Source organism: Garra rufa, chromosome 19 (genome assembly GCF_049309525.1).
Source record: "Garra rufa chromosome 19, GarRuf1.0, whole genome shotgun sequence".
NCBI classification, from domain to species: domain Eukaryota; kingdom Metazoa; phylum Chordata; class Actinopteri; order Cypriniformes; family Cyprinidae; genus Garra; species Garra rufa.
In genome coordinates, this window is record NC_133379.1 from 14,558,444 (window position 1) to 14,687,232 (window position 128,789).

The window sequence follows — 128,789 nt, forward strand, 5'->3', positions numbered from 1 at the left end:
GTAAATTCTAGTTAGGATTAAAAAGTTAGGATTTTAGATTTTTTGATTAGAAAGCGCACAAAAGAGAAGCTCAAAAAGAACCGTCGCATTTTTCCAAATGATTTTTTTTTTATACTTTCATTTTAAAACAAAGAAGAAAAATTGAAAAGATACGTCAGATACTTGGTTAACTTAATTCTTATCTATTTTGAGCTCACATCCAGGTTTAATATATTGTCGGTAAATGAGCATCATCTTCTCTGATCGATCAGTCACTGATATGAAGTCGAGCCACATTGTGTATAGACTGATATTCTAATCGCTTATGATAAGGATACAATGCAGGTCACTTCAGCGTGTTTAATTACTCATTCTAAATCAATCTTCACCAGTCTCTTAAGAAATCCATACTTTGGCACCTTCGGCTTTCCTATCTCCTTCAGTTAAAGCTGGTTTAGACAGTGTTCTCCGTACGACAAAACTAAGAAAAAGCCGAGCATTGATGATCTTTCAGTTAGGTATATTCTTACATTTTACATTTAGTGTTGCTATGTTCATGTATTGCTTTCACAGTATTCAAAATACATAAAAATCGTGGGAATTTTTAATAAAAATATAACAACAACGGCGACACTATATTGACGTAAAAATGTTCTTTCAACTATTTATATTTTAACACTACCAGTTTTTAACATTGAAGTATTTGTAACAACTTTTAAATGTTAAAATATAACAACTAAATTGTCAAATGTTTCATTGGGTTACCTTAAATGTTGCAACATACGTTTACATTTTAAAATTCTAATTTAGTATCACTGAATCGGACTAAACTGGGTCACACTAACGAGAGTCATTCTGAAGGTTCAGATCAGGTAAAAACAGCCGTTCAAGATCTTTAAAACGTTTTACAATAACTACAACAATAATGTTATAGACATTTATTCTAGGCGCTTCATCCTCTTTATATGAAACTCGTCTGACATTACTAAATAACTCATTTAATTATTATTATTTTCCAAGTAATTATTTATTACTTGGAAAATTCAGTACATTTAAAGAACTTTTCGTTTTCTTTATTTCTCGCTCAGTCAGCTCCTCCTCTGATTTGTCAGTCAGTTCGTGCATCACTTCGTTGTAAAACTGCAAAAACCTACGTTATGACAATAAAAAGACAACATTTTTTCCTGAAACTGCACTTAACTTTTAAATGATTTGTATGTTTAATCATAATCCATCGGTGTAAACATCAAAAGAGTATGTATGTTATAAAGTACAGTCATTGCACTTTGTAATGCGAGTAATATTGTGTAATAATTCTGTCACAACAAACACAAAGGTTGTTTGGCGAAGAAAGATGGGACACTCGATAAGACAGAACAACCATAACATTGACTGAAAAGACATGTAGTTAAAAAAAATCATAAAGGAAAATGCGGAATACTTTGAATCCACGAGAAGCAATATAAAGACATTAGTGATGAAGGTTAACAACCCGACAATAGCCATTGTTCTGAAAAACATAACAAAACATTATATATATATATATATATATGTGTGCGCATAAAACCAGGGACTATTATCTATATTATAAAATAGATTTTTGACCTAAATAAAGAAGTAGAAGAAGAAAAATACCCTAGCACAAATCGATTAAAACCATTGTCGTTGAAAGCCAGCAAAAATTAAACCCACCACAAAGAGCGAATTTAAGCAATGCTTACGATCAGCCCCAAAAACATAAAATAGGAATGTTCACAACACAAAGACACACAGTTTCAAACAGTCGCATATCTAACCCTGCAGCACACCAGCCTTGCCATGACGGCTTTTATAGACTCACAAAACTGCCTATTATCATGACTAGAGGGAATCATTAACCAAGCGGTTTGTGATAGCAGTGACTGAAAGAGGTACTCTGATTCTCCATCTGATAGTTTCATCCTGCTGCTTCAGATCTAATGAAAGAGAAACTAGCGATCAGGTCCTTGGTCTTACTATTATTATGACTTACACTTCATCTGTTCTGCCAGGCTGTAAAATCAGAAAAAAAAAGCTGCAAAATAAGACGTAATTACATTGCAAATGCAAATTACATGTGTTTATAAGTTTGTCAAAATTTGTATTTAAAGTGCGATGAGAAAACTGGGATCGACAGTGAATATAATATATATATTGTCCCGTACACACACATATATATATGCTCACTTTATATATGTCGGATAGGCCATGAGTGAATTCTACATGACGTTCCTAAAACTAAAAAAATTAGATTACCCTTACAATACTGTGTTCATGTGCATATTTGTAAGTAATGAGTATACTAATAATAAATAGTAATTGTATTACCAGTAATAGTAATAATAATTTTCATTTTTGTAACTGAAATTGTTTTTGTAATTAACATTTGACGTGGACATTTGTAGGCATGTTATAAGAGTCTGTTTAAGTCATAAAAAAAAACTTAAAGGGTTTCGTTGAATAAAACAGGGACAGTGATAAACAATATTTAAAAACACCACTGGAATGAATAGTGTAATACAAATTGCTTGACTCTGAAACTCTGAACAACTCGCTTTGGATGGTGTCACATTTAGCAGCTATTATTGCTTATTTTACCCTACTCAGTAAGTGAGCATGTCACACTCAGCAATTAAGTACACTAGATAGGTGACACACTAAAGGACTGAATGATTTCCGGTTAGGTGAAACTTGCCGAAATTAAAAACAAAAGCGCTGCGGGAACATAAACTGTTGTAATAGACTAAACTGGAGTGTAATTTATGGAATAACTTTAGGCTGCCCTGTAAACGAAAACCCATGCAGCTTAGGTGATAACCCTTACGAAAATTAACCATGGTTTTATTATAGTAGAAGTGTAGTGTTTTTTGCGTATTTGTATAATCAGAGTTTTACTACAGATAAATAACACGGTTAACTATGGTCAGTGTAGCAAAACAATGGCTAATTTGTGGTTACCATGGTTTAACTAGTAACCGTATTTTTAGTTAGTTTGTTTTATTTGTAGTAAAACCATGGTTAATTTTCCAAAGGGAAATTTAATCGAGTGGAAAAAGTCTTAAAATAGTTCGTCTTAAAAACTCGTTATTTTGGACGGTCGCTTTAACACATACTGTGGACAATAAGTAAAGTTGCATCTACATGGCAACTAACACTCACTAGAGTATTAGTAGACTGTCTTCTAACTCTATATTGTGATGTTCTCACAACAGACATTCTACTGACTATAAGTATCTTTGCAAGTATGTCAAAGTCTAATAATACTCAAATAACACTAATAAGACTTAGTACATTTGTAGGTGCAATATTACTTATATTTAACAGAATGTGTTAAAGGGACCATCAAAATAAAGTGACACCAATAGGGAATCCAAAAATGAAAATTATCTTATGATTTACTCACCTTCAAATTGTTCCAACCCTGTTCGTTTTTCTTTCTTCTGCTGAACACAAAATAAGTTATTTTGAAAAATGTAACCTTTGCTTCTATCCATTGACTGTCACTGTGTTTTTTCCATACTAAGGAACTGAGTGGGAACCATCAACTGTTTGGCTACACACATTCTTCAAAATATCATCTTTGGTGTTCTTCAGAAACCCCTGCAGTGCACTCTACTGTCTCTTACATTACAGTCAAGGGTCAAAGCCAACTCAAGGATTCTGACATTCACTCAAACTCCAGAGAAGTTATTATTCCACCTCCATATTTGAGGTTTCTGTGGCGCTTGCCAAAACTGGCTGTCAACGGAGAAAGATGGCTTTTCCAGCCAGGGGGCTTAGTTGCAGCATCTACCAGCAGAGGTAACTGGACCGTGCCAGTCTTGACAGGAATAAGACGACAGGATCACTCAGACAGGACTTACAGGTGACCAGACTTTGGCTTTAAACATGACACATGGGCTAAAACAGGACATAAAGCCTATGCTATGCTAGTATCTGTCCAGGAAGAGTTAAAGCAGGAGCTGAAGGTTACACCTCCTGGCCTGACCAAAAGAATCTTCTTGAGCAGGGGCATCAAACTTAGTTCCTGGAGGAACGCAGCCCTGGAGAGTTTTGGTTCCAGCTCTGCTCCAACACACATGCCATCTAGTTTTCAAATAAGTCTAAAGGAACTGATTAGCTGGAGCAGGTGTGTTTAATTAGGGTTGAAGCTAAACTCTACAGACCCTCCAGTAATTGAGTTTGACACCCCCGTTCTTGAGGAACTGAATAAAACTAAGGTGTCACCAAAGAAGAGTCATGGATCAACTGGAAAATGCAGAAATCCCCAACTTAAAGAATGGAGGACATGGCCAGCCTATGCCAGGAGACAGAACAGTGTGACAAACTGGGAAAAATAGGGAAATAAACATACAATATATACACAACAACACTCAAATTATTTACAGAAATGACCAAAACAAAGGAAACACCCTCAAAATCAAGAACTGCAATTCTTCAATAACAGCATTCCTCAATAGTTTCTTAACTTACTGAACACTAGTCACAGTCTAACTATTAACATTAAATGAACAGATTAACATGATGCTGAGCTCTCCTGTGCAAGCATTGCCTCTTATAAACAGCTGTGAGTACCATAAACGATCATACTCACTTAGGGTATACAGATAATTAAGTTTAAGTTTAAAAACACAAGCACCATAACATACAAACAACTCCTCTCCTTCACCTGACTCAGTGTTTTCCTCTATCAATAATGCATTCCAGCAAGGGTATAAGAACATTGCTAAAAGTCCTTTCAGGTCTTTTAAGAGTCAAAATGTCTGCGGCCATGTATGCCGACTCAAAGCTCAAAGTTAACCAAGTCTGAGACACAACAGTTTAGCTGTATGTGTTTTCAACCACAATGTGGAGCTGCTGTTTATGGCACCAATGCACCAGCCAAAATCTACTTCACTGCTACATCAAGTTAAATAAATAGTTCACATATAACCTTGTGTCTTCATTAAACAAATAAGTGTATTGAAATGAGGGGGAATTGGGGAACCAGAAGCAACCCCCACCTTCTGCAGATGTCACACTTCGGCCTCTCTAACAGCATTTGAGAAAAAATGTCCCATATCTTCATTCTCTGGGATACTGAATAAGAAGTCTGCAACCTTGTTCAGTGATCACGGATAATATTTCACAGTGAATTTGTAGGGCTGAAGGGAGAGAGAGACTGTAATTTGTGCATTGGAGACGATCATGCATTCCATTCACTGTAGTGCTGGATGGTCTGTCTCTCACACAAAGGGTCTCCCCAGAAGGTAGAAACGGAGGGAATCCAGGGCCCATGTACTGGCCAAACATTTCTTCTAGAGTATCACATCTCTCAGGGAAATCTGGCTCAGGAATGCCTGCGATCTGCAATCTCCTATTTCCTGTAGTAGCACAGCCCTCAATCCCACTCCAGAGACATCTGTCTGCAGGAAGAACGGTTGCTGTAAGAGTCTCCACTCTACAAAATCTAAGTGCTCCATCCCATCGGGGACTACACCACTGACTGATGAATGTTTGAGTAACACCTGTACAGTTAACCTTTAAGCGCATTTATCAGATGTTCAGGGATGCGGTGGCTCATTTGTAGGGCTGGGGTCACCTCAGCACCAGATGCAGCTTTCTCCTGAAACAGCTCTATGTGCAGCATCTACTTTGCCTGGTCGCTCCGGATGGGAAACATCCAGCACTTGTTGTGTGCAGCTAATTTGGAAGTAGTGTCCTGTAGGTTCATATTCCTTCTTTCAGCAAGTGGCCGTTTTGCTCTTTCGTACCCTGCTCCAGCATGGATATCGTGCAGGTGATGCTGCCAGTCTTTGACAATACTTTGTAGGGTCTATGCCAACAAAGCAACTTGTTTTCAGAACTTGGCACTAAGAAACCCTCACTGGCACTCATATCAGAGCATGTTTTCTGAAACTGTTGGGCCCCAGGGCCACTGATGTAATTTCTTCCAGACAGACTCTCATTTGGAATACATATTGGACCACACCACATGTACCATCCTTGAGCTTCTCGCAGTTCTTTCAGCAGGTCCAGAGATCCGATCACCTGCCAGCCGTAAAACAAATTAACTTGGAAGAAACCCATGGAAGGCTTTTCACATGTTGGCGAGCAACCAATCGCTCGTGAGGGTCCACTGTCCTGCACAGTTTAGTTCCAACCCTGATTGGACAGGTTTGCATGTGGCTTTTTAGTAATCCTGAATCCTGACCTTCGTTAGCTTAATTGCTCAGGTGTTTGTTTAGAATTGGAGCTAAACTCTGCAAGAAAGTGGATCTTGAGTGTCAGAGCTGCCCATCCCTGAGGTAAGGTAACCACTGGTGCCAATTAGAAATTTGCACAGTATGCTATTCAAGGTTTGGTTGAAACATTTAACCAAACCATCACTCTGGGGATGGTAAGGTGTGGTCGTAATGCACAATAATCGAGGACATTCAATGCCAGTTTCTTTCTTTTTTTCATTTCTCCCAAGCCAGTAGACGGTGCAGTGTGCCAAATTTGGAAAAAATTTAAGAACACCTGTAGACGGAGTCCCAGTTTACACCAACCTATTGAGTCATCAACTGCCAGTGGCAATTAGGTGGTGTAATAGTCAAAGCTTTCCTGAAGATTTGTTCTGATGAGCTGTTTCGAACCACCAAACAAACTGAAAATCACCTTCATTTTGCCTGGATTTCATTCAAAATCAAGTCATACCTCTTTATTATTCAATTTCACTTTAAGTATACTGTGTCCTGGACAGTGGTGTTGACATTTTTCCACTTGCAGTCTGTCTGGTAGATTGGTGGATCCTGAACTCTTTTGAAATAGTTTTGAAACCATTTCCAGTCTGGTAAGCATCAACTTTTCTTCAGAGTTTCTCAAGAAATCTCTTTTGACAGAGGCATGGCAAACCCTCAATAACCTGCGCGGTGCTCGCTGCAAACATATGGATGCCCTGGGTCAGCTCTGGGGACGAAGCCAGTATGTTATCGGAGGACCTGGACCACAGAAGGCACACTTTGTTTATTACACAGGCCTACTGGAGACTGGAGAGAAAGACCATTGCGGTTAGGGGTTGAAATTTAACCCAGTAGAATGAACTTAAATGGACGGTCATGATGTAGGAGTTGCTTTGACCTTGTTATCTTGATTCACAGATATCTGACTGCTCTGGTTAGTCGCCAAACACCACAACATTTGACCTCCAGGACCAAGAAATACTATTCTTGCAAGCAACGCCAGACTATACATTTCGTGAAGATGATGTTTTCTACTGATAACTACACCTAGCTATGTTTTACCACAGCATGCAAGGTTTTTGTCAAGTACTGGTGCAGTAGCCTTCAGTAAAGTGTGAGTTCATTAGATCAGCCTTTGGTAATAGAACAAAGCAGAGCTCAACTTAATACAGATGAGCAGCGAAGTGACCACCAATGGGGACACTAAAAGTGATCCCTGCTGGAAAACAAACCAACAATAGAAAACATCACAGAAGTTCTCACTACACATACCATTACAAACCATCAAATTTTAACCATAAAAAATAGTTTCTGTAGTGTGTTTGCGGCAGATTCTATTAGGATTTTGTGGTTTTAACAAACCATCAATAGAATAGGTGACCAGTTACCAGTAGAAATCCACAGAGTTCATTACAGTGTGCATTAAAACCAATACAAGTCCCATTATAACCAGTAAAACCATTGCAAATTTTGTGATGGTGTCTATTGTTTTTGTTTTTTTTCAGCAGGGCTGATAGCTGATACAGGTGGATACCAACAACTCAGTGACTATCTCCAATAATTTACACACCTGAACAGACCCTTTTCTACCTTTTCAGAGGTAGAAATCATCATAGATGAGTAAACTGCAATTATGAGAGCAACCCACCAGTGGAAAATTAGCACTTTATAGTCTACTGTAGCGGTTTTACAAAACAAAGTTAAATGAAGTTAGCAAGATTTTTTTGTGTGTTTGTGGAGTTATTCCATGGTTATAGTAATAGAGAAGACATTAGCACCATGCTGGCATATGTGGACATAAGTATGATCACTTGTGATACATTGTATCAAGAGGATCGGTCCTCACATAAAAATAACAATACCAAATGTTTTATTAAATGTAAAAAAATAAAATAAAATGTGTGAAATAAACTTTAAAGTGGGAAAATGTAATGCTGGTCTGGATCTGGTCCTCACGCAAAGCAATCACATGCAAAGCAGATATTTAGATTACAGCACACAAATTAAATACTTTCATGATCATTTTATGGTGCATTTGTTGTGTATTTTATGGTCATTTTTTAAGCCACAGCATTTTCATAAAATTGTTTTGCACCGCAAACAAAATTAATATTGCATGATAATTAATGGTTAAATGGTTAAAGAAATTTCAATTTTATCATTTTTTAACTTTAGTCTCTTTTACAATTACTTAATCTTCAAAATGAGAATGAAATGCTATAATTTTAAACGAAAACCGCAAACATGAAACTGCACGTGTTATTCAGTCATTCACTTTATTACCAATGCTAAAATGTCTCTTACTAATACAAAATTAAAAATTAAAAAAATCTAATTATCAGTTTCAAATGTCATAAGTCTGATCAGAGCCATACGCTTCCCACCAATCAGGCCTGGTGTTTTCTGCTGTGGCTCATGTCAGGGTTAGCTCTGGCTGCCATACTGCATGAGGTGCACATGTCTATATGAAGGAAGTCATCCTTATACATATTGTGCACTCGCTCTCATCCCATGATATTATGAAAATGTGTTGTCGTCTTGTGTAGCCCAAGTAAATGTGCTAAAAAAGCCAAAATGCTGCATGCTGAGAAAATGAAAAGGAAAATATGGGTCTGTTCAAGTCGCCTGCTGACATTTTGAAGTACTCTGGGATTTTAACATCAGCTCTCATTACAAATGAAACGCATGGAGTTTGGTACACAAATCATTACATTATGACATCACTAGTGAGGAATAACCTGATTTTATGAAAACATTTTTTTTTGCATTGCCAGGTTATTGGTTTGAATGTAGAACAGGTTATTTTAGCAAGCATACTGCATGTAAACATGCCACAATTTATCACAAAAACGATTTAATCAACAATTTAATTCAATTCCAGAATGCACTGTGACCAGTAAAAAATGTCAAATTAATTTTATTGTGCAGTGCATTGATAAAAACAGCTCTGATTAAAAAAAACTCCCCATATGTGACCCTGGAGCATATTTGTAGCAAAAGCCAAAAATGCATTCTATGGGTCAAAATTATCGATTTTTCTTTTATGCCAAAAGTCATTAGAATAGTAAAGATCATATTTTGATAAGATAGAAGATATAAGCAAAGATAAGATATTTTGTAAATTTACTACTGTAAATATATCAAAACTTAATTTTTTTATATATCAAAAAATATTCATTTGGACAACTTTAAAGGCGATTTTCTCAATATTAAAATTTATTACACACTCAGATTGCAGATTTTCAAATAGTTGCATCCCAGCCAAATATTGTCCTATCCTAACAAACCATTCATCAATGGAACTCTTATTTATTCAGATTTCAATTAAACAAAATGACCCTGATGACTAGTTTTGTGGTCCAGGGTCACATACAGTGTTGGGGGTAACGTATTAGAAGTAACACAAATTACGTAATAATATTACTTTTTCCAAGTAACTAGTAAAGTAACGCATTACTTTTTTATTGACAAGAAAATAAGTCAAATAACTAACGCCAGTTACTTTTCCGCCATTTATTGATTAAAAGCTCTCCTGTCTCCATGTTGAGAGAAATTGTGAGTAAGATGTTCCTTTAGTTCTAGAATAAATGTGAACATGCATTAATTCATCTCACTCACTAAAAAACAGATACAGTGTTCCTCAAAATGAATAAAAACAATGAAATTCAACGAAAACCTGCAATAATTAAATGTTCAATAATACAAATATCCTTCATGTATTTAATCCCATTTTATGAACCGATGTCTTTGCTGCCGACCTTCCATGATCCAATTCATCCATACTAATAAGCAAAAATGACTCAAGATAATCTAACATTGGTTTTCCTTTTTTTATTGCTGAAGAGTTGACATCTTTTCTTCTGCGGTCTACTGTACAGACCTCAATTTGCTTTTCTCTAAGCCTGAGAGCACGAATTAGGAGCCTATTTGTGTGGCTGCCTTCATACCGACCCATTTCAGATGGGACACTGCCTTAGTGCTGCCCATGTAGAGAGCAGTACTTTCTATTGTGCAACAGATCACCGTGAAGTGATCATCTTAAACTGCAGGGAGTGTATATGTTCAGTCTGAAGGGCTGCAAACGGCATAGAGAACAAGAGAACAAGAGTCTGTCGATACAGAAGTGAAGATGTAAATTTACCAGCCCACTGCACACAGCAATAATCAGACATTCATTGCTATTTAGAAGTTTAGTGTATGAGGAATTATACTGACATTATACATTTTTAATGCACGTAAAAATGTGCATGAACAAATCATTTTAAATGATCTCGGATATTTAATGAATATGAAATGGATCAACTCGAATAAGAAAAATGATCTGTGTGAATTTCCCTCTTTGTGAATACAATACAAAAGATTTGGAATATTGATAATGAGCATAAGTTCCAGAAGGAGGAGCTGCTACAAGGACAGAGCCACCTTATCAATGAATTTGGCCAGTCGAACGTCCTTCTTTGACAGTCCTCCACAGTCGTGTGTTGACAAAGTAATCTGGACCTGAAAGAAAGCCAGAAATTCAGTCTTGATCTTTCGATAAATCTGCACCTTCACAGATTACTAGGGGTGTTCCTCAGGGCTCTGTTTTGGGGCCTCTACTTTTTATTAATCATGTTATCACAGTAAATGCTAGTTTTATTTTTCTGCTGAGGACACAGTTCTGTCCTCTAACTTTGCGCTGGAGGGCGGCAGTGTTGAGAACAGCCCAAGCTTGTCCTTTAATAAGGACAGGACTGCCGTCGGCCGACCGCACAGTAAGCTGATTTACTAAACCACTTCTGCTTATTTCACAAAGACAATTTCCACTACAGATCGTCAGGATTATGTCCCAGCGCTCGCTCCGCTTTTCTCACTCGGCCCGACGTGAAATGTGAGCTAGCACACTACGTAGTGCGATTGTTTGCCGTGCAAACGTGACACTTTCAAAGGCCTGATGTGTGTGGCCTCTCATGTACTTTAAACACACTGTATTCATGTTAAACATTTGGAAAAACATTATAAACGGCTGCTCGAGAGTGAGAAATACGAGGCCGGGTTTGAAGTTATTACCTTGTTATAAACATTGAACCACTCCGGATGATGGTTCATCTTCTCTGCTTGCAGAGCCACTCGACACATGAAGCCGAACGCCTGAGGAAAAGAAAACAGACGCGGCGCTGGAAGATCACTGGACTCACTCAACTCATCTAACACACAGTTTACGCACCACAGCTTTACACCAGACAGGTTCTCAGCGGTCACTAGATGATCAACACTAAATAATGCACACCCTCTGGTGCTGCTCGTGTGCCGGTCAAAAATTACAGGTTTTCATCCATGCTTTAAATTTTTTTTAAAGAATATTTTGATTTTTAGAGGTATATTTTATGGTGCTAAAGTATATTTATGCAATAGTTATGTTTTATTCATTACTGTTTTTTTTTAGTTTTTTGTTTTGCATAGACCAGAAAATTAAATTTCCAACTTAAACTGTCATAAATCATAATTGAATGAGCACAGACTTAAGTTTGGTGTTTCATGAAGAAGACACTTGGCAGATTTTTGCTAAAGTGAAAACAAGTTTTAAAAAGTTAAACTAAAACAAAAAGGATTACTAAAAGGATAGGTTATAGAGGTAAGCTACACAGTGCCTTTTTTTAAAAGTCTGGAATCTGTAAGATTTTTAATGTTTTTTTAAGAAGATGCTCATCAAAGCTGTGTTTATTTGATCAAAAATACAGAAAAAATAATAATATTGTAAAATAATATTTTGATGTAAAATAATGTTTTTCTATATTGATATACATTAACATTTAATTTATATCTGTAATAAAATTTTCAGCATCATTACTCCAGTCTTTAGTGTCACATGATCTTTCAGAAATCATTCTAATATGCTGATTTATTATCAATGTTGGAAAATGTTGTGCTTCTTAATATTTTTTTGGAACCTGTGATACTTTTTTCAGGATTTTTTAATAAATAAAAAGTTTTAAATAACTATTTATACCGGTAAAAAAATTGGGGTCAGTAAATTTTTATTCTTTTTTTTTTTTTTTTTTTTTTGGAAGAAATGAATACTTTTATTTAGCAAGGGTGTGTTAAATTAATGAAAGGTGATAGCAAAGACTTATATTGTTAGAAAACATGCCTATTTTGAATGAATGCTGTTCTTTTTAACTTCTTATTCATCAAAGAATCCTGAAAAAAGAATGACAGGTTCCAACTGTTTCCAACGCAGATAATTCTAGTAATAAATCAGCATATTAGAATGATTTAAGACTGAAAATGAAACATCAGCTTTGCATCACAAGAAAAAATATATTTTAAAGTACATTAAAATAGGAAACCAATATTAGAAATTGCAATAATATTTCACGAAATCATGTTTTTTTTTCTGCATTTTTGATCAAATAAATACAGCATTGATAAGCATAAGAAACTCATTTAAAAAAACCTTTGAACAGCAGTGTATAGACAAGTTTATTGTTAATACAAAAATACCTTTTCGAAATTGGATATGAAAAATACACGAAACATCTTAAACTCTTCATGCACAAGACATAATAAAAGTATTCATAATGTACATTGCAATGCATTATATATTTATCACATAATTATAACAAGTTAAAATGGATTCTAATGTTTGAAGGTTAGTTTATCATGGGTTTAAATGCATTATACTTATCTAAAGATGCAATAACTGTGGTTACAATTATTCATGAGATCATACAACGCAATATAAGGTGCATTCATGCATCAAAACTACTTTTACAATGAGTTATAAAAGGCTAAAAGTAAACATTTTCTAAATCACGTTTCACTCGAAAACTGCTCGCAAATCAAAGACATAAATCTAAACAAGTTGTGCTCCAAATTTGATATCTCAAACAAAAAAAGAGCTTTCGGTGAGGTTTTGTTTGGGCGCAGTACCAAACGTTTCCACTAGATGAAATTCAATTCCCATTCATTTCCAATGTGATCATTTTTGAGAAAGAACAATACAAGTGTGACTCAGGACCATTGAACCTTTTCAAATCATGTCCATGATTATGTGTGTGTTTGCGCGCGCGCGTGTGTGTGTGTGTGTGTGTGTGTGTGTGTGTGTGTGTGTGTGTGTGTGTGTGTGTGTGTGTGTGTGTGTGTGTGTGTGTGTGTGTGCGTGCGTGTGTGAGAGTGTGTGTTCACACAGCAAGTGCCAAAACCTTTACCATGGTTCGTACCATTCTAATAAAATAAAACAAAATTGGCCACAATTGACTGAACAGCACACGCTGAACATTATTAACTCAATTACTTTAAATACCCATTTTATAAAGGAATATATTTTAAATAACTTAAGGCATACATGTTTAAATGCAGTAATTCTGCACATATCCATGCTTTGTCAAAGTCCACGACAGCGATTGTTTCAGTTTATAAAACTATGCAGTACGATTCCACATAGGAAGTCTCAATCTAAATAGTGAGACTAGTCGACCTCAGATGTTTAGCTGACCCCAGATTGGAGGATGACAGAGTTACGGCGTCCTCCAATCAGAGGCCGCGCGCGGTTATTCTAGCGGCTAAGATCTCGCTGGAGCTCAACCGCCGGTGAAAAAAAACAAAAAAAAAACGCACTGGCTATTTCAGAGCAATTTCCCAATGCAATCTCAATTAAGCCTTTAAATACTTCCTTAGCTAATTAAGTCAACTGAACCGCCATTGTACACAAGCCTTTGCAGACAAATCTGTGGGCTTGGCCAAACTCTCTCGTAATGAAACAGGAGTAGTTTGAAAAGAAGAGGAGGAGGAAATTACGAGTGTCGTATATTGTAAGTAATTTGGGGAACACATGATGTAACACAATTGGCTGTTTTATCAAACCGGCTATCGAGCAAACCGTCCTGTTATCCATTTAAAGTGATTGACAAAATCCTGCAACTCGACTCCGTCGGCAATTTCGGCGCTCCGTCTGCTTTTGCTCAACTTTCATTAGGAATATTGGCAATTATTCAATAGCAGGGCATGTTAATGATCACCAAAACATTTCCTTTTTGACGTTTCGATTCTGGCAGGCAAAAACAAGTCGGCGTATGACAACAAAATAAGCTTTCACTAGCGAACCGCTCCGAAGCTTGTGACATATCAGAGCTCTACACGGAATCAAACAAGGTTTCACAACCTCGTGTTGTTCCACATTAAATACGCACACAGAGCTCTAATAGGCTTCACCAGAGGTCAAGGACGGAGGTTGTCGGGGTCTTTTGTTTGCTTTGTATTGTGTGCAGCCAACGCCTCGGCCGAAGCCTCGCTCGCTCTGTCAGAAGCGGGTAATTAGTCTTGACATGTTACAGGCCCTCATCTCGAATAATCAGAACCACCACCGCGGGACCGCCGCACGTTTCCCCGCACGCCACTTTAGGGGCATTTTGTGTTATTACGGCATGATTGTCATAAAACACTGGATGAGCCCATTTGGACGTCGGGGTGGCATTTCCAATGCAGTGCTGCTCTCCCAAACACATGTGCTGCCATTTACTGATCAGCTTTCTGCTTTCGCTCGCACACAGATTGGGCTACGGAGGCTTCGGACGTCTCGAAGAGAGCCGATGGCGCATCCCGGCATAAATGAGCCTGATTACGGCTCTTCTAAGGGCCCCGGCCCTCCTGATGCCAACAGCTGCCAATCAGCTCCATATCGTGTTCTCCTAAATAACACAGCGCTGATCATAGTTTGACTGTTTAAATCTCAGAGTTTGATCATTTATTCCACATCAGTGGCTCAATGTTTGGTTTTGTTTGAGGACGCAAATTTGTGGCCACTTCAATTATATGAAAGTCAAGAGAGTTTGTCCTGTCTTAGAAAAACTGATGTGCCTATTGCACTGCAAATAACACTGTCTTGTTTCCAGCCAAAATATCTGAGAATTCTTAAATCAAGATGGATTTTCTAGACGAGCAAAAAATATTTTCTTGTTTTCAGAAAAAAAAAAGTCAAAATTGAGTTATTTTTTATAATTTGCAAGTGGGGTAAGAAAACAAGATTATTTTGGTTTGTTTCAGGCAAAAACACTTAATTTTGCCTTGGCTGTTCTAAAAAAAAAAGACAATTTTTACTTGTCTAGAAAATCCCTTTTGATTTAAGAACTTTTAGATATTTCGGCTGGAAACAAGACAAAAAAATCAAAGTAAGAAAAGCATTTTTTGCAGTGTGATTCCGCACCGCCTTCAAAACTAGAGCGTTCTGAAACCCATCAGATTTCAATGGAGATGTGCATCACTGCAATGGCTCTGATAAAGGGTTTCTGCAGGTTTAAATAAAGGTTAAAGGCATAATAAGAAATTGGAACATAATACGTCAATAAGATCTCTAAATGTAAACGTCTTGAATTATTAATGCTTCCAAACAGTTTCCAAAAGATCTCAATTGCTTTTTGTCACAAACTCCAGAATATGGAAATAACTGTTAGTGAATCTTCTGATCACACCACAAAAAGTGACGTTTTTCCTTTGGAGATGTCTCTGGAGAAACAAAATGACATAAGATATGAAGTCTTGTTTTATTAGAAACTGATGAAAATGAAGTGAGTTATGATTACAAGAACAAATATCCGCCAACGGTTCATCGGCTTAATTGGCATTTTCATTTCTCATTGACTGATGTTTCTTCTTCAAACAAAAACTCATTTAATTTTGATTAATTGCTCAGAAAACAAGACTTCATATCGTCCTTTTCCACCGCCAGCGAGTGCATTTTGATTTAGGGATGTTTAGATATTTGCACTGGAAAACATTTTTTTGCAGTGCATGCAATATTAATGCCATGTCTTAATAAATGTAAGAATTTATGCTGTGATTTAAAACCATTCAGGCTTTAATTTCTGAATTTAGAGTTTTTAAGAACAACAGAAACCCTTAAGTAGATTAAAATAAATAAAGAAATAATTCTGGATCAGAGATAACCTGCACTTCAAAAACAGTGTTTCTGTTTCAACTTGGAATTAGAGAACGCATCTTTCTCTCGACTTGAACGAGATATCTTTGAATATAGACAGAAATCAGTTCACGTGGGCGTCCGTCATCTGCGCCAGCTAAGGTCCAGAGCAAAGGAAAGCGAAAGCGAACTACATGCAAAAGAGAGAACGAGAGTGACTGAGATGTGCAAATGGAAAAACGTGAGGTCACTATTACAAGGAGAGGCAAACAAAGTGAACAAAAGACAGCGTGAAAGAGAAACAGAGAGACTGATGGGATAGTTAGTGGTTTTTCTGAGGCACATGAAACATTTTAACCAATCTGATTGTTTGTGAAAGAAATCATTTTGATCAAAACTTCAATTGCTGCCAAGAACAGCTCTGCTCTGCCTCACGGTAATACAGACTGACATCTGAGGGGGACTGAGGGGGAAGGGAGAGAGAGACAGACAGACACAGAGAGAGAGAGAGAGAGAGAGAGAGAGAGCGGCCGAGGCCTACAAACACTGAGACGTGCGTTTCACACACACACACACACACACACACATATATACTAGCAGTGTTGAGGTTAAACGCATTACAAGTAACGCAAGTTACGTAATAATATTACTTTTTTCAAGTAATTAGTAAAGTAACGCATTACTTTTTAATTGACAAGAAAATATCGGAGTTACTTTTTCAAATAAGTAACGCCAGTTACTTTTCCCCCATGTTGAGAGAAATTGTGAGTAAGTTCCTTTAGTTCTAGAATAAATGTGAACATGCATTAATTCATCTCACTCACTAAAAAACAGATCCAGTGTTCTTCAAAATGAATAAAAACAGTGACATTCAACGCAAACCTGCAATAATTAAATATGTTCAATAACACAAATATCCTTTATGTATTTAATCCCATTTTTTTAACCGATGTCTTTGCTGCCGACCTTCGATGATCCAATTCATCCATACTAATAAACAAAAATTACTCAAGATAATCTAACATTTGTTTTCCTTTTTTATTGCTGAAGAGTTGACATTTGTTCTTCTGCGGTCTACTGTACAGACCTCAATTTACTTTTCTCTAAGCCTGAGGCTTTTGGTGTGAAAAGGCTTTTACATTTGACAAAAATAGAACTTTTATATTAAAAAACAAACAAGCCCTGCCCAGATTTATAAAGTAACGCAAAAGTAACGTAATGCATTACTTTCTATAAAAAGTAACGTAATTAGTTACTTTTTTAGGGAGTAACTCAACATTGTAACACATTACTTTTAAAAGTAACACTGCAAACCAGTGCTTCAGAGTGTAATTTATTTTTCAAATTAAATTAATGTTTTTATTAATCAAGGACGCATTACATTGATCAAAAGTGGCAGTGAAGACTTTTATAATGTTAGAAAAGTATCAAAAATAAAAATTCTGTTGAACTTTCTACCCATGAGAAATGTTTCTTGAGCAGCAAATCAGAATGTTAGAATGATTTCTGAAGGGTCATGTGACACTGAAGACTGCTTTAATTACAGTTAAACAGATATTCACATAGAAACAGCTATTTATTTTTATTTCTTTAGTATCTACTGTCTTTTAGCCAGCCATCAAAACACAGGCTCCTCAACTAGGGTTTGAGTAAAGGCTTTCCAGAAAAAGTGCTTCGGTTTACACCTGCAACTAATAAAGCGCGAGTGGGATTTGAGGCGTTTCTGCGTCTCTCTGTAAAAGCCATTTGGAGCACAACGGCCCTGAACGGCAACACAAACTCAGGCCTGTTTGAAAAAGCGCACTGGATTGGAGAGACTCTGAGTTTGGCGTCCGGCTCTGTTTGCCGGAGAAGAAGAGCGGCAGCGGCAGCGACATCTACAGATGCTCTGCGTTCATTAACTGAGGTCTAGGTGTCTGCAGTGCAAACCTGGTTGAAGGTTTTGAAGTGCAGCTCCTTGTAAAGAGCGTCGCGGTCCTCCACCTCCACCCATCCGGTGGCCTTGAGCTCCATGAGGAACTGCTCGCGTTCGCCGGGGGACAGCCAGTCTGCGGCCTGAACACACAACGTACAATATCATATATCTGCAGAATTACTGCACATAATGTGATCATGTCTTCAAAGTCATATTATAGAACAAACACATAAGAAGATTAAACTTTCCTCAGGTTTTAAGATTCAGCAGCAGATGCGTGTTTGTTTTACAGCTTGACTAATGCGTGCAGTAATAGAGGTTAAACTGTGTTGTATGTTCTATAATGGCACAGATTTAACCTTCCTTCTTCTGTGGTCTAGACATGAATGCATTTATAAAATTATTTAAAATGGTTGCTGCAAAAAATGCTTTTCTTACTTAGATTTTCATCTTGTTTTTAGCCAAAATATCTGAAAATTCTTAAATCAAGAAGGACTTTCTAAACCAGTTAAGATTATGTTCTTGTTTTCAGAAAAAAACAAGTCAAAGTGAAGTGAGTTTTTGCTTAGAACAAAACAAGCTAAATAATCTGCCAATGGGGTGAGCAAAAAAAACTCATTTCAAACAGAAAACAAGATTATTTTTCTTACCCCATTGGCGGATTATTTTGCTTGTTTCAAGCAAAAATGCACTTAATTTTGACTTGTTTTTTCTGAAAACAAGAACATAATCTTAACTGGTTTAGAAAGTCCTTCTTGATTTAAGAATTTTCAGATATTTTGGCTAAAAACAAGATGAAAATCTAAGTAAGAAAAGCATTTTTTGCAGGGAACACTTTACACGTAACATTAAACGAACACCAAAACCACATTTTTACAACATGACCTATATTTTAATAATTTATTTTTAATATTAAAAAAAATAACTGATTCTAGCCTACAGTCTTTAAGTAATTAAAATAATTATAGGATAATTATTAAGTTAATAGAATCATCTAAAGTGTTTAGTATTGTTACAAAATTAAATTAAAGGGAGCGCTTAGCAGTGATTATAGAATGAAAACTCAGCTTCTAAACTTAATTAACTTTATGGTTTGAGGCTAAATTTACATATTGGTGCGTTATAAATGTACACCAAGAGAGAACATGTCCATATGTGACCCTGGACCACGAAACCAATCATCAGGGTCCTTTTTGAGAAACTGAGATTTATGCATCATCTGAAAGCTGAATAAAGTTTTCACTGATGGCTACAACTACTTGAAAATCTGGAATCTGAGGGTGCAAAATAACAAAAATTACTGAGAAAATCGTCTTTAAAGTTGTCCAAATGAAGTTCTTAGTAATGCATATTACTAATCAAAATTTAAGTTTTGATATATTTACAAAATATCTTCATCTTTACTTAATATCCTAATGATTTTTGTCATTAAAAAATAAAAATAAATAATTTTGACCCATGCAATGTATTGTTGGCTACTGCTACAAATATACCAGTGATACTTCAGACTGGTTTTGTGCTCCAGGGTCACATTTTATATGCATAAAAACACACCAAACTATAAATGCTCGCAAGAAAAAGTGCAAAACTGTCACTTTTAAAGAGTAGTAACATTCTTTTCAAAGTACTAAAACTTTTAAGACACTAAAATGTACTTTTTAGTGATCAGTAAAGTACAGCAGTAACAGTTGTGCTTTTTTCTGAGTCAGTCCAGATTATTTTAATTTTATATTATTAATATCAATAATATTTTAAGATTTTTTTTATTATTCTGACTTGATTCCATGCAATTTACCTTTCTGTCTAATCCTGTGACCAAAGTCATATTTTAAACTGTCCAGAATACACTACCGTTCAAAAGTTTGGGGTCAGTAAGTCTTTAAAGAAGTCTCTTCTGCTCATCAAGGCTGCATTTATTTGATTAAAAATACAGAAAAAAACAGTAAAATTGCTAAATGTTTTTACAATATAAAATAATGTTTTTATCGTAACATACTTTAAAATATAATTTATTCCTGTGATGAAAAGCTGATTTTTTTATCAGCTGTTATTTCAGTCTCAAGTGTCACATGATCCTTCAGAAATTATTCTAATATGCTGATTTATTATTAGAAAGATCAATGTTGGATAATATCAACAGTTGTGCTGACAAATATTTTTTGGAACCTGTGATGTTATATTTCAGGATTCTTTCATGAATAACAAGTTTAAAAAGTACAGTGTTTATTCAAAATATAAATATTTTATAACAATGTAAGTGATTTATTATTAACTTTTAATAAACTTTTTAATTATTAACTTAATACATCCTTGGTGAATAAAAGTAGTAATTTCTTAATAAAGAAAAAAGAAACAATAAAAATGTACTGACCCCAAACTTTTGAACGGTAGTGTATATCCTGATCTGGTATTATGAATTACATACATTTTCGGAGTGTAGATGAATAGACGATTAAAAATCAATAAATAAATATATAAGAAAAGTCATCAGTGCTTGAAAAGTCACTGTTTGATCAATTTGTGTTGAGTTTTATCAAGTCTCATTGCGCCATCTGTCGGGTGAACAGGGTTATAACAGTGTCAGAATGATAGAAAATCCACTTCACTGCTATCTTAATAGCAAAATATAATTTTATATCGATCAAAAATAACGCAAACTACATAGAAGTTTGTGTGTGTTTGACCTGATTATGAATTTGCGTTTACCGACTTTTAAGGACAAATTTGAACCTGGAAATGAGCAAAACGCAGGATACTCGCTTAGTATAAAACTAAATATACAAAATGTTAAATAAAAACACATTTTCTGTTAGGTAACAGTATTTAAAGAAGAAAAAAGAACCTTTAAATCACTGCGACGCTGATTCAAACGCGTCCATCAGATGGCGCTCGAGTCCGGTTTGTTGACAGCCGCTTTTGTTTGTCATTTGTGACAGAATTTAAGCCTCATATTTAACACACCCCAAAACCAAGTCTAATTTATCTGATTATTCGCCACTTGAACGTGTTAGCGTTCAAAACATTAGCACTAAAGGCTAGTCCGTGAGACGCTGGTCTAAAGTCGTTGATTGGTCGAGCAGATGCCGACGTCACATTCATCACAGCCGCGAAAGCGCGCTCACGCACCACGCGCTCGAACGTCTTGGTTAAAATGAGCGTATCTTACCATTTTACCTGCACGACCGTCTGCAGACAGATAGCAGCGGGTTAGTTTAGTAAGAGCGCTCGGCCATTGACGGCTGGAGGTCAGAGTAAACATTAACCAGCTCATCGCCTCCCTCTGACAGCAGCTCGCTCAACACTGAAGGGCTGCCCCAGTGCGCCTGATCACAATACAGCACTGAGGACTGGCGAGTGTTTACAAACGGAAAATTGCACCCTAGTAAGACTGCGTACTTACACAACAGCTCTTCTGAGGGTAGTAGATTAGAATCAGAATTAAGGTGAGACACTGCAGGTGAATAGGGTAAAAAATTAACTAATAGTTATCACCTTACTCAGATGATTAATTACATTGATAATTGCAAACATTTTTTGTATTACAAGTTTTCTAAAATATTAAGTTTATATATGCAAAAGAGGCATTATTTATTGAAATATGCGCTAATTTGCAGACATTTCTAGTACAAAAATCTAAACACTGGATGAAGTCAGTTTCAAAAATTTTTGTTTCATTTTTTTGACATTAGAGTCAAAAGTTTTTACAGAAGAGGTTTTGGGATCTCATTTTGTCACTCCATACTTCAGAAAATACTTAGAATGGACAGAAAACAATGTATTTTGTACCATTTTTAGGGGGAATACAATGTTGTATAAAATCAAGCAAATCATATATGAACAAATCCCTCTGTAAAAACCTTCAGGATATAGACAGGAATACAAATGTAAAGTGTGGTGTGTGTAAGTGCTGCTGAAGTGGAGATTTATGGCTCAGTGTAGGAGAAAAAACTCTTGGCCTTTAAAAATATGTAATGTGATTGAAATCTATTGACACAAATAGATAAAGTGCTATAAAAGAAAGACTTAAGTGTCTTTTGTTTCCACTAGTCTGAAAAAAAAAACACTAGCAAATTTTAAGGGCGCATGAAAAAACAGCATGTTAGTGAATAAATGCACTAACAAGTACACAAGAATATGAGCAGATTCTTGACATGTTTCTACTTATTTATTCTGCAAGTATGTACATTCAAATCACAGAGGAGCAAACGCAGCAGACTCTAGTCCTGATGTTCGTGGTCTTGTCCTGGAATAAGCCAGCGAATGCTGTCAGTGCAGAGGATGGCATAGAGAGTGAAGCCCGATATGAACAGGACCGAAAACACAAAGAGCCAGTCGATGCCTTTGATGGGAACCGCAGGCAGAGGCCCGACACGGTCTTCATCCTGTACCGCCTCATCTGGACTCGCTTCGAAACCTAGAGAACGGTGGAAAATAATTACAATGTCACCAAACGGTACATGCTCTGGACTTCATGAAAAACAGCTGCACTTTTGAATGAATCAACACTACATCTACAGTCAAGCCTGAAATTATTCATACCCCTGGCACATTCTGACTTAAAGTTACTTTTATTCAACCAGCAAGTTTTTTTGACTGGAAATGACACAGGCTTCTCCCAAAATATAATAAGTCGATGTACAAGAGGCAACATTGTGGAAAAAAACATTACTCAGCTTTTATTTACATTTGAACAAAAAGTGGCATGTCCAAAATTATTCATACCCTTTGCAAACTGTCACAGTCTCTGGGAAAATCCAAAGTTCTATACCATTCCAAATAGTCCAAGCTGTTCTAAAGCATCCTAATTACCCTGATTGATTGGGAACAGCTGTTTTAATCAACTCAACAGGTGAAACACTGAAGCTCTCTGCTGTTGGTTTGTGGACAGTCATGTCTAAGACAAAGGAGCTCACTGAGGACCTGCGGCTGTGCATTGAGCTGCTCACAATCAGGAAAGGGCTATAGGACCATATCTAAATGTTTTGAAGTTCCAGTGGCTACAGTGCAAAGTATTATTAAAAAATACTGTGAAAAATCTCAGAGGATGTGGTCAGAAGCCAAAAGTGAGACCTGTGCTGGCCAGGAGGATAGTGAGAGAGGTAAAAAAGAGTCCAAGGATCAGCACCAAGGCCATCCTGATGAATCTGGGCTCTGCTGGTGGAACATCTCAAGGCAGACAGTCCAACAGACACTGAACACCACTGGGTTACACAGACGCAGACCAAGGAGGACAACACTTCTCCAGATAAGACATTAGCAAATGCTCATCTGGACAAAGAAAAAGACTTCTGGTCTTCTGTTTTATGGTCAGATCAGACAAAAATTCAATAGTTTGGCCACTATGGTGTAGCCTCCAAACTTGCTGGTTGAATAAAAGTAACTTTAAGTCAGAATTTGCCAGGGGTATGAATAATTTCAGGCTTGACTGTAGATGACGAGAGCCACACCTGTCTGGTTTGCAATGAAGGATGTCAGCGTTTCTAGTGTTCTGTCCGTCTGGTTGAACCTGGCCATGGGTTTGGCCCCTTGAAACAAGAGTATATTGGGGACGGCCACCGTTCCGAACCGCGTTGAGAGACTGAAAAGAGCAGGAGAGAAACACAGCTGATGAACACAGAAACACTCTCAATAGGTCAAGATTATGATGAAGAACATCAGTGACCAACCTGCTGTGCTGGGAGGCGTCAAGCGCGATGAAGTGCATGCTGGGAAAGACTCGTGGCAAGGCGTTGAAGTGAGGGGCGAGGTTTGCTGAAAACTGACACCACGTGGTATAAAAGAGAACCAAGGAGCATTCGGTGCTGTTGGCATTCAGGAGCTCCATCAGATCCTGCGGAGAAACCACACAGTCAGCATGATGCCAGAAATCACCCTCAATGTGTGATATAGATCTTACTCATCTGTGAATGTTTCATTAAAATGTCATTAGTGGATCATCTGAGAGCCACGCCCACATCTCAACACCTGAACCAATCCAACAGATGCACAGAACCAAGCCCTGCATCTCTTTCTAACTATATAGTAAACCAGAACTATATAACAAACCAAACCAGTGACTGAGACCCTCATGCACAAAATCACATGCACTACACTGTGTGCAGAATTATTAGGCATGCTGGAGACTAAATGGTTCCTGATGGTTTCACACCTAATTCTTCAGCTTAATTCTTTTGCAGTTAACATGCATCTGACTGTGATGACCCAATGTGTGTTTTTCTGTCCGGTGCTCATGTCTTAACTTTGCAAATTCCAGTATTGCATTAGTATTGCATCCTTCTCATGGGCATTTAATAGTTTTTGACTTCTCAGTCTGAGCTAAATCTCTTTTTTGGCTCATTTTATCTGTAAAAGAAAATGTGCCTAATAATTCTGCACACCTGAATATAAGGAGCTTTTCACTTCCAGCCTTCATGGACAATTATATATCACTTATAAATGATTAAATACAAAATTAATAGTAGATATTAAGATTGATGTGGTTTGGAATTGGTAAAATGTGCTTGGAAAAAAGTATGACCAGAATATTAACGTGCCTCATAATTATGCACACAGTGTGTATAGTGTTTACATATTAGTACACTTCCAGCCAAAACTCTAGAATAATCAGAATTTGGAACTAGAAGTCTTTTCTACTCTCCAAAGTTGTGTTTAGTTGTTCACAAATACAGTAAAACCAGAAATACTGTGAAATATTATTACCATTTAAAATAGCTATTTTCTATGTTAATCCATGTTAAACTATAATTGATTTCTGTGATGCGCAGCTGAATTTTCAGCATCATAATTGCAGTCTTCAGTGTCACATGATCATCAGAAATCATTCTAATATGCTAATTTACTGCTCAACAAACTTTTCTGATTATTATCACTGTTGAAAACAAGTGTGCTGCACAATATTTTTGTGGAAACCGTCATACATTTTATTTATCAGGATTCACAGATGAATAGAAAGTTCAAAAGAACAGCATTTATTTGAAATAGAAATCCTTTGTAACATTATACATGTCTTTGGTGCATCCTTGATTAATAAAAGTATTAATTTCTTTATTTCTTCCATAAAAAAAACATACTGTCCCCAGACTTTCTGAATGGTCATGTATCAGTTTCCACAAAAATGTTGTGCAAGCCAACGGTTTTCAACAGTGATAATAATCAAAAAAGTTTGTTGAGCAGTATATCAGTATATTAGAATGATCTCTGAAGGATCATGTGACACTGAAGACTGCAGTAATGATGCTGAAAATTCAGCTACGCATCAAAACAATCAATTACAGTTTAAGACGAGACACTGCAGATGAATAGGGTAAAAAAAAAAAAGTTATCACCTTACTTACTCAGTTGATTGATTACATTGATAATCGGAAACATTTTTTTCCATTACAAGTATAAAATGTTAGTTTTAAATATGCAAATGAGCAATTGTTTAATGAAATATGCACTAGCTTGCATATATTTCTAGTGCAAAAATCTAAACACTGGATGAAGCCAGTTTCAAAATTCTTGTTTAATTTTTTGACATTAGAGTCAAAAGATTTTACAGAGGGGATTTGGAGTCTAATTTCGTCACAACATAATTCAATTCAATTTTGGGGGGGGGGGATAAAATGTATAAAATCAAGCTAATTATATATAAACAAATCCCTCTGTAAAAACCTTCAGAATATAGACAGGGATACAAATGTAAAGTGTGGTGTGTGTAAGTGCTGCTGAAGTGGAGATTTAAAACTCATTTTGACAAAACGGCCTTTAAAAATCTGTATTGTAATTGAAATCTATTGACACAAATAGATAAAGTGCTATAAAAGAAAGACTTAACAGTGTCTTTTGGGTGTTTTCTTTCTACTAGTCTGAAAAAACACTTTATGAAAAACCAAAAAGTCCAAAATCTCAAACTTTTAGCGTTTTTGCCTGCAGTCTCCCTTTAAAAGATACTCACATAGAAAATAATTTAAAAAATATTTCACAATATCACTGTTGTTTTTACTGTATTTTTGATAAATAATGTTTTGATGAGCAGAAGAGACTTCTTTCAAAAACATCATGGCCTGGTTTCACAGACAGGGCTTAGCCTTAACCAGGATTAGGCCATAGTTCAGTTAAGACATTTAAGTAATTTTTATAAACGTGCCTTAGAAATAAACATTACTGGTGTGCTTCTTGAGACAAAACTAAGGAACTGATATATTTGAGAGTAGTTCATTTTCAGAACAAAAAAAATATAGATAATGTACCCCCTTGTCATCCAAGATGTTCATGTCTTTCTTTCTTCAGTTGTAAGGAAATTATGTTTTTTGAAGAAAACATTTCAGGATTTCTCTCCATATAGTGGACTTCTGTGGTGCCCCGAGTTTGAACTTCCAAAATGCAGCTTCAAATGGCTCTAAACGATCACAGCCGAGGAAGAAGGGTCTTATCTAGCAAAACAATCGGTTATTTTCTAAAAAAAAAAAAAAAATACAATTTATATACTTTTTAACCTCAAATGCTCGTCTTGTCTAGCTCTGTGTGTACTCTGTGTAGAGATTAAAAAGTATATAAATTGTAAATGTTTTTAGAAAATAACAGATAATTTCGCTAGATAAGACCCTTATTCCACGGCTGGGATCGTTTAGAGTCCTTTGAAGCTGCATTTTGGAAGTTCAAACTCAGGGCACCATAGAAGTCCACTATATGGAGAAAAGCACTTGAATGTTTTCCTCAAAAAACATCATTTCTTTACGACTGAAGAAAGAAAGACAAGAACATCTTGGATGACAAGGGGGTGATGACATTTTCTGTAAATTTTTGTTCTGAAAGTGAACTACTGCTTTAAGTTCAGTCAGTGCAAGTTTCTTTCAGTTAAAAGAGCTCAGGCTTACATTTTAGTCTGGGACTAGGCTTAAACCATGTCTCTGAAACCGGGGCTAAATGTCCGAATGGTTTAAGCCATCAGGTAACACCATGGTTCTTGCTGTCACTGGTTCTCACCTGAGATGCGTTGAGCACCTGTACCGTGAAGAGCTCTATTCCAGTGATGTTCCTTTTGTCGCAGTTGACTTTGTAGGTCTTGGCGGTCTCGCTGAAGTTCTGGTTCTTGGTTTCGCCGGTGTCGGTGTGAATGACGGCTGACAGCAGCGATTCTGTCTGCTCCTGTGCTTCAGATGCGCTGCTGTCCTCCAGCTCTGCCTCACACTGTCCGTCAGCACACGACTCTCCCATCAGCTCTCTGGGCAGCAGCTGCTCCATCTCTGCGGCATGAGGCGCTCCCATCACCGCGTCCGCCATCTCCGCCGTCCGGAAGCGCCTCTGAGGCTGGACCTGCTCCTCCTGCTCCACACCTGACGGGTCAGACACCTCCACTGCATCTGGATAGCCGAGGAGACATGACAGAGTTCAGCTCATCACAGACACGTCGAGTGTTTCTGTCAGGATTCAGCGTTTATGAGTGTTTATGTGTGTGTGTTCATACCTCCATAGGACAGACTCACGAATCCAGCGATAAACAGCCAGATCGCCACACTGCGGAATCTGTCCGGTGTTGAGCCCATTTTACCGCCATTAACGGACAGAGAGTTCAGCGCATGATTCGTGATGTTCTCAGTGTTGATGTTTTCTTTCATGGATGGACTCGTGAGGAATGATTCGTCTTCCGGTTCACGCAAGTGACGCGACACGCACCCTTTGACGCAGCTATGGCGAGCGGAAACACGCACATTTAACATAAGCATCTCGATTTAAAATAAGATTTATATTGGCGGCGTGGTTGTGATACACGAAATATTCCAACAATACTTCGAAACAACTAATAATTCTTGTTATAAGACACACAAGGAACGGTTGACCCCTCAGACACCCAAAATCCATATTAATCAACACCATATTAATAATGAACACAGATGTAAGGGAGAAAGTACTTGCTGGAATGTGTAAAAAAGTTTATATAAAATGGTTAAAGAAAATGAATTTGTGTGTGGTAAACACAAAAACCAATGTGATTGGTGTTACTTTTCTCCGCGCTTTTGTGGATGGACCAATCACAGTGGTTGCTGTTTAACCGCATAATACACAGCGAAGAGCTCATTTTACCACTCTTTTATGTAATTTATACCTCAATCTACTGAATTTGATATTGAGATCAAAACATACCTGTAATTGATATCGAAAAGTAAAACTACGAAATCAATTTGATATTTTTCTGTGTTGTTTACAGTTATTTTTACATATGCAACCTTGGACCACAAGTCATAGAGGTAATTTTTTTTAATTGAGATTTATACATCACATATAAGCTAATAAATAAGCTTTCCATTGATGTATGGTCTGTTAGGAAAGGACAATATTTGGTTGAGATACAACTATTTGAAAATCTGGAAAATCGTCCAAATGAAGTTCTTAGCAATGCATATTACTTAGGGCTGGGCGATTAATCGAAAAGTAATCGAAATCGACATTCAGAACCTATAATCGATCAAATTTTTCCAGGTCAATTATTTCAATTACTTTCCCTTTAAAAACACTACTGCGTGTGGAGTCACGTGACCCCGCTCCGTTACGTTGCGTTATTCCGCCGACATGTCGATGGAGAGCTTAAACAGTATTTATACAGTAAAAAGTATTTACAGGATATACAAGAGTAATTTTATTTAGAAGAGATACTGCTTATTTTCTACTGTTAATATTTATTATTTTATAAATTTATTTTGTTTCCAAAAGTGCAAGTTATTTATTTTCACTAATTTAAGAAAAATGTGACTTTTCATTTTAAGCAATGTGTGCTTTAATTTCAGTTGTTCAACACTGATGTTCAATAAATAATTATAGATAGTTGATAGTGTGTGCACCCTTCATTCAAAAATCTCTCACTTGTAATATGTGTGCATATTTACTGTACAAAACTTGTCAGTGAACTATGAGGGCAAAAAAATAAATATTATTTAAATATAATTTTATTAATGAATAAAATAATCGTTCATTAATCGTAATCGGGTTAAAATGTTCAATTAATCGAGATTTTGATTTTAGGCCAAATCGCCCAGCCCTAATATTACTAATCAAAAATTAGGTTTTGGAATGTTTATGTTAAGTAATTTATGTAATATCTTATTGGAATGTGATCTTAACTTAACATCCTAATGATTTTTGGCATAAAAGAAAAATCAATAATTTTGACAATTGCCACAAATATACCTGTGCTACTTAAAGGAACACTCCACTTTTTTGTGGAAATAGGCTCCTTCTCCAACTCCCCTCGCCTAATTATGCGGGGTATGTAGAAAATGAACCATATGTAGTTGAAATAATTTTTTACTGAATCCAATGACCCATGTAGGCCTACTATTGTTTACATTTTACACTACTTTAAAAATATTAAAGGGGTCATCGGATGCCCATTTTCCACAAGTTCATATGATTCTTTAGGGTCTTAATGAAAAGTCTATCATATACTTAGGTCAAAAATTCTCAACAGTAGTGTAAAAAAACACCCTTTTACCTTGTCAGAATCATCTCTGCAAAAACTCAACTCATTTTATTACATGGGCCCTTTAAATGCAAATGAGCTCTGCTCGCCCCGCCCCTCTCTGCTGTGGGATTATGAGCCGTAATGTTTACTTTACCCGTGTTTAGCTGTGTTTATTGGCGAAACTTGCCAACAAGCAGATTATTAAGAAAGCCCGTTTGCAAAGATGCATAAAAACCCCTTATCCTCACTTCTGCTGTGGGTGAAGCTGCATCAGGAACGAGTCACACGAACACAGACGCATATGTAGATCGGGATCGGCGCAGTTATCTAGTTGTCTTAATGGTGTCAAATGAAATAAAAAGCAGATTTCCTTGATGTAGTTACATTTTAATAAAACATACACAAACATGTATATATTCATATTGTAACTGTACTACAAAGTAAATGAACAAGAAAAATGAAAGCCCACGTCACGATTATATGAATGTAACAAATAGCGAACACAAAGCTGTTCTTAATGCCATACACTGCTACTCACAGGCTACACACTACTATCTCAATCCTTGTGATATTAAACCGATAAGAACATTTCACATCACTGGTTCACAAGATGCTGACAGCATTCCCACACCAACAATAATCATCAGATCAGAATAGTAAATACCATACAAAAGGAGCTAGACGTGTCGTGATTGACGTGTGGAATTAAAGAGCGTCACGTTTCTGGGATCACGGACACGCTTTAGAAAGCTGCTGGAGTTCTTTGGTGGAGTGCTGGACTGGGAGAAACACGTTTCAATCAAACTATTGCACTCGTTGTGAAGTCGTCTTCATTATCGTGTCACTATTTAAATCAAGCTTAAGAAACAAGCCCACTAACAACCCAACCTGACATGCAATGGACATTCAGAGTGATCACAGACAACTATTTACAGGACTGGACTGAGAAACGGCCAAACGTCCCGCCGCAGTCACAAGAGTCCCGTCATCTGTGTGACAGAGATCATGTGTGTGTGTGTGTGTGAGAGAGAGAGAAATCACGTGTGTGACAGAAACCATGTGTGGTTCAGGAGTATGATGGCAGAGCGCTGTGGATGGGGACCGGCAGAGCGTTTCTCGACTGACCGCCGTCTGGACACACGGCCGCCACCGAAAAGGCCTCCGATGACATGACGCTGATGGGCGGAGGGGTTTTTTGGTTTCGTATGGGGAAGCCGCTGAGGAGGAACTGCGGAGCTTGTAAAAGCATTTTTGTTCTAGACGAGGAAGAAAAACAGACATGATTTCATGAAGACTCAGTCCAAAGCTTATTAAAAACATGTAGCCTAATGAAAAGCAGTCAAACACCAAAAAACACACTGATGGAATTTAGGGATGCACCGAAATTAAAAATCTTGGCCAAAGCAGAACAAAATTACACATTAACCGAACACGTTTTTTGTGTTTTTTTGCCAATTTTTTTTTTCACCATTGCATAAATGAAATAGCCAAACTTCGCTTTTTAGTTTTCTTGCTTTTCAAAGAAAAAAAATAAATTACAAAAAAAGCAATTGAAAAATATATATTCAACACTGAACATTTGTAACATTCTAGTAGACATTCTAGCCAATCGACAAACCACAATTTAACTTCAAATGAATAAGTTAGTAAAATAATATTCTTTGGCCATTTTTAAGACCCTCTTCTTGAATCAGGCATGTGTTTCTAATGCACAAATAAATGCAGCCTTCCTGAGCAAAGGACAATGTTAGAATAAATGTATTAATAGAGCTGTTGGAATGATTGCTAGCATTATTTTTGTCTTTATTTTATTTCACAGAACAACAGTAAAATTGACTTTGGTGACTTATTTAGTGGTAAACCCTCAAGAAGAGCTCAGTCCTAGTGTTTGCTGGCAGCAGCAGATTTGTGAATGATTGTCATCTTTGGTCTTTGAACCCTGGCTAAGGAGCTGCTGTCAGAATAAACACAATTGGTGTCTGGTGTATTAGACAACAGAACGTTCTGGAGTTGATTGACTAATGGATGATTTCAGTCATCATACAGTAACCTTTCTCTCCTCATGAAGACATGCGATGCGCTTCTAAACAGTCTCTCGCTGTCGCTACTTGGAATGATTTTTGCGTCTTTCTCGGACAGTTTTAAATGCTTCCACATGTTTGCTGCATTAGTGCTCGCCTCTATTTGATTGTTCACTGTCATTTATTCACCCTCTTTTGGTGTTTGGCCGCCCTTCTTCAGCCAAACACCAAAAGAGCCTTTTTGCTATTTTCAGCCGAATAATTTTGTTTGCTGAACATCTGGTGCATCCCTTTGAATAACGATAAAGGACTAGTTCACATTCATGCAAATGTGCTGTAAATGTAATCATCCTCAGGCTATCTGAGATGTAGATGAGTTTGTTTGTTGATCAGATTTGTATAAATGTGTGATTCCATCACTGTCTCACCAATGGATCACCAATGCAGTGAATGGGTGCCGTCAGAATGAGAGTCCAAACAGCTGATAAAAATATTACACAAGAAACCCAATAAAAGTCCATCACCAAAATCCAGCCACATATTTCTGGATCACAACAAGCCCTGGTCTGTGCAGATTTCTCTCCTGATTCAGACCAGACCACTTTTTCACTGGAGGAAGTGTTATTATGGATTATAGACTTGTATTTTAGTATGATGGATTTGTTTGATCTTTTGTCTTCTCTAGATGTGAACTGATGAACTTGAGTGGTGTGGATTATTGTGATGTTTTTATCAGCTGTTTGGACTCTCAATCTGACGGCACCCATTCACTTCAGAGGATCTATTGCTGATGGAATGACACAAATATACAAGTGCTACTGTTGAATGTCCTGAGGGTGATCAGTTGTTTAGGGTGATGTGATGAGGGTGTCATTACTCTGTAGTGTTCTCCTCCTTGAGCGCAGCGTCACAGGCTCCAGGTTTGTGCATGACGCTGTAGGGAAACGCGGCTCCGCTGCAGGCGCTGTAGCTCAGTTTGCTGAGGCGCGACTGGCTCTTTATGCTGCCCGGCGGGCGACCGGGACTCACTTTATACCCCGCGGCTTTGGTGGTGCCCAGCGGTCGTCCCGGACTGGTCTTGAACCCGGCGGCTCTGGTGGTGCCCAGAGGTCTGCCTGTGCTGGTTCTGTATCCGGCTAGTTTGGTGGTGCCCGCCGGACGCCCGCGTTTCCCAGACCTCCCCGACCCGCCCTTCTTTTTGGAGTCCCCGCTCTTGTCGTCGCCGTGAGCGCCCGCGGGCCCCGGGGACAGCGGAGGCTCCTCGCGGCAGTCCTGCCTCTGGCACGGAGTGGGTTTGAGGACGGCGGCGGCGGGAGGCGGCAGGTAAGCGAAGCACATCTGTCGAGGACGATGAGGAGGGGAAGACTGATAGAACTTGGTGGGGCACAGATCAAAGTGGCTCGGAGAGAGTCTGCCGTCCTCCGCTAAACACGACGGTCTGCCATCGACGCAGTAATCGCCGCCGCCGCCGCTGCTGGACACCTGACGCATCATCTTCAGCTGATAGACACCAGGAGAGAGATACACGTGACAAACTAGATAAAGATCCCATCAAATAGTTCATGTTGAGGACAGGCAGTAAAGAATCAAAAGCAGCCAATCAAACATGAGTTACAGGGCCGTAGCCAGGGGGGGTTCATATGAGGAAGAGGTCTCTGCAGAGCAAACGTGGGCGTTTCTGAATTTTGTGGGTGTTTTCAAACTGCTGGGTGTTTCTAAATCATGATATCGAAATGATTCCCTTTACCTAACCCCACCCCTAAACCTACCGTCACTATGACGTCAGCCAATCAGGTACCATGGTCTAAAAACGCCCCGATCTAGTAACTCCCATTACTTTCCTGCAGAGACCTATACTTGGTTCATATTGCCAAGTATATAACTTAATTTTTTTTATTTTTTTTTTTTATAAACAAGTGTTCTTTTAAATAACGACATTTAAAGCATGCAAAGTATATACTTAATTAGTGTAAAAGCTTTAATTATTAAAGATGTCATAAATTTGGGCAAGGAAAGACAAGAATCGCATTATGGATTAAATGCGCTAGTCATTTAAAGCGTGCCACACGGACCGTTGATCCGCTCAGATAAACGCAAATTCACTAAAGCAGACGCGTTTACTAGCGAGCACTAAACAGCGCTGTAAGATCCACAATGAAGCGCTTGAATTTAGTAAAGAACACAAATGACTTTGCGATTTAAACAGGCGAAACAGCGCGACAAACAGGAGAAACACTGTGCGCGACGATACAGTCAGAATCATTTACCATGTAGCCTATTTATTTTACACTAACTGCACCATGGTATTGTGGCAGAAATGCGCAATATTATATCATATTAATGTAGACACGTATTAACTGTAAAGTAATGTAATATAAGTATAGTATCTATAGCATTTGTGCATTTATACTAAATGTATTTAGACAACTGTTCTTTATACAAATACATAGAAAAAATATGTAGTTAATTTTTATACCATGGTGTTAAGGTGCTATAGGCCAATGTGTGTGTTTTTACTAGTTATAATGTATGCTACTAGCAAGGGTTCATTTTAATAACTCAAACAGTCAGAATAATTAAACTTCACCATACAAAAATGAGCTTGTTACAATTTTTACAGATGTTATTGTTTTTTATGAACATTATCTGAGCTGTAAATCATGATAGAGGTTTAATATTTTACCTGACATTGCTTTATCCCGCTCATTCAATATTAATTCTATTTCTGCAGGTCTTAAAATAGGAAACAAAAAGCCATAATTTTGATTTTAAAAATTCAGCAGATACCATGTGGGCCTAAATAAATAAATAAAACTCCTTTCTTGATATTTGTGTTTTGAAAAGGAGGACACTTGCACAGGGCCCAGAGGTTGAAAGGGGTCCAGAAAACTCTTTTTTACTTTCTGACTAAAGACAGTTCTGGACCTCTTTTAGATTGTCATCAACTTTTTTATTATTCTTGTTCAATTTGCACACTGAACATAGTTGTTGCTCTTATTTTTGAACTCTCAAAATGCACCAAATGAATGGATTTACCTTTAAAATGTATAAACTTTTCTCCAGGGGGGCATGCCCCCGGACCCCCCTAGAGGGATGCACATTCACCCACCATTGTCTCTCCAAATCTTACATGACCATGATGTGAGCCCTCAACCATGCAGCACCATTACCCCCTCATGTTTTGGCTCAAGCCAAGTTTTTATTTAAATCTTACAAACATAAACTCAATTGGAAGTGTGTCAGTATAAAGGATCTGTGCATTTATTGCATTAACAGTGTCTCTTGTGGCTATTTATGAATTGCTTTAGGTATTTGTGTATATTTACTGAATAAGGTAGTACATGATCTTGGTAAGTTTGACCTCATTGTAGTAAATATGTTTGGTGCATCAAAAATCATGCTTATTAAGATACCAACAGACATGCTAATCCAGCACAAACGTGCATGAGAAGTCACCAAAATGAAGTAGGCTATTTGAACCTCATAATTAAATACAAAATGGGTGGGAACTGAAAAAGGTCCACTTTTTGAAAAAAAGAATCCCCCCCCCCCCCCTTCTGCTAGGCTGGCTACGGGCCTGCGTTACTGCTGGACAGATGAGAAGGACTTTAACTGGACAGAACCTTGGATACACCAAGAGAGCCAGATCCACATCACTGTTGCCACAGTCAAAATTCACAGTTCAAGATGTATTTGATGATCAGTCTCTTTTTTTAACATACTTAACTGCATAAATATCTGTTTAGGGCAAAACATTACAGGCAAAAACTCTTTTACTTTTATTTTTTTCTTTTATTTGCATCTGTAGATTTCAATTCCAATCCCTATATTTAAAGTTTCATACACTAAAATGTTGTTTTATTCCTCTCTATATTTTAGAGGTTCATTCAGTCAAGTTTACATACATTCTCCAGAATCTGCAAAATGTTAATTATTTTAGGAAAATAGAGGGATCATACAAATCGCATGTTACTGTTTATTTAGTACTGACCTGAATAAGAGATTTCACATACAAGATGTTTACATGTAGTCCACGAGAGAAAATAATACTGACTCTGTTCAAAAGTTTACACCCCCTTGATTCTTAATGCAGTGTTGTTCTCTGAATGATCCACAGCTGTGTTTTTTTGTTTAGTGATAGTTGTTCATGAGTCTCTTGTTTGTCCTGAACAGTTAAACTGTCTGCTGTTCTTCAGAAAAATCCTTCAGCTCCCACAAATTCCAGCATTTTTGTGTATTTGAACCCTTTCCAACAATGAATTACTGAATTAAAAATATGATATTTAGGCAAAATAAGAAAAATGCACACATCTTCATTCTGTCCAAAAGTTTTCACCCCCCAGCTCTTAATGCATGTTTTTTCCTTCTGGAGCATCACAAGAATCAATTTTTATAAATGTAACTATTATTTTCTCTTGTGGACTATATGTAAACATCTTTTATGTGAAATATCTTATTCAGGTCAGAACTCAATAAACAATAACATGCATTTTGTATGATCCCTCTTATTTTGTCCAAATAATTAACATTTTGCAGATTTTGAAAGGTGTATGTACACTTCTGACCAATTCAGACTGATTTTACTCCTAAAATCAAGGTAAAAATGTGTGTTTTCTGTCTGTTGACAGTATTTTCTGATTTCAGGAGTGACAAGAGAAATCCCAAATCTCCTTTGGAAAATATTTAATGTTATGAACCTGACTTCATATGAAATGTATATTTCTGTTCTGTAAATGTATGCAAATATGTGCATATTTAATTAGATATGGTAACATTTGAATATTCAAACTAATATAAAATATCTGTGTTAATGTACAGTGATTCATGTTGAGATCTATCAGAAAATGTTGTACTCTGTTCACCTGTTAGTGTCCTGCCTTAAAGTGAACAGTTAGGATTGTCAACTTTCAGGATGCCATCATCATCATCATCATCATCATCATGATGAAGCTCGAATCAAGTGTTCAGTGTTAAACTCAGCAGCTCTTCATGTAATATTCTCTGTGTGTGTGAATGCATGCAGATCTGTTCCAGAAGCTCTTATAAAGCATCAGTGAGGACAACATTAGCATGCATATCTTTACTGTGACATGAACATTATAAAGACACACCACTGTCACACATGACAAACCCTCCAGCTCTCTGTGTCTCTAACAAATAACAGTGATCAAATATAAAGCATTAGATTTGACAGAATACACATTTCAGTGCATGCACACTAACACAAACATGTGTTTAAAGAGATGATCAGTGACTGTACCTCGCTTTAATGTCGACAGTGGAGAGGAAAGGGTTAAATGTGACATTTTTGTCCCATTTTGGTGCTACGGATGAATTCTGACTGATTATGATCGAAGCTCATCCAACAAAACACAAGAGATGGACGTTCACCTTGATGATCAGAAAACGAGTCAAAGCTTTCGTCGTAAATTTAGCAGATTAGCTTTAGAAATCAGCGTCAGCCATTGATATTAAATATTAAGAAATCAAAAGGATAAAGCGCATGCGCACTGAGAGCTGAGATGGAGCTGCATTGACAGCGGTGGACATGAGGAATTTATCTGACACGATTGATCCAAATATCAGTTCATCTGCTTTCACTCTTTGCTCTTCAGTTTCAAACCAAATATCTGTGTCGTTATTCACATTCATATTATTGTACAGACTGTTGCAGACCAGAGACGCTGCTGACACGTGACATGTTACTATTCTCAGCGCTGCTCCTGTTGAGCCAATCACAGCTGTTTGAGATGCAACATTTTAACAAGCGCTGACTTTCATTGGGGCGGTTTCTGCTTTGAGTGACAGGTGCCAATCATTAAACCCAACTAATTACAACGCTACATTTATACAGATACATCTTTTATACTGGTTGTTTTATTAGTTTTATATACCGGTAAATAACAAGAAATAACAAATTGCAGTAAGTGATAAGAACATTTGTGCTACAAATCTGTTTATGATTATGACAGTACTTCCAAATAATATAACAAATATCAGTTCATCAGTAACATCACGCTGTTTTATACACCGGAAGTCTCGCACATTACATTTGCATATCTGCTTTATTTTAAATTAAAGCAAAACATCTTTTGATTTAAACTGGGTGAGTCAGCAAATTGTAATTTTGGTGGACTATAGATCTAAATGCTCTTTGTAAAAAAAAAAAAACACATTTGGATACCTAAAAAAAAAAGTGTGAAAATAAGCCTGACTTGTTTTATATCAGAGCGACTGATGTTACAGATACATACAGATAGAAACCAGGAAAAAACACTTTATTTCCAAATGAAGTTGATCATCCAATTACATGGAGTTTTCTAAAATATTGACCATGATAGATGCAAACTACAAGAAACGATAGGTAAAAATGTCCAGATAAATGAACCGGCTCACATAACAAAGCATTGTGGGATTAAGAAAGAAACAGCAGTCGTCTGTCTTCCGCCGTCGGCTACAAAACCTTGTATCTGCTCTTGCTGGTGGGCTGGTATGAGTTTTGCTGAAAGGAGATAAAGAGGTGATTTAGAGCTTGATTTATAAATGATGACTGAGGAGAATCCAGGAGAAACAGATGAACTCACCAGACGGATGAGCTCCTCTTTGATCAGCCGTGTGATTTCTGCTTTGGCCTTCTGTACGGCCAGCTCATTGGCACCTGTTCATCAAACAGACATGTTTACTTACACATAAAGATCGCGTTTGTTCAAACAGTTTCCTGTGTTCATCACAGCTTATACACTGTGAACATAATTATGAGACACGTTGATATTGTGGTCATATTTTTTTTCCAAGCACATTTGACCAATTCCAAACCACATCAATCTTAATAACTACTATTAATTTTGTATTTAATCATTTATAAGTGATATATAATTGTCCATGAAGGCTGGAAGTGAAAAACTCCTTATATTCAGGTGTGCAGAATTATTAGGCACATTTTCTTTTACAGATAAAAGGAGCCAAAAAAAGGATATTTACCTCTTCCAGCACTCTTTCAAAAATATATTTTCCAGAATCTGGCAGTAAGTTCATTTTGGACCATCTCTGCAAGACAGACATTTCAGGATAGGAGATGAACTAAAACTGAAGTCCCAAAACTTACTGCCAGATTCTGGAGGATAAACTTTTGAAAGAGTGCTGTAAGAGGATGTGGTGCTGGTCCTTCAAGAGCCACTCTCAACTCATCTGTCTATAAAGCCTAGAAAAAACAGACTCCATGTATTTCACAACACTTCAGAGTGTTATTCTCATTAAGTGAGGGTCATTTTTTAGGATTGTTTGCCCAAGCAAAGTCTCTGAGAAGCTGTCACATTGCACTTCTGGAGACTCAAGGTAGGTTGCAGTTCTGGAAAACGCTGGCGCTGGAGACTAAATGGTTTCATATCTAATTCTTAATATTAATTCTTACTTTTTTGCAATTAACATGCAGCATTTCTCCTCCACCTGTTTTTTCTGACAGTGTGTTTTTCTGTCCGGTGCTCATGCCTTAACTTTGCAAATTCCAGTATTGCATTAGTATTGCATCCTTCTCATGAGCATTTAATAGTTTTTGACTTCTCAGTCTGAGCTAAATCTCTTTTTTTGGCTCATTTTATCTGTAAAAGAAAATGTGCCTAATAATTCTGCACACCTGAATATAAGGGGTTCTTCACTTCCAGCCTTCATGGACAATTATATATCACTTATAAATACAAAATGAATAGTAGTTATTAAGATTGATGTGGTTTGGAATTGGTCAAATGTGCTTGGAAAAAATACGACCACAATATCAACGTGTCTCATAATTCTGCACACAGTGTGTAAGATGAGCAGACGTACTCTCGATGGCCAGGTAGATCTTGCGCTCTCCTTCTTTGGGCTCTTTGCCCGGTGGGAAGTATGTTCCTCGTATAGTGATGGCCGCCTCTGAATACTCGCCGATGCGCTGAAGAGCCTCTTTAGACGTCACCTTCCATCTCGCCGTCTGCAAAAACACACAGTCAACTGTCAATTTCATTGATAAATGTGAATGTTTAGCCTGTTAATAAACCGTCACTGCATGAAACACGTGAAAGTTTATCGTTTCTGAGCAATCATGACTTTTCATTTGATAGGAATTTAATTTTCTACTCATGCCTATATGTGACCCTGGACCACAAAACCAGTCATAAGGTTTTTATACATCATCTGAAAGTTGATTAAATAAGCTTTGCATTGACGTACAGGTTGTTAGGATAGAAAATCTGGAATCTGAGGGTGCAAAAATATCGAAATATTGATCAAATCACCTTTAAAGTTGTCCAAATTAAAAACATTACTAATCAAAAAAAAAGGTTTTGGGATGGTAAGAATTTGTAATGTTTTTAAGCTTCTTCTGCTCACCAAGGCTGCATTCTTTTGTTTAAAAATACAGTAAAATCTGTAAAATGGTGAAATATTATTATACTTCAAAATAGCTGTTCACTATGTGAATATTTGTTCAAATGTAATTTATTTTTGTGACGCAAAGCTGAATTTTCAGCATCATAACTGCAGTCTTCAGTGTCACATGATCCTTCAGAAATCATTCTAATATACTGATTTACTGCTCAACAAACATTTATGATTATTATTAGTGTTGGAAACAGTTGTGCTGCCCAATATTTTTTTTTTAGGATTCTTTGATGAATAGAAAAATTTATTTGAAATAGAAATATTTTGTAACATCATAGCATTTGAACCAACGTCTTCATATCACTTACTGACCCTAAAAACTAAACTGGAGAGGAAACTATCATACGTTTACATTTGTGACCCTGAACCACAAAACCAGTCATAAGGATTTTTGAAATAAGAGTCAAACATCATCTGAAAGCTGTCCGTTGACGTATGGTTTGTTAGGATACGACAATATTTGGCAGAGATACAACTCTTTGAAAATCTGGAATCGGAGGGTGCTACCATATTAGAATATTGATCAAATCATCTTTAAAGTTGTTCAAATAAATATTACTAATCAAAAAAAAAAGGTTTGATATATTTACAGTAGGAGATTTACATTATATCTTCATTAAAACATTTTACATGACACATTTCTGGCCTAAAATAAATGTTGATCATTTTGACCCATACAATATATTTTTGGCAATTGCTACAAATACACCAGCGTTCCTTAAGACTGGTTCTGTGCTCCAGGGTCACATATAGGAATGATGTTGTGTAAATTAGAGTTTTAGTTGAAAATGGTGTTGCTAAACACCTTTTTAGCTAAGTAAAAATAATATTTAAATAAAATAATTCACTGGATCCAAGCAAACCCTCAATGTGAAAACTGACCAGCGATTCTGATTGCATTATGAGGGTTTGATAATATTAGGACTGCAACTAATGATTATTTTGATTTATCGATTAGTTGGTCCAATATTTTTCGATTAATTGGCTTGAATCCCAATTTTTTTATTTTATTGACAAAAATCCAATGAAAACCCAATGTCCTTCAAACAAACGTGTCAACTGACTGTTATAAAAAATAGTGCTTCATTTATTAGACCACTGGTTGTAATAAAGAGAAAAGAGTATCTTGAAGAAAAACACTATAAAGCACTTGACTATTTTTTTTTTTCCATAGATAACCGCAATAATCATAGCATTAGAAATAGCCTACTGCTGCTAAAAAGCTTGTTGCATATTGGAGGACTAACAAATACATAAAGCTAAAAAATAATTTTGGTGCTCAGCAATACTGTTAGTGTAGAGCAAACCTTACATCATCTGTTAAACTCCTCACATTTGTTTTATTAAATTTGTTAAGCACTGTATAAAGTGAACAAAGGTAAAATCTCTACATTAACAATGAAAAGAATAGCCAAATACAGATAATAAAGACGAATAAAATCAAACTCAGTGTTAACCAACAGGTGAGAGGAATGTTCTGCAGGAACGCGTTTACCGCTCAAAGTCATTTCTTCATATAAAAGGTGGTTATTTATATATCAGATAATTACATGCATGTATGTGCACTACATGTTTTCTTTTAAACCTAAGTTTAACATTCAACAATATTTCAGCACAATGAATGTTTTAATTGTCTCCCTCTCTGTGTTCCGGCTGTCTGACGCTCATTCAGTAATGATTTAAACTTAACACAGACTGTCAGGATGGACTTTTATGCAAAAATGGAAATGCTTTTGTGAATTTGTGACATTTACAGATAAGGATATGACCGTAAACTGACAGTTTTCATGCAGAGGATGCAAACGAATCTGTCAAAGCGCCTCACAGGTTGCTTTTTACGCTATTAGCTTAAAGTTTAAAATAAAGAATTCTGATGTTTTGTGCAGCTTGGATCACGTGACTCTCCTGCAGCATCTCATTCTGTTTCCTCCACTGTTTTTAGATGCATTTTGTCCATAGAAATGCGTCATTCAGTGCTGTAATTTGACATGATCCTCTGAAGTTGGAGCACTGTGAGCGAGAATCGTTGTCGATATGTTTCTAAGATCCCTGTCAAACTTTCTAATTTTCATAAGCAGATGCTCTTGGCCTGGTCCCTCATATACAAACACATCTTTTCTCCACACAAATATTACTGATGGAACAATAAGGACATTCTTTACAAGAATAAATCACTTTTTTTTGAGGACTGGTTCGATAATAACCTTCTTTTGCTTGGACAGCTCTTTAACTCACAAGGAAGGCTTTATAACTATTCAGATTTTTTACTGAAATATAATATTGCAACAAATCTGTATTTTTTTCCTTTAGTCTGTTTGTATTATGTCTTTTGTATATTTGTACTTGATTGTTTGATTGATGCACTGCCTAATACAAAAAAAAAAAAAAGAATCGTTGATTTTCATTATCGATAATAATAAATTTTATCGATTAGTTGTTGCAGCCCTAGATAATATTAACAGATATAACTTCTGATTTTATTAATGCATTTGAAAATGTTGAAATTAAGATGAACGCTTTAGAAATATTGTTTATTGTTCGTCCATTTAACTAATATTAACAGTTGGAGCCGTATTGTAAATAATAAGATCAACTCTAAGTTCATTAACAGACAAAAAAAAAAAAAAAAGGATTTTGTGCTTTAAAAAGACTAAAGACAAACTTTTTTCTTCAGGCGCATTATAAGTGAACAAAAGTAGCTGCTGACTGCACACTGAATCCAGTCCAGACTCGAAGGTCTAGCAAGAAAAATCTAGCACTGAAGAAAGCATTGTGCTGAAACGTTTGCTTGTGTCCAATCATGATGAAGAGGATCAAATACTTCATGCTAGGTTTAATTGAACTGAGTGTGTGCTCAGCGTCTTTTGTGTTCAAGTGCAACTCTTGGTGATGGTCTGGAGTGTGGTGTCTGACCTGAGGGAAGTCGTTGATCTCCAGCTCTTCCTCGTATCTCTTGACGGTCTCCGCTGCCTCCGCGGCCTGCCGCTCCTCCTCCAGTTTCTCCACCGGCGTGTAGTTGAGTTTGGCGTTGATCTTCTCCGCCTGCTGCTCCGCGATGGTCTTGGCCGAGACGGAGGGCGCGATCATCGTCCCGCCGCGCAGGATGGCGTTCGTGGCCTGCTGCATCACATCCTGAGACCAAACATCAACAAATCATATCACAGACTGCTCACTGCTCGAATACATTCATCAGATATGCCTCATTCAATCATCTACTGTGTTTTTATCAGACACTTCATGTAAGAAAATGCAATTATAACGACAGGTTGACGGATGAACTCTGACCTGAGCCTCTGCTCCGAGGTTCTTCTGCGCCTGAATCTTGAGAGCCAGTTTCTTGGCGATCTCCAGTTTCTGGATGTTTCCGGCGGACGGAGCGCTCGGGCCGCTCAGACCAGACACGGCGGTCACGGATCCGCTCCCGCCGCCCCCAGACCCTCCGCCGGCGCCTCCTGGAGCTGAGAAATCCTTCACACGCTTCTTGGAGTTGAACATGCTCTCGATCTGCTCATCGATCTGCAGCCGCAGCACAGAGATCAGGTCTTATTACACACATCACACTCCACCAACCAGAAGAGTGCAGTGTTCCTGTATCTCAGACAGTAGCTTCATGGGTTTGATTTCCAGGGAAAGCCAGAACCGATGAATGCAGTGGAAGTCGCTTTGGATAAAAGCATCCGCTAAATGCATTCAGGTAGTTTTCAATGATCATAATCAGTTACTCTACTAAATAAATGCTAAAGTGAGTATTCAATCATTAAAATCATCTGTGTATTTTTACTTGTGCCATATTTGTCAGGGTTTGCAAATAGAAAGCTGGAATAAATCTGACAAATTGATCTTGTGTTGTTTACTTAGTAATTTGAGATATATTTCACTTTTACACAAACATTAGAGGAAGTGAGTCGAGTAAACCCATCTGGACCGTCTGATAGAGATCTGAGTGTGTATTAAACTCTAGATTCACATTTGAACATGTTTTTCACATTTTATCATAAATAAATGTAAGTGGGTGAGTGCACTTTTTTTTGGAATGAGAGACAAAAATAATTTTTCATTTGGACCGTTGGACAATCAGTGAGATAATATTATGTATGTATAGTTTTTATTATTTTTTTATGCTAGTTTTAGTTTTGTTCAGTTTTGTCAAGTTCAACTAAATCAACTAAGTTTCCTAGCTAGCTCAAATAAAAAAAAAATATTTTTTTATTTTAAGTCTTTTTATTTAAACAAAAGTTTTTATTTCTTTTATCTCCAACAAATAGTTTTTTACAGTTTATAATAACCCTGGCGTACAGTTGTGATATTTACGTTTTGATCATAACTAGTCAGTGTTTTGTCTGGATGTGTCTTGATTCTAATCATGCTTCACTCATAAGATCAGTAAATACAGCAGTGTCAGATTAGTGTCATGTCTCTCCTGTGATGTAAGTGAATGAGTGTGTTGTAATGCTGCTTTATTAGAGGTTCAGACTCTTTACTGCTGTGGCTGTTTGAGCTGATGAATAAGATGAATGGCTGTGATCAGTGTGTACTCACGTCCAGAGCCGGATCTTCATCATCAGAGTCGTGCAGACCTAATGCAGCCTTCTGCAGCTTCTTCCTCTCGTTAGCCAGCGCATGTTCAGTCTCATCAAACTTAAAGCCCTTCCCAGAGAATCCACTGCTGCTCTTGATGCTCTTCCCCTCCTGCAGGAGAAACAGCACACAAAAATCATCATCATCATCATCATCATCATCATCATCATCATGTGACCCGAGCACCTCACGCCTCATTCGGACTTTTTTCCATTTCGTTATGATTTTTCTCACAATTCTTGAAAAGAAAGATGTAAACTTTCTGAGAAAATAAGGTGAGACACTGCAGGTGAATAGGTTAAAAAAATTAACTAATAGTTATCACCTTACTCACTCAGTTGATTGATTACATTGATAATTGCAAACATTTTTTGTATTACAAGTTTTCTAAAATGTTAGGTTTAAATATGCAAATGAGGCATTCTTTATTGAAATATGCACTGATTTGCAGACATTTCTAGTACAAAAATCTAAACACTGGATGAAGTCAGTTTCAAAATTCTTGTTTCATTTTTTTGACATGAGAGTCAAATGTTTTTACCGAGGAAATTTTTTTTAGATCTCATTTTGTCACTCCATAATTCAGAAAATACTTAGAACAGACATAACTATAGATTTTTGGGGAATAAAATGTATATAATCGAGCCAATTACATCTGAACAATCCCTTTGTACAAACCTTCAGGATATAGACAGGAATAAAAATGTAAAGTTTGGTGTCTGTAAGTGCTATAGTGGAGATTTACGGCTCAGTGTAGGAGAATAAACTCACTTGGAGAAAACAGCCTTTAAAAATATGTACTGTAACTGAAATCTATGGACACAAATATATACAGTGTTATAAAAGAAAGACTTAACAGTGTCTTTGGGGTGTCTTCTCTCCACTAGTCTGAAAAAGACTTTATGAAAAGCCCAAAATCTCAAACTTAACAGGTGCATGAAAAAACTGTTTTTGCCTGCAGTGTCTGCCCTTAAGTCAGAATTCTGATTTCACAAGTTTGTCTGATAATTCTTTTTTTTCTCTGAATTCTGAGTTTACATCTCACAATTCTTTTATGTTTCTGAGCAATCTGAAGGAAAAGAATCTGAGTTGTGAGATATAGTCACAATTGGACTTTTTTTTTAATCTGCGGTGGAAACATGTTAGATTGGTCTTGAAACAGACGTGAGTCTGGTGCTCTTACCGCTTTCTGCTGCTCTTTGAAGTTGGTCCAGAGCAGCTCGAGCTCCGACGGGACGGGCGATCCGGACAGCTCCAGCGCTTTGAGGATGTCTCCGGCGTAGCGCGCCTGTTCTCCAGTGATGAAGGTGTACGCGAAACCCTACGACACACACACACAACAGACAGGCGTTAGCCGCTCGTCCGCATCACATGATCAGCCTGAACCGGATGTGCTCGCTCGCCTTGTTTCCGGCTCGTCCCGTTCGTCCGGCGCGGTGCACATAGTCCTCGTAGTGGTTGGGACAGCCGTAATTGACCACCAGGATGAGCTGCTTGATGTCCAGCCCTCGCGCCGCTACAGACGTGGCCACCAGCAGCCGACACGCGCCGTTCTTGAAGTCGTTGATGATGCTGTCCCTGTCGTACTGATCGATGCCTGATCGCAACAAATGCAGATATTATAAGATTATCTGACACAATCTCTTTAAGCTCTCATGTGAAAATGAAAAAAAAAAGGAAAATGAAGGCATGTATATTCTAAGACTTCCTTAAGGGGTCATCGGATGGCCATTTTCCACAAGTTCATATGATTCTTTAGGGTCTTAATGAAAAGTCTATAATATACTTTGGTTAAAAATTCTCAATAGTAGTGTAATAAAACACCCTTTCACCTTGTCAAAATCAGCTCTGCAAAATATCTACAAATTTTATTGCATGGTCCCTTTAAATGCAAATGAGCTCTGCTGGCCCCGCCCCTCTCTGTCTGCAATGATGAGCCGTAATGTTTACTTCAGCCGCTGTGTGTGAAGCTGCATCAGGAACGATTCACACGAACACAGACGCATATGTAGATCAGGATCGGCGATTTCCTTTCAAAAACGAAAGTAATGTTATCCTCTGCGTCTTCAGCGGCTCAGATATCAGGAGTAAATGACAACTGCTGTGTTCATGATTACATCCAACAACAGAACACCTCAATCGCTCAATTAGAGTCTTCCTCTGCTCCTGAGTCACACAATGGAGATCAGAGTCGGACTGTTTCAGCTCGGTGAGGGCGGGGCTAAGGTGAGGCGCTCATGTCAATCAACTATCGTGGGAGGGGCCTCTGTCTGTGTGTCGTCACACCCACAAGAAGCTGAGAATGAGCTGATTTTAAAAAGGGGATATTACTTTTAAAGATTAAACAAATACCACTGGGTGGATTTCCACACAAGAAAATATATCTTCCTACTTTATCAACTCATGATTCATTTGATTCTTAGCATTTAAACTCCATTACTGACCAAAACAAATTTAGAAAAAAATCTGTGTTTGAAGAATGACACTAGAGGCACTGACCGCCGTGGAGGGACATGCAGGGGTACGAGGCCTTCATCAGGTCTTTGAGGAGGCCGTCGGCGTGCTCCTGCTTGTCCACGAAGATGATGACGGAGCCCTTCTCCTGATAGTGACCCAGAATCTCCAGCAGCTTCAGGAACTTCTTCTCCTCCTCGATTACAATCTGTCAGAAATCACAGCCGGAGCTTTAGACGCCTTCATATCTAGAGGATTCAGCACTTCAACTGTGCACTCGCATCAGGGTTGCCAGATTTTCACAACAAAACCTGCCCAACTGCTACTCAAAACTAGCCCAAATGTAACCAAATCGCATTCTGGGGAGTGAAATAGACATTTTTTTAAAATTAGCATTCCAGGGGCTAAATATTACGTTATTGGGGTTGTTTCAACCTGCGTACATGAAAAATAACCCACAGCAACAGAGACAGAGCAGCCCAATTCCACTATAAAACTGCAGACTTGGCAACACTGAGTAACATTAAAGTTATAAAGAGTTATAAAATATATACTACCGCTCAAAAGTCTGCAATTATGAATATTTTTAATCAGCATATTAGAATGATTTTTGAAAAATCATGAGACTGGAGTAATGATGCTGGAAATTCAGCTTTGATCACAGCAATCAATACCAGTTTAACAGCCGTTTTAATTTGTAATAATATTTCAGTTTTTACTGTACCTTTGATCACATAAATGCAGTCTTATTTAACAGAAGAGACTTCTTTCAGAAACATCAGCAAATCTTAATTACTCCTTGACTGGTAGTGAATACATATTTTTAAGAAAAGCAATCACTCTAATTGTAAAAGGCACAACATTACAGCAATTTACAGCAACATCAGGGCTCTAGACTAACTTTTTGCACTGGTTGCACTGGTGCGCCTAACTTTTTTTCTTAGGTGCACCAGCACAAAAGTTAGGTGCTCCCAAATTTTCAACACCATCACATTTAACACCGCAGTTTTACAAGTTCACTTTTTTTTAAACTTTTTTATTTTATTTATTTTTTAATCCCTGTCCACATAGGCAATATTGACTTGTAAATGGTTAACTAACAATCTGGTCAATATAAAGTTCTTTATTTGAAGCATATTTTTCCCCCCAGTACTTTACCCTACTTTGTGTAATAATGAAAAAATTTCAGTGAAAAAATAAGTCCAAAACTCTCTATTTTAACATTTTGAACAATAGGGCTCTACCATTTTTTATTTTATTTTTTTTTGAAATTCTTGTTTTAATTTTTCTCATAATCAAATGAAAGCATAAACATTTATTTATTTTTAATCAAATGAAAAATAAACATTTAAAATTTTTGGCAAACATATATATGATTTATAAATAGGAATATATAAACACCTACATTATACTGTAAAAAAAGTAATACATGACTAATATTGTTCTGTTTCATGTTTAACCGTACTTTTTTTTTTTTTGATAGGTTGCCGTGAAGTTTCTGTGTGTACTGTATGATATGATGCTTTCTCAAATGAAATGTCAAATCAAAATGCCAAAAATTAGCGGGAGCGTCACGCGTGCTTCAGTAGTCTACGCGTGTAGTTAAAAAATACACGTCTCCACCATTAATACATAGAGGCAAACGGAACATGCAGGATTCATTTTAAACGGTCTTTTTGCTTTTCAGTTTTCATAGACACTAGTCCATATCGCGATTTGAATTAAGTGACAGTCCAACTTTTGATTTATCAATCCAGAAATCAACGTATTACGTGGCATTCCGCGCCATAGTAAATTCGGTTTTTATGAATGGAGTCCGCGATCCAGTCCGTGTTTTTGCGGAGGAGGCATTGTGAACGCTTAACAATGTAGAGACATCCTGACTGCATCACATGCATTTTCAAACGTACACACACGTACAGGAATATCTGGACCACGGACAATCAGAGGGGGGGTGGGATCCGTCCTTCATCTCTGATTGGTTTAGACCACGATATGGGTCTAATGTGTGTCTGTTGTTGAGCAACAGGGAGACTTTAAGAATGACGGAGTTTCGTTTTTTTCCCCTCGAACGGCTGGTCGCACCGGTGCAACCTTTGATTTTTTTTAGTCGCACCATTGAGAAATTAGGTCGCACGTGCGACCAAATTGGTCGCACTCTAGAGCCCTGAACATTACAATTTTTTTAGAGCAATAATTCATTAACTTATAACAGAATGTTTTAAATTCCTAGCTAAAATAAAGTTTGCATTTGCATCAAGTCTTCCACACTGCAAAATATGCTTTTCTTTCTTAGACTTGTTGTCGTTTCCAGCCAAAATATCTAAAAATTCTTAAATCAAGAAGGACTTTCTAGACGAGTAAAAAATGTCTTGTTTTCAGAAAAAACAAGGTAAGTTTTTGATTAGAACAAGCTAAATAATCTGCCAATGGGGTAAGAAAAATAATCATATTTCAAACAGAAAACAAGGCTATTATTCTTACCCCATTGGCAGATTATTTGGCTTGTTTCAAGCAAAAACGCACTTAATTTTGACTTGTTTTTTTCTGAAAACAAAAAAAATAGTTTTTACTCGTCTAAAAAGTCCTTCTTGATTTAAGAATTTCTAGATATTTTGGCTGGAAACAAGACCAAAAATCTAAGTAAGAAAATAATGTTTTGCAGTGCAGCATCCTGACCCACACTGACCCATGGAGCAGTCTTAAAGTCACATACAGCGCAAACGAACAGGATCTGAAGAGGACGTCTGTGTGAAACTCACCACGTGCTGCTCGACGTCCGAACACACCACGCTCCTGCCGCCCACCTGCACCTCGATGGGTTTGGACAGGATCCTGCGTGCCAGAGCCTCCATCGAGCGGGGAAACGTGGCCGAAAACATGACAGTCTGACGGTCGGGCCTGACGTTATCCACGATGCGCATCACCTGCAACAATAGCTCAACCGTTTATGCGACTTCTGGCATTACAGGAAATGTTATTGGTTCTGATCCTCCACCAGACTATATACACAGACTACAGAAATGCTGTTCATCCGGCATTACGTCTATGAAGCAGCTCACAGGCCACTAGCCCTAACCCTATAGAGATATAGAGAATGTGATCATGACGTCAACACAAGGCACTGTGGGATTGTAGACGCGATGCTAGAGAATGAGTCAAGTTCTGCGTTTCTTTATTATATTTCTTTATATATGAGTTCTATACATATTCATAATTATGATCCTGCTTTAGGAAGATGCTTGAAAATTGCATAAATGAATACAGACAAACAAACAAGTTAGAAATCACCATCATAGCATAAAACAAATTGCCAATCTGAAGTTGAAATGCACAGCAGATACTAATTATTCTGATAAAGGAGACTTTATTTCTAAAACTGCATTAAAGAGAAATGTTTACAATAAATATTTGATAAAATACAATGGGTAAGGTCCTTGCACACCGAGTTCGAAATTCTCATCCAAAATTTATGGCTGTTAATAATAATCACTTTGGTCCAGAATATATAATTTGGATCAGGTTTGATTTTGATAGGAAAGGACAACAAATCCGGGAAAAAAAACAAAAAAAAAACAAACAAAAAAACATACAAACATTTCGGACCCAGTGTGCAATGATCTTTAAGCTTGATCCCAATTAATACTAATTTTTAACTTTATTATTTTAATAATAACTTAATTTGAATTTATTGAAGCACCCAATTTTATTTTTAATATTAAATGTATTAATATTATTTAAATAATAATAATAATAATTTTATTTGTATAGCACTTTTCATACATACATGCAACTCAAAGTGCTTCACGGGCATGAAACAAACATAAAAACATGAATTTAAGATGTGATCGAAAAGTGATTTAAATGAGCAATCTAAGCATTAAAAATAAGTCAAATAAAAACATGCAAATTGCACACACTTCACAAGCTATTATGCTCATAAGCAACTTTAAAGAGGTATGTCTTAACACGTTTCTTAAAGACATGGACACTAGTGGACTCTCTAACTTCATTTGGAAGACAGTTCCACATTTCTGGAGCACAGTGACTAAAAGAAGTCCCACCAGATCGCTTGAGATTTACTGTGTGATGTGATTTCTGATCTGTAACATTCGGTTAGGAATGTATCTTGATAAACAGTCAGAAATATTAAAAGGTGTCAGGTTATGTAATGCTTTATAGTATAAGAATCTTAAAATCAATCGTTTGGTGCACTGGTAACCAATGTAATTCCATTAAAACCGGTGTAATATGTTCTCGTTTCTTCAGTTTCATGAATACTCTAGCTGCTGCATTTTGTATCAACTGCAGCTTGACTATAGAACCTAATATAAACTATGACTATAGAACTAATATAAATATAAAAATATTAATAAACATTAGTTTTATGCTAGGTGAGTTCAATTTATAGAAGCCCGTTTCCACCACTGAAAAAAAAGAAAAGTAATTACGATGTTTTATCCCACAACTCTGATGGTTCTCACAAGTTTACAGTTTGCAATTCTGACTTTTTTCTCAGAATTGAGAGCAATAAATTGCAATTGGGAGAAAGATTTAAATAAGCAATTTTGAAAAATAAAATCAGAATTGTTTATATATAAAAAAATAATAATAATAAATAAATAAAAATAAAAAATTTTGACCCATGCAATGTATTTTTGGCTATTGCTACAAATATACCCCAGCGACTTAAGACTGGTTTTGTGGTCCAGGGTCACATATATATAAATATATATTATATATATTTTTTTTTTACTTTTTATTGAGTGGCAGAAACAGGCGAATCGATAATGCGATCAGTGATGTCTTTAGTGAATTTGTGTTTTTTTCTCTTTTGCTTGTAATCAGCATTAAACCCCAGATCTGCCTCAGTAGTGTTAAAGCAGCATCTCGTACAGCACAGGAGAGAGAGAGAGAGAGAGAGAGAGAGAGAGAGAGAGAGAGAGAGAGAGAGAGAGAGAGAGAGAGAGAGAGAGAGAGACTGACCTGCGGTTCAAAGCCCATGTCGAACATCCGGTCGGCCTCGTCCATCACCACATACGTGGCCCTGCGCAGATTGGTCACGCGACCTGAGCGACACAACATGAAACAGGTTTAGCGGAGTGAATACCGCAGACAGCAGCATGTACTAGCAGCTCAAAGCAAACAACAGGACGTGTTCAATCACTACAGCAGTGGCTGAACCGACGGAGTCCTTCACGCAGGACTGGACTAACATGCGTACCATCAGAGGCTCACGGAGAACCTGAAAAATTCATTAGAGCCACATCATACATTAACTGAGCTGAAGCCGCCTGCAGAGTGACCTACGAAGGAAACATATTAGAGATTACCTCGCATGTGTGGAAACACACGGCACATCCACTCCTGCTATACTGCGCTCACATCAGCCCTCACCGCCCTGCACTGCATTCTGGGCTTACGCTGACATTCATGCACTTCATACAGTCATCTGGAGGATCAGGTCTGTTCCAGGTTCAACCGCATCTCAGAACATTTCTACTTGCTCTGACTACTGTTTAGATTTTTGGTTCCGAAATTTTTTTCACCCAAGATTCACAGTCAAGTTACAGGAGGGTAAAAATGACTTCAGAAAGATAGCATCTTATTTTTACACAGATATTGATAGTTCTATTAGTCTATTAGGCCTTAAAAATAAAGATGCCAAAAGGAAAGTTTGTTAAGAGCCAATATCTAAAAGTGCATTAAGATATCTGTAATACTTCTGGGGTTACAGGCATGCAAACTTTGGAGAAAAACTTGAAAAGTGCCATTTCCCCAGTTTTGAATGGTCACTATTGGCACATAATGCAACACAGATTGCTAAAGTCAACAGATTTCACTAATAGAGCGACCAATGTCTGTAAAACTAAGATAATAATGCTTTCATCTTTCTGACGTCATTTTAACCCCCTGTAACTTGCCATTTTGACCTCCCTCTTCAAAATACTGGATTACTCGGGAAATATTCATCCATGATATTAAATATTTTGGCTTTCATCACTATACATGTGTATCTTTTTTTTTTTTTTTGAGCCAGGAAGTTTTTGAAATTTGGTTGATTTGACACGGATTGACCCAATAGTTTAGTTTGGTGGATTTGTTTTACTGAACCATAATATCCCTGTGACACAGACACTCTTCCTAGAGCCTGAGCTGCACTGAACCCAGAACATTCCTGCACAGAGAAGCTGATGAATGTGTGATAAACACACCTGTCGTACTCCAGACGCACTTACCGTTGTTGGCCCCTAACATGTCAATCATGCGTCCAGGTGTGCACACGATGATTTCCGCCCCGCGCTTCAGCTCCGCGATCTGCACAACAAACAATCGATTAGAACAGAGATTATGAAGTAGGGATGCACTGAAATGAATATTATTGGCCGAAGCCGAACAAAATTACACACTGAGCCGAAGGTCGATTACCGAACACGGTTTATCATGTTTTTTGCCAATTTTTTTCACTATTACATAAATGAAATAGCCAATATTTGCTTTTTACAGTTTTGTCTTGCTTTTCAAAGAAAAAAAATCTATTACAAAACAACAATTTAAAAATATTCAACACTGAACATTTGTAACATTCTAGTAGACATTCTAGCCAACCAACAAACCACAATTTAACTTCAAATGAATAAGTTAGTAACATAATATTCTTTGGCCATTTTTAAGAGCCTCTTCTTGAATCAGGCATGTGTTTCTAATGCACAAATAAATGCAGCCTTGCTGAGCAAAGGACAATGTTAGAATAAATGTATTAATAAAGCTGTTGGAATTATTGCTAGCATTATTTTTGTCTTACTTTTTTTAATTTTACAGAACAACAGTAAAATGACAATACTAACATGTTGACTTTTATTTAGTGGTAAACCCTCAAGAAGAGCTCAGTCCTAGTGTTTGCTGGCAGCAGCAGATTTGTGAATGATTGTCATCTTTGGTCTTTGAACCCTGGCTAAGGAGCTGCTGTCAGAATAAACACAATTGGTGTCTGGTGTATTAGACAACAGAACGTTCTGGAGTTGATTGACTAATGGATGATTTCAGTCATCATACAGTAACCTTTCTCTCCTCATGAAGACATGCGATGCGCTTCTAAACAGTCTCTCGCTGTCGCTGACAGTTTTAAATGCGTCCACACTGAACACATGTTTGCTCATTAGTGCCGCCTCTATTTGATCAGGTCACGGCATTGTTCGCTATCATTTATTCTGCCTTTTCTCTTATTCGACTGAACACCAAAAGAGCTTTTTTTGGTCGGATATTTTCGGTTGTGCAACATTCGGTGCATCCCTATTATGAAGCGTATCACAGACCTGTTCGCTGATGCCGGTGCCGCCGTACACACACACCACACGCAGACCCAGAGACTTGGAGAACTTCTTGCACTCTTTAGTGATCTGCAGAGCCAGCTCTCGTGTCGGAGTCATGATCACGGCTGACGGAGAGAAACACAGACGTTACACCTGCTTCTCCTGAGAGCACCAGAGTTAAGAACATGTGCTAAAACTCACAGATGGGTCCTTCGCCTTCTCCTAGCGGCCGCTGGTCTAATATGTGGCGAAACATGGGCAGCAGGAAGGCGATGGTCTTCCCGCTTCCTGTTTTGGCGATGCCGATGAGGTCTCGTCCCGACATGATGGCCGGTATGGCCTGGGCCTGGATCGGGGTCGGCTTCTCGTAGCTGTGTCTGGGACAGAGACGGAGAGGAATTACAAAAACATTCCCTTTATCACCTGAACGTCTGATGCTGACCTAAACCCGTTCATACTCACTTCTTCATCGCGTTCAGCACTTTCATGGATATCCCGCACTGCACCCACGTCTTGATGGGCTTCGGACATCCTTTGCCTTTGACGATGATTCCCTCCAGCTCCAGACGGTACTCGTTCACCTCTTAAACACCAGCAGACAGACACAGCCAAGATCAGACCAGCAGACAGACACAGTCATCCTGAGCCAACGAGCTACAGAGAACTCTGGGAATAAGATCTAAAGGGGTTTGCTGTACCTTCAGTGGTCATCCTGGCCAGCTCTGGCACTTCCACATAGAAGTTCTTGCGGAAGGATTCGTATTCGATCTTCTGATGATCCACAGGCTCCAGAACTTTCCTCTGTTTGGTCTGAAAGCCTGTGAGGGCCGTCTGCAAGTCCACTTCCTCTTCCTCTGATGAATACTACACACACAGAAACACACGTTTGTATTTGAGGCATTTAGGAACTCATGTGCACTTCTTTTTTGGTCTGTTATTAATGTCAGTCCAGTTTGAGCCACGGTCAGACTGAAACCATTAGTAATCTTTCCTGGCTAATAAAAACCTCTGGACTCTGGTTTGCCTACTTAATCCTTTAGTCAATTTAAAGTCATCAAATGAATAATGAATGATATAAATAAAATATTAATTCTTGCATTAAAAAAATGAAGCATCATTTTTAGTTTTTCTTGCATTAAGACATTTTCTCTTAATTCTCATTACTGCAAATAAAATTTCTTTAAAGGTTTTTTTTTAATGGAAATGCTATACCAACAATGAGTACATTTACATGCACGTTTTTTAACTGATTAAGCTTGATAAATGCGTTAAAGGATTACTCCACTTCCAGGATCTAAATTTTCTTATTATTTACTTACTTAAGAAAAAGAACATTTTTTGAGGAAAACATTCCATTTTTCTCCATATAGTGGACTTCAATGGTGCTCAATGGATTGAAGGTTAAAAATGCAGTTTAATTGCAGCTTCAAAGGACTCAAAACGTTCCCAGCCGAGGAATAAGAGTCTTATACAGCTAAATGTACGGTCATTTTCTTAAAAAAAAATTATAATTCATTTAATTATTTAATTAATTATTAATTATTATATTTATAAACTTTTTTCAGCCACAAATGCTGGTCTTGTCTAGCTCTGTGTATTCTGGTTTAAGACAGTTAGGGTATGCCCAAAACCTCCCATCTTATTTTCTCCTCCAACTCTAGAGTTTTTCGACAAACCTTAACTGTCTTAAATCAAAGTGCAAAGTACACATGTGCATCACAGAGCTAGACAAGATGAGCATTAGTGGTTGAAAAGTGTACAGATATTCATTTTTATACAAAAATGACAGAACGCTTGACTAGATTAGACCCTAATTCCCTTATTGCTCTCAAACTGCATTTTTAACCTTCTATCCATTGAGCACCATTGAAGTCCACTATATGGAGAAAAATCCTCAAAAAACTTAATTTCTTATCGACTGAAGAAAGAAAGACTTGAACATCTTGGATGACAAGGGGGTGAGTACAATATCAGGAAATTTTGATTCTGGAAGTGAAGTAATCCTTGAACCCATCAATCTTTAACAATTTAAGGCTGTAAACAGCTTAAGAAAACAGCTTTTTTTGCCATTTGCCTGATTTCTCTGTCATGTAAATACATTCTATCCGCTTATTGAAGTGTGCATGTGTGATATGTGAGAGGAAAGTGTGCTTACTTTAAATTTAAGTAAAGTTTAATACATGGATGATTACACTGACGTTTCTGTATGAATGTGACATGTGCATGTTCTCATGAGATCCATGTCTCTTCCACTAGCACTGCACTACACTTTAAGGGCAGACACTGCAGGCAAAAACCCTGTTGTTCATGCACCTGACAAGTTTGAGATTTTGGGGCTTTTTGGTGTTTCATACAGTGTTTTTTCAGACTAGTGGAAAGAAAAGACACTGTTAAATCTCTCTTGTCTAGCACATCTATTTGTGTCAATAGATTTCAATTACAATACAGATTTTTAAAGTCCAAGAGTTTTTTCTCCTACACTGAGCCATAAATCTCCACTTCAGCAGCACTTACACACACCACACTTTACATTTGTATTCCTGACTATATCCTGAAGGTTTTTACAGAGGGATTTGTTCATATTTAATTTGCTTGATTTTATACATTTTATTCCCCCAAAAACTGTAAAAAATCTATAATATTCTGTCTGTTCTATTTTTTTCTGAATTATGGCGAGACAAAGTGAGAGACCCAAAATTCCTTCTGTAAAAACATTTGACTCTAATATGTCAAAAAAAAATTAAACAAGAATTTTGAAACTGGCTTGATCCAGTGTTTAGATGTTTATCTGTACCTCCATGGCGTCCTGGTCGTTCTCCATCAGCTCTCCTTTCTTCTTGGTGGTGTGCACCATCTTCTTCGTCTTCATGACGGTCACCACTTTAGACACATTGCCTTTCTGCTGACATACAACTCATGTTTTCAGCTATATTACAATAATCATTGTTTATTTAGCCTCATGTCATTCTCAAGCGGAACACAGAAAGAGAAACTCTTTTGCATATAAATAAAAGTGAAAGGGCACTTGTGCTGCTGGGCTCCAAAAAGCATCATTAAAGCATCAGACAACTTGTTAGAGCCGCACCAGAAGAGAGAATCACTTTTATTCAGTTTTGAGTTTAAAACAGCACTGAAAGTACCTTGTCGTTGCCTCCTTTCATGGTGCCCATGTTGAACTTCTTAACCTCCTCTTTGACCTCCTCCATGTAGGCGTCCAGAGGATCCAGCTCCTCTCCCGTCTCCTGCTCCATCTGAGACTCCTCCTCTTCCCCGGCCGGCTTGTCTTTCTCTTCCTCCTCTTCCTCTGCATCTGGCTCTGCAGGCGCTTGAGTGTCCTCATCGTCATCTAAACACACACACACACACACACACACACACACACACGTATGTCAACTTTCATATCACATATTTCAATTTGTAAAAACAAATGCAAATAAAATGCAAATGCAATCTCTCTTCGCTTGTACATTGTCTGACTATAACACTATTGCCTGATTTTGCTCTATTTCGTCATCAAAAACAGTTTTAAACAAGCCGCTGCACATCTCCATTCAAACACAGTGGAGTTTCGTTTATGAATGAACGTTTTTAAAGGAATCTAGTGAAATGATTCAATTTCCCATTCATAAATATTCCTGAATGAATCAGCCTTTCAAATGAATCAAATGAATGATAGGATTCAGTAGTTAAATCAGTGTCTTGCCGCCACCTGCTGGCAGATCTAGTTTCATTTTTAAAAGTATCTTTTCCATTATTTAAAATGCTATATTTAAAACATTAATCTCAACACAAATTTATGAATTTGATTGCACTCATGCCACCTCTGAGCCTCATTAAACATGAAAATACACCTACAAGACACTTCCGTGCCACCTCTGTAGTACAAATTAATTTTGTTAATACTGATTTCATTTGATTGGTAACTTATTTTTATTCCACTTGTTCTTATTCTGATGTTTTAATTAGAAAATTTAAAATGCTTAAAAAAATAATAATAATTTGACATTCGAGATAACAATTTTAATAAAGTTAGAAAAATGTCATTACAAAAGTAAAAACAAAATTCCCCTGTAAATCACTTTAAGGTGTCAAATATCACCTCGTAATGGGAAGGCTATTTTTTGATTATTCATTAGAAAATTTTTTGCCCCTAAAATTTTGACTGTGATCCTAAAAAGAAAAGTAAGCGTAGAGCCCTGTAATAATTTTTTGTCTGATGTTCAAATCATAGTTTGTAATGGGATTCTGCTCGTAGATGCTTGGTTCGGTTCAAGGCTTATAGCTCTTTAATGTAGACTTAAAAATCCCTACAGGAAAAATGAATGGAAATAAGTGAAATGAGTTATTTCTCTCTCTCTAAAAAAAGCACTTTCCTAACGGTGTGATGCATTCGGGTCAGTTTTTCTAAAAGAGCGATGAGCTAAAGCGCTGCTACTGAAGGCTCTCTGACCGTCATCATCCTCCAGACTCCACTTCTTCCCCTGCTTCATCTCCTCCAGCTCCTTCTTGATTTCGCCGATGTTCTCCATGGCTTTCTTCCTCTGCTCCTCCCTCCATTTCTCCACTCGCTCCTTCCGCTTCCTCATCTCCTCCTCCAGGGTGTTCTGGTCAAAGTCCTGCTGCAGAAGCAACCGGTGCACAGGTTATTCATTCAGTCACATGACACTGAATCAATCAGGTTTACATGCGGTGAGCTCTGATCACAAAGGCTTCATAAGACCAGATCTAAAGAAAGAAGAAGTCTTGTATAAAATCCACTTACATCTTCAGCCTTCTCCTCCTCCTTCTCCTCCTTGATCTTCTTCTTGTCAACAGACGGCTCTCCATTCTCTGTCTTCTCCTTGCTGTAATTTCAGCATCGTGTTAGATCAGATCACAAGCTTTGAACTCTAAGAACCGTAATTGTCAGACAATATTAGGGGTGTAAATATTAATCGATTCGTATCGATGCATTGATTATGCAGCCGCCGATTCAATGCATCGATTCGTCCGCAAGAATATCGATTAATGTGTTTATTTTGCCGCCTGTTTGTTCACTTGTCTATTTTTAGAATCCGTTCCGACCTTTCTTTTACTGTCTATGGCTCCGACGTAAGCGTACTACCTACTCCTGAGCTGCGGGTGGCACTAACCTCACTGTCTTCTTCTTCACACGCGTTACTTTCGTTTCACAGTCCATCTATGATGTTGTTCATGTTCACACACCTCACGTTGTTGTCTGACTTTCAAGAGCGATGATTTTGAACTGATTTTGTGGAGTAGTATTCTATTTGCAGTTCATCTACTGCAGAGCATGTGTGACCATTACCTCTTAATAAGATGCAAATTGTATTTTCAAAATGTAACCAATTTTGTATGAAAGAAACTTTTTTTAAAACGGTGAATAGGCTAATTGGCCATAGTAGACCTGCACTATAAGTTTTTGTTTTTTTTTCTTATTACAATTTATCTGATTGCACTTTGTAGATGCAGTAACTTATATTTGCTGTTCTATTTGCAGTGCATTGAGCACAACTGCTTTAGTGGAACATACACATTATGTGAATAGAATACTGTTTCTGTATTCTCAATAAAAGGCAAATTATTTACTATTTTTGTTGATTTATTTGAAACTTAATAGATATCATGTAAAAATATCTAATATTGAATCGAATCGCATCGTATCACAGGGAATTCTGAAGTATCGAAAATAATCGAATCGTTGGCTTAAGAAATCGGTATCGTATCGAATCGTCTTGAAGTCTCCGATTTACACCCCTAGACAATATTTGAAAAACCAACAAAAATATTCCTAATACCTCTAACATAATAAATATGAAAAGATAACATTTGGATTTAATATATATGATTGCAGCTTACAGCTTGATTTTCATGCATTTTGTCTCATTTTGAATCATTTAAAGCCATTTTGGAAATGTGTTGAGAGACCTCCCACACTGCAAAAAAAATAGTTGTAAATAAAACTAAAAATATTGCAGTGCTAAAGGAAAAGCTCACTTCCAGAACAAAAGTTTACAGATAATGTAGTCACCCCCTTGTCATCCAGGATGTTCATGTCTTTCTTTCTTCAGTCGTAAAGAAATTGTTTTTTTTTAGGAAAATATTTCAGGATTTCTCTCCATATAGTGGACTTCTATGGTGCCCTGAGTTTGAACTTCCAAAATGCAGCTTCAAAGGACTCTAAACGATCCCAGCTGAGGAAGAAGAGTCTTTTCTAGCGAAACGATCGGTTATTTTCTAAAATAAATTATATTTACACAATTAACCACAAATACTCGTCTTGTCTAGCTCTGCATGAACTCACATCTCATTTCCTTCTACTTTGTAAACACTGGGTCAGTATTTCTGCAGCAAAGTAGGGTGAAGTTGGAGAAGAAAATAAGATGGGAGTGTTTGGACATACTCTAACTGTCTTGAACTGAAATACAAAGAGCTGATGCAGAGCTAGACAAGACCAGCATTTGAGGTTAAAAAGTGCAGAAATTGTCTTTTTTTTTTTTTTTAGAAAATATAAAATCACTTTGCTAGATAAGACACTTATTCCTCGGCTGGGATTGTTTAGAGACTTTTGAAGCTGCATTTTGGAAGTTCAAACTCGTGGGCACCATTGAAGTCCACTATGTGGAGAGAAATCCTGAAATGTTTTCCTCAAAAAATGACTGAAGAAAGAAAGACATGAACATCTTGACGAGGGGGTGAGTAAATTATCAGTACATTTTTGTTCTGGAAGTGAACTTCTCCTTTAATTGAACGCATTACTTGCCATTTCTTTGTCACTATTTGTGAATTCACTAGGGGTTTCTAAGTGAAAACCGTTTCTACACAAGATTGTTTGAGTGTAGCAGGTCTCAGAGCACACTGTAAAGAGTTGGTTGCGTGTAGATGAAGCAGGACACGTATGACCGATGCTGACCTCCTCCCTCGGCTCCTGCTCTTGCTCCTCCTGCGCTCTCTGCTGCGGGAGCGTCTCCTGTCCCGACTCCTGGAGCGCCTGTGGAGAGATGTGAGAGCGTTAGGACGCAGCGGAGCAGACGTATGCGGTGTGTGAGAGCGGTGAGAGTCTGACCTGGGTCTCTTGCGGTCTCTGGAGCGTGACCTGCGGCGCTCTCTGCTGCGTGTCCTCTCTCTCCTGCTGCGCTCGCGGATGCGGGATGCGGCTCGCTCCTCCTTCTTAGAGCGCTTGGAGTCTGGTGATCGGCTCTTAGACCTGCTGCCGGACCGGCCCCTCGAGCCGGACCGCTTCCTGTAATGCCTGCAAACACAACACACGTTTGTTCTCTCTTTATACTAGTTCTAGTCCACTCACTACTTATAAAAACAACTTCATATTACTCTGTTCAGCATTGATTTCACACTTGCATAGTGTCTATTTTTGTTCAGAATTGATTAATTTTACAGTATCAGCACTATTATATTTAGTGGGTAGTGCTAAAACCCTATTGTAATTGTTAGGATTTTTTTTTTCTGCCGTAAAACTGAACGGGCAGCACAAACCGTAAGACTTGAAACTTGGTCAGACAATAGAGCTCAATTGGAGGAGAACCTCAAAAAGAATCAACCCAATCGGACTAAAGGTGGCGCTAAAGCACAATAAAATTAAATTGTAGACATTTTTGGCCTAAGCTTGTACACCGTTTGTCGTAGACTCAAAAACTTTACATCTTCGTGTTCCTTGGGTCAGAAAAATGGACGTCAATCCAAAACCTACTTTTACGAACTAGTCCTAGGTTTTTCGCCCGATCGGAACCAAACCAGTGCAGAAATATTCTCTGGACACTGAATATCAATAATTATCAAAAACAAGTTTAACTTTTGACTCACGGTCGCAAAGGGCCACCAAAACGTTTGAAAACGGTGGGGCCACTTTTACTAAAATGGCTATAACTTTTGAATGGAATGAGATTTCTTCACCAAACTCGGCACACATGTGTATGAGCTCAATCTTTGGTCTAATAAAAAAAACTGCGGAGCTTGAACACTTGGTGGCGCTATGAGATTGAAAAACATAAACGGCTATAAATACGCAACCGTTTGTCCGATCGACTTGAAAATTGGTATGCAGACTCTTTGACCAAAGGGGCACAAGTGTCTATGAGGACATTGGCGTATCTCAAAAACATGGCTGATATTGGCCAATGAAGTTTGAGCACCTGTTAGACAAGGTTAACGGAGGTCGATCGGAACGAAACTCGGTGGGCATGTTCGACTCATGGCCCTAAAGGTCTGAGAATTTTGAAAGAAATCGGCCACTAGTTGGCGCTCACGAGTTATATGACTCTGTAATAACGTGGTGTTTCACACATCCACACAATATACATACCATTTGATAGATCTCCTCATGCCGAGAAACTTTGCTTCAAGAACCATTGCTGTCAATCAAATCGTTCATGAATTATTCTCAATTATGTGAAAAATCCACTTTTGCAAACAAGTCCTAGGTTTTTCGCTCAATCTCGATCAACCCGCTGCAGTAATATTCTCTGAACTCTCTAGATCAATAATTATCAAAAAAAAAAATGTAATTTAGTCCTTTGGTTGGCTATAAAGGGGTCATTTTAAAAAGGGGGTGTGGCCACATATACCCAAAAGCCTATAGAACCTAAACAAAACTCAAAACTTTACAAAAATTGGTGACAACATGTACCAGATGACTCTTAACAAGCATGCAAAGATTCATGAAGATCGGACATATGTGGCGCTATAACAGTTAAAAAGGCTTCAAAACCTATTTTAAATGGCCACAAATTGCAAAAAAGGAAAAATGCTCATATATTCACTCAAATACTAGATCTTCATAAGATATGTCATTTATTTCATGTTGGCCTAACAGCATAAAAGCCAAAAAGGCCTTAAATGCTCGAACCCCGGGAAAAGCTGCTTGCAGTTATATTCCTATTTATATCCGTAAAGCTGCTTAGAGCTGTTCATATACAGCACTATAGAAATAAATGCGACTGAGCACAATATTATGTCTCTCCATACACTGTTTACATTCATTAACAGGCAGTTTGTGTATTCACAGATGGTGTTTTATACACATAAACATACAAACACGCCATTAACCTGGTGAATATGTTATCAATAAAGCCAGTTAGTAGTTAATGTTAGATGTGGGTTAGTTAGCTAGTTAGTTAGTTTGTCGTGAATCTCAATCTGACACAAACACGAGTTACGTCACTGTTTAAGAGCGTGTTTCACTCGCAGCGCTGTGGTTTAATAACACCTTCAGAAGAAATGTGTGTAATGTTCACTAAACATCTTAGAAAACATTTAAAAGTGAAACTGAATAAACATGGAAATATTTACCGTGACTCGCGTCCCATGTTCGTCGCAGTTACGCTCACACATCCGGCGCCGCGATGATAACTTCCGCTGTTTGATTTTATTAAAGAGACAGTTTACCCAAAAACAAACACGCAGTCATTATTCACTCATCCTCGAGGCGTTTAACATTAGCGACTTTCTTTCGTGTGTGAAACACAAAAGACAGTATTTTCGTTGAGTTATTACATGAATGTCATATTAACAATTACATTTTCAATTGGTGAAATAATAATTCTTGATTTTTACTGTTATTACTGATATCAGTAATTGTATTTTCACATATCAGCTGACATTCAAATTCAATTACACACACCAAAACTGATATTTTCTTAATTCCAGTTTCACATATTTGAACTGCACAGCTTACTATCAAACTAAATTAATACTAGATATCAATAATTGCGTGTTTACTAGAATTGTAAGGTCAACTAGTTGAAATAAATTGTTTATATCAAGAATTTGTTTTCCCAAGAGTAATTTCACAATTTTCGATATAAAGATCGATTTATGATCAGTAAATTTTACGTCGACTCATCAAAATAAGTTAAGTAGTTTGTTTTATATGAAATTCAACTACATTCCTAAGTGGGTTTAATGTAATTTTTGTTGAAATGTCATTTTTAATGTCGATATTTTTGTTTCTGTGACAAATGAAGTCGCTGCTGATATCAAGAATTCACCTTGTTACTACTGAAAATTCCATTATCATTCCATCAATTTATTGAAATGCTGATATGAAAAATTCATTTCCTGTCTTGAAGTAAGCATCTGTAGAATTTTGGACATTAAGACTTATGCTTTTTTTTTTAAATAAAAAATTAAACTCATAACCATATGTCTTACTAAGCTATGTTCCAAAACTGAAGTTGAAATCACAACAATGAAGATTCCTGTGAGATTTTAAGCACTACACCAAAAATAGCCACCAGGTGACACCCAAATGGATTTTTTATGCCTTTTCTTGTCACAAATTCATAGGTTTGTGTCATAATATTAGTTCTGTCATTAAATAGCCACCAAATATGAAATTTTAAGACGTGAGCTATGTGTTTTGACAAGCCTAATAAGGTTTGATTATGAACCATTGTGAAATTTGACACGCCCACTGGGGGAGGGGCCTGATGAATTATTTGGTGTCAGATTTCAAAAGTTTCCACAGGATGAACAAAGTGTTTAAGCTTTAGAATGATGTCTAATTTATGATATGTGGTAGAGAAGGAAGACAATAAACAGTAACACCGAGCAAGCATTTGAGCTGAAGACACACGGATCAATCCGGACACACTGATGTTTATTGTTTAAGCAGTAGCTTCTCTCTCCGACCGGCACATGATCAAAGATATTAGTACAATCACAGGCAGCCATGTGTCATTAGAGTTCATACATCATATCTCAGATTGCTGAGAGAAACAAAACACTGTCGTACGTTAGATATCAGTTTTACAGCAGCATGTAAACATGATCAGAAACAACTCATTACTGGAGGATCAATTACAATCTCCCATCCAAAACAACACAACATAACGGCATTCACATTAACTTAAACAGAAATCAACCGATCACAAACCATGCGGATCAGCCTGAATAACGTCAGGTAAACTCCAAACACATGAGCAGCTCTACAATACTAGTGTGTCTAGATACAGAACCAAACAAAAACACAACATCAGCTCAGCATGAGCATCTGGAAAGAGTTAGAGAAAACTAGAAACACAGGAGAATCTGGGGTCAACTCAAGACATCCTTCACACATCTAGTCAGATTAGGCTGGTTTTGTCGGTCTAACTGAGTCACGGTCGGACAAACAACAAAAGACTGAAACTTGAACCATATCCCACTCCAAACAAACAAGATGATGTTGAGATTCATTACAGAAATGATGGATGAGAGTGGACTAAATCACATCATGATGGAAAACTAAATTAAAAATGTGTGATCCTCAGAATGGGTGCCGTCAGAATGAGATCCAAACAGCTGATAAAAACATCACAATAATCCACAGCACTCCAGTCCATCAGTTCACATCTGGAGAAGACAACAGCTCAAACAAATCCATCATACTGAAATACAAGTCTATAATCCATAATAACGCTTCCTCCAGTGAAAAAGTGGTCTGGTCTGAATCAGGAGAGAAATCTGCACTGATCAAGCACTGTTTACAAGTCAAAACATGGATTTTTTTCACTGGAGGAAGCGTTATTATGGATTATAGACTGAACGTATTTGAGTTAAAAACGTCTTAATGCTGGATTTGTCTTCTCCAGATGTGAACTGATGGACTGGAGTGGTGTGGGTTATTGTGATGTTTTTATCAGCTGTTTGGACTCTCATTCTGACGGCACCCATTCACTGCATTGGTGATCCAATATTGAGACAGTGATGGAATCACACATTTATACAAATCTGATCTACAAACAAACTCAGTGTGAGCACATTTTATAGCTAATTTTCATTTTCAGATGAACTATTCCTTAATGGTCCAAAAACAGGCTTGATTTTCTTTGGATTTTGGCATGAAATATGAAATATATAAGAGCATGAACATTTTCTGCTCAGACCTTCACTAGTTTGACAGCGGTCAACACAAACTCCAACCATCTCTAAATGATGATGTGAAATAAGTTTCAAAACATTGAGGACGTTAAAATGCGGAATTCGATGTCGGAAATGCAGGAAATGCCGCAAAGCGCCGGCCGTCAGTGTGACCGATCTCTGACGCGTAACAGAAGAGAAGGAGACTCCGGTGGGGCAGGCGTCCTCAGGACACGTCGGAGCCGAAGAGCAGCAGCAGCTCGTGACACGTGATGAAGGTGAAGAAGTAGACGCAGAGGTCGGAGAAGACGTCGCTCATCTTCCTGTAGGTGTCCATGGAGCGGCTGATCACCTCCGCAGGGATTCCAGACAGCAGGAGCGCCGCCGTCAGCATCGTCGTCTGGCTCTTCTTCTCCACCTGAACAGATCACGACACACACACACAAAAAATACAATGAATACAATATCCTGCAAGATCACTGACATTTTAAAGCAGTAGTTCACTTCCAAAATAAAAATGTACAGATAATGTACTAACCCCCTTGTCATCCAAAATGTTCATGCCTTTCTTTCTTCAGTCGTAAAGAAATTATGTTTTCTGAGGAAAACATTTCAGGAGTGTTCTCCATATAGTGGACTTCTATGGTGCCCCGAGTTTGAACTTCCAAAATGCAGCTTCAAAGAGCTGTAAAATAATCCCAGCTGAGGAAGAAGAGTCTTATCTAGCGAAAAATTATAAAATTCTAAAAAAAAATGACAATTTATCTACTTTTTAACCTCAAATGCTAGTCTTGTCTAGCTCTGCGATGCACATGTGTACTCTGTGCAATCCAGTTCAACACAGTTAGGGTATGTGGAAAAACTCATTCTCTCCTTCAACTTCAAAATCATCCTACATCTACATCCTGATCTTCTTTGCATGTTCACTTTGTAAACACTGGGTCGGGATGTAGGATGATTTTGAAGTTGAAGGAGAAAATGAAATGGGAGTTTTTCCACATACTCCAACTATCTTGAACCGTATGGAGATAAAATAATGCCTTAAAGGGGTCATCGGATGCAAGACTCACTTTTCCATGTTGTTTGAACATTAATGTGTTGTCAGTTTGTGAACACAACCACCCTACAATGATCAAAATCCACCCAGTGGTGTTTGTTTAATCTTTAAAAGTAATATCCCCTTTTTAAAATCAGCTCATTCTCAGCTTCTCGTGGGTGTGACGTCACACAGACAGAGGCCCCTCCCACGATAGTTGATTGACATGAGCGTCTCACCTTAGCCCCGCCCTCACCGAACTGAAACAGGGCAAAGGAAGACTCTAATTGAGCGATTGAGGTGTTCTGTTGTTGGATGTAATCATGAACACAGCAGTCGTCATTTACTCCCGACATCTGAGCCGCTGAAGACGCAGAGGATAACATTACTTTTGTTTTTAAATGGAAAGTGCCGATCCCGATCTACATATGCGTCTGTGTTCGTGTGAATCGTTCCTGATGCAGCTTCACCCACAGCAGAAGTGAGGATAAGGGGTTTTATGCATCTTTGCAAACAGGCTTTCTTAATAATGTGCTTGTTGGCAAGTTTCGCCAATAAACACGGCTAAAGTAAACATTACGGCTCATCATGACAGACAGAGAGGGGCGGGGCAAGCAGAGCTCATTTGCATTTAAAGGGATCATGCGATAAAATGAGTTGATATTTTGCAGAGCTGATTTTGAAAACGTAAAAGGGTGTTTTTTTTTTACTCTACTATTGAGAATTTTTAATCCAAGTATATTAGAGATTTTCATTAAGACCCTAAGGAATCATGTGCACTTTAAAGATTTGCATGCGCAGAGTTGTGGAAGACTGAATAAAACCATAAGTGTAAATTAAATTTGGATATGCAAGAGAAGCTTTGCAAAGGTGTAAATTGTATTTCAAGCGCAAGAAAAAATATTTTCAGCATTCTACTGTTACTCGTAAGTGTAATTCAATTATTGTGAAACTGCAGCTTCATGGCATGCGAACACAAAACTAATATGATCTGCATTCTCCTGACTTCCATTTCTCCACGCTTACACTTTTGGCTCATTGTTGTAGCTAAAATATGGTCCAAAGTACTGCAAGTCTGTGAAGAGTGATATGTACGCGAAAACAACAGTTTAAAGTACTGCAAACGTATTGACAGTGTAGAATCAACCTGTATGTGTAAAAAACACACTGTTGCAAATGTCTAAATGACTTGTTGTGTATGTAGGGCAAAGTGTTGCCATAATGATCCCATATGTACAGCTCCGTCTCCTGCCAAAACTGTAAGCGTAGATAAAAGAAAGACGGAGCTGTTCATATCAGATTATTACGGCAACAGACATAATTCAGACATTTGCAACAGTTTTTTGCAGTTCTTTAAACTGTTGTTTTCACATGCAAATCACGGTTCACACATTAGCAGTACTTTAGGCTGCATTTTAGCTAAAACAACGTGCCAAAAATGTAAGTGTGGAGAAATGGAAGTCAGAAGAATGCAGATCATGTTTATTTTGCGTTAGCATGAAGCTGCATGAATTACACTTAAGTTACAACTAACAGTAAAATGCTGAAAATATTTTTTTCTTAAGATTGAAATGCGATTTACACCTTTATCTTCTCTGGCACACACTTGGACTAACACCTGTCATGTGATCTAGATCATGTGACCCCCCTTTGTGTCTACAATTGGCAGAGCTACTTCCTGTGCACCAAACAACTGATGAAGGTGTTTGGATGAACACTCAAACATCTTGTGTTTTTAAGTATGTTTGTAAGTCCAGTGATTTTTAAATAAAATAAACCTTTTCTAGAAGAAAACACCTTTACAAAGCTTCTCTTGCACATGCAAATTTAATGCATGCTTACAGTCTCATGCACACTTCCACAACTCTTATGGCATTATATTATCACCATAGAACCCGAGTGCACAGAGTATGCATGCGCATCTCAGATATAGAGGAGAATTTGAGGTTAAAAAGTAGATAAATAGCTATTTTTTTTTTTAGAAAATAACTGTTTGTTTCACTAGATAAAACCATTCTTCCTCGGCTGAGATCGTTTAGAGTCCTTTGAAGCTGCATTTAAACTGCATTTTGGAAGCTCAAACTCAAACTCACAGACACCACTATAAAAGTCCACTATATGGAGAGAAATCCTGAAATGTTTTGCCTCTAAAAAAACCAAAACAATTTCTTTACGACTGAAGACAGAAAGACATGAAGATCTTGGATGACAAGGGGGTGACTACATTATCTGTACATTTTTATTCTGGAAGTGAAGTACTGCTTTAAATGTTTTATCAAACCCACACTGAGGTCTGGTGCTTAACCAACCTACAATCAGTTCACTTTGAATACAGTGATATTTACTATCATCTGTGGATGTGCTTCCTTGATCAGTGTCAAAACACAAAGACAAACCTTTGGGAAGTATTTGTGCAATCCCATGAATCCCAGCTCAAGAGTGAGGAACGGTGCGAAGATGGACTGCAGAAACACAAGAGACGGAGTTAAGAAGAGTCCAGGAGGATCAGAATCACACGTCTGCGTCTGCGCAGCACTCACCAGATACTGGCACACAAAGATGCGCACGAACACGGCCAGAGCCACGCTGCCGACCAGCCGGAAGAGACGGAACGAGTCCAGCTCCTCCGCCTCTCCTCCTCCTCCTCCGCCGCCGCCGTCCTGAGCCGCTTTCTCGGCGGACAGCTGTCCTCGCAGCTTCATGGCGTCGTCGAAGCGGGTCAGGTACTTCTGCAAACCTCTGCGAGGAGATGAGGAGCGCTCGTCTGCAGACAGCTCTCCACGCGGCCTCTGACGGACACCGCGAGACACGTCCTCCTCACCGCCGCGCTCCGACACGTCACACACGCTCCCCACCGACTCCGACACCAGCGGAGACAGTCTCTTAGGAGACGAGGAGGACGACCACGGCTCGTTACGATCCAGATCCAGGTGGAACCGCGGCTCCAGGACTCTGGCTGCTGTCAAACACAAACAGTATCCTTAGAAAATGTGTTCACTCTCAGGCCATTCAAGATTAGGACGACTTCGTTTGTTCATCAGATTTGCAGATCCTCTGCTGCGAATGGGCGTTTTTGGAGGAAAACATTTCAGGATTTCTCTCTAAATAGTGGACTTCAATGGTGCCCCTGAGTTTGAACTTCCAAAATGCAGCTTCAAAGGACTCTAAACGATCCCAGCCGAGGAAGAAGAGTCTTATCTAGCGAAACAATCAGTTATTTTCTAAAAACATTTACAACTTATATACTTTTTAATCTCAAACGCTCGTCTTACAGAGCTAGACAAGATGAGCATTTGGGGTTAAAAAGTTTATAAATTGTATTTTTTTTGGGGGGGGGAAATAACCCATCGTTTGGCTAAATATGACTCTTTTTTTTTCCTCAGCTGGGATTGTTTAGAGTCCTTTGAAGCTGCATTTTGGAAGTTCAAACTCGGGGCACCATAGAAGTCCACTATATGGAGAGAAATCCTGAAATGTTTTTCTCAAAAATCATAATTTCTTTACGACTGAATAAAGAAAGACATGAACATCTTGGATGACAAGGGGGTGACTACATTATCTGTACATTTTTACTACTCCTTTAACACTCAAATCATCCAAGATTAGCATGAGTTTGTTTGTTGATCAGATTTGTTTAAATGTGTGATTCCATCATTGTCTCACCAATGCAGTGAATGGGTGCCGTCAGAATGAGAGTCCAAACAGCTGATGAAAACATCACAATAATCCACAGCACTCCAGTCCATCAATTCACATCTGGAGAAGACCAGTGTTAAAACTAAGAGCTGTTTTGGCTTGTAAACAGGGCAGATTTCTCTCCTGATTCAGACCAGTCCACTTTTTCACTGGAGGAAGTGTTATTATGGATTATGGACTCAACGTTTTTGAGTTAGAAACGTCTTAATGATGCATTTGTTTGAGCTTTTGTCTTCTCCAGATGTGAACTGATGGACTGGAGTGGTGTGGGTTATTGTGATGTTTTCATCAGCTGTTTGGACTCTCAATCTGACGGCACCCATTCACTGCATTGGTGATCCAATAGTGAGACAGTGATGGAATCACACATTTAAACAAATCTGAGGGAGAGTACATTCTAACACATTTATAATTAGTGATTCTGTAGGTGTCTCACAGCCTCAGTCTATCCTAATTCTATTTCTTAGGAATAATATTTAGAGTTGGGCTCCAAAACTCTACAATCTGACATTAAAAGTGTAATTTAAGCCGTTTAGAAGACTGTAAAAACCCAATAATAAACACTGCAGTCTATCTATGTGAGTGTGAATGATCAGGTTTCATATCAGAGCAGAAGAACAGAAGCACTGTCACTTTAGGAGCCACTGCTGCTGATCTGATCACGAGAGGAGCTGTTTGTTCATGTAGCTCTGAATAACAATCCTTCAAACATAAAGAGGCTAAGATCAGCTGTTTTCTTGTGTGTGGATGGTCATTATGAGGAGTACAGACTCACATCTGTCCACACCGCTGTCCGCCTCATTCTGACTGAAGCCCACGATCTTATTCATGCGATCCTCGGAGTTCATCAGTAGTTTCCTCCTCCGGATCTCTGCGCGTCTCTGCGCCGCGGTGCGCGTGCTTTTCTCCTGCTGCGGCGCGCTCTCGGCCTCCTCGCTCACCTCCATTACTCCGATTACAGCAGTTACTGAAGAATATCCGCCAACAGCTCCTGTTTCTCTCTGGATGAATGTGTTATTATCGATAGGGCGGAGCCTCTCGAGCAGAACTGTCCCTTAGTGATGACGAAGCCGATTCAAAATAAAAGCTCGTCATGACGTTCGCAAAAGTGGGTAACGTTAGATTACTTACCAACTGTAATCCGTTACTGATTCCAAATTACATAACAATTGTAGTTAGTAACGTCATGCGTTACAGCCACTGATCTATGTGATGATTAATAATTCTCTATTATAGATCAGTGATTACAGCACACATTTTAGGTAATCTAATCAGATTACTTTTGACCTAACTCGTTTATCACATTGATATAAACAGGATAACCTTGTACCATATTTATCTACATATTGTACCACATTGATATAAAAATACAAAGAGAATGAAAACATTCCATTATTCCATATTAACAACATGAAGCATTGGGGGTCACAAAAGAGCTGCAGGGGGTTTGTGCATTTAATGAAAAACTAATAAATAAATCATAATAATGTCAAATTAAAACAAATCTTTTTAAAATTACAGCAATCAAATAAAATATATGAAATATTCTGCCATAGTAGTGTGATGTGCATGTGCATATGTAATCAATAAAATGTATATACATTTTATGTATTTATTTAGCACTGCCAAACAATCAATCACGATTAATCGCATCCAAAATAAAAGTTTTTGTTTACATAATGTTTATACTGTGTATGCTTATGTACACACACACAAAGTACCTATATATAAATATAAACTTATATTTATAAATACTTTATATTTTATATAAATATAAAATTGTTGCATGTATATGTTTATATTCATATAATTGATAGTATATATTAATATTTTGAATATATAATTGTTTATTCATAAATATATTTCACACATATATTGTGTCAACGAATTTTTTTTTTGGATGCAATTTATTGCATTTGACAGCACTAATTTATTTCCTGAGAGAGAAAGAGGCCTAAATCTGGACACACTTCACTGAATAGTATTGTAATCTGAAAAATGTTTTGATCTAAAGGCTTCTGTTTGAGTTCTTCAGTCTTTTCTTTGACCTCTGCGGTTTTGTAGACAAACTAGGTCAGTTATTCAGAGGTGCATTCTGTAATTGGTTGTTTCCAGACAGGGGCGGAGCTACACACTATAAAGGAGGAGGAGCCATCAGGAGCTCTGGCACAGGCTTGAGATTTATTATAGCAAACTAAATTACAACTAAACTCAATATAAGAGAACTAACATTTTTAGGTTTGTAAAACAGTAAATGCAGTCTTTTTGAAAACAGTTTGTGTTGGGAAAAAGGTGTTGACAAATGGATATTTTGTATAGATTCTCCAAACGCCTGCACATAATGCCCCATTGTTTCTGCACAAGTCAAACAGGCCACAATATTGGTTTACGTTTTAGCTTTAAAGTAGCTTTGAAATTAGTTTTGTATCTACAAGCTACACTTCAATAAAGCAGCTCTTGATTATAAAGGAGAGTAATGTATACGGATGATGTTGGTCGGGTCTGGTCCAGCAGACGCTGTGTGCACCGAATAAAAAAAACAAAGAGCAAAGTAAATGAGAAATCAGGGGAGCTCACACCAGACTTCCTCTTTAATGACTTCATTCATTCAGAAAGTTCACATGTACAAAATTGCAGAGAATTTACAAATCATTTCTCAAAAACACAGTTGCCATGTGTGCTAAAATGAGCCGAACAACCGCAGAGAAAACGAGGATTTGTGTGAATATAAAAAATATTCCTCTGATTGATGGATCTGATTATCCTCCAATAGGATGGAGACCGAAGATCGCTCAGATTATTGTCAGAGACGCGTCGCTCTCGCCTTCATCGGATCTCTGTTCACAAACAGCCACTTAACGCAAAACTCTACGAGCCGCAGAGAAATCTCTGGTTTTGGATTAAAGTTGAAGCTTTGAGCACACAGTCAGCTTCACTGACGTCTCTGAGGCTGATCACTTCACCGAAAGCTTTCATAGATTGAGCCAGTTCTTAAAAATCTCTCTTCATGGAAAAAAAGAATAATAATAAAGTCCCAAGCAGTTTATTTTATCATCTTGCATCATCTGAATAATGTTCTACTAAAATTAACAATCTTTAGAATAGAATATAGGTTTATCAATATACATGTTTCTATAGCGTGTGAAGATCACAGAGTCGAGTGTCTGAATTTGCATCCTACAGAGCGTTTCCTCTCAGCGAGTCCCACTTCAGGCAGATATCCGACTCAACTGCGTCGCCTTCCTCAGAACACAGACAAACCTGAAGATCCGACAGATAAACCTGTGACGATGACAGCGCTAATCGAGTGAATCGCACTAATTATAAAGGTGGTAAGAAATTCATAAGAAACCATTTTCCTACATTTTTGTTTTTTTTTTAGTAAAAGGCAATAAATTAGAAAGGGTCTGCGCTGAGAAAGGCGCACGTGTACGTGACGTCAGCCGCGTGTCAGACACAAGCATCACTCCTCACACGGCTGTAGTGTGACAGACGCTCTTTATTGACCGCTCCGGCCGCCGCTGAGGCTCATTTGGAGATCTGCTGTTGCAGGTGAAGCAGGAACTCGTAGTAGGACAGAGCCGACTCGCTCAGATCCTCGATCATGTTCTGCAGGAACTCCGGCTTGAGCGGAGACTCGTCTCTGAAATCAAGACAGGAGCGTCAGACACCGTCATACGCCATCCCTTCAGTCATTCAGACACAACGAACCCCTCAAAACCGCTCTGGGTCATCAGCAACACACAGTGATCCAGAGCTGATGCACAACACAAACAGGGATTTCTTCCAATAAGCTTAAATTGATTTTTAGCTAAAAGTGTGCTTCATCTTGAGTCGAATTCTTAGATTTAATCAGTCAATTATTATACGAATAATACATTACAGCTGTTGCCAAACAATGAAATCAGTATCAAGAAAACTCGTTGCATCTACGGTGCATTTAGATGCATTTCCACAGTTTAACGAACCTCAGAGCAAAGTTATTATAGTTTTGCTTTTCAAAATTTGTTTTATTTTAATATAGTTTTTAAATTTGCAATAAAGTTTAGTTTCGTTTTTATTTTGTGAACACATTTCTATTTAGTTTTTATATAGTTTAGTGATCAAATAGATCAAACTATTTTAAACTAAGCAAAATAATGTGGGACAACATATCAGTTGCTGCAGTCTATTTAAGTGTTTCATTCATTTTAATGAATTATTCAATAATTTGAAAATGTTTTCTGATCAATCGTTTTCATCTTAGTTTTTGATTACGAAAATGACCTTGGCCCAGAGGGACATGGAATGCTTTAACCTGCAGTTACAAATGCAGAAATAATGTTTTGATATTTTAAACGTAAAACGTTGAATACTGATATTTGAAGTTATTTAAAAACGAAAAGATACTTTAAATGTGAAATTAAAACTGCCAGTAGGTGGCAGTAAGTCGCTGTTAATAAGTGAGTCATTGCCATTGAACCGAATCATTTAAACACTTGATTCTTTCAGGAAAGAAACACAGTTGTGGCTAGAAGGGATACAGCTCAGACCGAAAACTAACAGTGAAATTAATTTTTCGACCTATTAGATTGTGTTTTATTAACATCTACACCCACCCCAACCCCAAACTAAGCCCTTACTATAATACAAAAACAGTATTATTGTTGTACAGTGTGATAAAAATAACGTTAGATTGATGTGCGCATGCCCAGTATCCAGAGCTGAATCCCTTCTAGTCTAAACCAAGAAACACCGTCATGTTGCTCTGAGACGCAAAACACTGCTGTGGCTGTGTTTGGAATGATTTTTGTTGGCGAAATAGAGCAAAAACAGCCAATATGGTGTCTAAAACATATTGTTTATTGAACTGTTTAAAACAGATCGTGCTGATTTTTTAAGAATTTTTTAAAAACATTACTCTTTGTATGATATTATAACTATATGAAATGATATATAGATTTTCTGTCCCATATCTTGAATGATGTGATGGTTCTTAATGCATATTAACAGACTTGCATGAACCTCCCCAATACATTAATGAGTGAACATACACCAGATGTAACCAGATAAATTGGCTAGTGATTGGACACAGAGCTCATTTTTACCCGCATTTGGCGAGTGTTCATTTCAAACCCTGTTAGTTCTATCTCATTGGTTATCAGTCAAAGCGAGTGTGATTCTGACCTGATGACGTGCAGGATGGTGTGGAACGGCCGGCGTTCTCTCAGCCAGTCGACAAACGCTCGCAGTCGTGCAGATTCAGCCGTGTCTAGTTCTGGAAGCTGGGTCTGAGAGGAGAAACGGCAGATTACACACCAGCGCCTCAGGGATCGACTTCTGTTCACTTAAACCAGCTCAACCAATAACAGATCAATCAGATCACTCTCAATCATTAGTCAGCTGAACTCAGATACTGAACAGCAGCTTTGGCAAACATTTATGAATTATAAAGATATATGCAAAAAATATTTTTAAAACATTTGGACAAAGTTAGTTATTGGCAGAAAAGACATTGTTTTGTAAAGCACTGTCTGTTAGTGGAGTAATGCAGTATTTGAGTGAGTTTACCATGTGGAGAGGAACAGCTGCGTAACTCTCCAGTCCTAACACCTGCGTGAGGAACACTGGGCTGCAGTTTCTCCCGATCCAGAGATACATGACCTGAGGAGGAGCGGTCAGATGACAATCAGGATTTCATTTTCATGTAATTGTTTATGTTGGTGAACAGCTGAGTAACCAATGCTGCACATTATGCCTTAAATGTCTGTCTGGTTTGAAAATGTTTCTTAGTTAGGCTCAAAGCTGCTTGCTTGTTTAACTCACAGAAGCTTTAGGCTGCGTTTACACTGGTGCGCTTTTGTTTTAAATAGCTAGCAGTAGCTCTGGTTACACCTGTCACTTACACTACTCTGCCATCTCCAACACTCAGAAACACAGTAGGGACGCACCAAAATGAATATTCTTGATGAGTGTTACAAAATTACACACTGGGCCAAAGACTGATTACTGAACACGTTTTTTTCGTGTTTTGCCCTATTCACCATTGCATAAATTAAATAGCCAAAATGTGCTTTTTACAGTTTTGTCTTGGCTTTCAAAGAAAAAAAAAAATCAATTACAAAACAACTCAAAATTTGCTTAACACTGAACTTTAACATTAGTGCCGCCTCTATTTGATCAGTGTAATTTATTCTGCATTTTCACTTTTTTTTTGTTGCTATTTCTGGCCAAATAATTTTAGTTGCCAAACATCCCTAAAACGCAGACTTTTGAAAATGCTGTGGACCTGTTTTAGTTTGAAGACTCCAGGGTTGTGTTTCAGTATAAAGAGACCAACACAGAGACTCCACGTACCCTTGATGACAGTGTAAACAATAAGATGATTCTCACTGTTGTACCCATAGATCTGTATAGGTAGATGATCTATTCAACCACTTCAAGCATGTAGATGTGTCCTCCATCTAAACAATAGGGAATCTACCTGCACATATCTATGGTTGTACCGTCATGAATGGTCATGTGACAAGCGTTTTCAGTTGTGTAGTGGAAATGCTAGTGTAGATGAGGATCGTTTTAATTTTAAAACACCATTTTAAAACTAAAAGGCACTAGTCTAAACAGGGCTTTAGAAAGGAGCCAGATAGATATTTTAGCTCAAAGCTGGATCAGCTGTGCACTTCTGCACTCATGAGGCAGGATTAGTGTCAGAAACACAGGTCCTGATCATTGCAGTCATTCTGACATACTTTAACATTCAAAACAAAAGACAGTGTGTGTGTGTGTGTGTGTGTGTGTGTGTGTGTGTGAGAGAGTGTGTGTGTGTGTGTGAGTGTGTGTGTGTGTGAGAACTCACTGTGCCGCAGTCCATGAGGAACGCCGCATCTCTGCTCAGCTTCTCCACAGACAGCTGAAGGGCTCTGGGTTGAGGAATCGTGCGATCGTTGATGTTCAGAGCCCCCTGATCATTAGACCTCAGATTAGTATCAGACTAAACTATCAGTACATGTACTTGCTCAAACCCACCAATGATCCTCACACAGACGAACACCGCCAGATCAGCTCATGATCATCATCTTGAGAAGTGAAACCCTGCCAATAAACCGCTGCTTTCAGCTAAAATATAGAGTCTATAATCCATAATAATGCTTCCTCCATGCATCTCTCACATCCAAATCCAGCCACATATTTGTTTAGAGCTGGTTTGACTTGTAAACGGTGCTTGATCTGTGCAGATTTCTCTCCTGATTCAGACCAGACCACTTTTTCACTGGAGGAAGCGTTGTTATGGATTATAGACTTGTATTTCAGTATGATGGATTTGTTTGAGCTTTTGTCTTCTCCAGATGTGAACTGATGGACTGGAGTGGTGTGGATTATTGTGATGTTTTTATCAGCTGTTTGGATCTCATTCTGACGGCACCCATTCACTGCAGAGGATCCATCGGTGAGACAGTGATGGAATCACACATTTATACAAATCTGATCAACGAACAAACTCATACTAATCTTGGATCCTAATCTTCAATTTTGGCTGAAGTATTCCTTTGTTTGTCTTTAAATACAAACTCAGAATTTGGGGTTAACTCCAAATGATATCATTTGCTGAGTAATATAATTTCCTAAAAGAACTTCAACTAGCACAATTTAATGTTTTAAAGAGACTGGACTCCTATCAGTGGATCTTCATTTGATATGAAGAACACAAATGTGATTCTGAAAGGTTTTTAATTCAGCATCATGTTCAGCTGTGATCAAAGTTTACATCCCCCTTTCAGAATCTGCAAAATGTCAATTTTACCACAATAAAAGGGATCATGTTTATGTGAATATTTCACTTAAAAGATGTTTACATTTAGTTCACAAGAAAAAAATAGTTGAATTATAAATAGTTAGGAAAATGACCCTGTTTAAAAGTTTACATCCCCTTGATTCTTAATACTGTGTTGTTTCCTGAAAGATCCACAGCGGTGTTTTTTAGTTTAGTGATAGTTGTTCATGAGGCTCTTGTTTGTCCTGAACAGTTAAACTGACTGCTGTTCTTCAGAAAAATCCTTCAGCTCCCACAAATTATTTGGTTTTCCAGCATTTTTGTGTATTTTTTGAACAGAATGAAGATGTGTCCATTTTTCTCATTTTGCCTAAATGTCATATTTTTCCATCTTCATACATACACATCTTCATAGGCTACAGAATGTTTTACAGATGTTTCAACTTACAAAAGTTAAATTTACCCTGAAGTTTTCACCCCCGGCTCTTAAAGCATGGTGTTTCCTTCTGGAGCATCAGTGAGTGTTTGAACCTTCTGTAATAGTTGCATATGAGTCCCTCAGTTGTCCTCAGTGTCAAAAGATGGATCTCAAAATCATACAGTCATTGTTGGAAAGGGTTCAAATACACAAAAATGCTGGAAAACCAAAGAATTTGTGGAACCTGAAGGATTTTTCTGAAGAACTGCAGCAGTTGAACTGTTCAGGACAAACAGGAGACTCATGAACAACTATCACTAAACAAAAAAAAAACACAGCTGTGGATCATTCAGAGAACAACACAGTATTAAGAATCAAGGGGATGTAAACTTTTTGAGTCACTGTTATTTTCTCTTGTGGACTGTATGTAAACATCTTTTATGTGAAATCTCTTATTCAGGTCAGTACTAAATAAACAATAACATGCATTTTGTATGATCCCTCTTATTTTCCTAAAATAATTAACATTTAGCAGATTCTGCAAGGGGGATGTATATTTTTGACCTCAACTGTATGTACGATCAGATCACATCCATTGCTGAACACATGCTCTGATGATGGACTGACCTCATCTGTCAGGTCGTCGACGCGATACAGGCCCGGATGGACCATCATCATGAGGTACGCCAGCGGCTGGTACTTGAACTGACACATGGCAAACACACGCTCATCCAGTCGGGTGCTGGCGCTGGTCCGGAAGGCTTTCTGCAAGAGGAGGAAGTGAAGGTGTGATTATGAGAGCGTGAAGCTGATGTTAGCGTCAGGCAGCGGGTCAGCTGACGTACGTGTTTGAGCAGGGCCAGGACGTAGAGCGGGAACAGACGCAGACAGGCGGGGGCCAGCAGACCGGGTTGTTGGATGCTCAGCACTGATGTGCGGTAGGACGCCAGCGAGTCGATGGCAGCGTTGATCAGAGCGTCACGAGCGTCACTCAGACTCGCCGTCACAGAGCGATCCACGGCTGAACCGGAACACACATCAGTTACAACACTTCATATTCTCATTACATTACTATTCTGCCCTCCAAAGGCAAAGCACAGTAACTACACATTTGGTCAAAATGGAGTTAAGGCTTAAAATGGACTTTGTGACAATTGTGGCAAAGTCTTCTGGTTCAATTTGGTCCAGTTTCAGAGAAACGAAGAGTGTCAAGATGTTTGACTAGCTGATGTAAAAACTTTAAAAGCATTTTTCTCAGTGTCAGTGTTGGCGTAGTTACTGTACTTTGCCTTTGGAGGGCAGTATTTCATAAACTACTTTGTTTTATTCCCACTTATTGCTAGATTCTCCAGTGCGGTGTGTGTGGAGGTGAAGGACATACCCATGCTGGCCAGAAGAGCAGTGATGGCCTGAACATCAGCTCCGGCGAAGATGTCAGACAGAGAATTGACCACCGGCAGACACAGCGTGTGCACACGGATCCTCCGCTCTCCTGCAGCACAGAACACCACAGTCAGCATCACATGACAGAACATCACATGACCAGGGATTGAAACTAACTTTTTTTTTTTTCAATTAACCAGCCAATTTGGCTACTAAATTTTAAGTTACCAGCCATTTGTAAGTTCTACTAGCCACAAATAATAATAATAGTAAAAAAATAAAAATAAATAAACCAACAGCTTGAGTCTGTCATTTTGACGGACAGGGTCGTAAAAATTCCGTCATAATCTATTATTACCCATCATTTTAATTTTCATATTTTAATTATAATAACACATTTAATTGCTTTTATTTTTGTTCACATTTTCATTTTTAATCATGAACCTACAGGGCGAGCATACTGTATAGGTTTATGCACTTATTTATGAAGAGAACAGAAGAATCTCAGTGGATCTTGCTGTTTTCAGTTCACGAATTAACAGTAGTGTGCATAACTAATGAATCACAATAAGCGATTAAGCTCTGTGCTTTCTTACTTTCAATATGAAAAAGTCTCAGATTTCAAATTCTGTCTATTTCATCAGGAAATTCAAGCAATAAATACCGTTTTGGCGCTCTTTAATGTGGCGTGAGACCGCTGTAGTTTATACTGGGTGCTCACATGCGAGTATCAAAAGATTCCTCGTGACAGTTTAGTTTTTGTTCTGTATCCAGTGCTCTGCTGCCACAATGGAGCGCGCTCGCCACCAACTGGACAGGGGAGGGAATTACAGTTATAATTTACAACAGATCACCCACAGTGTAATCTGTCAAAATGACGGACAGCCTTCAGATTTTTCCGTCACTGATTAAAAAAATCCGTCAATGACGGACAATTTTCGGTTAACGCAACCTCTGGTCTACACGAACATGTCAAAGCAACCGTTGCAAATCATTTGGTGTCAGTACTAGCGGTGTGTGATGTTGACAAAAAAAAAAAATATCTCAATTTTCTGGGATTTTATCGATAACGGTATTGATCAAGATAATTAGACAATATTATGCGGGATGTGTTCTTGTGCGTGGACGACTAACTCCCATATTCTTTGATATTCTTCATATTCTGTGGACAGTTCACTGCAGTGATAGAAATTAATCTTTTCAAATAAGCTTAAATTGATTTTTACCTTTATAAAGCCATTTTTAAAAGTGTGCATCATCTTTTGAGTGAAATTCATTAATGTCATTGCACACGAGTACGAAATTTTCGTTCGAGATTTTTGCACGTTAAAAAAATACAGGTTATGTTAATCGAGTTTACACACTGCCTCTGAAACTTTCGTCCGTCAAAAAAAAAAAAATCTGTGAGAGTGTTTGATTTTCTGCATTTTTGCATCCATAATAAGCATTTTGATAAGGATGGCGAATATGAGAAAACTAAAAAAAAAAATGCATACGAAAATCGGACTCAGTGTACAATGACCTTTAGATTTGAATGATCACGGGTCGAAAGTAAAGAGAGATTACAAACATAGACTTAGACTGGAGGATTTGCTGCAATCTTGTACTCACTGACAAATATCTATCAACGTTATAAGATGTGCTGCTCCCTTTACACAGAGTGTGCGTTATCGTAAAATCGAAAGTAAAAGTAAACAGGCCGGTCGCGATCGCCTCGCGGCCGCTCAATTTGTGATCCGCTGTGTAAATCTTTCGGCCGGCCGCCGGGAAAAGTCCCGGTCGTCCCGATTGCCACTCCGCCCTGGTATAGGCTACAGACCCGACCTTTCTTCACGGTGTTTCACCAGTCGTTTAATGGCCACTCCCCTTTTACCTACCACCTGCAAAGCTGATACGAATATGTTTTACTTTTTTACTTACAACAAGATATATAGTATAAGGACAGGTATTCAGACCACGACGGAACGTTTGAAGAAAATTTAATGCCTTATTATTTAGAATTAGCTATTATTGATGTAAATGCAGCCGTTCGAGGCACATAATTGATTTATTACGGTATTGACGGTATTAGAAAATCCATGTCGTGGCGCAATGTCACACCGGTGCTGACTATGACACCAGTGTACCGCTCACCCCTACTACATAATGTCATGATGTCTCAGTATTTGCACTAAACCTATGCAGATTTGGCTTGCATGAACTTCCCCAATAAATGAATGAGTGAACATCCGCCAAATTAGCTAGTGATTTAGTGACTAGTGATTTTTACCACATTTGGTGGGTGTTCATTTCAAACCCTGCACATGAGCTATTGAGTCTATCGGCACCTTTGCTGGACGTGTAGAGCAGCGCGGCCTGGAAGGAAACCACCTGCAGGTCCAGCAGGTTCTCGTCGATGGACATCTGTACGGCGAAGCCGGCGTCGGGATTGACGTTGGCCAGAGACAGCAGATCGGTGGAGCGCACGAAGAAGTTTCCGTGGAAGGTGTGTATGGACAGGCCTGAAGATGACAACACAAAACAACCACCGCAACATGAGCGCCGCAGCAGATCTGGACTCACAGCGACTCTCACACGCCGCTCAACTCACCTTTAGTACAGCGGATCCTCATGACGGCCTCGAAGCCGATCTTACGCGTCAGGTACCTCTTGAGATCTTTCTGGAGACGCTCCGTCTGAGACGGGTTGTGCTGCTTGTGGTACGAGGGGTAGAAATACACACTTCCTGCTGAGTATCTGGATATGCAGCCTTCAGGAAGAGATGAAGGATTGTACATTAGATTTCACAGAAACTAACTGCACTTACACATTAATGTGCAGTTATGCTGAATGGACCGCTTCAATTCTGACCATTTTCACCATATGACTACAGAAGAAAGATGAACCGCACTGGAAAGAGCCCTCATCTGTCAAATGGACAGAATGGCAGTGAATGTGCATCTGTCTGTTGGTAACTGATGTTGGTCTCACTCACTCTTGTGGATTTGCATGAATCATATCAATAATAAATGACACGCAGTGGTTCTGATAATCTGCGGACATGATTTAACCCTATGAAGCTACTGTATCTTAGTTGAAATGTGAATTTCTACAGCTCTAAATGATGAAAACGATCAAACTTTGCTGTTAAACCAGTTTCACACTTAGTCTATTCCATCTTTTTCCTTCTGACAGACAGTTTTCTTCTCCAGCAAAAGCTCTTTTAATATAAAGTTTTAATTGTACAAACAATTCGGCTTCAGCTGGTCCTTCACGTCTTTTTGCTGTCAAATCTTGACTGATTTTTCTCAAGCAAACGTCAGAATGACTGTAGTCATATTTACAGATGACCATGATTCTCCATTAATCATTTTTAGTCTCAAATCTGATCATCAGGATGTTTTGAGGAACATTTGTCTCCAGAAGCTTTACTTTCAGTGTTCCTCAGTGGAGGAATGATCTTCTCAAGCATCCAAAACATCTCACATCTTTTAAGCAACATTTATTTGTTCATCTCTCAATTATCTTTGGATTGCATCGCATTATATGTTTAGATCATTTCAATCTCATCTTACTAAGCCATTATTGGAGATATAGAGCGACTGCCGACATTTAGATCATTTTATGTCAGTTTCTGCTCTACTGTTATAAACATCTTATTGATTTACATTAGAATACATAAGAAACATTGCATACTTTGGCTCAGTTTGGGTCTCTGAATAAAACTGAGGTGTTTTTCCTCCATATCCATACTATATCAGACTGTGTGAGCCATAAAAGCCTGATGGATCAAACATGATACTCAACAGAAACACATATGCAAACTTTACTCAAGGGTTCACGAGTTATCTTAGTGCAGGTGTAGTAGTGAGTGACTGACCCAGAGATGACAGATCGCAGTACTGTGCGCTCAACAGGAACAGATCCACCGCCACATGCTGACCGGAGCAGTCCAGAGCCAGTTTCTTGTAGAAATCTGTGGCAGGACTGAGATGCTGGACATCCTACAGAGGAAAACCAACACAAAATTAAACCACTTAGATCTCTCCAAGAGAGACGAGAATATTTGCTTTCATTCTGAGAGCTCAAAACTGCTGTAAATGTCCTATTAACATCTAGTGTTGCAAATAATAAACACTTATGAAATTTAAACATGGTTGTTAATTTGGTGTGATTAATTATGGAAAAAAATAACAGCAGCAGCAAATTTAAGAAATCTAAAATGACCCCGGACCACAAAACCAGTCATAAAGGTCAAATATACATCATCTGAAAGCTGAACAAATAGCTTTCCATTGATGTATGGCTTGTTAGGATAAGACAATACAAGTGTGGAATCTGAGGATGCAAAAATAAAAATAAAAAATAATGAGAAAATCACCTTTACAATTGTCCAAATGAAGTTCTTAGCAATGCATATTACTAATCAAAAATTAAGTTTTGATATATTTACGGTACAGTATAAACAAAATGTATACAAATATCTTCATGGAGCATGATCTTTACTTAATATCCTAATGATTTTTGCCATCGTTTTGACCCATTCAATGTATTGTTGGCTACTGCTACAAATATACCTGTGCTACTTAAGACTGGTTTTGTGCTCCAGGGTCACATTTATGCAATGTTAAATCAAAAGCTACTTTTTGTAATATGCTTTTAAACGATGTTTTAGGAGATCGTTTCTCTGACAAAATTGATGTGATTATTTCACAATTAACTCGATTAATTGGCACATCTGACTTCTGATGCACTTCTAATGTAAAAACACAGCAAAAAGTGTCATTGCTGCCAGTGCAAATGTCTCCAAGGTAAGCAACTGTTGAACACAAGGCTCAAAACATTTACTCAGTGAACAGCTGGGATCAATCAATAGAACAGTCAAATCATCATCATAGTGATCTGGTGGATAACCTTGGTGGCGGTTTTCTGGTTGGGCTCTTCTCTGGGTTTGAGAGCGCCGATGCCTACGGTGGGCAGCTGGGTCTGGAAGACAGACATTCGTCCTCCGGTGGGGGACAGCAGCTTGAAGGCGGCCTGCAGCGCCGGACCCAGAGCAGACTGAGTCTCCATCGTCTTACTGAACATCTGCGGCAAACTCGACAGCAGATCCTGGACCAGCTGCGACGACAAAACCAGAGCGTTTAGATTCACGGCTGACAAACCCAGAGCATCCTCATGCTGCACACTCACTCACCTCTTTGCATTCGTTCAGGTTGACTAAAAGGCTGTCCGGTGTGGGTAAAAACACATCTGAGGGCAGAAAGGTTTGAAAGTCAGCTCACTCTTGATATTCCACCGCACACCCGTTATGTACTGATGGGAGAATGCACTTTACCGTCGATGTCTGACACGATGAGCATCTGAGGCTGTGACAGTCCTTCTTGGAGGTTGTAGAAATGGATGGTGCTGTCGAACGTGATGAAGCCGATTTTCGTCCGAGCGTCTCCTGGAAGCCTTCATCGCAAACAAACATGAAACGCATTAATGAGTGACTTCAAGCGCAGCTGACAGCAGCTTCATCAGCGACGCTCACTTACGAGTCCAGGTTGTCTAGAAGAGACTGACACACAACATCTAGATATCCCGTCTCCACCGCGTTATGAGACACGTCCAGGATGTAGAGGTACATGGCGGGCTGCGGCGGCCTCAGCTGCGGACACAACACTGCGCTTCAGTTACTGACATTACATCAGCTTCTTAACATCTCACATCATTTCACACATTTCACTCTTAGTCTGTATGTAGAACTTTCACATTTAGAAATGTCAAAGAAATACTGACACTTAAAAGGTAATTAAAATAAAATTTAAAAAATAGCAACTTTGTTCATTTAAAAACGTAATGATTAACTAAAACTAAAATTGAAAAAGATTACTAAACTACAAAGACATTAAAATGGCAAAAACACACAACAAAACAATTATAATTTTAAAATTTCAACTAAAATTTTAAATGAAAACAAGTACAAAAATAAAAAATATTAATAAAACTAAATCAAAAAGGACAAAAACAAATAGGGTCGTTCTGTGTCATCTCAACCAAATTGAGGTTTTTTTTTTTTTTATATATTTTGAGATTTTGCTAATATTTATTCTGAGGAAAGATAAACATTTTTAGTGATGAAAGCCAAAATATTAAATGTCAGGAATTAATTTTTACTGAGTAATCCAGTATTTTGTAGAGGGAGGTCAAAATGGCAATTTTATTTCACCTGAGATTCAGAGTCAAGTTACAGGGGGGTAAAAATGACTTCAGAAAGATGGCAGCATCATAATCTTATTTTTACACAGAGATTGGTCGCTCTGTTAGTGAAATCTGTTGACTTTAGCAATCTGTGTTGCATTATGTGCCAATGGTGAGCATTCAAAAATGGGGAAACAGCACTTTTCAAGTTTTCTCCAAAGTTTGCATGCCTGTAACTCCAGAAAAATGAAAGATATCGTAACGTCTTTTTAGATATTGTGTCTCAAACCTTCCTTTTGGCATCTTTATTTTTAAAGCCTTATATGGTTCGGTTCCAGAAATATTAGAACTTTAATATGGTTCCAGGAGTAAATCATAAAAATGTCCCCTTTTTCTGCGTTTAAAAACCAAATGTGGGTCAGTTTGTAAAAATATGACACTTCTTTTCTTTTAAAGAGGAATGTCTGAGGAAGAAATAATGTTGAAACTAGAGATGTAACTTTTTCCAATGTTTGCATGCCTACAACTCTAAAAGTATTAAAGATAGTGCGCTATGATTTTAGATTCTAGTTTTTTTTTTTAATCTTAAATTCTCAAGGCCCTACATCGTTCAGTCTCAAGAGATATGGGGATCTCAATGAGGCTCCATGTCCAGATTATTAAATAATTAGCCATTTTCAGTGGTTGAAAACCACATGTTGATCACTTTGTATACAGTTGATACTTTTTTTTTTAAAGAGGAATGTCTGAATAACAAATAGCATGCTTGTAACTCAAGAAGTATTTAAGTTAATTTAATATAATTTTAGATTCTGATCCTAAGAAAAACTGTCACCATTGGCACATAATGCAACAAAGATTGCTAAAATCAACAGATTTTACTAAAAGAGCTGCCAATCTCTGTATAAAAATTTACATTATGGCATTGACATCGTTCTGAAGTCATTTTAACCCCCCTGTAATTTGACTCTGAATCTCAGATGAAAATTGCCTCTACAAAATAGTGGATTACTCAGTAAATATTCATCCATGACATTTAATATTTTGGCTTTCATAATTTCTTCAGAATTAGAGCCAGGGAATTTTTTAAAATTTGGTTGATTTGACACAGAATGACCCTATAACAAAATTACTAACATTTCAATATTACGATGAAAACAAAATATAAAACATTAATAAAAACTAACAAAGTGGGTACCATGTATTCTGATGGGGCGATGAACTCGATGGTGGCGTTCTGGACCTCTGGTCTTTTGTGAGGCGCTCCATACGACCTGCTGACTGGATTATACATGAACTCCTCTGGAACTGAGAACATACGATTCAAAAACACATTCACTTCCATAAGTCAGATATCATAACCACCAGAACAATGCAGTGCATATGACTTAAACTACACAGGAACCTGCGCTCACCATCATTGACTCTGTGACACAGATTGCACTTCCATCTTCTAGCGTCCACAAAAGTCACAAACGGGTTGATGTACGTCCGACAGGAGCGACAGCGTACGATATTACTGGACGTCACCACAGGAAGTTGCTGAGGAGGAAGACAGTGAGTTCATTAATAAATTACAAGATGATTTCCATCAGTGTATCAGATGATGTTAGTGCTGACATGAGCGCTGGTGTCATGACTGTGATGAGAGTACTGAAGAAACAGGTCACCCTAAAATCTAAATCTAGATTTACAAGCCAAATATCAATAAAGTCCATCTGTGCACTGCATAAGTGAAGCACAGCATCTGCATCTGAACCAGCGCCTACACAGACTGACTAATGCAGCTCAGAGATGGCATGAATGCATTTACACAACACAAATAATGCTAAAGAGTAATGTCTTAAATAAAGAAATATGAAATGACTACAAAACTGTGGAATTTGGTGACAAAAAAAAAAAGTTTTAGTGCTTTTTTACTGATTGTCTGACATTTAGGATATTCTGATGGTGCTTCTTCGTGCTGTTTAAAGCCTGAGAGTTTCAGTTCCTGATCATTATTACTGAATGTGAATTCAGCATCTTGAATTTCTCCTTCCACAGCAGAAAGTCAGTCATGCTAGTTTGGAACGTCACGAGGGAAGTAAATGATGATGAATTTTCATTTCCGAATGATCTAATGCTCTCAGGCCTGTCAGAATAATCAATATATCATCTTATCGGACAATATATGTACATGACCTCAATTTTGGTGATGCAATATATTGCCCATTATATTTACATGAAAATTAATGTCACCATGTTTTTGCATTCCTTGCACATGTGTCTTTCGCAGCTCCTCGTATAGAGAAGGTGATAGTTCACATTTTAAAAAATGCTTCTGCAGATACAGCCTTGTTTAGGGATCTGTGCCTTTGTGCATACAGACATCTGACTGCTAAGTAGGGATTGTGTTTTTAAGCAATAGTGTGCACCCTTCATTTACAGAGAAAAGAAAGTCAGGGTAAAATCTTCCAGTTCTTCCTGCATTTCTACTTGTTAGTTTGCACTTATTTTTTATGTATCTAATATATTTTAATACTTCATTTCCATGATCTAAATATTCTTAGGAATTAAAAGTTTGTTCTTTGTATATGTGTTTAGACCGTCTCGCATTACTATGCTGTTATATTATGATTATATATTCAGCAGCATAAAACGTTGTTAAAATGACAATATTGTCTATCTCAATTATTTCTGGGGCAATATATCCCACAACAAACAGCTGTTACCGTGACAGGGCTACTCAGTGTAGAGCAGTGATGATCGGGTGAGATCACGTGACTCACAGAGAGGTCTTTAAAGGGGTGCAGCAGGAGGCCGAGGGGAAGCTTAGCTTTGTTCAGGAGAGTCTGCGTCTGCGGGATGCTGGTCAGAGTACAGCGGAAAACCCTGCGGACCAAACAAACCATCAGAGAACCGCACAAATCCTACATCGCGAGCGTGAGAGAGCGAAGGCACTGACTCTGGGCTGCAGTTGATCTTCTGCAGGTCCTGCGGCAGACACGGCGTGGGCGGCGTCACGGCTCCCGGAGGAAGGATGCTGCGCTCCTGCAGCAGGTTGACGACCCGCAGCGCCTCCGGGGTCTGAGACTGCAGACTTAACGACGCTAACGAGGAACTCAGCTGAGCCGCACCTGGAGACGGCTGGACACGAGAGACAACAGACACCGGCTTAGCCCTCACACATACAGACACCTTCAGACAACAGAATACAGACTTTGGGAGACACTGCAGGCTAAAACACTTTTTCACTTCTTTTTTGTTTGAGATTTTAGGCTTTTTAGTGTTTCATAAAATGATTTTTCAGACTAGTGGGAAGAAAACACCCCAAAAACACTGTTAAGTGTTTCTTTTATAGCACTTTATCTATTTGTGTCAATAGATTTCAATTACAAAACATTATTAAAGGCGGTTTTCTCAAAAAGAGTTTTTTCTCCTACACTGAGCCATAAATCCCCACTTCAGCAGCACTTACACACCAGACTTTACATTTGTATTCCTGTCTATATCCTGAAGGTTTTTACAGAGGGATTTGTTCATATAGAATTTGCTTGATTTTATACATTTTATTCCCCCCAAAATGGTAAAAAAATAATTAACTGTTTTCTGTCTGTTCAGAAAGTTTTTTTCTGAATTATGGAGTGACAAAATGAGATCCCCCCCCAAAAAAAACAAGAATTTTGAAACTGACTTCATCCAGTGTTTAGATTTTTGTACTAGAAATGCATGCAAATTAGCCCATATTTCATTAAATGATGCCTCATTTGCATATTTAAACCTAACAATTTAGAAAACTTGTAATACTAAAAATGTTTGCAAATATCAATGTAATCAATCAACTGGGAAAGTAAATTGATAACTATTAGTGTTTTTTTTTTTACCCTATTCACCTGCAGTGTCTCGCCTTAAATTACAATTCTAGGATGGGATGACTTTTTTAGGGGAGATTTAAGAAAAAAAATTATAATCATGACTTTTCTTGTAAATATTATAAATATTGAACAAAATAGGAAATCTACTGTCATCTACTGTCAAATTATATTACACTGTAAAAACATTTTATCAAAAAATAAATATAGCTTCCTGAAATTATTTGATAGTAACCAAGCTTTTACTTTGGTGGGTACCAGAAAACATATAAATAAATTAGTTTGCTTCAATCACAGGATATGCGATGTGTGTATGACAGTACCTGCGGGTACATCTGTGGCTGTGGCTGCGTCTGCATCTGCGCATGAGGGGGCATCTGAGGGGCCGTCTGCATGCCAGGAACACTCTGATATCCCGGCTGTAGTGAGGGGTAAGAGCCACCCATCGGCCTGTGCATCTGTCCGGGGTGAGCGGGATACATTCCTGCCGCAGAAACACAAACACCGTCAGATATCGGACAGCTCACACTCATGAAGATAGAAAACAACACCGCCTCAGAGCAGTGCAGCATGGGACAGGTGAAGAAAACACGGGTTCAGTCAGAAAACTTCAACATATCAACAAAATCCAATCATCAAATAATTCAGTTACTGGATGGTGCATGAAGAGACTTTTGAATAAATATTTTTTTCAACCAAAGAAAAAATGAAAATTGATGGAAACGTCTGCTGGAGCTTCAAATGAAAGCGGTCGGTTCAGACGGCCAGATTGACTGGCGCTACATCGAGTGCTTCTTTACAGGACATCACTACCAATGCAAGCATTCACATTCCGCTAAACAGCTCATTCCTAACACACATGACTGTTAAACAGAGTGTGACAGAACAATAAAGCAATCATTTTGATTAAAAGCACGATTCATTCTTAATGTTAAATTGAAGTTTTGAATTAATCTTAATTATGTGAGTTTATAGTCAACACATAGTCACACAGAGGATGATAATGATGATGAGGATGATGATGATGGATCCACCTTCAGCGACTCACGTCAGACCTGATCCACAGCAGTAAATTAACTCAGACTTTATTATTATTTACCTTTATTCACTTCCAGAACCAACATTTACAGATAATTGACTTCTTTGTCATCCAAGATGTTCATGTCTTTCTTTCTTCAGTCGTGAAGGAAAAAGTTTTTTGTCAAAACATTTGAGGATTTCTCTCCATATAATGGACTTCTATAGTGAGTTTGAACTTCCAAAATGCAGCTTAAATGCAGCTTCAAAGGACTGTAAACAATCCCAGCCGAGGAAGAACAAAACAATCGGTTATTTTCTAAAAAGAAAAATTACAATTTATATACATTTTAACCTCAAACAAGCTCTGTGTGTACTCTGTTTATTCCTATGTAAGACAGTTAGGGTATGTCAAAAACTCCCATCTCATTTTCTCACATCACAGTTTTACCTTTTTTTGTAAAGGGTGTTTGATCTTCTTTGCATGTTCACTTTGTAAACACTGGATTGGTACTTCTAGAGCGATGTAGGATGATTGTGAAGTTGGGGAAGAAAATGAGATGGTAGTTTTTTGACATTCCCTAACTGTCTTGAACTGGAATACACACTAGAGCTAGACAAGATGAGCATTTGAGGTTAAAAAAAGTATATGAATTGTAATTTTTTTTATTAAATAACTGATTGTTTCACTAGATAAGACCCTTCTTCCTCCACTGGGATGGTCCTCTGAAGCTGCCTTTAAACTGCATTTTAGAAGTTCAAACTTGTGGGCACTATATATATACAAGTCCACTATATAAAGAGAAATCCTGAAATGTTTTCCTCCAAAAAAAAAAAAAAAAAAATAGTATTGACTGAAGAATAAAAGACATGAACATCTAGGACGACAATAGGGTGAGTAAATTATCTGTAAATTTCTGTTCTGGAAGTGAACTTCTCCTTTAAACTAAACAGCCCAAGTTCAAATGAAAGCGCAGCACTACAGAAATAGTTCACCCAAAAATCACCATTTACTCGCCACTAAATCTTTCCAAACACCATCGTAAAATTAGTCTATATAAATGCATTTTAATCCAAGTCTTCTAAAGAGATAATCACTTTATATGACAAACAGATTCAATTGAAGTTTGATGACAGATTTTATTTTTCAGGTGAACTATCCGTCTAACAGCACTAATACAGTGTGAACATCACGGTCTGATCTGTCTGCGGTGCTGAAGCGGCCCGTATCCCAGAGGAAGCTGGCTCTCTCTTACCGTCGCTGTGTGTGGCGTGTGGCGGCGGCGGGACGGGGGGAGGCGGCGTTCCTCTCACAGCTGCTGGAGGAGGAGGTCCGACTGGAGGACCATACGTCTGATGTGGAGCCAGAACATTGAGCGCAGGGGGAGCTGACACAGTCAACACATCAGAAGATCAGTATGGACAACATTAATAACCAACACAGAACAATCCATACTGAACACACTTTAGTCTGTTATTCAACTGAATCAGCTTTTGCATTATCATCTTGTTTGAAATGGTCCTGCAGGGAATGAAAATGAACTTCTGAATGCACAAATACTCAACGCAGCTCAGGTAATATGAGGTCACTAAGCTGATTCAGTGCTGCCAAGTTGAATTATAGTGCCAAACATTCAATATTGTTGCATTTGTATCATGAATAACATGTATGTGGATGTCCATGTTGAAAAACTAGCACTGAAGAACATTTGTGAAGCCAGAAATGTTAATATGCGGGTAGATAAACGCTGACGAGCTGATATCTGTGTGTGTGTGTGTGTGTGTGTGTGTGTGTGTGTGTGTGTGTGTGTGTGTGTGTGTACAGAGGCCAACGTTCTCTTCCAGCACAGAGATCCTGATCCGCCTACTGCATGGACTTCAGTCAGAGCAGACGGGTTTGGTTTGGCATGAATATACATGAGAGACGCCGTCTGAACGTCTTCAAAACCCATCATTTACAGACTTCTCCATCCAAAGCATTGCTTTTGCAAAGACACGTTCTCAGTGTTTCATCAGATTTTGGTGATGTGTGTGATTTGGATAAACACTGAACATCTCAAACAGCTGCTGCTTTCATATGGAGACTAAAGAAGGCAACAGAGTCACTAGTAATGAGCGTGTATGAAAACATTCGCTGTTTTTGCACTGCCCTGGTCGATTTTATTTATTTTTGGTCATTTTTAATCAGAGTCTCACAACTTTTCAGTTATGATTTTAGAACTCAGTCGATTTGAACATAAGATCGCTCTAATGCAATTATTATTATTATTGCAGAATTGCAGAAAGCCGAAAAGCCTTGAGTTGCTGTGTTCATCTGGTCTGGTGAAAAACTACTCAATTTTTAATTAATGTCAAAATCACTTTGAGAATATTAAACGGACCTTTATATTTGTTGTTTTTGCAATGTTTGTTTACTTATACTCTGCTTCAGCCTTTATTTCACTGAACTAGAGCGAGACTTTATAGTGTTATAGTTAATGTAAAACAAGATAATATGTTTTGACTAGCACAGATATAGAAACAAGCCAAATGCATCATCAGCAAATCAAACCAGAGAAACAAAACTATAGGCAAAACTAGCAGTCAAATGTTTTGGAATTATACAGATGTTTTAAAGCTTCAGAAAGAAGCCTCTTCTGTTCACCAAGGCTGCATTAATTTGATCAAAAACACAGAAAAACTGAAATATTATTACAGTTTAAATGTCTATTTTCTATGTGAATATCTGTTAAAATGGAAGTTATTCCTGTGATGCGCAGCTGAATTTTCAGCATCATTACAGTCTTCAGTGTCACATGATCCTTTAGAAGTCATTATGTTTGTTGCTTCTCAACAAAGACATTTGATTATCATTGTTGAATGATTTCTATAGGATCATGCATCACTTAAGACAGAAAATTCAGCTTTGATGACAGAAATAAATCACAAATGTAACATTTACATAGAAAACAGCTATTTGAGATGCTTTAAATAATATATGACAACATTACTGTTTTTACTGTATATTCAATCAAATTAATGCAGCCTTAATTAGCAGAAGATAATTTACTTTTGTTATTATTACTTTTTGTCCAGAACTTTATATGATCGATTCATTGCATTTCATGCAAGCCACGTTACATGATTTTACTGATTTGCATGTGAAATTGGGCTTCTATAAAGTAGCAAAAGCGCACAAAGGGGGCAGAATTGGGAGCAATAATTGTTTTTATCTTGATTATTGTGTTTTCATAATCGTTGAAAGTTGAAATCGAAATGTGGACAGAGACCAATTTGGATGAACTGCACAGCCCTACGGTGTGTGACGTACCGGTCATAGCAGCGTTGTTGACGGAGGGTGCGGGCGGCTGCATAGCGTTCTGGAAGACAGGAGGTGTGCTGGTGCCGCCGCGGTACATCGCTGACGGGACGGGGCTGGCGTTGTTCCCCATGGGTGGTGGAGGAGTGACGCCGCTCCATCCGGGCTGATGAGGGTGCTGCTGGTAGTAGCTGTTGGCGGGCGGCGGGGTGGCCGTTCCCTGCGGTGGGCCGGTCAGGACGCTCATGTGGTTGGGCGACGCGGGCAGAGCGCCAGGAGTGCCGACGGGTGAAGGCTGGTGACGGCCGTAGAGGTTGGGGCCGGACGGTGGCGGCGGCGGTGGACCTTTGGTCGGCAGGTTGTTCATGTAGCCCGGCTGCGGCGGTGCCATGAAGCCCTGATTAGAGGGGTAAACGCCAACGGGGTTCTGCGACGGACCTGCGGCACAAAACAACCATACAACAGTCCATTACAAACCAAACACTCAACCACTACACAGCAATGGGTTTAACTGGTCAGCATACACTAGTCCTCTAATCAGATTAACTCAGGAGATTGCAGACAGGGAAATTACAACACTCAGGACTCAGAAACCTCAAGTCCTTGTGATGCAAACATTAAAAACAGGGAGATCTGTGTGTCGGACGATGGGGCTCGCTGTGATTAATCACTCACTGAATCATTTAGATTCACCGAACCTGCATCAGACAGCTCAAAATGACAAATCTGAATCAAATGTGACCCTGGACCACAAAACCAGTCTTAAGTAGCACAATACATTGTATGGGTCAAAATGATCAATTTTTCTTTTATGCCAAAAATCATTAACATATTAAGTAAAGATCATGTTCCAATAAGATATTTTGTAAAAATTTTTACCATAAATATATAAAAACTTGATTTTTGATTAGTAATATGCATTGCTAAGAACTTCATTTGGACAACTTTAAAGGCTATTTTCTCAATATTTAGATTTTTTGCAAAATTGCACCCTCAGATTCCAGATTTTCAAATAGTTGTATCTCAGACAAACATTGTCCTATTTTATTTAAACAATATATCAATGGAGAGCTTATTTACTCAGCTTTCAGATAACGTAAGAATCTCAATTTCGATCAATTTACACTTACGACTGGTTTTGTGGTTCAGGGTGACAAATGAACTTAGAAATGAACCAAGAACCCTTTTTTAAACACATCTCATTCATAAACATTAATTTACTACAGTATGCAGGATGACTGTGTAGATTTATTCACACATATTCACACCATCTGTGCAGTGTGGAGCATGCACACACAGTAAGTTGTGTGTAAAGGAAGCGTGTTCTTGAGTATTTCTGGAGTTGTGCTGCTGGGTGAAGCCTACATTAATGTTGTAATTTGATGCAGAAACACGTCACACCGTGTCAGCGCTACAGGACAGCTGCCATACGACAGGACTTTCACTCGCATTCACAACTGAAGCTGACCGCATCTGCAGAGCAGTCTAATGCCATGAGAGAGTGAAGAAGATGGACACTAAAAACAGCCTTCATCAGGACTAGCACACCCATCACACTCAGAACAGGGACAATCTAATCGCTCATCTATTCTAACGAGCGAACAGCCTTAAATAATGTACAGTCAGCTAATGAAGATCATCAGAATAACCGGACAATACCGCTATCTGTCAGCTCATCACACAGCTGCACGAGAAAGTCTTAAAATATTAATATAGTGAATGGTATGAATCTAACCACATTTAAAAGCCAAAACCATTATCAAAAGGAGCATTTGATTCTCTAAACAGACTGACTTCTGTTTGATGAGCTGGAGGACGCTTGGAGAAAAGTTCATTTGGTTTATTTTCATTTTTTAGTTCAAATACATTTAATTTAACAAATAAAATTAATGTATTATATGTATAATATATCCATAAAAGTTTGAAATCAAATGTTTATGTATTATTGCGTGGAAGATGTTTTACAGGAATTTTTCTTTGTTAAAAAAAAAAAAAAGGCTTAAAGTAAAAATGACCCTGGAGCACAAAACCAGTTTTAAACACAGGTGTATTTGTAGCAATAGCCAACAATACATTGTACAGGTTAAAATGATCAATTTTTCTTTGATGCCAAAAATCATTATGATATTAAGATCATGTTCCATGAAGAAGAATTTAGTAAATGTCCTACTGTAAATATAACTATTTAATTTTTGATTAAAGATGCTAAGAACTTAATTTGCACAACTTTAAAGGAAATGTTCTCAGTGTTTAGATTTTTTGCACCCTCAGATTGCAGATTTTCCAATCAGACAAATATTGTCCTATCCTAACAAACCATACATCAATGGAAAGCTTATTTATAAATATGGACCCATATAACTGATTGATAAATACATATTTAAAAACGGGGCATATGAGTGTGAAAGGTCACCGTTTGTGACCCTGGAACACAAAACCAGTCATAAGGGTCTGTTTATTGAAACTGAGATCATCTGAAAGCTAAATAAATAAGCTTTCAATTGGTTTATGGACAATATTTGGCTGAGACACAAAGTTTTTGTAAATCTGGAATTTAAGGATGCAAAAAAAAAAAAATCAAAATATTGAGAAAATTTCCTTTAAAGTTGTCCAAATAAAGTTCTTGCAATGCAAATTACTAATCAAACTTTACGTTTTGAAATGTTTACAGTAGGAAATGTACTAAATATCTCCATGGAATATGATCTTCTTAATATCCTAATGATTTTGACCCATTCAATGTATTTTTTGGCTATTCCTACAAATATACTCGTGATACTGAAGAAGGTCTTGTGTTAAGCTTCTTTTCTTCATAGTTAACTGTTTTGACTGTTTCAGCTGTTGGTTTGAGAAGGATCCTGCACTGAGACAGATGAGTTTTATAATACTCCAACAATCGTGTTTTGTGACATCTACCCATTAACAAACAAAACACCTCGATCAATCACGACAGTAGACTATCAGCTGATCTTACATTAACAAACGAGAGCGCTTTCAGTCGGTTTGAAGAGTCTCTGGAGCGCCTCAGTCGATCAGCTGTCAATCATCGGTGATCAATAACCAGAGCTCAGTGAGCGACACGACAGCGGTCCGTCAGCTGACACCGACCGAAACTAGCGCTCAAACCGACTCTAACTCGGTTCTCCAGCTGTTAGTTCTGCTCAGAGTTGCGTCAGTAGTTGGTTAGAAGCCAGAGTACTAACTAATTGGGGTCGTTAGTCGTTAGTGATGAACTTTACTCGACGATCACAGGATCTGGCCTTCATCGAGCGACGCGACACACTAGAACGCGTTGATTCTGACTGGTCGCGTCGCGTCGCTGAAGTGATCAAACTCTGAAGTAACTCTCGGCCTAATAACGTCGCGAAACGCCGCGCTGGCGTCGGTTTGAACGCTGACAACCCTCGCCTCAGCGCGTCCAGTCGCGGCAGAGTTAACGTTACTCACCGTTCGCGTACGAGCCTCCAGCGCCGTTCTGTGACGCGAAGCCGCTGCTGGACATCCTGAAGCTCGCGCAGGTTCACTCGGATCAATAAGCGAGCGTCTCTCGCCCGGGAGTCTGTCTGAATGTGTGCCGCTCTCACAGGCCCGCGGCTCCGGCCATTCTCTCAGCGCTGCTGCTGCTGCTAATGTTACGATGATAAACCAGCGCCTTCCTCTCAGCGGAAGTCAAGCGGGAGCACGGAGAACGCGCATGCGCACTTGGTACACGTGGCATTTCCTGTGGAAAGCCGTTTTCGCCCGTACTGGAAACACGAGTCAGGGCAGAGGGCTCGTTTGGACGTTTCGTTTCAGGATTTAGGATCCATTTGGGACAATTACAGCCAAAAGAAGGCAATATTACAAGTACTTTGTTTTTGTGAAACAAACACACGCAATGTGTAGGCTTCAATTGGAGAAATGCACATTCATAAGATTTCATTATAATAGTATATACGAGATGTTAAATAGACTGAAAACATCATTTAAAGAATTCACAGTTGAGGTCAGGATCTGAAAACTATATATTAAAAAAATCTTGTTTACTTCGTACAGTCTTCCTATTGTACTTAAAGTGATTGGTTTGCGATGTGTATATTTAATTCGAAATTTCTGTAAATTGTTTTTAATATTAATAAAGTTAATAAAAAATACAACGCAAAGCATTTACTTTACAGATGTGAGAGAAAAATCCCTATAAAATAAATTGGTTCAAACTGTAATACGCATTGGCGACAATAATTACGTATTATACCTACATAAATAATAAAGAAGGTGATAGTGCAGCTCGTTCAGGCCTGTCAACGTGTGCTGTTGTTTACGCAGGTTGTTTCGGCGCCGGACGGTTTCGATTGTGACACACAGCGGAAGTGGCGCCATTGCTGTGAGTCGTGGCTGTGAGCGGCGAGCTGAGTGTCTTCTCTCGACTCTACTCTGTTATTCACTCATTCAGCTGCGTTGGAAAGAGCTGCCCTCATCTGTACACACACTCGAGGTAGGTTTCTATCTCTCCGTGTGTTTGTCTGTGTGTTCTTCTCCGCAGTGTGAGCTGTTTTCGTCTCTGCCGGCCGCTCATGCTAAAGCTAATGCGAGATTTTAGCCCGACACAGTTGTGTAACGCTGAAGTTGGTTTAATTAACACTTATCATTCCACGCCATCGTGACAGTGTCGTTAGTGTGTATTAGTGGATGAGTTCGCCCGTGTGTGGGGTGTCGGGTGTGATGTTTGTCTGTGTGGATGTTCGAGTGTCTTTAGCTGTTAGCATCAGCAGTGACACGTACATAGTCTGCCAATGATCACAAATACTGCCTCAGATCCAATAAACCCACAAAACATCGCACTGTCAGCGGATCAGTGCTGTGAAAGCGATTAAAGAAAAGGAACATCTAGTTTAAAGAAAATCTAGGTTAATAGTGTTTTTACCATTATTAATTATGACTCATGTGGTGTAACCATCAAATAAACAGATCTTAGCATACACCTACACAAATTTACTTTGTAGCTTCATTACATGTAAGAAATATCACCAGTTATTTAATAAATGAATAATTATGATCGTTCTCTTCAACTAGTCGCTCTAAATCCATAATAAAATCTAAGAGTTTACTGTTTTCCACTGAAAGTCTGTTTTAACAAAACTTCGATGCTTTGAAAAATTCGTGCAGACGTCAAAAATCATATGAATTACATTTATTGTATGTTAAAAGATAAAACTCCACACACAACAGGTATATAGCCAAAAATGGGTCAAAATTATTTTTTCTTTTATGCCCTAAATCATTAGAATATTAAGTTAAGATCGTGTTCCATGAAGATATTTTGTAAATTACCAACTGTAAATGTATCAAAACTTAATTTTTGATTAGTTATATGCATTGCTAAGAATTTAATTTTAAAATTTAAAGGTGATTTTCTCAATATTTCTCAATGTTTGCACCTTCAGATTCCAGATTTTCAAAGTTATATCTCAGCCAAATATTGTCCTATCCTAAGCTATTTATTCAGCTTTCAATGTATAAATCTCAGTTTAAAAATAAATTGACCCTTATGAAAGTTTTGTGATCCAGTGTCATAAATGTGAGTAAAAGACTAAATTAAATCTGTTCATCATCATCATAAACAGATCTTGTCACTTCCGAAGACTTGAATTAACCGTTTGATTCTTATGGATTTATTTTACAATATCTTTGTGAACATCTACTTTCAGTAGAGTGACGGAAACCTTTTGGATTTCATTAAAAAAACTTAAATAACAATAATAATTTTGCTTCACTGCTTATTATTTGAAAACATTAGTCACATGTTTTGTAACCAAGAAAATGTTGGTTAGCCAAACACAGAGGAGAGAGTGTTAAATAAACAGTTCACACAAAAATCATCATTCTGTCATCATCCTCTCAAACACACATGACACTGGTCTCTTTAACACACTCTCCTCTATAAACTCATCACCTGTTGATCTGTTAGTTTCCGGATGCTGTCTGTCTGACCAACATTTTCTCGGTTACGTCACTTTACTTTTATTTGACAGACAAATGTTGTTCAAACACTAATAAGCAGTGAAGCGATTAGGACATTTCTTAAAGAAACGCCAAACTACTTTCTCTTTAAGAATTTAACAAGGCTTCCTCTTCTTCTTCTTGAATGAGTGCTCAAAAAAGCATTGAAGCTCAGAAAAGAAAGAATAGAAAAATGCTCCTGTTGCAAATATTCCATGTTTACACTCACATCAGCATTACTACAAATAGCTTAGTCATGCTTATTTTGATCCCCCATCTTTCAGGCTCATGCTAGAGGCTTTCTGTTTTGTTTGTAAAGTCAATCATTGTTCTCTTGATATCATGGGTGATCTACTGGGTGAGATTGAGATTCACTGTTGGTGTCTTAGCGACTTTGAGAATTATTTTTATAAAGCGGTGAAATGTTTGCACAGCTTTGTCTTGGTGAAAACACTGACATGGGTCGAGTTGTTTAGTCAGTCAGTGGAGTGTGTGTGTGTGTGTGTGTGTGTGTGTGTGTGTGTGTGTGTGTGTGTGTGTGTGTGTGTGTGTGTGTGTCGTCAGAGCAGCTCAGGTCTCGTCACGCTGGCATCTGATCGCTGACGTGTAGCTCAAGTGTGTCCTTCACCTTTAGTGCTGCTGCTCTTTACTCCAGCGCTGTTGGCAGACGGGTTACACAACACCGGCACTCATTCATTCACATCTGTGATGATGATGATGATGATGATGATGATTAGAAACACTCTGAATATGAACACTGACTCACCTGTGACCCGCCTGCTGACTCTTCAGCGCTTTGACTTAGTTTGCCACAGGAGATCTGGCTCAAAACAGCTTACTTTGAGTGAACTTTATACATGTGCTGCTATCAAATGCTCCTGTCCTGATAACAGCTGAAGGGTTATCACAGTATTACTGTATGGTGATGCATTACAAAACAGGTTAGAAGATAGAAGCTATTGATCCTCGTTATGACAGTTTAGTTCTTTAAAATAAAATAAAAATTACATAAAAATCATAGCTCAGACTGAGACTGTTGCATGCGACCAGATAGTTTATTAGTTAGTTGTTTGGTTACTTGAGGCAAGGCACTGCAGGTGAATAGGGTAAAAAAACATTATACTAATATTGATTGATTACATTGATAATTGCAAACATTTTTTGTATTACAAGTTTTCTAAAATTTGGTTTAAATATGCAAATGAGGCATTCTTTATTGAAATATGCGCTCAGTTGCATACATTTCTAGTACAAAAATCTAAACACTGGGGCCCGGTTCACAGACAGGGCTGAGACTAAACCAGGATTAGGCCATAGTTCAATTAGGACATTTAAGTAATTTTTATAAACATGCTTAGATAAAAACATTACTGGTGTGCATCTTGAGACAAAACAAAGGCACTGATGTATTTTAAGATCAATCAGTGCATTTTTATTTCAGTTGAAACAGCTCAGACTTACATTTTAGTCTAGGACTAGGCTTAAGCCTTGTCTGTGAAACCGGCGGGGGGATGAAGTCAGTTTCAAAATTCTTATTTAATTTTAGATTTAATATTAGAGAATGTTTTTACAGAGGGGATCTCATTTTGTCACTCCATAATTCAGAAAATACTTGGAACAGGACAGAAAACTATATTTTTTTTTTCTTTTTTACAGTTTTTGGGGAATAAAATGAAACCAAGCAAATTCTATATGAACAAATCCCTCTGTAAAAACCTTAAACAGGAATATAGACAGGAATAAAAATGTAAAGTTTGGTGTGTGTAAATGCTACCGAAGTGGAGATTTATGGCTCAGTATAAGAAAAAAAAAACTATTTTTGACAGAAAGACCTTTAAAATATGTATTGTAATTGAAATCTATTGACACAAATAGATCAAGTGCTATAAAAGAAACATTTAACAGTGTATTTTGGGTGTTTTCTTTCCGCTAGTCTGAAAAAACATTTTATGAAACACCAAAAAGCCCAAAATCTCAAATTTGACAGGTGCATGAAGACATCCATTTAGCTTGATACTTTCTGTGGCTCTTAAATAAATTCATGGCATTAAATGTGGCATGAAATGTAAAAGTTTTTTCTGTTTTCCAATATTAATATCTAAACATCCAGATGTTTACTTGAGATGCAAATGAAAGATTGTGTCTTGGAAAAACTGAACAAAACGAAGAAGTTCATGCTTAAAATAAGAACATGTTTGTCAATCAGGGAAACTGTTTTACTGATTTTTATGAATCCTTTGGCAATATTTGTTCTTGTTTTAAGCATAAACTCACTGAATTTTGATCGGTTTAACTGAAAATAGGACTTCTTGTGTAATCTTGCTTCTCAAGCAACTACATCTTGATTTAGGAAAATAAAGATATTTGAGACAAAAAGGCGAGACAAAAATAAGTTTTTGGTAAAATGCATGAAGCAATGGAGATTGGTTAGAAGTCGTTTACAAACTTGATTTATTGTGCTCCCATCCATTTATTTCTAAAATATTGGTTATTTGGTCTTTTAAAAAGTGTTAATTTTCTCTCATAAAAGCTGCAGAAACTCTCAATGCATGTTTAAAATGCCTAAAATTTGTGCTGTGAGATCTCATAATACTTGCCTTTCTTTTTCAGAAATTCCACGGCCTGGATATGTCCTTCATATTTGATTGGATTTATAGTGGTTTCAGTAGCGTTCTGCAGTTCCTGGGTAAGTTGACAGACTATAAACTTAAAACATCCTCTTCAAGTTCATTTTCCAAACAAACACTTTTAAAAACTTGAATTTCCAGATCACAACCCAGTTGACTTTGATAATGTGAAATATTTGTGTGTGAAACTGGCTATTCAACAACAACAGAAATGTAGTGTGTGACTGGGTTAGGATGTTCTTCAGATGTCTTGAGTCATCAAAAGTGGACGTTCTGTACTAATATTTAATTGGACTTGAATGTGAATTGGTTAAAACTGTTGCTTAGCATTATCACAGTTACAGCTGAAGAACAAGACACTTCTGGGTATTTAATGCAATATCTCACAACAGCACAGATAGAAGACCAGGAGTTGTGGATATCATGTTGACAGAGTTTATTCAGGCAGCGGTGAGATGAAGCAGATGTTGGTGTAGTTTCTGTCTGACTCACGCACTGCATCATGGGCCGATCATAGCCTGTGTCTGCCGCTCAACGCTGCCGGGGTTCAGTCTCAGGCTCTCGCTGGCCTCGTTTTTCCTGTTCGTCCAGCCCAGACTGATACTGAGCTCTGAAACGCTGTCAAAACACTACCGTTGCTTATCAGAAATATTCTGAAGAGTCTGCTAATTCATTCATATTTATGAAATGACAGAGACTGACCAATCATATCTGTCGTTTGCACTGTGGGTGTCGGTCTTTAGGGCTTCACAGCTGAGAACAGGTTACAGTCTTACTGTGAGCATACTATAATCTAGTAGGGATGCACCGATCCGAATCGGCCGATCACTTGCGCGTTTTGTCAGTAAAGCCGGTTCTGTAATCAGCGGTAAATGCCATCAGGTGCATGATTTCACGTTGAGCCGTATATACTACACACAGCCGTTGTTCACTGACGAGCTGCGCACATTCACACTGATAATGAACATGGATTTGCGCAGCTCGTCGGTAAACAACGGCTGTGTGTAGTATATACGGCTCAACGTGAAATCATGCACCTGATGGCATTTACCGCTGATTACAGAACCGGCTTTACTGACAAAACGCGCAAGCATCTCGGCCGATTCGGATCGGTGCATCCCTATAATCTAGAGTGATCTTCAGATGGACTGTAAGAGTGATGTCAGTCTGATCTATAATAGTGAGAAAAGAGTGAGAGTTGACCTGAAGCAGTGCCTAACGTGGAGAATAGGGTGATTAAAGCACAGCCACTGTGTAATAGTTAATGATACTTAATTATAAGTGTCTGACAAACAACAATTTGAATGTGTTAGACATTCAATGACTGCTTCACATTGGTGGGAAAAAAGTGAGTAAACAAAGAGAAACTGATGATGTTGTCAGCTTTGGCTTGTTCAGTTGTGCTTTTGTAACTGCTATAGAACAGAATGCATATACAGTTGCAATCGAAATTATTCAACCCCCTTGACCTGCAAGACATTTTGCTGCAGAGAACAACATTTTGTGAAGACAATTCTACAAAGGCATCAGTACACTAGTAGAGAAAGTCTATTCATACATATTTGAGTAATTTTGAGAATGTAAGTTGATGACTAATGAAAGAAAATTAAATTGGCTCTAAATGTTCATGTTCAAAATTATTCAACCCCCAAAAGTAAAATCTGGTGCAGAATCTTTTATTCTTTAAAACTAGCAATAAACACTGCTTGGAAGTGTTTAGAAGCTTCTGTCACCTCTCTACTGCAATCTTGGCCCATTCCTCGCCTGGAAAAGCTTTTAGACCACTGATAATCTTTAGTTTCACATTGCTACTGCTTTCTTCAAATTCAGCTAAATATTTTCAGTGAGAATTAAATCTGGAGACTGAACAGGCCACTCAAGAACATTCAATCACTGATCCCTGAACCAAGCTCAAGTAGATTTGGATGTGTACTTTGGGATGACTGTCCTGCAAGAAAGTCCACTGATCATCAGCTTCAGTTTTTGCACCAAAGGCATCACAATTCTTGCCAAAATGGCCTGATACTTCACAGAATCCAGGATGTCCTTCATACAGTCATGTTTTCCACTCCCAGCTAAAGTAAAACAACCCCATAACAGGACTGATCCACCTCAGTGTTTGATGATGGAGATGGTGTTCTTCTGCTTACAAGTTTTGCCCTTTTTTTTGCACCAGACATACCACTGATCAATGGGTCCAAAAAGTTCCGGTTTGGTCACATCAATTCAAAAACATTCTTTCAGAACTCCACAGGTCTATCCAGATCAATTTTAGGATATTCAAGTCAGTCTTTTTGTTCTTCTTGGTCAAGAGTGGTATTCGGCAAGATGTCTCAACACGAAGGCCATACTTGTCTTGTGTTCATCTTATACTCTGCATTGAAATGTTTTTCCTCCTTTCGTTGGGTCATCTTGAAAGTCTTTGGCTGTACATTGCAGGTTTTTCTCAGTTGCTCTGATCAAACATTTTATGATATTGTGCTTTTTTGTTCAACACCCTCAAAGGTTTAAACTAAAGAATATGCTGCCAGCTGTGTCTCTAGGAACTTTTAAATGTCTTGAAAATCATCATACAGCCTTAGATTTTATAATATAATAAAACTATTTCTTCTCTATAGCTTTTGTGAGAGCTCTGTTGACTTTACCATATTTGCTACTCAGCTTCAGCATATGCATGGACTAACTGTATGTATGTGTAACAGCTCAAGCTCATTCTGTTTTTAATAGTGTTTCTAAAGGCTTTATTGCATTTTAAGACAATTTTGTTCCCCACCATAAAAATAACAGACTAAAAAACAGCAATGTTGAACAGGGGTTGAATAATTATGACATAGTTGTGTTATTAAAAAATCCTATGACTCAAAAACATTACATTATATATTGACATTATCACTTTTAATATACCAGTAATCTGTTAAAGATGCAGTTTTTCTAAAGTCTTGGGTCTTCACAAAAGCTTGTATTTGTAAAGTACTCCAGTCACTGGGGGGTTGAATAATTTCGATTGCAATTGTAACTGGATGAAATCATTCTGTTTCAGGGCTGTACAAGAAGTCTGGCAAATTAGTATTCCTCGGTCTGGACAATGCTGGCAAAACGACGCTACTGCATATGCTTAAAGATGACAGACTGGGTCAGCATGTGCCAACCTTACACCCCAGTAAGTGTACATTCACCACACCAGAACCTGATTTACACCACAGTCTTCTCATGAGTGCATCTGTGTCCTGAAACACGTCTTCTGTATGTGGGATGGTTCATCCAAGCAAAATAAGAGTTTAACTGGATACGCATGAGCAACAGACCTTAAATTATTGATTTTGAAACTATACTATGCTATTTCAAGTTTGCCATATTCATATAATCTATGAAAGCCTGTTTCCAACATGGAATAAAAAAGGTGATGCAACTTTATCTCACTGTCATTGTTTTTAAATCACAAGTTTAAATCTTGCAGTTGAGTTATTGAACAATTCTGACTTTGACTTTTTTCTTTTATATGCAATTCAAAGCAGAAAAGTCTGAATTTTCAAGAATCTGTTTAAATTGAAAACATGATTATTAATGCATTTTTACAGTGTTTACTTCCTTTTTAGCAGTGTTAATTTTGACAGCAAATTTACATTTAGTCTTAGTGTTTTGACTAAAATGCCATTTAGTTTTAGTCGACTAAATACCACAAGATTTTATTATTTAGATTTTAAATTTACAGTAGATTTAGTCAGCTAAAATCTAATGGGTTTAGTTGCAGTCTAATGAATTTTTTACGCATTTCTCTAAAATGACCAAACTCATTGTATAGGTTTGATATTAAAGTTTTATCATGACAGACACAGATTTAACTGCTGTGACAAGCAACATGCCTTTATATTAAAATGAACATGGTCTTCTTTTCAATGAAATACCAATGGTCATACAGGCTAACTATGCATTCTTGATAATTGTTTACCACAGTCTTCATTCTTTCAAGCAGACATAGTTATTTATATAAATTCATCTTCATTAGCTACTAAAGTGATTCAGTCAAGAGCAGTGAGTGATTTCTGTCTGTCTTTTGTTGCCTGATTATCATCAATGCCACAATCAGCAGCAACTAAATTAGGCTGCTGCCCCTTTAAACCGAACGCATGGATGCAGTGTACTGATAGGTGTCCGATAGTCTCCCAAATGTTTATCTTGACCTGAGACGTAACCAAGTGTGTTTGCGTGAATACTGGTAAAAACGGACAGTTCAACATCTTTTTGTGTGTATTTCTCTGTTCATGAGACGTGAAAACATACTTGTGCGCTGTGTGAGAGGCGCTGCTATGGTGTCTGCGCTCAGAAAACCGGACCGAATTAAGTTTTCTTTTGCGTCGTCAAATTTATCCATATATCTGCTCTTCTCTAACTCCCAAAATATTGAAATTCATCATAGATTTTGTCATTCAAAACAAGTTTTCGTTTTCGTCTGTGAAAACATTTTGTTTACCAATTATGACAAATTATTTGTCAACAAAATCAACACTGCTTTTTAGCTATTTATTTATGGAAAAATACTATGATGGGATTATAGAATTCAGAAGTTGCTGTCTGAAGTGTCAGTCTTTATTCTAAGTTTAAGTGTAAAAGATTTGAGCCAGAGGTTGAATGTGGACAGAAATAATTGCTCAGTTGTAGACGCTCATTCGTCTGTTTCTGTTCTGTTCTTCACAGCCTCAGAAGAGCTGACGATTGCTGGCATGACCTTCACCACTTTCGATCTGGGTGGCCACGCTCAGGGTGAGTAGATGATCCGCACCTCGCCATCTAGTACACAGATCACGCACGCTCCTAATGTTGTGTTGTTCTGAACAGCTCGACGAGTGTGGAAGAACTACCTCCCGGCCATTAACGGCATAGTCTTCCTGGTGGATTGCGCCGATCTCATCAGACTGGCAGAATCAAAAACAGAACTTGACGTGAGCTTCATACTGTCTCCAGCCATTTCAGCTTTATGTGCTTGTGAACATGAGACAACTGTTATTTTGATAATCAGTTATTCCAGGGGTGTCCAAACCTGTTCCAAGAGGCCCACTGTCCTGCAGTGTCTGGTTCCAACCCTAATTAAACACACCTGATCCTGCTAATCAAGGTCTTCAGACTCACTAGAAACTTCCAGACAGGTGTTCTGGAGCTACACTCTGCAGGACACTGACCCTCCAGGAGCAGGAATGAACACCATTGGATTAATCTGTCAGTTATTTCTTCAAATAATCGAATGAAAAAAATACTCTTTTAATGTAAAATTAATTTGAATCCATTATGTATGGAATTTTTTTTATTCCACATCCTGCCCAATGTTGACCCTCAAACAATGTGCAACTTAAGCAATAAAAGCAAATCCCTATTTATGCAGGGTTAGGGTTAGAATTTAAATTGAAAATTGTGAAAAGTTTGAATTGATTTTTTTTTTTAATTTAAATAAAAAAGGGACTAATTAAAAAAATTAAAATGTACAATGAGAGGTTAAAATTTAAAATGAAAAAAAAAAAAAAATCAGATTTAAAATGAAAGTTTTCAAATAAGGTGTTAAAATTGAACAAAAATGTTAAACAAAACAAGTTTAAACTGAAATCTAAATGAGGGGTTAAACTTAAACGAAACCATTTTAAAATGTAAAATAAGTGGTTTAAATTTAAACTGAAAGTCTGTGAAGCGTAAAGGCCCAGGTGTACTACTGTTTCCTCTTGGTCTCATGTAGCGTTAATTTTGTCAGCTATTTTTTTAATTTTAGTCTTCATCTAGTCCTGTGTTAAATGTCCTTGTAAGTTTTTATCATATTTAGTCAGCCTTATCCTATTTTGTTTTAGTTAAGTTTTAGTCCACTAACCCCCGGTTTCACAGACATAGCTTAAGCCTAGTCCTAGACTAACATGTAAGTCTGAGCTGTTTTTAAAATAAATCAGGGCTTTTGCTTTGTCTGAAGATGTAACAGTAATGTTTTTCTAACACTTGTTTATAAACATTACTTAAATATCTTAATTTGTGGTCAACTACAGAATATAGTTGGGCTTGATGGAGGCTCTCTGTCAGAGCCTCTATGCAACATGGAAGTTTTATGGAAAGTTTCTCAGTTCAATATCTATCTAATGACATACTGTCCTGTGTTTCTGAATAACAGGCACTAATGACAGATGAAACCATTGGAAACGTGCCCATCTTGATCCTCGGCAACAAGATCGACAAACCTGAAGCCATTAGTGAGGAGAAACTGCGTGAGCTCTTTGGTCTGTACGGACAGACGACGGGCAAGGTAACACACCGCAGCACTCTTAGGGCACTTCACACGGATCGGGAACTGACACCAACCAGTCTTTGGCATGAGTAAAGTTAGGTAGCACTTTGAACAGTTCCCACTGATAGGAACTACCAGTGATGCAAATGTACAATGATTGGCCAAATGTGTGTCATGCGAACCTGGCACCCCGCCATTTTTAAATGAAAAACAGCGATAGATGGACCAGCGCTGAAGTCCAGGCACTTCTCTGTCCTGCAGTTGTTGTTGTTGAATGCCGCACTTAAATAACATCGCTGTCATCCAGCTTGCATCACTTCAATTCCTACTGGCAGTCTGAATGCAAACAGGAAGATGACCCTAGGGATTATTTATTTCTTGAGGTTGTTCCACTCTAAATTAAATAAGGTAGCGCTTTGAACATGAGTTTTTTTAAACTTGTACTTTGAGGTTGCGAAGGGGCAAAGTAGCTGGAGCATAATCTGAATATCTCAAAGATTCCTTCCTCTGAAACCTGAGATGACTCAGTTATTTATTTATTTATTTTTTGTTATGTTTTGTGCAAACCGGACCTCAAATGCAGCAGTATTTTAAAACCAAAGCACACTAGTCTATAGTATAGGTAGCCCTGACTGAAATCAGTGTTTCCTATTAATTATTAACTTCCTGATAAATCAAAAATACTTTACACTTCCCAATAAGGATGTGTCCAAGTCCAATCATACAGAGTTCAGAAAGGAAATTGACATACAGTATCTCACAAAAGTGAGTACACCCCTTACGTTTCAGCAACTATTTTAGTATATCTTCTCAAGGGACAATACTATAGAAATGAAACTTGGATATATTTGAGAGTAGTCAATGTGCAGCTTGTATAGCAGTATAGATTTACTGTCCTCTGAAAATAACTCAACATACAGCCATTATTGTCAAAATAGCTGACAACAGAAGTGAGTACACCCTAAGTGATAACAGCAGTATGTTGTTTAACCATGCAATTCTCTCATACTGACCACTGGATGTTTAATGTGGCATCTCATGACAAAGAACTCTCTTAGGATTTGAGAATTAGAATTGTTGTTCTCTACAAAGATGGCCAAGGCTATTAGAGGTTCAGTAACACCCTGAAACCGAGTTACACTACAGTGGGCAGGTTCATAGAGGTTTTCTAAGATGAGTTCCATTCGGAACAGGCCTCACAAGGGTCGATCAACGAAGTCGAGCCCTCGTTCTGTGCGTCAGATGCAGATCCTGGCTTCAACAAACAGATGCATGAGTGCTGCCAGCATTGCTTTAAAGGTTGCAGAAGTAGAAGGTCAGCTTGTCAGTTCTCAGACCATACGCCGCACACTGCAACAAGTCGGTTTGCATAGGCGTCATCCCAGAAGGAAGCCTCATCTGAAGCTGGCTCACAAGAAAGCCTGCAAACGGTTTGCTGAAGACAACCAAGAGCATGAGTTACTGGAACCATGTCCTGTGGTCTGATGAGACTATAAGATAAACTTGTTTGGTTCAGATGGTGTCCAGCATGTGCCACAGCTGCCTTGCTGAGGAAGCTGAAGGTGAAGGTGATGGAGTGGCCAAGTATGTCTCCAGACCTGAACCCTATTAAGCACCTGTGGGGCATCCTCAAGCGTAAGGTGGAGAAGCACCATGTGTCTAACATCAGCAGCTCTGTGATGTCATTATAGAGGAGTGGAAGAGGATCCCAGCAACAACCTGCAGCTCTGGTCAATTCCACGCTCAGGATAATGAAGGCAGTCAGATAACAATGGTGCTATCACAATATATTGACACTTTGGACAAGTTCACTTAGGGTGTACTCACTTTTGTTGCCAGCTATTTTGACAATAATGGCTGTATGTTGAGTAATTTTTTTAGAGGACATTTCCCCCACCCCTAGTGGAAATGCTGTTGATTTTGGTTATGGGAACACCTTTTGGAGGCGATACCCATTAGTTCCCACTTATAGGAACTATCAGTGACACAAGTGTCCATTGATTGGCCAAATGCATGTAATATGAATCACCAGCCCAAATCATTTTCATATGAAAAACAGCAATAGATGGACCAGTGCTGCAGTCCAGGCACTTCTCTATCCTCCAGTTGTTGTTGAATGCTGCACTTAAATAACATCCCTGTCAGCCAGTTTACATTACTTCAGAGTTCCCACTGGTGGTCCAAATACAAACAGGAAGATGGCCCTAGGGAATATTTATTTCTCTAAGGTCGTCCTGAGTTCCAGTGCTAATGACCCAATGCAAAATCACCCAAAAATGTACAAAGTTAGGCAGCTTTAGTGGGAAAAATTAAATAACCTTCTATCAGTCATGTTTTCCATCTGTGTTGGTAGCCGAACTCCAGAATCGAATGATGTAAGAGCATCCTCTCCAGCCAGTCATAACTCTGCTTGGCATCTGTACCAAACTGTAATCATCTCAGAATTGTGTTTTAGGTTTTACGAGCCTGTAATGATGTTGTTTCGTCTCCTCAGGGCAACATTCCCCTCAAAGAGCTGAACACGAGACCCCTGGAGGTGTTCATGTGCAGCGTGCTGAAGAGACAGGGCTACGGCGAGGGTTTCCGCTGGCTCTCGCAGTACATCGATTAGAGGAAGAGGAAGCGGAGCCGTCTAACAGCACCACACTCATCCCGCCTTCACTCTCAGAAAAACACAACAACGACTCGACTCCGACAGACTGTTATCGTTCAGTTCATCAACTGTTTCTCGCATTATTTCTTACGAAAACAACAAACTTGCAGTGATTCTGCAAATGTGGTAAATTTCAAACGAGCATTCACAACAGTTTTATCCACTCTGTAATTTGATGTTTTCTTTTTCCGTTTGTCTCTTTCTGTTCGTCGGTAAATGATTCTGTGTACTGACAACACCACTTGAGAAAAAGCTGATCGAGATGTACACGGTTTCATTTGCATCACGTCGCGCTCTTCAAACAGGAAATGCTTTGACTTGTCTCCAGTGTTTCGTTTCCTGTCGTGAGGCCACGGTCCTAGGGCTTTAAGATGAAGTCGTGACTGTCTGTTAATGCAGTCCGCTGATGTGGCCGTGTTGAATTGCATATCTGTTTTTGTTTTCCCCTGAAATTAAAACAATTGTACTGCCACATTCAGAAACTCATTCCCAAAGTTGCTGTAAACTGTTATAGACCAATAGTTGTTTTTCTTTTTTAATATGTTTTGGAATTGAAGACAGGCACGGCAATAAACCTCAGAGTAATGGGCGATCATCATTACTGGCCACAAGTGTCTCGTAGTTGTCTGAGCGAGAGGGAAGCATGCCTTTACACAAACACAGATTATTATTATATTTAACTGCTAATGACTAGTAACATGACGATGGTTAAAGTGGACTCAAGATCATGACATCTAACCTGTTCTATAGCAGGAAAACAGAGCTTGCCTAGAACAGATGGTGCAGGAGAGTACAATAAGGACAGCGATTAATCGATCACGTGGATAAAATGTAATTTATATAAATGCCATATATGGGTTTTTTAAGCTGTCCTTGAATAGCTCTTAATTTGAGTAACATGGATGAAAAAAACATTATGCATGCCTTGTTCCATGATTATTATTGATTTTTATTAGTGTTTTTTTTTTAATAAACACAGATAACATAGTGTAAACACGTCTAAAACGGGATGAGATGCCAAGGGCGCTGTCTTCTAGATCTATTTCTATGGAGTCGCAGTGGAATGGCACATAAATACGTTTTATTTTCTGTACTGTCCTTCCATGTATCATTGTCATTCCATGAGCTGTTCCATTTATGAGAGATACAGTTGTTTCCATCAGAAATTGTAATAAATGTTTGCAATGAAAGCAAGCCACATTGAGCTCTTCATTTTGCCGAATCAGATGCAGAGAGAGATGCAGTCCTGCAATAAAGCCAGTATGATTCAAACACGAGGGATTGTTAAACCATCTCACAGCCAGAGTTCTGCAATAAACACCTGCCAAATGTGGCACAAATAACACTCCACTTTGAAATGTCTATGAAACAAAGATAGGTGGAGTAGTAGACTCCAGTCAAGTGTACTTTATTTATACAGCACTTCATACAATACAGCTTGTGTCAAAGCAGCTTCACTGTGTCAGAAAGAGTGTGTGAATATATTACAGGAGGACTGACAGTTTGACTAAAAACAAACAGATTATCTTGAGTAATATTTGCTTATTAGTATGGATGAATTGGATCATCAAAGGTCGGCAGCAAAGACATCGGTTAATAAAATGGGATTAAATACATAAAGGATTTTTGTATTATTTAACATATTTAATTATTGCAAGTTTGTGTTGAATTTCATGGTTTGTATTCATTGTGAGGAATACTGTATCCGTTTTTTTGAAATTGTAGAACTAAAGTCTTACAATTTCTCTCAACATGGGGACAGGAGAGCTTTTAATCAATAAATGGGGGGGAAAGTAACTCAGATATTTTCTTGTCAATTAAAAAGTAATGCGTTACTTTACTAGTTACTTGGAAAAAGTAATATTATTAAGCAACTTGCGTTACTTGTAATGCATTACCCCAACAGTCAATATTTCAGTTAAAGCTCAGTTGATTTTTCTTAAATAGTATCCCAACCCTAACCCTAACCAAGTCAACGATACTACCAGAAAATCAAGTGTCCCCAACTAAGCTGATGTGATACTGTAGTTGACAGCTGCATGGTTATAATTTAATCTTTAATAGTATCGATAAAGTAAAGTAGTTCATGAAGTTATTACTGTAGTGCTGTTGGGAAATGTCAGCACCTGCTGATGCTGTATTTTTCATTTATTTAGCCTTAATTGAATAAATACCTGGGGTTGTGGTTGTTTTCTTCTAAAAAGAAACTTCCAGGTGGACAAAGTAAAATGCAAATAGAGCCAGCAGTTTTTAAGATTTCTGTAGGAGCAACTACTTTCCCTCCATGCAATATGAAATACCTTTAAATTTTGTCTTCCGGCTGCGCTCCATTTTCCGGGCTGCTCTCTTTAGTGTGCAAGTGGGCTTGTTCCTTAGTCTTCTTTAAACATTAAGGAGCAACTGTATCTAAAGTGCTGGAATAGAGGGAGCCCATAGTTTCTGTTATAACATAGCTACAACATAGTTTTTCGATTGGAAAACTTTGATATGCCAAGGAGTTCAGACAAATCAGGAAGAATTTTGTCGTAGAAGTGAGGGTTCCACCATATTTGTTGCAAAGTAGAGTTGACTACAGTGCCGCTGTTATGGATATGGTTTCAGGATTTATGGCCTAAAATATCCGCATTTCGGCATCGACTTGAAGCAGTGCTGATCAATCTGTGTGTGACACCAAAGTACTGAGAGTGATTCGAAAGCATAAACAGCTGTCTGCTCTAGCTCTCACGTTCATTGTTGATGAACCCAGTTTGACTGTAAACTTGTGCTGTACTGATGGGGAAGCTGACAAGATAATAAGCTCAGTCTTTGCCAGGTTAAAATAAAAAACATTTTTATTTGTGCGTTATGTTTATCCACTTTTAATATACAACAACCTGGATGCAAACTACCATTTGTGATTTTGGCTCATGGTCACAACAACCATTATGTTAAGTAATCATAATTATAATGGCAAATAAACAAAGAAATGCATGTGCTAATAGTAATTACAAATTGACATAAAAAATCTGTTAAAATAATACTTTCAAAAGAGAACCTCAATGTAAAAAAATGACCTGTATACATGTTTATTCACATTTTAATAATAGTTGCCTACAAACGTGAAGCCATTGACCACCTTGATGAGGGCAGTGAAGAATCTTCTGAATGTCTTCATGTATTTTGTGTTTTCATTCAGTAATTTTCTGAAGTGTATCATAGTTTCCTTCTTTCATGATGACTGTTCCGTTCGCTTCCTCCAAGGTGTGTTTATCTCTTCCAATAAAACTAATAAAAACAAAGGGTAATATTTATTGAAAAGTCTATGTATATTTGATTTGTTTAAAAAAAAATACATAATTCAAGACTTGGCCTACCTTTTGCATTTCTGCATTTGTTCCAGAGTCTCGGGCAGCACTTTCCCAAACGTCTCCGGCAGAAACATGTTTGTAATTGAGGATGCGACGGTGAGGCTTCCCATCAGGATATAGGGCAGATATTTGTTGAAAGTACCTTTATGAATAATGAGAAGAACACAATGTCTTTTCTCCAGTCCATTGTTATACTTAGATAAGTAGGATTGCCGCAGGACGCGGACTCACCTAAGAATATGACGTAAGGTGCGGTGATGCTGCCGATGCGAGCGGCTGAGGAGCACATGCCGATGCCCAGGTTTCTCAGGACGGTGGGATAGAGCTCCGCTGTGTAGATGTAGACCACAGTGAAGGACATGGTGAAGCCAAACTTGCCGGCCATCTCTAATGCCAGTGCCAGAGTATGCAGACCTGTCGAAGAATCTCATTGTCAGAATAACTGCGTTTACTTTAAACCAAACTCTATAGCTGGAAAACCTTGATGGATCCCATGGTGAATTGGTCTTTTGTAGTCACAGCGCTACAGCCTTCATAAACTTCTGCTGTGTTTGTTTCGTGTTTGTACTGAGAATAAATGATTCTCTTTTCCTTACTCAAATTTCTCTTACTACATTCTACAATAAGTACATTATGGCAATAGTAATATAGTATCTGAGCATTAAAACATTAACGCTGATGATGGAGTATGTTCTTTCAGAAATATTTCAGCTGTGTTTCTGTGCTGAAAAAGGTAAATGTACCCATTCAGACCTTCTTATGCATCCACACAAGACTTGACATAGCTGTAAATCTGCAAATATGTGTCTGAAAAGTCCAGTCTGGCTTTCTTAATAAATGTGCAGGTAATAGGCTTAACCTCTTTTCCTTGAAACGCTCCAAGTCCAGTTTTACTTGCATAGAATGTGAGTTAATCCTCGCCCCGTCATAAACTCACTGGCCTTCATGGGTTTGGGTCGATAAACTGATTGCTGGTGCTTTTTCTGAACACTGTACTCACAGTCTTCTGTGAGCTTTTAGGGTTTTGTAATAAATTCTTTTAATTTTTCCATTGTGCGTCTTCTGTATTACTCTAGCTTACTCACTACTGCTGTTGTTGTTGGCTTTTATATCATAAATCCAAAAACCAGTCGTAAGTAGCATGAGTATGTTTCTAGGAATAGCCAACAATACATTGCATGGGTCAAAATGATAAATTTTTCTTTTATGCCAAAAATCATTAAGTATATTAAGTAAAGATCATGTTCCATTAAGATATTTAGTACATTTCATACTGTAAATATATCAAAACTTAATTTTTGATTAGTAATATGCATTGCTAAGATCTTAATTTGGACAACTTTAAAGGCGATTTTCTTAATATTTAGTTTTTTTGCACTCCTCAGATTCCAGATTTTCAAATCGGTCAAATATTGACAAATCCATACAACAATGCTTATTTATTCAGCTTTTTTTTTTTTTTTTTTTTAATTGACCCTTATAACTGGTTTTGTGGTCCAGGGTCACCTTTTTTGTAAGTATTGCGAGCAAAAGGTCAAGTTGCATGAACAAGTGTTTTTATCTAAATGCTGATTTTTAAAACCTGAATCATAAGTAGGATTTTGTTGGCCGTGCTAAATGCATCTGGACTGTGTTGTGTGTGTGAGCTCTTACTTTCAGGAATCAGTTGCACCAAAAGCAGAAATCCTCCTCCGATAATGAGGAAAGCGGACAGAACGGGTCTCCGTGGACAGCTCTTGAGGAGAAATGTGGACACAATATAGGCAGGAACCTCAGTGACCGCAGACAGGAAGCAGTTGAGGAACGGATCGCCGCTAAGGTTAGTGGTATTCAAGGACAAGCCGAAATATCCAATGTTGATGGCCATCCTATCAGAGGAACAAAGAGACACTCATTGATTTACAGAAAGCGATCTCAATGGAAGAATGTGTTAGAACTATACCAGATCAAAGCATGCAGTCTCGTGTGTGTCAGAATGTCTCACCACAGCAGTAAACACAGGAACGTGGTTTTGCGGATGTCGCTGGTCCGTAGGACGTCAAGCACGCTGTACTTGTTGCTCTGGGACGCCGCCTCTTTAACCTACAGCAATGACCATAGACAAACACATTCTCTGTTCATAACAGAACACTACCATAATGTTTCTTAAGGGTTAGGACAAAACAGTCTTAAAATAACGTCTGTGCAACATTCTTAAAACATTATCAATATTTGATGTAAGTTGTGTTAATGTTGAGAGAACATTCAAATGTAACATTCATTTTCAAAATGATAGAATGTTCATGTAACGTTCACATAACCAAAAAGAAACATTCCTTATACATTTTATAAACTGGATGTTTAGAGCATTTGAAAAACATTCAGGAATAATGTTTTTATAACTTCTCGAATGTTTTATTTTAGCAGGGTTTGTCTGAGCAGAAGTCAGACCTCAGACTCGCTGAAGATGACCGCTGGCGGAGTGACTTTGTTCTTCTTTGCTGCTTCTCTCACAATAGCCTCAGATTCCAGCACACGTCCCTGAGAGAGAAGCCATCGCGGAGACTCCGGGATCAACCTGGGGATTTGTTTCAGGGAAAAAATGGGAAATGGAGATCAAAAGAAAGTATGCAATTGTGCATTGAAAGTGGCCATTGATGAGAACTGCACCAATTCTAAAGATGCGCTCACACTAGATATCCAGATGTGACACTGTGCTCTGTGTGCCTCATACAAACTATAACTCAACATTTAACAAATAATAATTAATCTAAAATGTAAAAGCACACAGTCTACTTTTCTGCACTGCTGCAGATTTTAAGCTTCTGTTCTGTGAATTCAGAACTTCTTTGCATGAGTTTCTGTTTGTAGTATGGTTTTCCTGTGACTCACCACCACAGCGGGATGTAGACCACCGTCAGACCCGACAGAACCCTCAGAAGAGTCCTCCAGTCACGGATGGCGAAGGCGATCCACGGCAGCACCATGTAACCGATGCAGTAATGCAGAAACGCTCCCAGAGTCGTGAAGAGAACTCGCAAGGATTTACTCAGTATTTCACTGCCTGTGTAAAATAATATTATTTATAGAACATGAGGAGTAAATATCTGGAAAATCCCATGCACACGCTTAAAAACATTGGCATTATTGATGTTTCCAGAAGAACCTTTAACATGCATGGAGTCTTTCCATTGCACAAAACATTCTTTATACAGAAAGAGTTTCTTTAGATTATTAAAATGCTCTTCAGTGGTTCTTGTAAAAACTGTTCATTGAAAAGTTCTCTGAAGAACCAACTGGTTGTTGAGAAAAAACACTTTTGCAATCTTTATTTTTAAGAGTGTAGGCTCATGCTATTCCAGCATATTGTATCTCAGGCAATTCACTTCTCTTCAATGCCATCTCATTTTAGAGCATGCTTACCAAGTACAAACGCTGTGATGTACAGGGATATTTGGAAAGTGCCAACAAAAAAATACAGAATGCAAAAGAGCAGCCACGAGTCTGAGAAAGACTGAGCGAGGATCACTAGTGCTTCTGCTGCCAGAGACGTGAAGAGAACCTTCTTCCTGCCGAACCTGAGACACGAGACAAGACACGAGACGTCAGTTCACACATGAATTACACTGAGTTCTGAAGAGCAAACACACCACTTGCAGTAAACTAAAACGGTTACCCATGTCTCACTACACAAAGATAAATCTGTAAGCAAACAGCTGGTCTCAAATTGTTTTCTTGTAGTCAGTTATTTTATATTAAATCTGCAAATGCTGTGGAAAGACTTTGCTACCGTTGGCACTGATTGTGATGTGTGGACAAAAGCGGTACCTGTCAGAAAGTTGTCCAGAAACAAGAGATCCCAGTAAGTAGCCCATGTATAGTGTTGAGGCTGCGAACGGGACTCTCCACTCGCGGTCACACACCAGATCCCACTGTGAGACAAAACACAACACAACCACTAGACATTACACATTATTATTATTATTATTATTATACCCACTGGTGCTGGGCAGATTGCTTACAAATTGTATTCTGTTACTGACTCCAGATTACATGACAAACACTGTAGTCAGTAACGTAATCCATTCCATTACACATTTTAGGTAATATAATCAGATTACTTTTAGATTACTTCTGACCTAACTCGTATCACATTGATTTAATCACAATAATCTTGTACCATCTTGTACTTGATTTAAAAATACAAAGAGTGAGAAAATATATTCCTTTCATTGCAACATGAAGTGCACTAAACATTATATTACATCAAGGTTTCCCAAAATGGAGTTTGTAAACAACTGCAGGCAGTTTGTTGGTTTAATTAATGAAAGGCAAACAACTAATTAAATTATACAAATGTAAAATTAAAATAATTTCAAAATAACAATTAAAAAAATACACTTACTAAAAAAGAGGAAATATTTAATGTTTATCTGCACGCCATATGAGTTTAGTAACAAATAGTACAAGAAATGTAACAATTGAAACAAATTAGATTTATTGATGATTGATATATAAACCTGGTTATTGAATATTCAAAACAGATTTGGTTTATTAATATTACTCAAATGTCATTGTTCAAAAAAAAAAAACTGTTTTGCTTACTTAGATTTTTTGTCATTTCCAGCCAAAATATCTACAAATTCTTAAAGTAAAAGAGTAAAAATGATTGTCTTCTTTTCAGAAAAAAAAAGTCAAAAAGAAGTTTTTGCTTAGAACAAGAAAAATAATCTGTCAGGGGGGTTTCAAAAAGAAAACAAGATTATTTTTCCTACCCCATTGGCAGACTATTTTGCTTGTTTCAAGCAAAAACGCACTTAATTTTGACTTGTTTTTTCTGAAAACAATAAGACAATAATTTTTTACTCGTCTAGAAAATCCTTTTGATTTAAGAATTTGTAGATATCTTGGCTGGAAACGAGAAAAGCACTTTTTGCAGTGTTGACTGACAATTATGCATCACATGAAGTTTAAAATCTAAGTTGAGGGAAGTTTTATTTGCAATTGCAGTCCATGAATCTTCCTAAATGTTTAGTTTTGTGTCACTGGCTCACCTCAGAGACGATGGTGGAGTGGTATATTTCTGTGCTGTAGCTCCATCCGTCCACACACTTCTCCAGTGTAACGTCTGTCAGGTTAACATCCAGCGGTGAGTGACCCAGTGCGGACAGGTTTCTAAGCGTCTCCAGGCTGTATCTCCAACACTGACTCGGCTGGAGTCTTCCATTGAGCGTCTCATTGGGAATACTGGCTTTCGTCCATTCCTCAGTTAGATTTCCATCCGCTACCCGACAGCGGTGTGAAGGTGAAGCACCGACAAAAACAATGTAGAGGCCGTGGAAGCCTGTGGAAATGTAGATGGCGTTTAAAAGAAAGAAAAGGATGACAAAAAAAGGTCCCTTTTGCCCTAGAAAGGCGGTGTCCTCATCATAATTTCCCATTCTGCCTGTGCTCCAGATTACAGAGGAATCAGCTGACTGTAAAAATGCCTTTGTGTCCAAAGCCTCTGAATTACAACATGCTGCCGAGGTCAGCTCTGGTTTTTAGGTCTTTGGTCTTTGGAAACTCCTGGGATATTTAGAGGAGAACGCCGCCGTCCAACACCTGGGCACATGAGAGAAGGTTGTGAGTCTTGGCATGGAGCTGGACTGGTCTTCAAACATCATGTACATGGCAACTAATCCAAGCCACATTTTTCCACTAAAAGAAGCCAAAGGAATTAAGAATGCTTGCAATCTGATTAGCTCTAATGAGAGTGAAACTCCACAGCAGGACCAGCATTATGAGCTCCTGCTGAGTTTGGAAAATGCCTGATTCCAACCGTTATCAAGCTTTGAAGAGCAATGCCTTATATTATGTTTTATTTAAGACAAAGAGTATAGCGATATTTTTGGAGTAGAGTGACTGTCGATTTGACATCTTTCTCTCTTCCGATTGCCATAATCAATAATGTTTGACTGATTCCATGCATGTTAACTGTGTTGAGGTTTAATGCATTACAAGTAACGCAAGTTACATAATAATATGACTTTTTCCAAGTAACTAGTAAAGTAATGCATTACTTTTTAATTGACAAGAAAATATCTGAGCTACTTTTTCAAATAAGTAACGCCCGTTACTTTTCCCTCCTTTTTATTGATTAAAAGCTCTCCTGTCCCCATGTTGAGAGAAATCAGGAGTAAGATGTTCCTTTAGTTCTGGAATAAATGAACATGCATTAATTCATCTCACTCACTAAAAAACAGATACAGTGTTTTTCAAAATGAATAAAAACAGTGAAATTCAAGCAAACCTGCAATAATTAAATATGTTCAATATCCTTTATGTATTTAATCCCATTTTATTAACTGATGTCTTTGCTGCCGATCTTTGATGATCCAATTCATCCATACTAATAAGCAGAAATTACTCAAGATAATCGAACATTTGTTTTCCTTTTTTAATTGCTGAAGAGTTGACATTTGTTCTTCTGTGGTCTACTGTACAGACGGAGATTCACTTTTCTCTAAACCTGAGGCTTTTGGTGTGAAAAGGCTTTTACATTTGACAAAAATAGAACTTTTATATTAAAAACAATCAAGCAAGCCCTGCCCAGATTTAAAAAGTAACGCAAAAGTAACGTAATGCATTACTTTCCATAAAAAGTAACTAAGTAACGTAATTAGTTACTTTTTTAGGGAGGAACTCAATATTGTAACGCATTACTTTTAAAAGTAACTTTCCCCAACGCTGCATGTTAATATAGCCTAATGTTTGAGTGGTTGATTTTGAAATAAGTCTTAAGTGAAATGAGTGATATCACTAAACCACTGGATGCTTTATTATAGCAACACAAGTCAAATATTGTCAATAGTACTAGGGCTTTTATGAATTATACAAAACATGCAATGGATAACTTACGTTCAGTTCCTGATGAGAGTGTGAGTTCACGGCGAGTGTTTCTCCTGTTCCTGGACGTGTGTCTATGGCTGTGTTCTCTGTTATTTAACCACCTTTAACTTCATCAGCAGCTGACGAGATTGCCACCATTAATGCCTAATGACATCTGACTCATCACTTCTTTTCACAAGAGCAATCCAGATCCAAACACCTATAAGTGTAAACAAGCCTTTGAAGTCTCTGATGACAGAAGCTGTAATGATCAGTGACAGATATGAATGTCCAACAGCAGGAATCAAACACTGGGAAACAGAATACATGTCCTGTTATGCCATAATGAGCAAATGAAGAATGTAAAAATGCATTGGTTTATTCTACATTGGGTATTTTTGGAAGACCAGTGATGATGATGATGATGATGATGGTGACATTTGTAATAGTGCTCTCCTGTCTGTGGGTTTGATTTATTAGCAGATGTCTGAAGACATCACTGAATGACCATATTTAATGTCTTCAAACAATGATCAAAGACCCCAAACATCTCATGCAAACAAAAGAGAGTTTGTGTCTCTCTCTATCAGATGGAAACTGTTACCTGAATTACCAAAAACAAAAAGACATTGCTGAGGAACACAGCCGGTCTAATAGAGAGACACGTCTGGATAAAGACCAGAATTCTAATCAGGTCCAAACAGTCAGCAAGATGTGTTACAGATCTGAAGAGTTAAGTGACATGAAACAATGGAAATCTAGTAATCATGATTTTTAGAGAGTTCTAACATTCTGACCTATAAGTAAGTTTACCTTGAGTTAAGTCTGAAATAAGCCACACCACAGATTTTGCCCCATTTTTCAATCTGGAGTCAGTTCTGTTTACCGAGTCAGAGCACATCTGCAGGTTTTGGTCAGTCGGATGTTCATGTAGTGTGTGATGGACTCCAACTCTGTGTTTTTGCCTTCAGACTGTGATTCCATCCAGGTTGAGCATTTCGAACATCTCTGAAATGTTGAGCTAATTTTTGGAGCACATTTACATACTATCTAGAGACATAATTGTAAGTAATGTTCATGATTTAATTGTGGGTGAACTTTAGGGACGGGGCAAGCAAGCTCCCATTAAAGCAGTAGTTCACTTTCAGAACAAAAATGTACAGATAATGTACTTACCCCATTGTCAACCAAGATGTCTGTGTCTTTTTTTCTTCAGTCGTAAAGATGTTTTTTGAGGAAAAAATTTCAGGATTTCTTTTCATATAGTGGACTTCTATGGTGCCCTGAGTTTGAACTTCCAAAATGCAGTTTAAATGCAGCTTCAAAGTGCTCTAAACGATCCCAGCCGAGGAAGAAGAGTCTTATCTAGCGAAACCATCTGCTATTTACTAAAAACATTTACAATTTATATACTTTTTAATCTCTACACAGAGTACACACAGAGCAAGACAAGACAAGCATTTGAGGTTAAAAAGTATACAATTTGTATTTTTTTTTTTTTTTTTTTTTTTAGAAAATAACCAATCGTTTTGCTAGAAAAGACCCTTCTTCCTCAGCTGGGATTGTTTAGAGCCCTATGAAGCTGTATTTTGGAAGTCCAAACTCAGGGGCACCATAGAAGACCATTATATGGAGAGAAATCCTGAAACGTTTTCCTCAAAAACATAATTTCCTCACGGTTGAAGAAAGAAAGACATGATCTTGGATGACAAGGGGGTGAGTACATTATCTGTAAATTTTTGTTCTGAAAGTGAACTACTGCATTAAGGCAGCACATTTTAATAAATATACACGGAATGTTGCATATTGTTGTATAGAAGACTGAGCTGCAAAGAGAATCTCCCACATAACATCAACACCATTTACACTAGTGTAAAGAAATGACTTCTGTTTTCACTTTCACTACATCCGTTGCTGTTTGCACTTAGGGCTGATGCACTCTTCCTAAAACAAACAAACAAACAATGCTTGGTTCACTTTTCAAGTAAGTCATCATTTTATCATTGCTTAGATGTGGATTCTAAGACATTTACAAATTAGTTTTATTATTAACTCGTTTAATCACAAATTTTTCCCAGACATGAAAATATCCAAATCATTTGTCATTCGTAACCCTTTAAAATAATCAATAATTATTTTTGGATTTTTTTTTTTTGAAACGTGTGTAAAAAAAATGTCATTTATAGTCAGTTTGTGAGCGGTGGGATAATGTGTATACCGAATTAACACATTTTTGCACTCATAAAAATGGTTATATATCTTAGCCCAGCTATTTTAAACTGTTTGATCACATTCTATGGTTACTATTATGCATAAAAAACCTTTATATAACATTGAAAGGAATACTGAGATAAAAGACAAAAAATAAAAAAAATCATCAATGTATTTCAAAATTGTTACTTTATTGTAATGTATATCATCAAATTGTTACATTAGTGCTACCAGTGTTGCAACATCAACACAAACTTATTTGTAACATTTGAACTTTTGATTTAGTGCAATATTTTGTCATTGCAACATTTGAGTGCAATCTTCACAACTGCATTGGGTTTATATTGAAAACCTAAGTTGACTGTTATCCCTCTGCTCACAAATATGTTTAATCATCCTATGACCACACTCAACAAAACTCAATATATGTGAATTTATATATTAGTTCTAGACACCTTAGAGAGAATGTGTACCAAAAATCTTTGTCATATCTTTATGCTAACATACTTTACTAACCTTATGTTTTGGAGCTTTTATGCATCGTCTGATGGTGCAAACAGGAAACAAACTGCTCTGGTCATGTGACAATTTGCACTATTTAATTGAGACCCTTTATTTTTTCCATATTTGAATGAAGTGAACAGAAACATAAGTCAGTAAAGTGTTTAGAACGTTCAAAAGGAAAACCTTCGTAAGGGCAGACACTGCAGGCAAAAACACAGTTTTTTCATGCACCTTTTAAATTTGAGATTTTGAGCTTTTTGTTTTTTTATAAAGTGTTTTTTCAGACCAGTGGAAAGAAAACACCCCAAATACACTGTTAAGTGTTTCTTTTATAGCACTTTATCTATTTGTGTCAATAGATTTCCATTACAATCCATATTTTTAAAGGAGTTTTCTCAAAATAAGTTTTTTCTCCTACACTGAGCCATAAATCTCCACTTCAGTAGCACTTACACACACCACACTTTATTTAAACCTTTTTTTTCTGTCTATATCCTAAAGGAGTGACAAAATGAAGTACCTAAAATCCTCTTTGTAAAAACATTTGACTGTAATATGTCAAAATGTCAGTGTTTAGATTTTTGTACTAGAAATGTATGCAAATGAGTGCATATTTCATTAAACAATGGCTCATTTGCATATTTAAACCTAACATTTTAGAAATGTTTGAAAAGATCAATGTAAATCAATCAACTGAGTAAGTAAGGTGATAACTATTAGTTAATTTTTTACCCTATTCACCTGCAGTGTCTCATCTTTTAAGGTCACAATTGTGGTAATATTTCACGTGGATTTGGCTATAATTAAAAATGTGGGCTGATGAATGGAACTCTGTGCTCAGATGAATGTGTATCTGCTAGTTTAAAACTTGATTTCTTCCAAAGTACACAGGATGCAGCTTTCTTAAAGTATCTGAATCCTGGATGTGGCCTAAAGGTTATCTCCACCGCATGTTTCTCTAGAATCCTCACATCAGCCTCCCTCCCTCACATTAAACAAAAGCGAAAGTAAAACTGGAGAGGCTTTAAACCCTTCAGTGTATTTGTGCTAGTCCCGAATCTTTTGTGGCCATCACGAGCTCGGATAAAACACTTCTATTCTGTGAATCAGACGCCAGAATCCAGTCTGAGGTAAGTGTCCTTCAATCCTTCGATATTAAATGTTGTTTAAATAGTTAAAGGGTTTATGATGATTGCTGTGGGACTCCAGCTGTTTTTAAATTTCACATCAGTACATCTTTACAAAATGTCTTAATGATATGGTTTAGAAAGCTCTCATAGCTTGTACTGTGTTTGCTAGCACAAGAAAAGGCGAGTTTTGTTCATTTAATTGATCATTTTTAATGTTTTGTGACGCACAGTTGGCGAATGTGAAAGAGAAAGTGATTGGGCTTAAATGCGTTGTTCCACAGTTAGTTGAGTTTAGATCGTTTGCTCGATGTGTCAGCGTTACTTGATATCGTTACATTGTTTGCGATCGTGAAATTACTCAAGTTTATCTCTGGGGTAGTTTTAGCGGGTCATCTAACGGTCGTGATGACGTAACGCTCGCCCGCTTGGCCTCTGCTGGGCTTTAGACTGAAATGGATACGGCTGTGGCTACTGCGCATGCGCACATCAAACGTTATTTTGGTCACACTGCACAATGATAATACTGTTTTTGTATTATAGTAAGGGCTAAGTTTAGGGTTGGGTGGGTGTAGACGTTAATAAAACGCAATCTAAAAGGTAGAAAAAATCATTTGATTGTTAGTTTACAGTCGGAGATGTATCCCTAAATCCCTAAATTAATTTTTCTACCTATTAAACTGTGTTTTATTAACGTCCACACCTACCCCAGCCCTAAATGTAGCCCTTACTGTAATACAAAAACAGTATTATTGTTGTACACGTTAGTTGTCATCAACGTTAGTTGATGTGCGCATGCCCAGTAGCCAGAGCTGTATCCATTCTAGTAGGGCTGTTCGATTCCGAAATTTTTGGAATCGATTCCGATTCCTGGTTCTGGAATCGATTGGATTCGATTCCAGAATCGATTCCTCACTGTTGTTTCCGATTCTATTTCGATTCTTGTTTTTAAGATCGGATGAAGCTAATTTCGCAATGAATGCAGGATGTAATGGTCGTAGAAAGTTGCCTTCTCAAGCTAAATTTGTAAAAAAAAAAAAAATAATAATAATAATCTGTAGCTCTGTCTGATTTTAAATTGTAATTTTGTTTGCATTACCCATGAAATTAGTCATAATCCACAGCTCAGCAGTGGACATGCATTTATTGCATGAATAAAACAAGACATGACATGTCTAAAATGACAAAATTAGCAAACACTGAAACAAAATAAACAGAACTTTAACAACAGCACTGATATAAGAGCTCGTGGCCTAGCTGTCAATCAGATGCACTCTCGGCGTTTTCTTTCATTTGCTGATAGAACGGTTAAAATAGCATTTATTCAAGATGTAAATAACATCAAGGCCCTCGATCACGTCATGATCTATTCTGTAAGTGCAGCGCTCAAAATTATGGACAACATGAGCCAGTTCCCTGTAAAAAACAAACAAATTTCGGAATCGTTTTTTGAACTGGTTCATTTAAATAATCCATCCAAACGATTTTTTTCGTTGAAACGAATCAGACTTATAATAACTATTAGCGAGCAAGAGGCAAATTGCATGCATCTTTGAACTCAGACGAGTTTAGAAATGACTCGTTTTTATCGGTGACCGAGATTTGCAGCCTTAATGGGATGTTTTGCTGAAATGAAAACGGCTCTGAATGAGGAGTCGATTCCCATTAATGGGATCAATCGACTCTCGATTCCCAATGCCTCGGAATCGATTCTTCTTGGAATCGATTCCCAGCCCTACCTTCTAGTCTAAACCCCTCGGGCTGAGAAACGAGGTGATAGTCGAAGTAATCAGGGTGGTTCAGATCGTTTAGGGTTTGTTTCTGAGTTCTATTGTCAGTTTAGTCCTCTTTTTTGCTTTGTGATCACGTTTACAGCGTTGTTTGTGTTTGATGCGTTGTTTAGAATGATGTGAGATGTAGAATAAAGCCGCACACAGGTGCCACTGGGGTTAGCTGGAGCTCTGCCTGTAGTGTCCAGAAGGGGGCAGTCTGACCACAAACATCTACACACAGCGACGAACTCGACAACATGGCCGACAATAACTTTTTTGTTGTTGTTGTAAACATTTTTTTTATTATGCAATTATGTACATATTAATACAAATATATATAGGCCTACGTCTCACAACAGTAATAGAAGAAATTGAAAAAGGGTATATAGAGAGAAAAAACAAACAAACAAGTGCGTGTACATGGGTAAAAAAAAAAAGATTTATGCCATTGATAAAAGAAAGATCCAAACATTTAATTAACCAAATTAAAGTGACACATGCTTCATAGGTCTTAACCTTTTCGTTCTCTATGGCCGTGAATAACTATGACAGATGCTCAGCATTTTCATATTCACAAATAAAATGTAAAACTCTTGCAAGTAAACAAGAGCTTTCAGACACACCACAGTACTTTGATGCATAACATGATGGTACAGTATTAGTATTACTGTGTTTATGAGTGTTAGGGTTACTTAAAAACAACAACTAATAGACATGAACCTGCTCTTTTAATTATTTAAAATAAATAACATAAATTTGTATT

General features: G+C 37.8%; 8 protein-coding genes across 13 annotated transcripts; 1 reads left to right on the plus strand and 7 right to left on the minus strand.

Moving 5' to 3' along the window:
• Window positions 1–9,698: 9,698 nt before the first annotated feature.
• LOC141292389 (pterin-4-alpha-carbinolamine dehydratase 2-like) lies at window positions 9,699–21,314 on the minus strand. The gene is made up of 4 exons (XM_073824398.1): window positions 21,177–21,314; window positions 18,025–18,150; window positions 11,250–11,330; window positions 9,699–10,700 (listed from the first exon to the last, which is right to left on the minus strand). The coding sequence occupies exons 1-4, from the start codon at window positions 21,279–21,281 to the stop codon at window positions 10,605–10,607; spliced, it is 408 nt and encodes a 135-aa protein (XP_073680499.1). The 5' UTR covers window positions 21,282–21,314; the 3' UTR covers window positions 9,699–10,604.
• Window positions 21,315–22,153: 839 nt separating this feature from the next.
• txndc15 (thioredoxin domain containing 15) lies at window positions 22,154–27,650 on the minus strand. The gene is made up of 5 exons (XM_073824921.1): window positions 27,459–27,650; window positions 26,978–27,354; window positions 23,677–23,840; window positions 23,458–23,588; window positions 22,154–22,424 (listed from the first exon to the last, which is right to left on the minus strand). The coding sequence occupies exons 1-5, from the start codon at window positions 27,607–27,609 to the stop codon at window positions 22,228–22,230; spliced, it is 1,020 nt and encodes a 339-aa protein (XP_073681022.1). The 5' UTR covers window positions 27,610–27,650; the 3' UTR covers window positions 22,154–22,227.
• A 2,175-nt stretch (window positions 27,651–29,825) lies between these two features.
• Window positions 29,826–37,186, minus strand: c19h5orf24 (chromosome 19 C5orf24 homolog). The gene is made up of 3 exons (XM_073824341.1): window positions 36,732–37,186; window positions 32,349–32,971; window positions 29,826–30,706 (listed from the first exon to the last, which is right to left on the minus strand). The coding sequence occupies exons 2-3, from the start codon at window positions 32,963–32,965 to the stop codon at window positions 30,517–30,519; spliced, it is 807 nt and encodes a 268-aa protein (XP_073680442.1). The 5' UTR covers window positions 32,966–32,971; window positions 36,732–37,186; the 3' UTR covers window positions 29,826–30,516.
• A 336-nt stretch (window positions 37,187–37,522) lies between these two features.
• ddx46 (DEAD (Asp-Glu-Ala-Asp) box polypeptide 46) lies at window positions 37,523–63,578 on the minus strand. Of its 4 annotated transcripts, none has more exons than XM_073824340.1 (23): window positions 63,538–63,578; window positions 61,298–61,483; window positions 61,145–61,222; window positions 58,994–59,075; window positions 58,682–58,850; window positions 57,372–57,577; window positions 57,026–57,130; window positions 54,930–55,095; window positions 54,694–54,814; window positions 54,433–54,608; window positions 54,235–54,356; window positions 53,158–53,236; window positions 51,905–51,987; window positions 49,681–49,845; window positions 46,964–47,126; window positions 45,868–46,061; window positions 45,648–45,785; window positions 44,426–44,575; window positions 43,172–43,402; window positions 42,800–43,018; window positions 39,293–39,437; window positions 38,056–38,129; window positions 37,523–37,973 (listed from the first exon to the last, which is right to left on the minus strand). In XM_073824340.1, exons 1-23 carry the CDS (start codon window positions 63,552–63,554, stop codon window positions 37,926–37,928), a joined length of 3,117 nt encoding a protein of 1,038 aa, XP_073680441.1. In that variant the 5' UTR covers window positions 63,555–63,578; the 3' UTR covers window positions 37,523–37,925. The 4 variants fall into 4 exon arrangements, with proteins under 4 accessions (XP_073680441.1, XP_073680440.1, XP_073680439.1 ...); XM_073824339.1 differs by having other exon boundaries at window positions 57,026–57,133; XM_073824338.1 differs by lacking the exon at window positions 63,538–63,578 and adding an exon at window positions 62,552–62,595.
• Window positions 63,579–64,825: 1,247 nt separating this feature from the next.
• On the minus strand, window positions 64,826–71,842 carry camlg (calcium modulating ligand). Of its 2 annotated transcripts, none has more exons than XM_073824680.1 (4): window positions 71,595–71,842; window positions 69,664–70,079; window positions 69,520–69,585; window positions 64,826–66,505 (listed from the first exon to the last, which is right to left on the minus strand). In XM_073824680.1, exons 1-4 carry the CDS (start codon window positions 71,764–71,766, stop codon window positions 66,314–66,316), a joined length of 846 nt encoding a protein of 281 aa, XP_073680781.1. In that variant the 5' UTR covers window positions 71,767–71,842; the 3' UTR covers window positions 64,826–66,313. The 2 variants fall into 2 exon arrangements, with proteins under 2 accessions (XP_073680781.1, XP_073680780.1); XM_073824679.1 differs by having other exon boundaries at window positions 69,664–70,082.
• A 1,550-nt stretch (window positions 71,843–73,392) lies between these two features.
• Window positions 73,393–98,427, minus strand: sec24a (SEC24 homolog A, COPII coat complex component). 2 transcript variants are annotated; one of them, XM_073824502.1, is made up of 22 exons: window positions 98,149–98,427; window positions 94,714–95,139; window positions 92,660–92,791; window positions 90,710–90,870; window positions 89,480–89,661; window positions 89,247–89,406; window positions 87,951–88,077; window positions 87,734–87,843; window positions 85,890–86,002; window positions 85,688–85,806; window positions 85,547–85,602; window positions 85,264–85,470; window positions 84,230–84,353; window positions 82,961–83,119; window positions 82,698–82,871; window positions 80,369–80,479; window positions 79,833–80,008; window positions 79,615–79,752; window positions 77,655–77,759; window positions 76,370–76,462; window positions 75,986–76,089; window positions 73,393–74,462 (listed from the first exon to the last, which is right to left on the minus strand). In XM_073824502.1, exons 1-22 carry the CDS (start codon window positions 98,201–98,203, stop codon window positions 74,348–74,350), a joined length of 3,147 nt encoding a protein of 1,048 aa, XP_073680603.1. In that variant the 5' UTR covers window positions 98,204–98,427; the 3' UTR covers window positions 73,393–74,347. The 2 variants fall into 2 exon arrangements, with proteins under 2 accessions (XP_073680603.1, XP_073680604.1); XM_073824503.1 differs by having other exon boundaries at window positions 89,304–89,406; window positions 98,149–98,417.
• A 591-nt stretch (window positions 98,428–99,018) lies between these two features.
• On the plus strand, window positions 99,019–113,416 carry sar1b (secretion associated, Ras related GTPase 1B). Its single transcript, XM_073824797.1, has 7 exons — window positions 99,019–99,175; window positions 103,291–103,366; window positions 106,348–106,467; window positions 108,003–108,068; window positions 108,144–108,247; window positions 109,450–109,581; window positions 112,058–113,416. The coding sequence occupies exons 2-7, from the start codon at window positions 103,309–103,311 to the stop codon at window positions 112,172–112,174; spliced, it is 597 nt and encodes a 198-aa protein (XP_073680898.1). The 5' UTR covers window positions 99,019–99,175; window positions 103,291–103,308; the 3' UTR covers window positions 112,175–113,416.
• Window positions 113,417–115,029: 1,613 nt separating this feature from the next.
• On the minus strand, window positions 115,030–121,145 carry slc22a5 (solute carrier family 22 member 5). Its single transcript, XM_073824628.1, has 10 exons — window positions 120,597–121,145; window positions 119,371–119,474; window positions 118,966–119,120; window positions 118,435–118,606; window positions 117,994–118,120; window positions 117,548–117,645; window positions 117,217–117,431; window positions 115,795–115,977; window positions 115,570–115,705; window positions 115,030–115,480 (listed from the first exon to the last, which is right to left on the minus strand). The coding sequence occupies exons 1-10, from the start codon at window positions 120,981–120,983 to the stop codon at window positions 115,384–115,386; spliced, it is 1,674 nt and encodes a 557-aa protein (XP_073680729.1). The 5' UTR covers window positions 120,984–121,145; the 3' UTR covers window positions 115,030–115,383.
• Between the last annotated feature and the right edge of the window lie 7,644 nt (window positions 121,146–128,789).

What these genes read in the sequence shown, in the direction of transcription:
- slc22a5 (XM_073824628.1), bottom strand. Translation starts at nt 120,983, where the DNA reads ATGGGAAATTATGATGAGGACACCGCCTTTCTAGGGCAAAAGGGACCT. An exon ending in TCATCTTCAGCGAGTCTGAG is followed by an intron (nt 117,646 to 117,993) that starts GTCTGACTTCTG and finishes TCATTGCTGTAG; the next exon opens with GTTAAAGAGGCGGCGTCCCA. An exon ending in TTCCTGTGTTTACTGCTGTG is followed by an intron (nt 117,432 to 117,547) that starts GTGAGACATTCT and finishes TTCCTCTGATAG; the next exon opens with GATGGCCATCAACATTGGAT.
- c19h5orf24 (XM_073824341.1), bottom strand. Translation starts at nt 32,965, where the DNA reads ATGATGCGTCAGGTGTCCAGCAGCGGCGGCGGCGGCGATTACTGCGTC. An exon ending in AAGGAGGAGAACACTACAGA is followed by an intron (nt 30,707 to 32,348) that starts GTAATGACACCC and finishes TTCCTCGTCTAG; the next exon opens with AACAAAAATGCTTTTACAAG.
- txndc15 (XM_073824921.1), bottom strand. Translation starts at nt 27,609, where the DNA reads ATGAAAGAAAACATCAACACTGAGAACATCACGAATCATGCGCTGAAC. An exon ending in AGGTGCTCAACGCATCTCAG is followed by an intron (nt 23,841 to 26,977) that starts GTGAGAACCAGT and finishes GTTTCTCCGCAG; the next exon opens with GATCTGATGGAGCTCCTGAA. An exon ending in CTTCATTGCAAACCAGACAG is followed by an intron (nt 22,425 to 23,457) that starts GTGTGGCTCTCG and finishes ACCGTTCTCTAG; the next exon opens with GTTTCGAAGCGAGTCCAGAT.
- ddx46 (XM_073824337.1), bottom strand. Translation starts at nt 62,571, where the DNA reads ATGAGGAGATCTATCAAATG. An exon ending in ACATGGGCTTTGAACCGCAG is followed by an intron (nt 49,846 to 51,904) that starts GTCAGTCTCTCT and finishes CTATTGTTGCAG; the next exon opens with GTGATGCGCATCGTGGATAA. An exon ending in CTGCATGTCCCTCCACGGCG is followed by an intron (nt 46,062 to 46,963) that starts GTCAGTGCCTCT and finishes TGTTGCGATCAG; the next exon opens with GCATCGATCAGTACGACAGG.
- LOC141292389 (XM_073824398.1), bottom strand. Translation starts at nt 21,281, where the DNA reads ATGAGCTGGTTAATGTTTACTCTGACCTCCAGCCGTCAATGGCCGAGC. An exon ending in ACGGTCGTGCAGGTAAAATG is followed by an intron (nt 18,151 to 21,176) that starts GTAAGATACGCT and finishes TTGTGTGTTCAG; the next exon opens with GCCGCAGACTGGCTGTCCCC. An exon ending in GGTTCAATGTTTATAACAAG is followed by an intron (nt 10,701 to 11,249) that starts GTAATAACTTCA and finishes GCTTTCTTTCAG; the next exon opens with GTCCAGATTACTTTGTCAAC.
- sar1b (XM_073824797.1), top strand. Translation starts at nt 103,309, where the DNA reads ATGTCCTTCATATTTGATTGGATTTATAGTGGTTTCAGTAGCGTTCTG. An exon ending in TAGCGTTCTGCAGTTCCTGG is followed by an intron (nt 103,367 to 106,347) that starts GTAAGTTGACAG and finishes ATTCTGTTTCAG; the next exon opens with GGCTGTACAAGAAGTCTGGC. An exon ending in TCTGGGTGGCCACGCTCAGG is followed by an intron (nt 108,069 to 108,143) that starts GTGAGTAGATGA and finishes TGTTCTGAACAG; the next exon opens with CTCGACGAGTGTGGAAGAAC.
- camlg (XM_073824679.1), bottom strand. Translation starts at nt 71,766, where the DNA reads ATGGAGGTGAGCGAGGAGGCCGAGAGCGCGCCGCAGCAGGAGAAAAGC. An exon ending in GGACAGCGGTGTGGACAGAT is followed by an intron (nt 70,083 to 71,594) that starts GTGAGTCTGTAC and finishes TGTGTTTGACAG; the next exon opens with CAGCCAGAGTCCTGGAGCCG. An exon ending in TCTTTGTGTGCCAGTATCTG is followed by an intron (nt 69,586 to 69,663) that starts GTGAGTGCTGCG and finishes GTGTTTCTGCAG; the next exon opens with TCCATCTTCGCACCGTTCCT.
- sec24a (XM_073824502.1), bottom strand. Translation starts at nt 98,203, where the DNA reads ATGTCCAGCAGCGGCTTCGCGTCACAGAACGGCGCTGGAGGCTCGTAC. An exon ending in CAACAACGCTGCTATGACCG is followed by an intron (nt 92,792 to 94,713) that starts GTACGTCACACA and finishes TGACTGTGTCAG; the next exon opens with CTCCCCCTGCGCTCAATGTT. An exon ending in TCGCCCCATCAGAATACATG is followed by an intron (nt 86,003 to 87,733) that starts GTACCCACTTTG and finishes TTGTGTCCGCAG; the next exon opens with CTGAGGCCGCCGCAGCCCGC.